This window comes from Centruroides vittatus, unplaced genomic scaffold, assembly GCF_030686945.1.
Source record: "Centruroides vittatus isolate TY-2023 unplaced genomic scaffold, ASM3068694v2 contig_260, whole genome shotgun sequence".
In the NCBI taxonomy this organism is placed as follows: domain Eukaryota; kingdom Metazoa; phylum Arthropoda; class Arachnida; order Scorpiones; family Buthidae; genus Centruroides; species Centruroides vittatus.
The window spans coordinates 466,287-610,465 of NW_027121652.1; the positions used below are offsets into that span (position 1 = coordinate 466,287).

The window sequence follows — 144,179 nt, forward strand, 5'->3', positions numbered from 1 at the left end:
TCAAAGGTCACCTTGCTTGAGATAATCCATCCCAATTTGAACTCAATGCAAATGGACAGCCCAACCCACGTTTGATTAAATTTCCATTGATTAAAGAAAGAAATACATTCACGCCAAACAGGATGTCTATATTCCTTGACATATAAAAGAAGGGATCGGCCAAAATAAGATCATTAAAATCATTGCAAATATCTGATGGTAACGAAACATATGGAAGTTTTTCTGTGACTCTTTCTATTACAAAGGCAGAGGTAGAAGCATGCAGTTCACTTTTAAAATGTGAAGTGAATATCAATTCAACTTCTCCATTGCTCTTAGGGTGAAAGCGCCTAGACATGAAACCGACATTGTACTGTCCCTTACATTTAATCCTAATTTTGTCATCTCAGGAATAGCTATACTTGAATTCATGGATGAACGGCTTGTTTGTGGATTTGACTCAGAGTCTGTATTAGCGATGGAATTTCTTTCCCTTCCATAACACAAGAGTGAGTTGTGTCTTCTCTTGCAGTTTAAACAAGAAACATTGACAGTGCAATTTCTCACACTGTGATTTTTTGACAAACAATTAAAACATAAACCTTTCCTTTTTGCTAACTCCATTCTGTCCTGTACCTTCAGCTTCTGAAAATTTGCACATTTGTATATGGAATGGTCTCCCTTACAGCATGTACTGTACATTGTCCCTTCATTTGAGAAGCGAGAGATGTAACCTTAGGCATGAATCTTTTATTAGTCTGAGTTTTGGTTGGCTGTAGAGTTCTAACATGACCCTTCAAAAATTCTAATAAGTCATTCAATGGAGGAATATCATCACCCTTAAGTGAGCACTCCCACCAACCTCTAGTTGTTGCATCCAATTTAAATTGAATAATGAACATAAATAATATGCTCGAGAACTCATCTATTTTAAAATTTAGAGCTTCTAAGGATCGAATACATTCTGTAGTCGAGTCAACAATATTTAAAATCTGTACCACATTTTCATAATTTAATGTTGGCAAACTCAATATCTTTTTAATTAACGACGCTACCAATTCTCTTTTATGAGAATACCGTTGGGAAAGTAGTTCCCATGCAATTTCGAAATTTCGATCACAAATGGATAGGGATTGTATGATTTTTAAAGCTTCTCCTCTTAATTAACACTTTAGATACTGTAGTTTCTGAGCACCTGATAATTTTCCATTGTTTGTAATAGCTGCTTGGAACAGATCACTGAATGGCAGCCATTCCTCAAAATTGCCACTAAATGAGGGCAATGTTAATTTAGGTAATTTTAAATCTGATATTTCACTAGCTTTATCAACACTGGAGATACTATTACTATTTTTCAATTCTAGATTTGTTCTATCTATCACTAATATCAACTCGTCAATCGAATCTTGTGCCATTTGACTTTCCTCAATATATTGTTCTAATTTGTCCTCCTTACAAATATCGAATTAGTCCCATCCGAAACAGTATTGAAAAGTTCAGCCGCACTCGGTTAATTATTTTTTATCAAAATAAAGCAAATGAATTTGAAACGTGTTGGATATTGTCTGTTTGATGTTAAGTTCGATATTCAATTTAACAAAATTGTAAGATGTGTGTTTATGTTATGTAGTGTTGATGTACAGTCCACAGCTCTGTCACACGTGTCAGGTGTGTTGTGTAAGTATAGACTTGAGAATGCTGGGAGAGATCTTCCTGCCTAGAGAGGGAAAAATTGTGCTTTCCCTTTGGTGTGTCTGGCAGTGCTGACCGGAGTGTGTAGCTGTGCTGACCAGAGTGTGTGGCTGTGTTGCTGGCAAAGAACCAGTGTTGTGCCTTTATTAATTAATTGTCGGGTGCCTGAGTGTTACTCAGGCACCCGACAATTAATTAATAAAGGCTTGTGGAGTGCCAGAGTGAGTCTAGGCCATTGACGTTGTCGCCAGGTAGATCGATTGCACAGCTCAGGCGGTTGATCGCTGAAAACGCCTGGACATTCTATCTGTTAGCAAAGGCGTTTCAGGTTGACTGGCCCGATTTCCGCCATAATAGGGGCGAGGAAATTGAGTCGGAGGGACTTACCTGTGCAGTCAAGCGTGCTGCAGGTTGACAAGACTAATCGCTCATCACTTGCTTAGCACTGGGATCGAGGCATTGGTCGTTTGTTGTTTTTTAATTGTAAATTTTCGTCACTGATCATCAGAAATATGATTTTAGCTGTTATTTTCATACTTTTCTTTTCGTATAACATTTTATTCACATTTATTTTCCTGTAATTTGAGACGATACAGCTTTAAAATAAACAGATCAGGTCTCACTTGCCAATAGACTATCTCAACTTTCACAGATTGTCGTTGGCTCCTTTGTAATCGGAGAGGAAGAGATTGTGTGTCAATGTCCAGTGTTAAGTGTTTATTGCTTTTGCGGTAATCTGAGTAGAGTGGGAGAGGTCACTTAATAAAACTGCCAAGTGTTTTATTATCCTTTAAACAACTCCTCCCCACTTGTTATTTTTAGTAATCAGAGAAGGGTAGATCGTGGGTCAAGGTCAGTTAAAGTTTATTGCTTTAGCAACAGTGTGTCATATGAGCTGCCACCCACTCCCCACCCTTAATGACAACAACGCGCTAAGTGTTTTATTAGTATGTAAACAAAAGCTCCCTTCGCTGTCATAAATGGGTCAGATGTCAAGGTTACTGTTTGATTGTATTGAAAACAATGTTGTCCTTGATATTAAGAATCAGTTTTGTCAGAACTGTTCACTTTTAATACCTTTTTTTATAATTTATTTCTGCCTCGGTTATAAAATTGTTTTTATCATGTTTTAAATCCGCGCGTTTTATAATACACTTGTATAAAGTTACGAATTAAAATTGCAATGCACATTTCGTTGTTTCATAAAATATTTACTGATTATATAGAGTTCAAGTTTCCAAAAATGTTTCCATATCTCTACTTCTTCGTTATTACATATATATGAATAAAATATATTGTCAATTTATAAACAGATCTTTTTGTATTCAAGTTGTTTTTTATATTGTATTTATATTTATAATATTCGAATTCATCTTTCATATTTTGTAAATATTCACATATCACATTATATTTCATTTGTTTAATTCTACACTTACTAAGTTTTCCTTCTGAATTTGATTTCCCCTCCCCTTTTCGCAAACTCGTTACTTTATTGCTTACTGATTACGTTTTGTGAGTGTAGAGACAAAACACGAAGTGTATTGGTTTGTTGTTATCCAATAAAACATTGGAAAATTTCCTCGAACATGATTTGTTAAATGGTGTTAGCCACACCTTGTTCTAATTGCTTGATTGGGCATTATTGTTGGTCACACCCTGCATACAGCGTACTGGCCGTGAATCGTTACCGAACTATATCATAATCGCGAATCAAAGATAAACAAATATATTTAAGCAACTAATCTGCCAGAAATTCACATTATAATAGTTATTATAACTGTTACTTTACGTTAACGTTTAATTGTGCACCGTTTTTATGGCTTGTTTGAAAAACACACAGATTACAAATGAGTAATAACATTTATTAAGTAAGAAAAATAACAGGATACAAGTAAGTTGCTTTCTTAACAACCTCAGATGGAAGGGAGAGATTCAGAACCTCGTCCACATTTCAACTCTGTCAACGACCTCATTCAGTCGTTTGGGCATACTTGCCACAAGTTTTTGGCAAAGTATGTCCTCATGAGGCTTCTCCCAACGGACTCTGACAATTATCCAGAGTTCGTTGGGAGTTGCTGCCTGAATGGGGTCGTCAGTGAGCTTACTCCAAATGTGTTCGATGGGATTGAGGTCTGCCTCTCTCTCCGGCCATTCCATGTCCACAACTCGTGGGTGTTGTTCTATCCAGGTTTGACAACTCCGGCTGTGTGGACTGGGGAGCGGTCATGCACGAAGTAAAAAGGATCTTCGCCATAGACGGCTTCCACCGTTCGCAACAATACCTGTTCAAGTATTTCCATATACTGCATGGCGGTGAGGTGACTGTCTATGCGAACCAACTCCCCAGGACCTTGAGCCGTCATCCATCCCCATACACCTGTAAACAGAAAAAGTCAATAAAGTTGCAATTTATAAAATGAACATGCCAATACATTGTCATCTTGAAAGAGTTAATGGACATAAATACACGAAAACACGAAATTTAAAAAAAACTCACCTAACGAGAAGCTGCCACTTCTTTGAGTGCGCCACACGTATTCTGGGTTAAACCTGGTGGAGAGTGGGTGATGCACCCACACTTTTCCGTTACTCGACGAGCAAAACACCTTCTTGTCACTGAAGACAACATTGGCCCAGTCGGCCACTCCCCAACTGCAGTAAGTTTGGGCAAACTCCAGCCGGTCAAATTGATTTTGGACTGTAAGTGCCTGTTTTTGGGCTGCCCTCCTTCCATATAGACTGAATTCACGTAACCTATGAATAAAGTAAATATATATAAATTATCCTGCTTCCTATTCCTACATTTCTGTATATGTAAGAAATGTTAATAAAGTTGTATGTCTGGCAGTTCATCATATCTATAGAAATATTCCAACCTTCCAACGAAATATACTATACTACAAGTATTACATACCTTGTTTTCACAGTAGTCATTGATACATTTAAATTCAGCTCTGTTCAGAGTGTTGACGTTGTTTTGAAAGTGTTGGCCTGGCTACAGGCTTGTAGGCGAGCATCATCCTCTTCTGTCGTCCCTCGCTCTCAGCCCTTTGCTTTACCTGGTAACACTGAACCTGTTTCCCGGAATAACTTTACTACTCACTGGAACGTTTGAGTGGATACCTTCAACATATCTGCTATTTCATCCGAACTTCTTCCATCGTTGTGGTGGCGTATGATTAACAGTTGTAATTCCTTACTAACAGGCTTAGGCATCGTGACTGAATTAATCCAGCACGTCATGAAAGGCTTTATATACGCTTGCTTAATATGACACATTGTGCAAATGAGCCCCTAACTTAAGCTGACTGCAGGGGCTCATTTACATAGTGAATACACATCTCAATGCAAATGAGCCCCTGCAGTAAGGTTGTCAGGGTCTCATTTGCATGGTAAATACAAATTGCAATGCAAACAAGCCCGAAAATAGCTCCTGAATGGCGTCTTTTCCGGATAAGAGACTTTACGCCTGCAATGATGACTTTCCTGTGGGAATTCTATGTAATGCACGGGAAGCTGCCATTCGTAGGTCAGGTCACATCAGCTTAAAAAATAATTAAAAACATATACAAGGAAAATAAATGATATAAAAATAGTTATTACATAATTACAAGTAATACAGAATTAAACGAATGAAGTATAACGTGATATGTGCATATTTATAAATTATAAAAAGGCGAATTCGAATGTAATATGAATATAAATACAATATAAAAAACAACTTGAATACAAAAAGATCTGTTTATAAATTGGCAATATATTTTGTTTATATATATGTAATAACAAAGATATCGACATTGTTAATTTTCTTTTAATGCTATCCAAGATGTGTGAATTACTATTGATGATAAGATAATTGTTTAAAATTGGAAAATAAAATAACAAGATAAATTTCGAATATGCTAGAAAGATCGCAACAGGCTCGATGAGGGTGGATTGGCCTATTTAATTTCAGGGGTTATCAAGGAGTGATTGCTGTGCAGTGGAAAGTGAGTCTGCATTTCTGCTGTTAATACGATTTTCATTGAGGAATTTTGCAAACATCAGTTGTTTTAAATTTGTTCGAAGTGAATCGTTCGAAGTGAAATTAATCGATTTTATCGAATATTTATTGTCTTTTACGCAGCCCTGAAAATGGCTGTTGCCGGTCCCAAGCCCGAATAAAGGAGGAGGGTTGGCGCCAGGAAGGGCATCCGGCCGTAAAACATCTTGCCAAAACTATATGATGAGTCTCAGAAACTGTGATAGAAGGAGAACTAGGGCGTACCCTGTAGGCGACGCGCAGCTAGATCGCCCTAAAACTGCGAAAAGTGGGCAAGGGCTACCTCACCAGTGGCGGATGAGGTTAAAGAAGCAAGCCCTACATGAGGAAAAGGTGTTGAGAGTGGGAACACTGAATGTGGGAAGTATGACGGGAAGAGGAATGGAGGTGGTGGATATGATGCGGAGAAGGAGGATTGATGTACTGTGCGTGCAAGAAACGAGGTGGAGGGGAGACAAGGCGAAGGAACTTGGAGATGGTTGTAAATTGTTTTATAGCAGTGCAAACAGGAATGGAAGAAATGGGGTCGGAATAGTGGTGGCTGGGAAGTGGAGGAGCGAGGTACTATAGGTGTACAGGAGAGGTGATAGGATGATGCGAATGAAACTGAGTTTTGGAGATGATCTACTTGTGGTGTTTAGTGTGTACGCACCCCAGGTAGGATGTGCAACAGAGGAGAAAGAATGTTTTTGGAGTGAATTGGATGAAGAAATGAGGACACTGGAAGGAGGGGAGAGAGTAATTGTGGGAGGCGACTTCAATGGGCACATAGGGGGGCGGAACATGGGCTATGAAAGGATCCATGGAGGCCATGGGGTTGGGGAACCCAACAAGGAGGGGGAGAGTATATTGGGTTTTGCTGTGGCTTTTGATCTGGGGATTGTGAATTCGTTTTTCACCAAGCAGGAAAGTCATCTGATAACTTTCAACAGTGGGCCTCATAGTTCGCAGATTGACTATATCCTTACTAGACGAGAGCACCTTGCGACGGTGATAAACTGTAAGGTTATACCAACAGATCAGGTATCGGCGCAACATCGGTTGATGTGCATAGACATGAAGTTAAGAATGTATAGGAAAAGTGGAAATACACAGATGAAGAAAATCAAGTGGTTTCGTTTGAGGGAGGAGAGGGCGAGGGCGGAGTATGTGGAGAGGGTGCTGCTACAAATCTCGCAAGAATGGGAGGGGGTGCAGGACTGGTGGGCATATAATGCCCAGGCTATCAGGAACTGTGCGGAGGAGGTGCTTGGTGTAACATCTGGAAAGATTAGGGTGCAAAAGGAAGGTTGGTGGTGGAATGAAAATGTGCAACAAGTTGTTCAGGTAAAGAAGGAGGCAAAACGGAAGTGGGACAGGTCACGTACTGAGGAAGATAGATTTGCGTATAAAACGGCAAAGCGTGAAGCTAAGAGAGTAGTGGCACAGGCAAAGGCAGGAGCATATGCGAATTTATACGAGGAGTTGGATACAAGGGAAGGACAGAAGAAAATATATCGTTTAGCCAAAATCAGGAATAGGGCAACGAAGGACATCTCGCATGTAAGGCAGATCAAGGACACAACGGGGACGGTCCTTCGAAGGGAGAACGATATACGAGAAGGATGGAGGGCATACTTTGAGGGACTTTTGAATACAGAGAATGAAACAAAGAACAGAGAGGAAGGAAGCCAAAACATGGGCATGGTACAGATGGTAACCAGAGAAGAAGTGGAAAGGGCCCTAAAGAGGATGAAGAACGGTAAAGCGGAGGGCCCGGATGGAATTCCTGTAGAGGTGTGGAAGTCATTGGGGAGGAAGGGCATTGACCTGCTATGGGACCTATTCAAAAAAGTCTTTGAGCAGGAGGAAATACCTAACGAATGGAGAGAAAGTATACTTGTACCTATCTACAAAGGAAAAGGGGATGTTCAAGAGTGTAAAAACTATAGAGGAATAAAGTTGATGTCCCACACGATGAAGATTTTGGAAAGGGTTTTAGACAGAAGGTTGAGAGCAGAGGTGACCATTGCAGGAGAGCAGTTTGGATTCATGCCAGGACGGTCAACAGTCGATGCCATTTTTGCCCTTCGGCAAATGTTGGAAAAATATTGGGAGAAGCAAACCCAGCTGCATATGGCATTCATTGACCTGGAGAAAGCTTATGATACGGTGCCTAGACAAGAACTCTGGAGGTGTCTAAGGGAAAAGCTAGTTCCTGAAAAGTATGTTAGATTGATACAGGAACTGTATAGGGATGTGGCCACAAAGGTTAGGAGCTGTGTTGGAGTGTCCCGGTGCCTCAAGGTGGGAGTTGGTTTACATCAGGGGTCAGCACTGAGCCCCTTCTTGTTTAACATGCTGATGGAGGTGATCACGGACGGGGTCAGAGAAGAGGCGCCTTGGACCATGTTGTATGCAGATGATATCGTTCTGTGCGCCGAGACTAAAGAGGAGCTGAGGGTTAAATTGGAAAGGTGGTTGGGCACGTTGGAAGGGAGGGGCTTGAGGGTGAGTAGGAGTAAAACAGTGTATATGTGTAGTGGGGAGGTGGATGGTGCCCGGGAGAGGGATCTGGAGTTGAGGGGAGACGTATTTCGCAGAGTCAATACCTTTAAGTACCTGGGGTCAACTGTGGCGGAGGATGGAGGTGTGGATAAGGAGGTGACAGGCAGGATTCAGGCTGGCTGGAGGAATTGGAGGGATATGTCAGGTGTGTTATGTGATAAGAGGGTGCCGCTTAGGTTGAAAGGGAAAGTTTATCGGGTGGTGGTGAGACCAGCTATGCTGTATGCTATTGAGACTGTGAGCTTGAGGAAAACCCATGTCAAAAGGATGGAGGTGGCGGAGATGAGGATGCTCCGCTGGATGTGTGGGGTTACGAGAAGGGATCACATTCGAAATGAATGTGTGAGGGGGACTGTGAAAGTTACGAACATAGAAGCAAAGATACAGGAGGCAAGGTTGAAGTGGTTTGGTCATGTGGTACGAAGAGAAGAAGAGTATGTGGGAAGAAGGGTTATGCAGATGTCAGTGAGGGGGAGGAGGAGGCGGGGACGACCGCGGAGACGGTGGATGGATCTTGTGGCGGAGGACTTGAGAGGGAGGCATCTGAATGTGGAGGCAGCCCAAGACAGGGAGCAGTGGAGGCGACTCATCAGAAACAGCGACCCTACATAGAGTGGGAAAAGCTGAGGAAGAAGAAGAAGAAGAAGAAGTTGTTTTAAATTTGTTATTATTAAGCACAGGAATAATAATCTTAGCCTCTTTCCATTTGACTGTTATATTCAGTTTGCTTGCAAATTGGGCTAGGGTGGAATTAAACATTTTAATATGTGTCGTATTTATGCTCAGCTATCTGTTTGTAAGTGATCTGTTGGTTAAGCCTGTGTGTTAATTTTTTGTTCAGATTAAATCTGTTGTCCTCTAGCTGAATGGAGTAAATCCCATGTTTTTGGGCTTTGCTCAATTATTTTTATTATTAGCTAGAAGTTTATATATCAGAGGCTTGCATTTGTATGTGAGATCAGCTTTGATCTTCTCGGTTAAGATTACATACGCTTGGCTCATTCTAGGGTCAAAATCGACTTGAATGCATTTACATTGCTGTTTTAGAGGTCTGGAATTAATCGCTTCTGTTTCTATGCAACTATGTTTTTTGTGAGCTAGCTTATCTATAAATGTATTGTTGTAACTGTGGGCTATAGCGATGTGTTTGATGTGTTGAATTTCTTGAAGTGTGCCCTTCGATGTGGGTTCTTGTCTGTGGTGAGGGAACCTTCCAGAGATGGTTTAGTAACTCTTCTTTACCGTCCCTGGGATCTGAACTCCCACTTATGTGCTTGCCATGCATGGTGTCTTATATGCCGGAAAGGGGGATCCTAGTAGTTGAGGGGCAACATAACATCCCCAACACACTGCTTTGGCCCCTGCTTCGGATAAACCGGAGGCTCAAATCGGGCTCCATTTGAGTCAATTGGCTGATCGCTGAGTCATTCTTGACCTCGGCCTGGAGTCAACTAATCGATGCAGACCAGGTGAACACATCAGACAAAGATGTGCTCTTCTCGACTGCATTGTGAGGGTATTGTTCCTGGGAAACCCTGGTGTGACGGTCTATGGGAATCTCCCATGTGACAGCATTCCTTTGTTGGGCCCCATGGTGGTGTGGTCACTAGGAACTGAATAATTATTTCTAAATATGGATTCACTAAAACCAAAAACTACAGCACTGATGCATTACCACCAAAGGAGGTTAGTTCCTCCAACCAACCAGCTTATCTCATTGTACATAGTACTGGTGAAAAATCTATGTCTAAGTGTTCCCATTTCCTAATTCAAAAGTTTTTGAAATCAACTATCGGACATTAAAAAAAATATAAAAATAGAGGTCAGGGGACCTACTGATAGAAGCAGCCGCCTCTCAATAGTCAGCAAAGCTTTTGAAAGTGAAATCTCTAGGAGACATAAAAGTCACCATCACACCACACACAAGTTTGAACTCATCATGTGGTGTGATATCTGAGATTGATCTGATTTCTGAAGATGAATCAGATATGTAGATCGGTCTTTCAGGTCAAAATGTCACTGCTGTCCGACGCATCTCCATTTGTTGTGATGGCAAGTTGATACCAACTAAACATCTCATTCTAACTTTTGGAAAGCTGATATTGCCATCATGTGTTACTGCAGGATATCTGCACTGCCCAGTTTGACCATATGTTCCAAATCGCTGCGATGCTTCAAATGCCAGTAGTTTGGACATTATCAAACATCCTGCCGAGAAGAGTGTATGTGCGCAGTGTGGAACTGAAAGTCACCAGAGTACTGAGTGTACCAATACTCCGTGCTGTGTAAATTGCAAAGATGCCCATCCAGCCTACTCCCGGAAACGTTCTACATGGCAGAGAAAGAAAGAAATTTCAATGAGTAAAAAAAATTAACAACATACCTTACCCAGAGGCTTGGCGCATGGTCACTTTAAGTGCACCATTTAAACAGAAGACATTTGCAGCTGTTTTGAAATCCACAAAGATGTTTGGAGTTCAAACAGATGTTTCTGTTTCTCCAAAGGAATCTTTCACTAGCCATGCTAAATGTTCGTTAACTTAATGTAAGGAAACAGAAGTAAAGGAGAGTATGAAGAAAAGAACACCCCTACCTAAAGCAGGGGTAGTAACCAGAAATGTGGGTTCAAAAAAAGCAAATAAGAACCCACTTAACAAATGAAAATTAAAATCAGCCCTCTCTAAATCTAAAAGTTCAGAGACTCAGTCTATGAGTGAGTTCTCTTTCTTCTCAGATGAGGAGACTAATAAGGTGGTTACACCACCAACTTTGTTTCCAAAAGGCAAATTGGCTGAAAAACTAAAGAGAGATACTTTTACAAAGAATGCTGTCTCAAACATATAATGGATTGTAAAATAATCCAATGGAACTGTGGTGGTAATAGCTACAATTTCTCTGACGTTAAACACTTGACATCATCTACCTCATCTCTCTGCGTGGCACTCCAGGAAACACATTCTAAAACCTGGAGAGAAAATTTCTTTAAAAGGATTTCATCTATACCATAAGGATGATGATAGCCACACCCGCACCAGTGGAGGTGTGGCTATACTGTTTTCAAACCGCATCCCTTCCTTACCGGTACAAATTACAACAGAGCTGCAAGCTGTGGCAGTCAGAATTTCAATTGGCGTAACTGTCACAGTTTGTTCTATATACTTGCCACCAGATGTCAGAGTCAATGAGGACGAATTGGATGACTTGGTTGAACAGCTGCCAACTTCATTTCTTTTACTCGGTGATTTCAATGGTTACAATCCAATGTGGGGCAGTCCCGACATCAATCGTCGTGGCAGGGCCATTGAGAGATTTATAGGTAATTACCAACTATATTTATTTAATACTGGAGAAGTGACATACTTCCACGCTCCAACAAAAACATTTACTGCCATTGATTTGACATTAGCTAGTCCAAATCTGTTTTCAGCGTTTACATGGGAGGTTGGATCTAATCCACTTTCCAGTGACCACTTCCCAATATTTTTAGAATATCGAGGCAGAGAAAGCTGTGAAACAGCCTGTCCACCACGCTGGAAATTTGAAACGGCAGATTCGCCTGCATTTTCTTTTTTGGCTAAGATCACTGAGGAAATGGTCAATACTGCTGATATCAATGATGCAGTCGAAGTTGTCACTTCCAGTATTATTCAGGCAGCTGAAAAAACAATGGGTGAAACGTCAACCAGATATCCAAAGCATTTGAAACCATGGTCCCCTCGAGGTGGGTTCCTGTCCGTGGTGAGGGAACCTCCCAGAGATGGTTTAGTATCTCTTCTTTACCATCCCTGGGATCTGAACGCCCACCCACATGTTTGCCGTGCGTGGTGGCCCGTATGCCGGAAAGGGGGATCCTGGTAGTTGAGGGGCAACATAACGTCCCCAACACACTGCTTTGGCCCCTGCTTCGGATAAACGGGAGGCTCAAATCAGGCTCCGTTTGAGTCAATCGGCTGGTCGTTGAGTCATTGTTGACCTCGGCTTGGAGTCAATCGATCGATGCAGACCGGGCAGACACGTCAGACAAGGTGTGCTTTTCTCGACTGCATTGTGAGGGTATAGCTCCTGGGAAACCCTGGTGCAACGGTCTATGGGAGTCTCCCATGTGACGGCATCCCCTTGTTGGGCTCCATGGTGGGTGGGGTCACCAGAAGCTGAATGTTTTACTTATAATCATGGATTCCTCAAAAATAAAAGACCCGAAAGAGCGAAAAAATTTAAAAATTTTCAGTACCCCAGCGTACTTAATAGTACACGCAACTGGTGACAAACCCTTATCTAAAGCTTCTCCTTTTCTCATTCAAAAATTGTTCCAGTCGACTATTGGAGATTTGAAAAAAATACAGAAATTGAGGTCAGGGGACTTACTGATAGAAGCAGCCTCCTCTCAACAGTCAGCAAAGCTGTTGAAAATGACATCTCTAGGAGACATAACAGTCACCATCACACCACACACAAGTTTGAACTCATCACATGGTGTGATATCTGAGGTCGACCTGATGTCTGAAGATGAAGCAGACATCCAGATCGGTCTTGCAGATCAAGGTGTCACTGCCGTTCGACGCATCCCCATTCGTCGTGATGGCAAGCTGATACCGACTAAACATCTGATTCTAACTTTCGGAAAGCCAACATTGCCATCATTCGTTACTGCGGGATATATTCGATGCCCAGTTCGACCATACGTTCCAAATCCGCTGCGTTGTTTCAAATGCCAGCGATTTGGTCATTCCCAGACTTCCTGCCGAGGCAAAAGCTTATGTGCACAGTGTGGAACTGAAGGCCACAACAGTACTGAATGTAAAAGTACTCCACACTGTGTGAACTGCCAGGATGCCCATCCAGCCTATTCTCGGAAATGCTCTGCATGGCAAAGAGAAAAAGAAATTCAACGCCTAAAAACAGTTAACAACATACCTTACCCAGAGGCTCGGCGCATGGTCACTCAAAGTGCATCATTACAACAAAAGACATTTGCTTCTGTTTTGAAGTTTACAAAGACATGTGCGGTTCAGACAGAAATTTCCGTTTCACCAAATGAATCTTTCACTCGCCATGCTAGATGCTTGTTAACTCAATCTACAGATACAGAAGTAAAGGAGAATATAAAGAAAAAAACACCCCTACCTAAAGCAGGGATAGTAACCAGAAATGTGAGTATTAAAAAAGCTAATAAGAAACCACTGAACAAACAAAAATTAAAATCAGCCCTCTCTAAATCTAAAAGATCAGAGACTCAGTCTATGAGTGAGTTCTCTGACTTCTCAGATGAGGAGACTAATAAGGTGGTTACACCACCAAACTCGCCTCCAAAAGGCAAATCGGCTGTAAAACTAAAGAGGGATACTTTTACAAAGAATGCTGCCTCAACTACATAATGGATTATAAAATAATCCAATGGAACTGTCGTGGTTTCCGCAACAACTTTTCTGACGTTAAACATTTGACATCATCTACCACATCTCTCTGCGTGGCACTCCAGGAAACACATCTAAAACCTGGAGAAAAAATTACTTTAAAAGGATTTGATCTTTACCGTAAGGATGATGATAGCCACACTCGCGCCAGTGGAGGTGTGGCTGTACTGGTTTCAAACCGCATCCCTTCCTTACCGGTACAAATTAGAACAGAGCTGCAAGCTGTGGCAGTCAGAATTTCAATTGGAGTAACTGTCACAGTTTGTTCCATATACTTGCCACCAGATGTCAGAGTCAATGAGGATGAATTGGATTACTTGGTTGAACAACTGCCAACTCCGTTTATTCTACTTGGTGATTTCAATGGCCACAATCCAATGTAGGGCAGTCACGACATCAATTGTCGAGGCAGAGCCATTGAAAGATTCATAGGTAATCACTAACTGTATTTATTTAATACTGGAGAAGTGACATACTTCCACGCTCCAACAAGAACATTTACTGCCATTGATTTGACATTAGCTAGTCCAAATCTGTTTTCAGCGTTTAGATGGGAGGTTGGATCTAATCCACTTTCCAGTGACCACTTTCCAATATTTATAAAATATAGAGGCAGAGGAAGCTGTGAAACAGCCTGTCCACCACGCTGGAAATTTGAAACGGCAGATTGGCCTGCATTTTCCTCTTTGGCTAACATCACTGAGGAAATGGTTAATACTGCCGATATCAATGATGCAGTCGAAGTTGTCACTTCCAGTATTATTCAGGCAGTCGAAAAAACAATGGGGAAAACGTCAACCAGATATCCAAAACATCCGAAACCATGGTGGGATCAGAATTGTGAGGCAGCATTTAAAAAACAAAAGAAAGCATGGGGGATTTTCAGAAGATACTCCACTGCTGAGAATTTGATAGCTTTTAAAAAAGCAAAGGCAAATGCCAGAAAAATAAGGAGGCAAAGTCAAAGGGATTCCTGGAGGAAGTATGTTTCTAGCATAACATCTTCCACCAGCTCAAAAGCAGTCTGGGATAAAATCCATAAAATTAATGGGAAATATGCTTCTCACTCTCTGTCCATGCTGGAAAGTAATGGCACAATAATCAGTGACATAAAAGGTATTGCTGATTTGTTGGGTGAAACATTTTCGTCTTCATCCAGCAATATTATGTATACAACAAATTTTCAGGCTTATAAAGTCCAAAGTGAAAAACAATATCTAAACTTCCACTCTCCATCTAATGAGGAATATAATGTGCCATTCAGCAGAGTAGAACTATTTACAGCAATCTCTCGCTCGGGGAATACTGCTGTAGGGCCGGATAAAATCCATTACAGCATGATTAAAAATCTGACAGACAATTACCTTAGTAACCTTCTGAATCTGTTCAACAGAATATGGACAGAACATACTTTTCCTGACTCTTGGAGGTTATCTATCATAATTCCCATTCCCAAGCCAGGTAAAGACTGCAAGAATCCCTCTAATTATAGACCAATTTCTCTGACTAGTTGTCTCTGCAAACTTTTCGAGAGAATGGTAAACAGATGCCTTATGTTTTTCCTAGAAGAAAAGAACTACTTTTTACCACATGAGAGAGGATTTCGTAGGAACAAAAGTACCACAGAGAATCTAGTAAACCGTGAAACATCTATACGCGAAGCGTTTGTAAGACAACAGCACTTAGTGTCTGTGTTTTTCGATATAGAGAAGGCTTATGATCGCTGCTGGCGATATGGAATACTCCATGATCTGCATGAATTTGGACTGCGGGGTAATCTGCCAATTTTTATAAAAAAACTTCTTGCAGAATCGAAGATTCCAAGTCAGGATGGGCAACACTTTGTCTAGGCCTTTCACACAAGAAGAGGGTGTTTTTCAAGGTTGTATTTTGAGTGTGACTCTGTTCCTAATCAAAATTAATAGCATAGCTAAGTGTCTCCCTCCCAGTGTGAAACACTCCATGTATGTGGATGACTTTCAGATCTCCTGTCAGTCTACTAACATGAGTTTTATTGAAAGACAACTGCAAACCTCCCTAAATCACATTGACAATTGGTCCAAGACCAATGGTTTCAGTTTTAACGTAGAGAAGACCTTGTGCATTCACTTTTGCCGAAGGCGTGGTTTGCACCTGGACCCTGAAATTCACCTAAATGGGGTTAAAATTTCAATGGTCAACGAAGCAAAATTTTTGGGTGTCGTGTTTGACCATAAATTGACGTTCTTGCCACACTTGCGCAATTTGAAGAGTAGATGTTTAAAATCTCTGAACCTTTTAAAGGTATTAAGCTGCACATCCTGGAGAGCAGACAAATGTTTGATGCTCAGGATATATAGAGCCCTCGTTTGCTCTAAGCTGAACTATGGATGTGTTGTTTATGGTTCTGCGCGAGAATCTACTTTTCGGATGCTGGATCCAATCCACCATCAAGCATTGCGTTTGTGCACTGGTGCATTTCGAACTTCTCCTGTTCAAAGTTTGTACGTGGATGCTTCTGAGCCTCTACTATCTGTTAGGAGAGAGCAGTTGTCTTTGTTCTATTACATTAAACAGAAATCTCTGGCTAAACCTTCAGTTTATTGTAGAGTATCAGATACTCAGCTGAAAAGATTATTTACAGCTCGCCCAAGTTGTGTTTCTACATTTGACATTAGAATGGAGAACGTAAGCAGCACGATTGACCTGGGCACAAGCAACATTTCACAGGCCGAGGTCGATAATATATCACCTTGGTCAACTCCTGTGATAACTGTTCACATTAGCTTAAAGCAGTTTCCTAAAGAATCTACCCCGGACTACATCTATATGCAGCACTTTGCAGAAATTCAACACCATGACAGGAATTTAATTCCTATTTATACTGATGGATCGAAATCGGTTGATTACTTTGGCTCAGCCTTCATCTGCCAGGATGAGATCATGGCAGAACAAATTGCATTGAATTCTTCCATCTTTACTGCAGAGTTGCAGGCTATTTATGTAGTTTTAAAATATGTAATTAGGAAAGGTCATCGTCGCTGTGTTATTTAAACTGACTCAGTCAGTGCACTTCAGGCTTTGATCTCACATGAACCTAGTTCTCACTCTATAGTGATTAAAATTCGCAAACCGTTTTGCTGTCTTATTGCGAGTAATATTTTTGTAAAATTTTGTTGGGTCCCAGGCCATGTAGGTATAAGAGGGAATGAAGAAGCTGACGCAGCTGCAAAGTCAGCAAGTCCTTCTCAGCATACAATGTTTATTGAAGGAGGTGACTTGAAGCTAGTCGTTAAAAAACGACTAGCAGAGAGATGGCAAAATGTGTGGAACGCAGAAGTCCACAATAAACTTTACGAGATCAAACCTATAATAGAAAATTGGACACACAACAAACAGTATGACAGGAGATTTGAGGTCATTCTTACTCGTTTGAGAATTGGACACACTTGACTGACTCATCAATACCTTTTGACGGGTGATGACCAGCCTGTGTGTCAGTATTGCAATTGTACTGTAAGCGTTAAGCACATACTGAGCAATTGCACTGCCTCTGAAAGGATTCGTAGGCAGCATTTTGGAAATGCAAGTTTTAAAGAGATTATGGGCCAGAGGCCAAATGTTGATAAATTACTGAACTTTCTAAAAATTACAAATATATATAAACAGATTTAGTTGTTTGTTTATTTTATATTTACACCTTGTTACTATATACATTTTAATTGTTATTTATTTTTGTTATCGGTTTTATGTTTTTTTGTTTTTTTCTGTTGTTTTATTTTGTTCTATTTTATTCTATTTATTATTATTATTTATTAATATATTTATTTATACCATGTGTTGTTGCGCAGCTTGGCCTGTGTTGCCTTTTGCCAAAAAACTATTACCAACCAACCAACCATTTTCTGGAAACTTCTAGAACTTTTACTGGAAGTTCAATTTTTTTTCCTGTTTGTATTAATAATTTTCTGGGTATATCTTATATTTTTAGATTTGATTTGAAGACATTGCTGATAATTTTAAGATAGTAAATTTAGTATTTTAGACAAAATTAATTTTTATAGTTTAATATGGATGCAGAAATAAAAATTTTTATGATACTGCCTACGGCATTGTTGACGAAATTAAGAAATATTTCCAGCGTAATCGAAATGCTAAATTTGGAGTTGATTGTCATCTCACATACATATTGACACAGTTTACAAGAGTTATTCAATTAGTTGAAACTAATTTGTTACTAAAGAGGATTTAAATGAATTTAAAGTTATTCAAATCAAGAAATCTAAAGAAATATTATTGGATATACAACACACAGTACATAATCATAAGGAAACCTCTTCCAATAATCCAGCTAGCATAAAAGTTTCTTGCACTCGAGCTATAGAGATACCCTTTTTAAAGGAAATAAAATCAACTTCAGTTACAAATGATTCGCCTGCACCAGAGTATACAGTATTGGTATTTAGTGACAAACAAGGAACTACGAGTGAGGAAACTAAATCTCATTTAACTAATAATATGCAATCAGATAAATTGGGAATAGGTATATGCCGTATAAGAAAAATAAGAAATGGAGGACTTGCAATTGATTTGAATCATAAAAGTGATGCTAACTATTTTAAGGAGAATGTTGAACAGATACCGGGCTTAATTTCAAAACTATGGAAAAAGAGACTCCCACTAATCAAAATTGCTTCAGTTCCCAAAGATATCAATAAAGAGGACCTTATTGAGGATATTTTTGAACAAAATGGGCATCTTTTAGGATCCAATTTCACAGAACGCACTTTCTCTGGAAATGCTTGTATCAGGTTTTCACTTAATGAAAAGAATCAAGCTCACATCTTCTGGATTCTTGAGGTAACTCCTATGGTTAGAGAAAAAATTTCCTAAAGAACACTGAGGACTGTACATCTTACCACATTGTACTCATATATAATTAAGCTATTCTGATTAGTGGTTTCATGCACCATAGACCAAGTATCAATTACCACACTATTTGTAATGAGGGTCAAATTAATATGTGAAGTTGTCCTACTGGACACAAACGTAGGACCTGCCTCGCACCAAGTCTTATTTTAAAATTGTTTTTTAAATGTATCGTACTGTGCTTGTCGGTAGTCTTACTGCCTCAGAGAGTAGCCTTTGCATTATTATTTATACTTATAATAATAATTTTTTCCTGCAACTTCTCCAGGATATCTTCTAATTTATTTATACCATTATTAATATTGATACTAGGTGACATGTACAGTACATATTTATTAAATACACCTTAAAACTATCTCCCATGACTTGTGCTACTGCACACGTTGGGGATTTTAGGCTATTGATACCTAATATCGCCCACTTTCTGTTGTAAATAATTACAGCCGCGCAGGGCTGTATCTGGGCGCACTGACTGTGGACAATTTTTACTTTTGTATTTAACTCAAGCACATGACGTGGAGTTGCATAGGGCTCTTGAACCAGCGCTATATCAATTTTTTTAGTAGCTACAATCTTGCTTAGCTCTCCCGGAACAGATCTACTTTGATCCATATTTATTTGCGCTACTTTTATTTTAAAATCAGTTTTAGGACTACTGTTCATAATCTATTTTGGCAAGGTATCTTTCCAATGCCATCTTTAGGAGAGACACTTTATCAGTTTCCATTTATCCCTTAATTCATGCTTATGGGGTTTCCCCATTTGTTTGTATGTTATACATTTTCTCTGACATTTCTGTTTCATATTTTGGGCCTTTGTGGCTGGTCTTACCACATGTACTACATATCATATTGGCTGCACTGCAGTGCTTTTTTACATGCCCAAATTTTTGACATTTATAACACAGGGTCACCTCATGGTAATCCCAGACCACACAGCTTCTATAGCTTATATACACTCTACCGGATTGTAATAATTTAAACCTTAAGCTGGGTGCCACTTCAGCTACCCAGTTTGTCAGGCTGTCAGGCCATCCTTCTTACAACCTGTTCTATATACCAATTTGAAATCTTTTTGGGGGTTGTCTTCCCCATACAAATTATCACTATTTAATTCCACACTATTTAATTCTATAATTTTATCAATAGACATACTCTTTGGTACATCTTTTATCGCCACCCTAGGCCGTCGTTTAGTTGGCTGCTCTATTTTAAGGCTAGTGCCCTGCAATTTACTATTATTTATTACCTTATCGGGACCACCTTTAGAAGCCAGAGTAACAACTATACCAGAGCTTCTCATTTTGCATATACTACTTATTTTCACCTTGTCTGTTTTTGGATTAATGTTCTTTAAAAAGTTTTCTTCATTTACATCACTGTTCATTTCATTTTTGTTATCTTTGACAAGCAATATTGCTTCATCTTTAACAATACCACTTCTATTAGGTCGCTGAGTCTTACCTGTACTAGGGACATTAACCAGTTTTATCCCAGATTTTTGAAAAGAAAATGAGAAAAAACACAAGCTTTGAAGCTCGGATTTTTTGTAAAATAATTTAAAATTGCCATATTTTTTTGAATTTTGCGCTAGAGACGTGCTGTTTTTTTTATTTTGTCTATAAACACTTTTGTCCCTCTGATTATCATATTTGATTTTATAATTGACGAGAAAAAATTTTTAAAAAGACAAAAGTTTGATGTATTTTCATTAAAAAAATGAATTTAAAAAATTGTATTGTTTAACATATTGGTTACAAAGAAGTAAGTGTTTCTGTGTCTAACAAAACAAACCGCGTCATTCTAGCTGCAGTAGAACCAGAGATGTTTACATTCAAAGTTGTGATTTATGATAGGGGAGTGTCAAATTACAGTGCTGTCATGGCATCTGCTTTTCGGTGCGATAAGCGATGCTTATTTTTTATTATTTCCAATCATTTAAAATTTAATAAATGTCTGCAATATAATTACTTGGATTGGCTTTTGTTTAGGTTGTCTGACTGTACACTGACAAAAGAGTTCATCTCTAGTCATAAATATTTTGGGAAACTCCATTTTTTTATAGTAAGTCTATGGGAGACCTTCTCGCTGTTAATTGGCTTTAAATTTCTTTATTTATGTTTTTTACTTTCTAATTGGTCGTGTTAGAGTTAGTAATAGCTCTGTAAACAGTTGGGGCCGATTCAGCCATAATATTATTACGTACATACAAAACGTTTCACGTGTAGGATACGCGTTGCTTAGCGCGTGCTACAATGACATAATCATTCCTGTCTCAGCTAGTGTCCTCGAATTACTGTTTGAACATCTGTTAGAGTAATTTATAATAATAATTCGAAAAGGGAGGCTCCAGGATTTACTTAGAGGTAAGAAAGGTGGTGCAAGAAGGGTGGTGATCGCTTTAAAGCTTATGCCCCAGGTATTTTTAGTAATGCTGGTGAGGGCGTTTGATGCCTTTGTGGCCCTAGCAACCATCATATCGATATGGCTGGTCCACTGCAGCTGTTGCTCTAGCCTCACTTTAAGGTACTTGAATTCTCTGACGCGAGAGATATGGATACCATCAATTTCTATACGTGGACTCCTCTGAAGTGGGGTGGCTTTTGAGAAAATTATGTAGGAGCATTTCGAATAGTTAATAGGTAATTTAACTTTGGCACTCCAGTTTGAGGTCTTGGTGAGGAGGCTATTACAAAGAATAGGAAGATTATCACTGTTTTTGTCCAATACGAGGATGACCGTATCATCTGCGTATCCTTGTAAAAGATGGTGGTTGTTGTTATTTGCGCTGTTGATACTAGTAAGCAAATCATTATGTACAATGGTTCAGCCCCTCAATGTGGGTTCCTGTCTGTAGTGAGGGGACCTCCCAGAGATGGTTTAGTAACTCTTCTTTACCATCCCTGGGATCTGAACGCCCACCCACGTGTTTGCCGTGCGTGGTGACCCGTATGCCGGAAAGGGGAATCCTGGTAGTTGAGGGGCAACATACCGTCCCCAACACACTGCTTTGGCCCCTGCTTCGGATAAACGGGAGGCTCAAATCAGGCTCCGTTTGAGTCAATCGGCTGGTCGTTGAGTCATTGTTGACCTCGGCTTGGAGTCAACCGATCGATGCAGACCGGGCAGACACGTCAGACAAGGTGTGCTCTTCTCGACTGCATTGTGAGGGTATAGCTCCTGGGAAACCCTGGTGCGACGGTCTATGGGAGTCTCCCATGTGACGGCATCCCCCTGTTGGGCCCCATGGTGGGTGGGGTCACCAGGAGCTGAATATTAATTTTTCAATATGGATTTACTACAATCTAAAACACCAGGTACCAAAGCATACCACCAAGTGATTTTACTTCCGTTAACCAACCAGCCTACCTTATTGTTTATGCTACGGGAGAAACATCTCTGTCTAAACGTTCCCCCTTTTTGATTCAAAAATTATTTGAATCAACCATAGGACATCTTAAAAAAATCCAAAAATTGAGGTCAGGAGATTTACTCGTAGAGGCAGCCTCTCCTCAACAGTCAGCAAAGCTTTTAAAAACTAAATCTCTAGGAGACATAAATGTCACCATCACACCACACACAAGTTTGAACTCGTCACGTGGTGTGGTATCTGAGATCAATCTGATGTCTGAAGATGAATCAGATATCCAGATCGGACTTTCAGATCAAGGTGTCACTGCTGTCCGACGTATCTCCATTCGTCGTGATGGCAAGTTGATACCAACTAAACATCTGATTCTCACTTTTGGAAAGCCAACATTACCATCATTTGTTACTGCAGGATATCTGCGCTGCCCAGTTCGACCATACGTTCCAAACCCGCTGCGCTGCTTCAAATGCCAGCGGTTTGGACATTCTCAAACATCCTGTTGAGGAAAGAGCGTATGTGCACAGTGTGGAACTGAAGGTCACCAGAGTGTCGAGTGTACCAATACTTTATGCTGTGTGAATTGCAAAGATGCCCATCCTGCCTACTCCCGGAAATGCCCTGCATGGCAGAGAGAGAGGTTCAGCGGGTGAAAACTGTCAACAATTTATCTTACCTAGAGGCTTGTCGCATGGTCACTTCAAGTGCACCAGTTAAACACAAGACATTTGCTGCAGTTTTGAAAGCCACAAACACGTGTGGAGTTCAAACAGATATCTCTGTTCCTCCAAATGAATCTCTCACTCACCACACTAAATGTTTGCCATTTCAGTCTAAAAAAACAGAAGAAAAGGAGAACGTAAAGACAAAATCAACCCTTCCCAAAACAGGAGTAATAACTAGAAATGTGGGTTTTAAAAAGGCTAATAAGAACCCACTCAACAAACAAAAATTGAAAGCAGCCCTCTTTAAATCAAAGAGATCAGAGACACAGTCCATGAGTGAGCTTTCTGACTTCTCTGATGAAGAAACGAATAAGGAGGTGACACCATTAACCTCACCTCCAAAAGGAAAATCAGCTGTAAAACTAAAGAGGGATACCTTTACTAAGAATGCTGCCTCAAACACATAATGGATTACAAAATAATCCAATGGAACTGTCGTGGTTTTTGCAATAACTTCTCTGACATTAAACATCTGACATCATCTACCCCATCTCTCTGCGTGGCACTCCCCCCTCGATGTGGGTTCCTGTCCGTGGTGAGGGGACCTCCCAGAGATGGTTTAGTATCTCTTCTTTACCATCCCTGGGATCTGAACGCCCACCCACGTGTTTGCCGTGCGTGGTGTCTTGTATGCCGGAAAGGGGGATCCTGGTAGTTGAGGGGCAACATAACGTCCCCAACACACTGCTTTGGCCCTTGCTTCGGATAAACGGGAGGCTCAAATCAGGCTCCGTTTGAGTCAATCGGCTGGTCGTTGAGTCATTGTTGACCTCGGCTTGGAGTCAACCGATCGATGCAGACCGGGCAGACACGTCAGACAAGGTGTGCTCTACTTGACTGCATTGTGAGGGTATAGCTCCTGGGAAACCCTGGTGTGACGGTCTATGGGATCCTCTCATGTGACGGCATTCCCCTGTTGGGCCCCATGGTTGGTGGGGTCACTAGGAGCTGAATATATATTCTTAAATATGGATCATAAAACTACAAAACAAGTGACCAAAGACCAGACCTCCAGCCACCCTGCTTACTTAATAGTGCATGCGACTGGAGAAAAACCTCTATCTAAAGCATCTCCATTCTTGATTCAAAAATTGTTTGAATCAACTATTGGACAATTGAAAAAAATACAAAAATTAAGATCGGGAGATTTACTGGTGGAAACAGCTTCCCCACAACAATCGGCAAAACTTCTGCAAACAAAGACTCTGGGAGAAATGGAAGTCACTGTCACACCACACGGAAGCCTAAACTCATCACGTGGTGTGATATCTGAAATTGATCTGATGTCTGAAGATGAATCAGACATTCAGATCGGTCTTTCAGATCAAGGTGTCGTTGCTGTTCGGCGCATTTCCATTCGTCGAGATGGCAAGTTGATACCAACCAAACACCTGATACTTACTTTCAACAAGCCAACATTGCCATCTTCCATTACAGCAGGATACCTACGTTGCTCAGTTCGTCCATATATCCCAAACCCGCTGCATTGTTTCAAATGCCAGCGGTTTGGACACTCACAAACATCCTGTCGCGGGAAAAGCGTATGCGCACAGTGTGGGACGGAAGGTCACGAGAGTACCGAATGTAAAACTACCCCATGCTGTGTAAACTGCAAAGATGCCCATCCTGCTTACTTCCGAAAATGCCCTGCATGGCAGAGAGAGAAAAAGATTTAGCGAGTAAAAACAGTCAACAACCTACCATACCCAGAGGCTCGCCGCATGGTCACTTCAAGTGCACCACTGAAACAGAAGACCTATGCCGCTGTCTTGAAATCCACAAACACTTGTGCGGTTCAAACAGATATCTCTGTCTCTCCAAGCGAATCCTTTACCCGCCATGCGAAATGTTTAATACTGCCATCTACCCGAACACCAGAAAAGGAGAGCAAGAAGACCAAGACACCCCTACCTAAAACAGGGGTAATAACAAGAAATGTGGGTTCAAAAAAGGCCAATAAAAACTCACTTAACAAGCAAAAAGTAAAAGTTGCCCTCTCTAAATCACCTAAAAAGTCGGAGACTCAGTCTACGAGTGAATTCTCCGACTTTTCTGATGAAGAGACTAATTCGGAGGTTACAAAACCAAGGTCACCTCCGAAAGAGAGACCCCCTGTTAAATTAAAGAGGGATACCCTCGCAAAGAATGCTACCTCAAACACATAATGGATTATAAAATAATCCAATGGAACTGTCGTGGTTTTCGCAACAACTTCTCTGACATTAAACACCTGACATACTCTACCTCATCTCTCTGCGTGGCACTCCAGGAAACACATCTAAAACCTGGAGAAAGAATTTCTTTAAAAGGATTCGATCTTTACCGTAAAGATGACGACAGCCACACCTGCGCCAGTGGAGATGTGGCTGTACTGGTTTCAAATTGCATCCCATCTTTTCCGGTACAAATAACAACAGAGCTGCAAGCTGTGGCAGTCAGAATATCTATGGGCGTCACTGTCACAGTTTGTTCCATATACTTGCCACCAGATGTCAGAGTCAATGACGATGATTGCAAGTAATATTTTTGGAAAATTTTGTTGGGTCCCAGGCCATGTAGGTATAAAAGGGAATGAAGAAGCTGATGCAGCTGCAAAGTCAGCAAGTCCTTCTCAGCGTACAATGCATATTGAAGGAGGTGACTTGAAGCTAGTTGTTAAAAAACGACTAGAGGAGAGATGGCAAAATGTGTGGAACGCACAAGTCCACAATAAACTACACGAGATAAAACCTGTGATAGAAAATTGGACACAGAAGAAACCTTATGACAGGAGATCTGAGGTCATTCTTACTCGTTTGAGAATTGGACATACTCGACTGACTCATCAATACCTTTTGAAGGGTGATGACCAGCCTGTATGTCAGTATTGCAACTGTAATGTAAGTGTTAAGCACATACTGAGCAATTGCACTGCCTATGAACGGATTCGTAGGCAACATTTTGGAAATGCAAGTTTTAAAGAGATTTTGGGCCAGAGGCCAAATGTTGATAAATTATTGAACTTTCTAAAAGTTACAAATATTTATAAAGAAATTTAATTATTTATTTATTTATATCCATATACATGTTGTTGTTATACACAGTTTAACTGTTGTATATTTTTGTTATTGGTTTTTTGTTTTTTTTGTTTTGTTCATTTTTATTGTTATTTATGTACATATATATACCATAAGTTGTGGCGCAGCTTGGCCTATGTGGCCCTTGTGCCAATAAACTTTAACCAACCAACCTTTGCGTGGCACTCCAGGAAGCACATTTAAAATATGGAGAAAAAATATTATTAAAAGGATTTGACCTCTACCGCAAGGATGATGATAGCCACAACCGCACCAGTGGAGGTGTGGCTATACTGGTTTCAAACCGCATCCCATTTTTACCGGTACAAATAACAACAGAGCTGCAAGCTGTTCCAGTCAGAATTTTTATTGGAGAAACTGTCACAGTTCGTTCCATATACTTGCCATCAGATGTCAGAGTCAATGAGGATGAATTGGATTCCTTGGTTGAACAACTACCAACTTCATTCCTTTTACTTGGTGATTTTAATGGCCGCAATTCAATGTGGGGTAGTCCCGACATAAACCGTCGAGGCAGGGCCATTGAGATATTTATAGGCAATCAGCAACTGTATTTATTTAATACTGGAAAAGTGACATACTTCCACGCCCAAACAAGAACATTTACTGCCATTGATCTATCATTAGCAACCCTGAATCTGTTTTCAGCGTTTACATGGGAGGTTGGATGTAATCCACTCTCTAGTGACCACTTCCCAATATTTTTAAAATATCGAGGCAGAGAAAGCTGTGAAACAGCCTGTCCACCACGCTGGAAACTTGAAACGGCAGATTGGCCTGCATTTTTTTTTTGGCTAAAATCACTGAAGAAATGGTCAATACTGCTGATATCAATGATGCAGTTGAATTTGTCACTTCCAGTATTATTGAGGCAGCCGAAAAAACAATGGGGAAAACATCAGCCAGATATCCAAAACATCTGAAACCATGGTGGGATCAGAATTGCGAGGCAGCATTTAAAAATCAAAAGAAAGGATGGGGGATTTTCAGAAAATACTCTACTACTAACAACTTGATTTCTTTTAAAAAAGCAAAGGCAAATGCCAGAAGAATCAGAAGGCAAAGCCAAAGGGATTCTTGGAGGAAGTATGTATCCAGCATAACATCTTTTACCAGCTCAAAAGCAGTCTGGGATAAAATTCATAAAATTAATGGGAAATATGCTTCTCACTCTCTGCCCATGCTGGAAAATAATGGCACAATAATCAGTGACATAAAAGGTATTGCTGATTTGTTGGGTGAAACATTTTCGTCTTCATTCAGCAATATTATGTATACAACAAATTTTCAGGCTTACAAAGTCCAAACTGAAAAACAATATCTAAACTTCCACTTTCCATTTAATGAGGAATATAATGTGCCATTCAGCAGATTAGAACTATGTACAGCAATCTCTCGCTCGGGGAATACTGCTGTAGGCCTGGATAAAATCCATTACAGCATTATTAAAAATCTGTCACAAATTCTCTTAGTAACCTTCTGAATCTGTTTAACAGAATATGGACAGAACATACTTTTTCTGATTTTTGGAGGCTATCTATTATCATTTCCATACCCAAGCCAGGTAAAGACTGCAAGAATCCCTCTAATTATAGACCAATTTCTCTGACTAGTTGTCTCTGCAAACTTTTCGAGAGAATGGTAAACAGACGCCTTATGTTTTTCCTAGAGGAAAAGAACTACTTTTCACCACATGAGAGAGGATTTCGTAGGAACAAAAGTATTACAGAGAATCTAGTAAACCTTGAAACATCTATACGCGAAGCGTTTGTAAGACGACAGCACTTAGTGTCTGTGTTTTTCGATATAGAGAAAACTTATGATTGCTGCTGGCGATATGGAATACTCCGTGATTTGCATGAATTTTGACTGCGGGGTAATCTGCCAATTTTTATAAAAAACTTTTTGCAGAATCGAAGATTCCAAGTTAGGATGGGCAACACTTTGTCTAGGCCTTTCACACATGAAGAGGGTGTTCCTCAAGGTTGTATTTTGAGTGTGACTCTGTTCCTAATCAAAATTAATAGCATAGCTAAGTGTCTTCCTCCCAGTGTGAAACACTCTTTGTATGTGGATGACTTTCAGATCTCCTGTCAGTCTACTAACATGAGTTTTATTGAAAGACAACTGCAAACCTTCCTAAATCACATAGACAATTGGTTTAAGATCAATGGTTTTACTTTTAATGCAGAGAAGACCTCATGCATTCACTTTTGCCGAAGGCGTGGTTTGCATCTGGACCTGGAAATTCACCTAAATGGGGTTAAAATACCAATAGTGAATGAGGCAAAGTTTTTGGGTGTTGTGTTTGACCAAAAACTGACGTTCTTATCACACTTGCGCAATTTGAAGAGTAGATGTTTAAAATCTCTGAACCTTTTAAAGGTACTGTGCTGCTCATCCTGGGGAGCAGACAAATGTTCGATGCTCAGGATATATAGAGCCCTCGTTCGCTCTAAGCTGGACTATGGATGTATTGTGTATGGCTCTTCGCGAGAATCTACTCTTCGGATGCTGGATCCAATTCACCATCAAGCATTGCGTTTGTGCACTGGTGCATTTCGAACTTCTCCTGTTCAAAGTTTGTACGTGGATGCTTATGAGCCTCCACTATCTCTCAGGAGAGAGCAGTTGTCTCTGTTTTATTATATTAAGCAGAAATCTCAAATTAAATTTTCAGTTGATTGTATAGTATCAGATACTCAGCTGATAAGATTATTTGCAGCCTGCCCAAGTAGTGTTCCTACATTCAGCATAAGAATGGAGAATGTCAGCAGCACGATTGACCTGGATATGGGCAACATTTCACAGCCTGAGCTTTACAGTATATCACCTTGGTCAACTCCTGTGATAAATGTCAACATTAGCTTAAAGCAATTTTCTAAGGAATCCACCTCAGATTACATGTATAGACAGTACTTTGCTGAAATTCGACATCGTGACAGGAATTTAATTCCTATATACACTGATGGGTCTAAATCGGATGATTACGCTGGCTCAGCCTTTGTCTGCCAGAATGAAATTGTGGCAGAACAAATCGCACCAAATTTCTCCATTTTTACTGCGGAGTGGCAGGCTATTTATTTAGCCTTAAAGTATATAAATAGGAAAGGTCATCGTTGCTGCATGATTTACACTGACTCAGTTAGTGCACTTCAGGCTTTGATCTCACATGAACGTAGTTCTCACTCCATAGTCATTAAAATTCGTATGCTGATTTGCCATCTTTTTGCGAGGAATATCTTTATAAAATTTTGTTGGGTCCCAGGCCATGTAGGTATAAGAGGAAATGGAGAAGCTGACGCAGCTGCAAAGTCAGCAAGACGTTCTCAGCATACAATGTTTATTGAAGGAGGTGACTTGAAGCTAGTTGTTAAAAAACGACTAGAGGAGAGATGGCAAAATGTGTGGAACGCACAAGTCCACAATAAACTGCACGAGATTAAACCTGTGATAGAAAATTGGACACAGAAGAAACCCTATGACAGGAGATCTGAGGTCATTCTTACTCGTTTGAGAATTGGACATACTCGACTGACTCATCAATACCTTTTGAAGGGTGATGACCAGCCTGTATGTCAGTATTGCAACTGTAATATAAGTGTTAAGCACATACTGAGCAATTGCATCGCTTCTGAACGGATTCGTAGGCAGCATTTTGGAAATGCAAGTTTTAAAGAGATTTTGGGCCAGAGGTCAAATGTTGATAAATTATTGAACTTTTTAAAAGTTACAAATATTCATAAAGAAATTTAATTAATTATTTATTTATTTATATCTATATACATGTTGTTGTTATACACAGTTTAATTGTTGTATATTTTTGTTATTGGTTCTTTGTTTTTTGTTTTGTTCATTTTTATTGTTTATTGTTATTTATGTACATATATATACTATAAGTTGTGGCGCAGCTTGGCCTATGTGGCCTTTGTGCCAATAAACTTTAACCAACTAACTAACTAACAGTCAATTTTCGTTTCACTCTTGCGGGTGTAGCTACCTCATTAACAAAGACTCTGTCTCTGATTGAAAATTTGTATGGCTTGTGCTTACGTTGATGATAGGTATTTCTATCGTTCGCGGCCTTTTCCGCGTGTTCCTGAGCTAATTTATGAGCTGAGGTCATTCTCACTCTCAATTCGCTCGTGTAATTTTCGTTTATGTCATATCGGGGTCGATTCGGTTCAATGACGATATCAAAGGGGTAGGTCGGATCACGTCCGTACAGGAGGAAGAAAGGTGTCTCGTTGGTACTGGAGTGTACTGTAGTGTTGTACACAAAGAGCGCATACGGGATCATCTCGTCTCAGTTCCTCTTATCCGCGTCGACGTAGTGCGTTAAAATGTCAACTAGCGTTTTATTTAATCACTCAACCATTCCGTTGCACTAGGGATGATAAGCTGTGGTAAGGAGTTTTTCCACTTTCAATAGCTCGCAGACCTCCTTCATGACTTTGGAGACAAAATTGGATCCTCTGTCAGTGAGTAATTGTTTTGGGACCGAATGTCTAAGAATAATTTGCGTGACGAACGCTTTCGCCACTGTTTTCGCGGTAATATCGGGCAACGGAATCGCTTCTGCCCATCTAGAAAAGTGATCGATAAAGACCAATAGATATTTGTTGTTGCTACTAGTAATAGGAAGGGGACTCTGGATATCCAGAGCCGTGCGTTTGAAGAGCCTCGACACCTGAGGGAACGTCTGCAATGGGGCTTGATGTCTGTGTTGGGGCTTTTTTATCATCGCACACTCTTGACAACTATCACAATAATGGGTGATGTTCTTATTCATCTCTGGCCAAAAGAACTGTGTCTGTAATTTCTTTCGCATCTTTTTCTTACCCACATGTCCCGAACTAGGGATATCGTGAAACAGTCTTAAAACGTAATCTATGATAACCTGGGGTACGACTATTCTATCCCATTTCTCGTTTCTTTTGGGATTTTCTTTTCGGTGATAGAGTATTTCGTTGGCGTCTAAGTAGATTTCTCGGTCTGTCTCCTGGGAGGACGAGTCTCTCAGTAATTGTTGTCTGAGTCGCTTACAAAAGGGATCTTTTAACTGTTGCTCTTTTATTTGTACCTTACTGTATATAGCCACGGTGGCCAAACTGTGGCTCTTGAGCCACATGCGGCTCTTTTCTAGTATACTTGTGGCTCACTGCAAGATACTTAAATTTATACCAAATTTGTTTTTACTTTAATTTTGCTTTTATTATTTTTTATGTATGATTCCTGGATAATATAAAATAAATAATATATTGTTTGAAATAAAGTCAAAATATGGCATCGTTATACATTATTTATTGAAAAATAAATGTAATATTTATTAAATATCATAATACGTAAAAACATTAATAGAAAAAAATAATTATAATGCTTATTTATCCAAATCAACATTAAAAATGAATATATAATGAATAACAATTTCTATAACGTTAATAGTTTTGAAATTTATATTTCCTTATTGACAATTGAAACTAGGAAACGTTTTAGAATTTTTTGGTTTTTAAATTTAGATTATGCTACTTAATACGGCAATTATAATTTATTTATTATTAAAAAAATTATATTGTATTATAGAACATAATATAAAATGAAATAATAGCTAAAGTGTTGTTTTTTTTATAAATATTTAAATGAATTGCTGTGGAAAAATATGTATATATGTATATGCGGCTCTTCAACGAATTTTGTTTTCAATATATGGCTTAAGTTCTAAAGAGTCTGGCCACCCCTGGTATATAGGTTGCATTTCGCTGATCTTTGCCACGGGCATTCAACTTAGCGCGTTTGAGTTCGTGTGGGTTTTGCCTGGTTTATGGATTATTTCGAATTGATATTCTTGTAACGCCAAATTCCATCGACTAAGTCTCGAACTTTCGTCTTTAACATTAATAAGCCACTTAAAGGGTCTATGATCCGTTGTTATTGTAAATTTTCTCCCGTAAAGATAGGGTCTAAAGTGTTTGATTGACCATATCACGGCCAAACATTCCTTTTCTGTGGTGCTGTAATTCCTTTCGGCTGGTTTTAACAGCCTACTTGCATACGCCACTGGGAGTTATCCTCGTTCATCTTCCTGTGATAACACAGCGTTTATCGCAGTGTTTGAGGCATCTGTTGCTAACACAAAAGGACGGCCAAAATCTGGGGATCTTAATAGGGGTGCAGTTATCAAAATTTCCTTTAATTTTTCGAACGCGGCTTTGTGTTCCTCGGCCCAGTGGAACTTTACATCGTTCTTAAGTAAGTCTGAAAGGGGCTTTGAAATTTTTGCATATTGCGAAATGTGACGTCTATAGTACCCTGTCAGTCCCAGAAATGCTCTAACATCTCGCTCATTTTGAGGTTGAGGGAAATTTCTAACGCACTCGATCTTAGATGGGTCGGGTCGGATACCATCTTCCGACACTTCGTGCCCTAAAAAGTTTATTTGCTGCCTCAGCAGCTGGCATTTTCGGGGCTTTAGCTTCAGTCTTGCTGTCGCCAGGCGCTGAAGGACAATTTCCATCTGTTGTAAGTGAGTTTCGAAGTCTGGACTAAATACCAAAATGTCGTCCATGTAGACGAGGCAAATTTAGTTTTTCAGATTGCTTAATATTAAATCCACACATCTTTGGAATGTTGCTGGGGCACAGGTAACACCCATTGACATTTAATTGTATTGGTAGTGCTTCGAGGGAGTACTAAACCTTGTCTTTTCTTTCAATTCGGGGCTCAAAGGCAACTGCCAAAATCTGCTTAAAGTATTTATGGAGGAAAAGTATTGCGATTTTCCCAGCAAACTCAATGACTCCTGGATATGGGGTAACGGGTACGAGTCTACCCTGGTAACTTTATTTAATTGTTTATAATCCACCACTAATCTGTAGCCTTGGGGCTTTTTAGCGACTAATAACGCAGGTGCCGACCAGGGAGAGCTGGACGGTTTAACTACGCCCTTTTTGATCATATTTTCCACTATCTTATCCATTATTTCCCGTTGCGCGTATGGAATTCGGTATGGGGCACGACAAATAGGGGGACTGTTTCCAGTGTCTATTTTGTGCTCTACTAAATCACAATAGCCTAGATCGTAATCGTCTTTCGCGAATACTTGTCTGTATTTGTATAATAAGTCTACCAAAGGGGTTAATTTGTCTTTTCCTACTTCGCTAAAATCGAATAAATTCGCAAATCGAACTCTAGTCAAATCATCTGCATTTGATCGCGTCATCTTATTTTGTTCTGCGCTTTTTTTTGTTTCTTCTTCTGTTAAGAGGAAATTTCCCAACTTACTCCCTCTGTTTAATTTAACCGGTTGTGTTTTTACATTCATTATTCTAACAGGTACTTCACCAAATTGCCGTGTTTTAACTAACGTGCTAGCAATAAACACTCCCTTTCGCTCCTGGGGTGTCGGTTCAACCACTCCTAATTGACTTGTCAGCTGGGGGTGGACCTTTTCTTCTACAATGACTTCTGATCTTGGGGAATGACGTAGTCGTTGACTAACGTTACTTCCTTAGGAGAATCGTCTTTTTCCTGTTCTAGGCTGTCAATTGTTATTTGTTTTAATCTTCCCCGTTTAGTCTTTCGCTTATATTTTTGTGTACGTTTATTTTTCCTTTTTATCCCCTTGTTTTCTAAAATCCTATTTTCGCTGTCTCTATTTAAGGGTAAACTTAAATCGTCTTTTGGCAGTACGCTTACCTCGGCGCTTGGTTGCTTGCGATTGTCCTCGATGATTTCCTTTAATTCCTTACCACCATCTGTTTTGTTTATATTGGCTAATCTCCAAAACATCACCGTGTTTCCTGAGGGGAAACTGAACGTCGTATTTTTAACAGAGATTGTAATGTCATATTTTTGGATAATGTCCCTACTTAAGAGTCCATCGTTAAGCATGGTAATTTCGAGAGACACTAAATAACAATTATGGAAAAAGGTCAAACGTCCGATTCGTAATTTTAATATAAACTTTCCGAATGTCTCGATAACGTGTCCGGTAACACTTATTAACTCTATCATTCTAGTCTTTGCTTGCTGCAATTGCGCTGTGTCAGGAAATAGCTCTTTAGAAATTAAGTAACAGCTGCACCTGTGTCTATCATCAGCTGAACTTTCCTATTTTCTATCTCACAGATCATGGTACAAGGAGGTAATTCTTTATTTCTTGATTCCTGCTAATTGTGGTACATCTGGACGTACTGACGGTCGATTTATTTCGCTGTTTTGTTCTCTAAATGCAACTGATGTGACTCTGTCGGAGTCTCGCATTTGTTTATTGTCTACCGGTCTATTTTCAGGGGCAGGCAACGCTAAAAATCGAGGAGCGGCTACGTTGTTCGGTGCGCGCTCCATTTCGAAGCTACTTCCAGGCCAACCTGGATTGTAACGCGGGGGATAAAAGGGCAACGGAACATTTTGTCCGTTGGTTTAGTAATCGAATTGTCTAAATCGCGCAGGGGAAAAGAGTATTTGTCCTGATTGACTAGCTCTAAAGGCGTTTGGCAGATTTCTAACGGGGGTTTGCCATTTGGGGGCTTTTTGATTTGCTCTCCACCTCCCGGGATACTGAGGAAAAGCGTTTCCTCCGTACCAGTCGAGTGGCGATGGCATATAACCTCCGTATTCTGCCCAATTAGGATTCATCGCGCGAAATTTTGGTGATCCATTCCCACTCCCTTTCCAAGGGGGCATTCGACCTTGTTTTGAATAGGGACCGTAGCAAGGATATCGCGCACGGGGTTGTCTTTGCAGATTAGCGGGCTGAGATCGCGGGGGAAATTGTTGCAGCGGGCGTCGCTGCGCATTTGGAGAATGCTGTGTATTTTGCATCCCATTATACGCTCTATCAGTTCCTTGTATCCGGTTTGTTTGCGAGGGCTCACCTCCTTGGAAATTGTTCATGGGCTTAGGCGTGGGCGATTGATCGAGTCTTTTTTCTATTGTCGCTAATTGCTTTGAAAGCTGCGCGATTTTTGCGTCGAGAGCTGATACTCTTCGTGAGTTGGGTTCTTCCGCCAGCGTGTCGTGGCTTTCTACTGCATCAGTGATGCCAGCAATTGAATTTTGCGTCTTTCCCGCCAATTGATCTATCGTTTCTTTGCGAATAGCTATTTTTAATGCCTTAGCGAAAGTTTCTTGGTCATGTGTCATGACTCTTCTTTTTAGCTTGTCAGTTAAGCCATGCAGGAACTGAGCGCGCAATTTCTCGTCCAGTTTACGCTGTTGACATCGTTTGATAATTGCGTTCTCCTGTTCGTTCGCACCCGTCTGATCTATGCTTGTCGCGCTAGTGAGGGACTGCAAGCGGACCGCAAATTCTTGGACTATCTCGTCTCTCTTTTGAGAGCATGTATGGAATTTCTGGACACGTAAGTTGTATGGTTATTGGTCAAAACGCTGGATCATTAGCTTCCGAAAAGTTTCAAACTTTGTTACGCTCTTCATGTCGAGGTTTCGCCATGCAAAATTTCGAGCTACACTTGCGAGTTTGCACTTTGCTATGCTGAAGCACTGCCGAGGGGTCCATCCCACCAGACTAGCAATCTCTCCTAACGTGTCGAAGAAATCAGTGACACGCCCCGATTCACCCGAAAACGTCGGGATCAATCCTCCAAACGCGGAAAAGGAGGGAAGAGAACCGCCACTGCCACCGTCACGAGGTCGCGTCGGGACACTTGCATCTGCCTCCATCGTTCGACTCACTTGTTAGAAAAACTCTTTGTCGGCGTAATCTACTAAAGTTTTGTGGGGCTATTAAATCTTACTTCTGACACCAATGTAAGTTGCCGACATATGGGGGCAATTAGTTAATTGCACGTCAGGAAAAACCTAGGGACTGATCGTATGTGGGTGGTGGCGGCAGAGGCAAAGATAACAAGTGCCTGACAATAACTGTTTATTTTAACATCAAAACAAACTTACAAAGTAGGCCTACAATACAAGCTGCGATCTAGATCGTCTGCGGCAGAAGGAGTTTCGGATGACAGCGATCGGAGTCGTCGCTGAAGCCCCGGGGCAGTCGGGTAGGAGAGTCCGAGGGGTCGGTGATGGACGTCGGCAAAGGAGTAGGAGGCTGATTGGAGTCCCGTCGTCCACTTCCTGGTAGAAAGCTCCATCGTCTTTCTTTCAACCTTGATTCGGGGGTTTTTATACGATTTTCCCTCGAATCTTACCCTCTTGATTGGTCTCAAGTCCCTTTTTCCTTTTTTCAATTGGTCAGTCTACTGTTTCTAAGCAAGACGAAAACCAAGTTTGGTTGGGGACGGCGCTCGGGCGTTGACAGCTACTCACATAATTTACACTGTTTGCCCCCCTCTCGCGGACATCTGGCTGAACCGATTTGCCAAACGTTCTGTGGCTGCCCCCCTTTCGAGACGATCCTGCGCTCATATGGTCTAACAGGTGTCCTTGACCATCTGTCTCTCTTCTTTCTTCCCTTTATGTTAATTGTTTACATCTCGACTCTTGTATACGAGCACCGATTGGCGGAAGTCAGTCGAGTTATTGGTACGTGCGAGCATCGGCTCCGTGTTTCGATCGGTTTTTCGCCTGGATTACTTTATGGATATCAGACTTCTACATATCGTTGGAATCATCGTAGTGTCAGCTATCCGCGAGGGTCACTTTTGTTAAAATCGGTTCATTATTTTTCGAGTTTTTGCTGTTTATATTTTCGGACTTTTGTCGGCTTGCATCGGGCCTGTGGTCGTCAATCCGGCGGTTATTTGGACGGTTTCTGTTAGCCCGCAAGCCACTATACGGCCCATCCAAATCCGGTGTTCGCAGGTCTATTTTTTACGGAGTTATTAAAGTTTTAAATTTTTTTGTTAAACAAGGGATGGGTATCGCGCTACCTGGTCGGTTCAGCCACTCGGCACGTTTCAGCCGCATTTGCGTTTCGCCTTTTACGGACGTTTGCTGTGCATTTCGGGTGTGTTTGGGATGTGTTGAGATGTTTATGCCTTCCTTTTTGGTTTTCCGGCTAACTTTCTTGCTCCAGTGATTTTTTTTTTTTTTTTATTTAATGGCCGTATTTTGCTGTTTGGCTTGGGTGTAGCCGATTGGCGTCTCTTTGTTCAAGGGTCCCTGCTTTGACTTTTTGTCTCGTCTTTTCGTAACAATGTTTTCGACGCCCTTCTGTGCTCATTTTGTTAAATTAGTTGCCAACGACCTCTTCCACCACTTCTACTAACTTCTAGTTGTTCGGCTTGTTTATCTGGCTTGGTTTTCTGTTTCCCAGCTGCCCAGTGGGTAGTGTTCTTTTGTCTAGCTGTTAGCTGCTTTTTATACAATGGAGGATTCTGTTGTTGTAGACCACATCGCTCATGATGAGTCCATGGTGGCTTGTTCAGAAAAACCCCCAGCTGATTTAGTTGACTTAAGCCTGGACTCCACATTACATGAAAACAGAAACTCAGAAACAGAACTGAAACATACAGAGTTTTCGTTTCAGTTATGTTTTCGTTTTAACTTGACTCCACTAGCATCGAAATGAACTTCACGTAGAAATGCGCCATCTGTTGATTAGTTCGGCAATTGTCGTAAAGTTACAAACATGGACGACACTATGGATTTTGCCATGCTTTCTCTTCATTTTTTAACATTGCAATTGTTGATGCATTCGAAACCTCGCCGAAATCATCGTTTCTGGATGAGGAAAATATTCCGCGACAGAGAGAAATATGGATTTAATTCTTCCCTCGTTAGAGAGTTGAGGTTTCGGGATCAAGAATTTTACTTTGAGTAAATATGCAATTTAACTATTATATTTATCATGTGTTGAATAGTATGTGTACATATATTAATATTAAAATAATATTCCGTTCAGTTTTATGCGGATGACTCCGGATGTGTTCGATAGTATATTGGAGAAGGTTTCTCCCTTGATAGAGAAGAGAGACACGTTTTGGCGCAAAAGCATATCATCAAATGAAAGATTGGCTTTAACTTTAAGGTAAATAGCCCATACGTTGTTATTATTTAATCTGATATTTGCCAACATTTAGAATAAAGTCACAAAAGTTTCCATATGACATACCCTTGTAATTGCTTTAAATTTAATAATTGTTCTGTTATTGATGATTTCTAGCACAAACACTGCTTTTATATTTTTCATTTAGGAGATATAGTTAATTTTTTAAAATATTTATTTTAACCTATTGCAGTAGCTTACTAAAATTACTACTACCTTAATTTTTTCTGTGTATATTCTGACAAAAAACTATTTTACAGGTTTCTAGCAACTGGAGAAACCTACCGAAGTCTGAGCTTTTCATTTCGAATTGGAAGGCAGACTGTACGGAAAATTATACCGGAAACATGTAAAGCCATTTGGAAATGTTTCCAGAAAGAATATATGGCATTTCCATCAACTCCGGCAGATTGGAAAAATATTTCTGATGGTTTTGAAAAAAGATGGCAACTACCTCACTGCTGCGGTAGTATTGATGGAAAACATGTTGTTCGAGAGTGTCCAAAGAATACCGGTAGTCTGAATTATAATTATAAGGGAACTTTTAGTACGGTCTTACTAGCCATATCTGATGCACATTATCGCTTTCTAATGATTGATTATGGGCATTATGGTAGTGAATCAGACGGTGGAATACTAAGAAAAAGTGTATTTGGTCAGCATCTGATCAATGGAAAGTTAACCTTTCCAAAAGCAGATGCTTTGCCAAATTCAAATACACTGTTCCCTTATTTTATAATTGGGGATGAAGCCTTTCCTTTAAGGCACAATTTGTTGCGTCCTTATCCCAGACATTCTGAGTTTAGTCACTGTGAAAAAATTTACAATTACAGATTAAGCAGAGGCCGGCGTGTTGTGGAGAATGCTTTTGGTATACTAGCAGCACGATTTCGTATCTTAAGGAGACCATTAAATTATGATGACGAATCAGTCAAAAGCATGGTGCTTGCTAGTTGCGTTCTCCACAATATGCTTATTCAGAAATCTGCAGCATATTGCCCAAATGGATATGCTGATTATGAAGATTCCGATTATAATCAGAATGAAGGTGTATGGAGATCGGAAAATATAACTCTTGAAAATCTTAAAAAAGTGAGCAGCAATATGTATAATAAAGAGGCAAAAAGTCTCAGGAACATTTATAAAGATTATTTGTGTAATGAGGGAGCTGTACCTTGGCAATTAAAATCAATTCAATCTCAACCTAAAGTATAGTATACTTTATATAGGTTGTATTATCAGTAAATATTACTCCTCTGAACTAATACAATATATTTTTATTGAATATCCTGTAGCTGTAATGTTCTAAATCTGTTATTTTGTGAAAAAATAAAACTAACAAATCCAAGATACTTGTGTTTGTCTTAATTATATATAGATTTTAACTTCTTAATGTAGACAACAATTTCTATTATTACAGTGTTACAAAAGTATAGGAACACCACTTAAAAGTCTCTTAAAAATTAATTTGTCATAATAATAATTAAACTTATCATGACTAGGGTGAGATGTCATCATTTTTAACTGTCATGGTGGCTTTTTTTGAATGTTTTATTGAATGTTATATAAATATTTTCAATAATGCTATTCAAAATGTTTTCCAACAAGTTAAAAATTATGGGCAAAAAAAGAAAGTCAGGACAGTCTAAATGTTTAACATCCAGGAATGAGAGAGAAGTTTTGAAGCTTATAACTAATAAAAACATGTCAACAAGGCAAGCTACTGCTGAATTACAAATAGATGTATCTCATGCGACTGTTTGGAGAACTTTAAAAAACAATAACAATGTAAAATATTTAAAAATGAAACTGAAAAACCACCTTTAACTGCCAAACACAAATCAATGCGTTTAAATTGGACTAAAGACAAGATGGAATGGACTGAATGGCAAGAAACAATGTTTAGTGATGAGAAGTTTAAGTTTACATGACTTTTGCATTTGAGTTTCGCTCATTGGAATATCTTCATTACTAAAAATAAGTGTCTTATTTAAGTATACCAATAATAATTTTTTTCAAATATACTTATTATGCTTTATAATTATTTATTACTTACTTTGATTGAGTGAGTGACATGCAGGATACTATCTCAATATTATTTTCTAGACTATTTTCATCTTCGTGTATTAAATTGGAAATTTCCCTTAATGGGGACATATTGTTAACTGAACTGTAGAAAAAAATAATAAATTCTAAATTGAAAACAAATCAGGTAGATAGTAGTTTAAATTTTAGTCAAAAAACATAATATTAATGAAAGAATAATAATCCCTGCAGCTATATTTTATAACTAAAAGCATTTATTTTAAATTATTGTATTTTTTTTGTTAGATTTTCTTAAAAATGCGTTTTTAAGGGGTATTTTCTTCACGGCAATTTTTGTGATAGATATTTGATTTAATATTCCGATAAAATCGTCTCTAGATAGACTACTAAATATCTACGTATCATCAATTAATGAAACTGTGACATTAATAAATTTACCTTGCACATTCACTAATACAATCTCTTAGGACGCTATCCATGAGATCATATAAATGCCACGTGGTTTTATATATGTCTCTTGTCCCACTACCACTGGCTAAACTCTCTCGAATTTTTTTTCTCTCCCTGTTATAACGATCCCTCTGCACCTTCCACTTTTGTTCTGCTTCACTTCCTATTTAAAACATTTTATAATTAAACGATTGCACTTTACGAGTTCAATGCAGTATATCAAACTTTCTTACCATTCAATCCAAATTTCACGCCAATCGCCGTCCATATTGTGTGTTTCAACCCTATATCTTTAAACTCTCTACATTTCTTGTCGTATAAACACCTGTACTTTCTGACTTCTTCAATAAATAATTCCAAATCTACTTGCTTTCTCATTCTCTTAGCTAAACTTTCCGCCATTATGACTATTTCAAACTACACGTGACTACGCGTCACAAATTTTTGCGTTGTTATTGGTTGCAGCACAACAGAAATGCGGAACGAAAACGGAAAAGTTAAATAATTTTTAACTCTGCTTTCAGTCTTGTTTCTGTCCAACAGAACGTTCCAAAACCGGAAGTTTCGTCAGTTTGGCTTTCAGTTTTACGATTACGTCGCGGATTACGGTAATGTGGAGTCCAGGCTTTAGACACAACCAGCCCTAAAGAAAAAGAAATTTTGAGTCATTTTAGCAGACAATCAAAGCGCATTATGGACTTGCTTCCCGAGCCTTATAAGAGCAATATAAGGATCGAAGACCGAAGGGAGATCAAGGAAAGGGTCACTCAGCTTTTTGCTGACGTCAACAAAATGTTTGGCATTTTATGTGAAATTCGGGCTTCCAAAGAGGAGCTAAGGGATACTGTTCCTCAACTAAGAAATGTGATCAAAGAAATATGTATTAACGGTGGAAATAATGAAACCACCAAGCAATCCTGTATAAAACAAAGGACATATGCTGAAATCGTAAGCAACAACAGTACTGCTAGCAACACCACTAAAACAATAAATAAATTGTTGTCCACCAAACTTGTACATGAAGGTAGGGGAGGCAACAACGCAGTAATAATATACCCTATTAAGGAGATTCAGGAAGACAACGTGGACAAATAACAAACACTATAAAAGACGAAATACAACCCCAAGAACTGGGGATACGGGTCAAGGGTATTAGAAAAATCAGGAATGACGGCATATGTATCAGAGTACAAGAACTAAAGGATGGAGAAACCTTAAAAAAAGAAATAGAGAAAATCCAGGCAATAAAAAACAAAATCAAATGTTAGGTATTGGAGGGGAGAAGACCCCGCATAATTTTCTTAAATGTGCCAAACTCAGTCGAAGAAGATAAAATAGTGGAAACTATTTACAAACAAAATGATTTTCTAAAAAAAGACGATTTAAAAGCTTTTATCAACAACTGCCGCATCAGCACAATAATTAGTAGATGGAACATACGACATAACTGTCGGCATGTTGTTTTGTCAGTATCCCCATCTACTCGTGCTATTATTATTAATCACAAATACTTATCTGTGACATGGGCTAACATTGTCACAGATGATTACATCCCGATTCAGCGTTGTTACCGCTGCTGCGGGTTCCATCACATGGCTGCCGACTGTAAGGACCAGAGTCACTTCAGCCAATGCACAGAAGATCATAGATATGAGGAGTGCAACAACAAGGATAAGGCACCATACTGCATCAACTGTATGAAGTTCAACAAAAATCAGCCACCTAACAAGAAAATACCGACAAACCATAACGCCTTTAGTAGAAACTGTACCATGCTACAAAGAATAAAAAACCAACAAGTACAACGTACAGATTATGGCATATAATGGAAACCAAACCAACACTCAGAACTTACCTCACCATCAGTTTAACAATATGCAGTATGGCAGTCACAATTACAACAACACCAATTTAATTATTCTTAGCATCAATACACAGAAGTCCAAAGCGGCATCCTCAATGGTTATCAAGATTGCCGAAGAACAGAATGCCAACATTATTTGTATTCAGGAGCCCTATGTTATTAATAACACGATAGTCCGTTATGGCTGCTGGAGGGTCTTTTCTAACAACAACTCTCCTGTTTTCATCAAGATGGGCATCCTTATTAGGAACAATAACATTCTCGCTAACTATTGCCCTAACCTTACTACAGATCTGGTCACCACCGTTCTTCTAACACTCAATAGCAGACAAGTCCTCATTTCATCAGTGTACTGTTCTCCATTTCAAAACATCAAAGAAGTAATTGAACAATTTGACCAAATTAATACGCATATTGGCGACAGAAGTTGGATTATAACCGGCGACTTCAACGCAAAGTCACTGGTTTGGCATAGTCCAGACGAGGACCCTAGAGGTTTCAAAGTCTGTGAATTTATATCTACTAACCGCATTACTTTTTGTAACACTAGCCCATTGCCAACATATTACTGCACGAGAGGCAAGAGTTGGGTCGATCTGGTTTTCGCCAACAGTAGGGCTCGTAATCTTATCAAATCCTGCAGTACCATTGATGAAACGGGGGAGTGATCATAGATATATTAAAACTGTTATTAAAAACTTGGACTCCTCAATCAAGAAAAAAGCTACTATCAAAAAAACCGAACTGGAAACTATTTCAAGACCTCTTCAAAGTCTACTGGGGCCACCTGAATGTAGACTGTCTGCACAATTTTCAGGACCCTGACGTTTTGGCTGAGCACTCAACCTCTTCTATCTTAGAGGCTTATCGTCATTCTACAACTATAATAGAATCTAGTGGAACCAACGCTCCTTGGTGGAACTCCACTCTTCATCATCAGAGGACAATAGTGCGTAGGCTCTATAAATCTTTCCTGAGAGAGACTGACCCAATAATTAAAGAAACGAAGAAGCGAGATTACATAGAAAAGCTGAATAACTATAAGACAAACATTAACATTGCTCGCACTGAAGCGTGGAAAAAGTATTGTTCCGATATTGGCAATAGGACGGCATGGAGCGGTTCCTGTTCGTGGTGAGGGGACCTCCCAGAGATGGTTTAGTATTTCTTCTTTACCATCCCTGGGATCTGAACGCCCACCCACGTGTTTGCCGTGCGTGGTGGCCCGTATGCCGGAAAGGGGGATCCTGGTAGTTGAGGGGCAACATACCGTCCCCAACACACTGCTTTGGCCCCTGCTTCGGATAAACGGGAGGCTCAAATCAGGCTCCGTTTGAGTCAATCGGCTGGTCGTTGAGTCATTGTTGACCTCGGCTTGGAGTCAACCGATCGATGCAGACCGGGCAGACACGTCAGACAAGGTGTGCTTTTCTCGACTGCATTGTGAGGGTATAGCTCCTGGGAAACCCTGGTGCGACGGTCTATGGGAGTCTCCCATGTGACGGCATCCCCTTGTTGGGCCCCATGGTGGGTGGGGTCACCAGAAGCTGAATGTTTTACTTTTAATCATGGATTCCCCAAAAATAAAAGATCCGAAAGAGCGGAAAAATTTAAAAATGTCCAGTACCCCAGCGTACTTAATAGTACACGCAACTGGTGACAAACCATTATCTAAAGCTTCTCCTTTTCTGATTCAAAAATTGTTCCAGTCGACTATTGGAGATTTGAAAAAAATTCAGAAATTAAGATCAGGTGATTTACTGGTGGAAACATTCTCCCCACAACAATCTGCAAAACTTCTAGAAACAAAGACCCTGGGAGAAATGGAAATCACTGTCACACCACACGGAAGTTTAAACTCATCACGTGGTGTGATATCTGAAATTGATCTGATGTCTGAAGACGAATCAGATATTCAGATTGGTCTTTCAGATCAAGGTGTCGTTGCTGTCCGGCGCATTTCAATTCGTCGAGATGGAAAGTTGATACCAACCAAACACCTGATTCTTACTTTCAACAAACCAACATTGCCATCCTTTATAACAGCAGGATACCTACGTTGCTCAGTCCGTCCATATATCCCAAATCCGCTGCGTTGTTTCAAATGCCAGCGGTTTGGACACTCGCAAACATCCTGCCGAGGAAAAAGCGCATGTGCACAGTGTGGGACTGAGGGTCACGACAGTACAGAATGTAAAAGTACCCCATGCTGTGTGAACTGTAAAGATGCCCATCCTGCTTACTCCCGGAAATGCCCTGCATGGCAGAGAGAAAAAGAAATACAGCGTGTAAAAACAGTCAACAACTTACCCTACCCAGAGGCACGTCGCATGGTCACTTCAAGTGCACCACTGAAACAAAAAACATTTGCTGCTGCTCTGAAACTCACTAAGACATGTGAAGTTCAGACAGACATTTCTGTTTCCCCAAAGGAATCTTTCACTCGCCATGCAAATTGTTTACTGATCCCTTCAAAAGAAACAGCAGAAAATGACAATACAAAACAAAAAACACCCCTACCTAAAACAGGGGTGATAACAAGAAACCTGGGTTCAAAAAAGGCTAGTAAGAACCCATTAAACAAACAGAGAGTGAAAGCAGCTCTCTCTAAAGCTAAAAAATCAGAGACTCAGTCTGTGAGCGAGTTCTCTGATATCTCTGATGAAGAGAATAATGTGGAGGTAAAAAAACCAATGTCACCTCCAAAAGAGAGACCGCCTGTTAAATTAAAGAGAGATACCCTCGCAAAGAATGCTGCCTCAACCACATAATGGATTATAAAATAATCCAATGGAACTGTCGTGGTTTCCGCAACAACTTCTCTGACATTAAACATTTGACATCATCTACCACATCTCTCTGCGTGGCACTCCAGGAAACACATCTAAAACCTGGGGAAAAAATTTCTTTAAAAGGATTCGATCTCTATTGTAAGAATGATGATAGCCACATCTGCGCCAGTGGAGGTGTGGCTGTACTGGTTTCAAACAGCATCCCTTCCTTACCGGTACAAATAAGAACAGAGCTGCAAGCTGTGGCAGTCAGAATTTCAATTGGAGTAACTGTCACAGTTTGTTCCATATACTTGCCACCAGATGTCAGAGTCAATGAGGATGAATTGGATGACTTGGTTGAACAACTGCCGACTCCGTTTATTCTACTTGGTGATTTCAATGGCCACAATCCAATGTGGGGCAGTCACGACATCAATTGTCGAGGCAGAGCCATTGAAAGATTCATAGGTAATCACCAACTGTATTTATTTAATACTGGAGAAGTGACATACTTCCACGCCCCAACAAGAACATTCACTGCCATTGATTTGACATTAGCTAGTCCAAATCTGTTTTCAGCGTTTACATGGGAGGTTGGATCTAATCCACTTTCTCAGTGACCACTTCCCAATATTTTTAAAATACCGAGGCAGAGAAAGCTGTGAAACAGCCCGTCCACCACGCTGGAAACTTGAAACAGCAGATTGGCCTGCATTTTCCTCTTTGGCTAACATCACTGAGGAAACGGTCAATACTGCCGATATCAATGATGCAGTAGAAGTTGTCACTTCTATTATTATTCAGGCAGCCGAAAAAACAATGGGGAAAACGTCAACCAGATATCCAAAACATCCGAAACCATGGTGGGATCAAAATTGCGAGGCAGCATTTAAAAAGCAAAAGAAAGCATGGGGGATTTTCAGAAGATACCCCACTGCTAACAATTTGGTTGCTTTTAAGAAAGCAAAGGCTAATGCCAGAAAAATAAGAAGGCAAAGCCAAAGGGATTCTTGGAGGAAGTATGTTTCTAGCATAACATCTTCCACCAGCTCAAAAGCAGTCTGGGATAAAATCCATAAAATCAATGGAAAATATGCTTCTCACTCTCTGTCCATGCTGGAAAGTAATGGCACAATAATCAGTGACATAAAAGGTATTGCTGATTTGTTGGGTGAAACATTTTCGTCTTCATCCAGCAATATTATGTATACAAGGGATTTTCAGGCTTATAAAGTCCAAACTGAAAAACAATATCTAAACTTCCACTCCCCATCTAATGAGGATTATAATGTGCCATTCAGCAGAATAGAACTATGTACAGCAATCTCTCGCTCGGGGAATACTGCTGTAGGTCCGGATAAAATCCACTACAGCATGATAAAAAATCTGTCAAACAATTCCCTTAGTAACCTTCTGAATCTATTTAACAGAATATGGACAGAACATATTTTTCCTGACTCTTGGAGGCTATCAATTATTATTCCCATACCCAAACCAGGTAAAGACCGCAAGAATCCCTCTAATTACAGACCAATTTCTTTGACTAGTTGTCTGTGCAAACTTTTCGAGAGAATGGTAAACAGACGCCTGATGTTCCTCCTAGAGGAAAAGAACTACTTTTCACCACATCAGAGTGGATTTCGTAGGAACAGAAGTACCACAGACAATCTAGTAAACCTTGAAACGTCTATACGCGAAGCGTTTGTAAGACGACAGCACTTAGTGTCTGTGTTTTTCGATATAGAGAAGGCTTATGATCGCTGCTGGCGATATGGAATACTCCGTGATCTGCATGAATTTGGACTGCGGGGTAATCTGCCAATTTTTATAAAAAACTTCTTGCAAAATCGAAGATTTCAAGTTAGGATGGGCAACACTTTGTCTAGGCCTTTCACACAAGAAGAGGGTGTTCCTCAAGGTTCTATTCTGAGTGTGACTCTGTTCCTAATCAAAATTAATAGCATAGCTAAGTGTCTTCCTTCCAGTGTGAAACACTCATTGTATGTGGATGACTTTCAGATCTCCTGTCAGTCTACTAACATGAGTTTTATTGAAAGACAACTGCAAACCTCCCTAAATCGCATAGACAATTGGTCGAAGATCAATGGTTTTACTTTTAATGCAGAGAAGACCTCGTGCATCCACTTTTGCCGAAGGCGTGGTTTGCACCTGGAACCTGAAATTCACCTAAATGGGGTTAAAATCCCAATGGTCAATGAAGCAAAATTTTTGGGTGTTGTGTTCGACCATAAATTGACGTTCTTGCCACACTTGCGCAATTTGAAGAGTAGATGTTTAAAATCTCTCAACCTTTTAAAGGTATTATGCTGCTCATCCTGGGGAGCAGACAAATGTTCGATGCTCAGGATATATAGAGCCCTCGTTCGCTCTAAGCTGGATTATGGATGTGTTGTTTATGGCTCTGCGCGAGAATCTACTCTTCGGATGCTGGATCCAATCCACCATCAAGCATTGCGTTTGTGCACTGGTGCATTTCGAACTTCTCCTATTCAAAGTTTGTACGTGGATGCTTATGAGCCTCCACTATCTCTCAGGAGAGAGCAGTTGTCTTTGTTCTATTACATTAAACAGAAATCTCTGGCTAAGCCTTCAGTTTATTGTAGAGTATCAGATACTCAGCTGAAAAGATTATTTACAGCTCGCCCAAGTTGTGTCCCTACATTTGACATTAGAATGGAGAATGTAAGCAGCACGATTGACCTGGACACAAGCAACATTTCACAGGTCGAGGTCGATAATATATCACCTTGGTCAACTCCTGTGATTAATGTTGACTTTAGCTTAAAGCAGTTTCCTAAGGAATCCACCCCAGACTACATCTATAGGCAGCACTTTGCAGAAATTCAACATTGTGACAGGAATTTAATTCCTATTTATACTGATGGATCGAAATCGGTTGATTACGTTGGCTCAGCCTTTGTCTGCCAGGATGAGATCGTGGCAGAACAAATCGCATCGAATTCTTCCATCTTTACTGCAGAGTTGCAGGCTATTTACCTAGCCTTAAAATATATAATTAGTAAAGGTCATCGTCGCTGTGTTATTTACACTGACTCAGTTAGTGCACTTCAGGCTTTGATCTCACATGAACCTAGTTTTCACTCTATAGTGATTAAAATTCGCAAACTGTTTTGCCATCTTATTGCGAGTAATATTCTTGTAAAATTTTGTTGGGTCCCAGGCCATGTAGGTATAAGAGGGAATGAAGAAGCTGACGCAGCTGCAAAGTCAGCAAGTCCTTCTAAGCATAGAATGTTTATTGAAGGAGGTGACTTGAAGCTGGTCGTTAAAAAACGAGTAGCAGAGAGATGGCAAAATGTGTGGAACGAACAAGTCCACAATAAACTTTACGAGATCAAACCTATAATAGAAAATTGGACACACAAGAAACAGTATGATAGGAGATCTGAAGTCATTCTTACTCGTCTGAGGATTGGACATACTCGGCTTACTCATCAATACCTTTTAAAGGGTGATGACCAGCCAGTATGCCAGTACTGCATTTGTATTTTAAGTGTCAAACACATACTTTGCAACTGTGCTGCTTTTGACCAGAGTCGCAGACAGTATTTCGGAAATGCAAGTTTTAAAGAGATTTTGGGCCAGAGGCCAAATGTTGATAAATTACTGAACTTTCTAAAAGTTACAAATATTTATAAACAGATTTAGTTGTTTGTTTATTTTATATTTACACCTTGTTACTATATACATTTTAATTGTTATTTATTTTTGTTATCGGTTCTATGTTTATTGTTTTTATCTGTTGTTTTGTTCTATTTTATTCTATTTAATTTTGTTATTTATTTATGTATTTATTTACACCATGTGTTGTGGCGCAGCTTGGCCTGTGTTGCCTTTGTGCCAAAAAACTATTACCAACCAACCAACCAACCATCCGATATTGGCAATAGGACGGCATGGAGCGATCCTTATAGGATCGTGCTAAAGCCCAGGAAAAATACCAACATCCCAGCTCATATTGCCAAACCTGACGGCACAAGCACTGCTAATATGAGGGACACTCTCAACCATCTCTTGAACACCCATTTTCTAAGGGATAACACGGATAATGACATTGATGATCAGGCTAACATCAGAAGATCAACGGAAACGGCACCACTCACTGAGGATGATTCCCTGTTTACCTTTCGAGAAGTGAAACTAGCTATCAACTTCTTATGTAACAAGAAAGCGCCTCGTAAGGATGCTATCACTGCAGAAATGGTGAAAAATGCCTACAACGCTATCCCTATGGCATTTGTCTACACTTATAACAAATGTATGACTCATTCTGCTTTTCCCAAAATCTGGAAGGAGGCTGTAATCAAATTCATACCCAAGCCTGGCAAGGATAGTCACACTACCGCCAATGATTTTCGCCCCATAAGTCTTCTACCGACTCTGGGCAAAGTTCTGGATGGTCTTGTTATTGGCAGAGTGAACTTTCACCTCTACGACAAAAAACTCTTAAATCCTAAACAATTTGGCTTTGTCCCCAAGAAATCAACTTGCCACGCTCTCCATTGCGCCACACAATTCATCTATAAGGCTTGGCAAAGTTCCCAACATGTCCTCCTAACATCCCTCGACTACCAGAATGCATTCAACTCGCTGTGGTGGCCAGCAGTACTACATCAACTCAAATCATTCGATTGCCCCAAAAATTTATACCTGATGATAAAGGATTACCTTAAAGACAGAACAATAGGAATCTATGATCTGGATAACCCGCTAGTCCTACCCATGACAAAGGGGTGCCCACAGGGCTCTCGCTCTGGCCCAGGACTTTGGAATATTATGCATGACAGTTTGCTAAATATAAATCCTCCCAACATTAATAGTCGCTGGTCTATTCAAGCGTATGCAGACGACACTTTACTAATGATGTGTGATAAAAACAACAAAAAACTACAATCAGAAACCAACAAATTACTTGAGGAGGTCTACAGCTGGAGCAAAAATAATAACCTTACCATTAATATCACAAAATCCTCTTGTATGCTTATGTCTAAAAGAACACAACTTAAGAAGCCTCCCTCTGTTAAAATCAACAACATCAGAGTCCCTTATACCACCGAAATGAAGTACCTGGGGCTTGTCCTGGACCAAGGGCTTAAGTGGACCTCCCATATTGAATACGTTTGCAACAAAGCACAAAAGTTATCGAACCTCCTCTTCCACATTGCTGGCAAGAAATGGGGCTTGAACAGCATAAGCCTAACGAACATCTATAAACAGGCAATCGAACCGATTATCCTTTATGGTACTCCAATTTGGGGAAAAGTGTCTACCAAGGTACATATCAAACGAACCCTTTCCAAAGTTCAAAGGATCAATTTGCTTCGTATAGCTGGAGCTTACCGGACCACGTCGACGGCGGCCCTACAAGTTATCACAGGCATCGCCCCTTTACATCTGACAATTCAAGCCAACCAAGCTGTATGGAAGATTAAACACTTGGACATCAGTGAACACAACAAGGAACAACTCCGTACATATTTAAACATAGGTAGCCTTCCCAACCTAAATATCGATGATCTCCTTCATCCTAATCCTAACACGGATCTATGGAATACTCAGCCACTTATGATACACCCCGCCAAGGAGGTTAATGTTAACATCATCAATGATAAGGAAGATCGCGGCTACCAGCATTACATATTCACTGACGGATCCAAGTCAGCGGACATGGTGGGTGCGGCCTTCGTCCATTATCAGTTTAACTGTGGGGTCCCCAGGCACATTGGTACCTACAAGCTTGCGAATTATTGCACCATTATGCAGGCGGAACTGTTCGCAATTTTAAAGGCCCTGCATTACATCAATATCACTTCAGACCTTAACCATTCAAAGGTCCTAATTTGCTCTGATAGCAGAGCTGCCCTATTGAGCATTGCAAACTATAGCTGCAAAGGGCACCTTCAGCAGCAAATCATCAGAGAGCTGGCCATGAATACCGGCGTTATTACTTTTCAGTGGGTTAAAGCCCACGCTGGAAATATTGGCAACGAGGAGGCCGATCGTTGTGCAAAGGAAGCAGCCATCCGTACTTTACATATAGGCTACAAGGAGATTCCCATGGTCGCAACTGAAAGACTAATTCATCAGACAATGATATACATCTGGCAGCGAAACTGGCAGGAAGAGACCACGGGTAGAAATACCTATAAACTTCTACCAAACGTCGTCAAACGACTTGAGTATCACCACCTGATTCCTGACTACATTGTGACACAATTATTGACTGGCCACGGCAACTTTCTTGCCTATTTACATCGATTTCGGCACAGCGATACTCCCAACTGTAGTTGTGATGGCAGCTCAAGTCAGGACAACTTCCACCTCATCTACGAGTGTAAGCATTTCGACCAACAACGAACTGCACTCTTCAGGACTGTCCTCATCGAGGGTCACAATTGGCCTTGCCTGCCCGAGGTCCTTGTGTCCAACAAAAATATCTACAATAAACTAATAAAATTCATTATTCAGACCAAAGCCTTGGACTTAAGAAACACAAGTAACTGAACTTTGCTTCTCTAGAAGCTATTAGGCTTCATTGTGTGCCTTGGTATTTTCTCCGAGCCTCGGCAGTTTGGACTCCCGTTCTACACAGCATTCAGCTATTGGCTGTCTTATGGATTTTCTCCTTTAACGGCGCAGCCTGCCTTGTGTGTCTTCACGCGATATATATGCGGGTCATTGTAAATACTCCTCAATTAATTTTTTGTTATTTTTAGTATAGTCATCGCGATTTTGTGTATCTTAATGGCTCATTTGCTATGCCACAACACGCGTCCTTTATGCGGGTACCTTGTAATTTTCGGTTTTACTGTATTATTCCAGCAATCAGGAACTTTTATACAACGGCTTCATATTTGCTCTCACACGCGGACTATTATGCGGGTACCTCTGTACTTTTTCATTTTATACATATTAATTGTCGGGTTACACTTGTATTCTGTCTTTTCTTTTATTGTAAATGCGTGCGATTTCTTTTGTAAACATCAGCTAAATCTTCTATGTACTTTTTTTTTTATATTCATTTTTGTACATTCTAATAATTACTGACGCAGACGCCTTGAGCTTCTCATCTTCACCACCTTTCTTATTCTACTTTCCCCCTTCTTTACACCCACTTCCCTCTTCCCCCTTCCCCACCCCCTTTCCCCATCTTCACCCCCAGGAAATACCTCTGAGTCCTTTTGGGTTTTTCATCCCCTTTGGTTTTATAGAGTGTCTATAGAGTGTATACGAGCACTGCGACATTCCCTTCGTCGTTTATTACCGCGTTGTGTCCCCTCTATGTGGGTTTCCTGTCCGTGGTGAGGGGACCTCCCAGAGATGGTTTAGTAACTCTTCTTTACCATCCCTGGGATCTGAACGCCCACCCACGTGTTTGCCGTGCGTGGTGACCCGTATGCCGGAAAGGGGGATCCTGGTAGTTGAGGGGCAACATACCGTCCCCAACACACTGCTTTGGCCCCTGCTTCGGATAAACGGGAGGCTCAAATCAGGCTCCGTTTGAGTCAATCGGCTGGTCGTTGAGTCATTCTTGACCTCGGCCTGGAGTCAACCGATCGATGCAGACCGGGCAGACATGTCAGACAAGGTGTGCTCTTCTCGACTGCATTGTGAGGGTATAGCTCCTGGGAAACCCTGGTGCGACGGTCTATGGGAGTCTCCCATGTGACGGCATCCCCCTGTTGGGCCCCATGGTGGGTGGGGTCACTAGGAGCTGAATATAAATTCTTAAATATGGATACCAAAAACCAAAAACAAGCACAGACAAAAGAAAAGACCTCCAGCCAACCTGCTTACTTAATAGTGCATGCAACTGGAGAAAAACCCCTTGCTAAGTGTTCCCCCTTTTTGATTCAAAAGCTGTTTGAATCAACCATTGGGCATTTGAAAAAAATTCAAAAATTGAGGTCAGGGGACTTACTTGTAGAAACAGCCTCTCCTCAACAAACAACAAAGCTTTTGTCAATTACAACTCTTGGAGACATGGGAATATCGGTCACACCACACGGAAGTTTGAACTCATCACGTGGTGTGATATCTGAGTTTGACTTGATGTCTGAAGACGAATCAGACATTCAGATCGGCCTCTCGGACCAAGGTGTCACTTCTGTCCGACGCATTTCGATCCGTCGAGACGGCAAGTTGATACCCACTAAACATTTAATTATAACATTCAACAACCCGACACTGCCATCTTTCGTTACAGCAGGATATCTGCGCTGCGCAGTTCGTCCGTATATTCCAAATCCGCTGCGTTGCTTTAAATGCCAGCGATTTGGACATTCCCAGACCTCTTGTCGAGGCAAAAACTTGTGCGCACAGTGTGGAACTGAAGGTCACAACAGTACTGAATGTAAAAGTACGCCACACTGTGTGAACTGCAAAGATGCCCATCCTTCCTACTCACGAAAGTGTACCGCATGGCAAAGAGAAAAAGAGATCCAACGGGTAAAAACTATGAAAAACATCTCATATCCAGAGGCTCGTCGTATGGTCACTCCAAGTGCACCTATGCAACAAAAGACATTTGCTGCCGTGGTGAAATCTACTAACACATGTGGGGTTCAAACAGAGATTTCTGTATCCCCAAGTGAATCTTTTACACGCCATGCGAAATGTTTAATACTCTCATCTATGAAAACACCAGAACAGGAAAGTACAAAAGCAAAAACACCTCTACCAAAAACTGGGATAACAACTAGGAATGTGGGTTCCAAAAAAGCGAGTAAGAACCCACTAAACAAACAGAGAGTGAAAGCAGCACTCTCCAAATCCAAAAAATCGGAGGCTCAGTCGATGAGTGAGTTCTCTGATATCTCTGACGAAGAGAATAAACTGGAGGTGACCCAAACAACATCGCCTTTAAAAGGAAAATCATCAGTTAAATTGAAGAGGGACACCTTTGCAAAGAATGCTGTATCAAACACATAATGGATTATAAAATAATTCAGTGGAACTGTCGTGGTTTCCGCAACAACTTCTCTGACGTTAAACACTTGACATCACCTACCACATCTCTCTGCGTGGCACTCCAGGAAACACATTTAAAACCTGGAGAAAAAATATCTTTAAAAGGGTTTGGACTCTACCGCAAGGATGATGATAGCCACAACCGCGCCAGTGGAGGTGTGGCTATACTGGTTTCAAACTGCATACCGTCCTTACCGGTACAAATAACAACAGAGCTGCAAGCTGTGGCAGTCAGAATATCTATTGGAGTAACTGTCACAGTTTGTTCCATATACTTGCCACCAGATGTCAGAGTCGATGAAGATGAATTGGATGCCTTGGTTGAACAACTGCCGACTCCATTCCTTTTACTCGGTGATTTCAATGGCCACAATCCAATGTGGGGCAGTCTTGACATAAACCGTCGAGGCAGGGCCATTGAGAGGTTTATAGGCAATCACCAACTGTATTTATTTAATACTGGAGAAGTGACATACTTCCATGCCCCAACAAGAACATTCACTGCCATTGACCTATCATTAGCAACCCCGAATCTGTTTTCAGCGTTTACATGGGAGGTTGGATCTAATCCACTCTCTAGTGACCACTTCCCAATATTTTTAAAATATCGAGGCAGAGAAAGCTGTGAAACAGCCCGTCCACCACGCTGGAAATTTGAAACGGCAGATTGGCCTGCATTTTCCTCTTTGGCTAACATCACTGAGGAAATGGTCAATGCTGCTGATATCAATGATGCAGTTGAATTTGTCACTTCTAGTATTATTGAGGCAGCCGAAAAAACAATGGGGATAACATCAACCAGATATCCAAAACATCCGAAACCATGGTGGGATCAGAATTGTGAGGCAGCATTTAAAAAACAAAAGAAAGCATGGGGGATTTTCAGAAGATACCCCACTGCTGAGAATTTGATAGCTTTTAAAAAAGCAAAGGCAAATGCCAGAAAAATAAGGAGGCAAAGCCAAAGGGATTCCTGGAGGAAGTATGTTTCTAGCATAACATCTTCCACCAGCTCAAAAGCAGTCTGGGATAAAATCCATAAAATTAATGGGAAATATGCTTCTCACTCTCTGTCCATGCTGGAAAATAATGGCACAATAATCAGTGACATAAAAGGTATTGCTGATTTGTTGGGTGAAACATTTTCGTCTTCATCCAGCAATATTATGTACACAACAAATTTCCAGGCTTATAAAGTCCAAAGTGAAAAACAATATCTAAACTTCCACTCCCCATCTAATGAGGAATATAATGTGCCATTCAGCAGAATAGAACTATGTACAGCAATTTCACGCTCGGGGAATACTGCTGTAGGTCCGGATAAAATCCATTACAGCATGATTAAAAATCTGTCAGACAATTCCCTTAGTAACCTTCTAAATCTGTTCAACAGAATATGGACAGAACATACTTTCCCTGACTCTTGGAGGCTATCTATCATAATTCCCATTCCCAAGCCAGGTAAAGACTGCAAGAATCCCTCTAATTATAGACCAATTTCTCTGACTAGTTGTCTCTGCAAACTTTTCGAGAGAATGGTAAACAGACGCCTGATGTTCCTCCTAGAGGAAAAGAACTACTTTTCACCACATCAGAGTGGATTTCGTAGGAACAGAAGTACCACAGACAATCTAGTAAACCTTGAAACATCTATACGCGAAGCGTTTGTAAGACGACAGCACTTAGTGTCTGTGTTTTTCGATATAGAGAAGGCTTATGATCGCTGCTGGCGATATGGAATACTCCGTGATCTTCATGAATTTGGACTGCGGGGTAATCTGCCAATTTTTATAAAAAACTTCTTGCAGAATCGAAGATTCCAAGTCAGGATGGGCAACACTTTGTCTAGGCCTTTCACACAAGAAGAGGGTGTTCCTCAAGGTTCTATTCTGAGTGTGACTCTGTTCCTAATCAAAATTAATAGCATAGCTAAGTGTCTTCCTCCCAGTGTGAAACACTCCTTGTATGTGGATGACTTTCAGATCTCCTGTCAGTCTACTAACATGAGTTTTATTGAAAGACAACTGCAAACCTCTCTGAATCGCATTGACAATTGGTCCAAGACCAATGGTTTCAGTTTTAACGTAGAGAAGACCTCGTGCATTCACTTTTGCCGAAGGCGTGGTTTGCACCTGGACCCTGAAATTCACCTAAATGGGGTTAAAATCCCAATGGTCAATGAAGCAAAATTTTTGGGTGTCGTGTTTGACCAAAAATTGACGTTCTTGTCACACTTGCGCAATTTGAAGAGTAGATGTTTAAAATCTCTGAACCTTTTAAAGGTATTATGCTGCTCATCCTGGGGAGCAGACAAATGTTCGATGCTCAGGATATATAGAGCCCTCGTTCGCTCTAAGCTGGATTATGGATGTGTTGTTTATGGCTCTGCGCGAGAATCTACTCTTTGGATGCTGGATCCAATCCACCATCAAGCATTGCGTTTGTGCACTGGTGCATTTCGAACTTCTCCTATTCAAAGTTTGTACGTGGATGCTTATGAGCCTCCACTATCTCTCAGGAGAGAGCAGTTGTCTTTGTTCTATTACATTAAACAGAAATTTCTGGCTAAACCTTCAGTTTATTGTAGAGTATCAGATACTCAGCTGAAAAGATTATTTACAGCTCGCCCAAGTTGTGTCCCTACATTTGACATCAGAATGGAGAATGTAAGCAGCACGATTGACCTGGACACAAGCAACATTTCACAGGTCGAGGTCGATAATATATCACCTTGGTCAACTCCTGTGATTAATGTTGACTTTAGCTTAAAGCAGTTTTCTAAGGAATTTACCCCGGACTACATCTATATGCAGCACTTTGCAGAAATTCAACACCACGACAGGAATTTAATTCCTATTTATACTGATGGATCGAAATCGGTTGATTACGTTGGCTCAGCCTTTGTCTGCCAGGATGAGATCGTGGCAGAACAAATTGCATCGAATTCTTCCATCTTTACTGCAGAGTTGCAGGCTATTTACCTAGCCTTAAAATATATAATTAGTAAAGGTCATCGTCGCTGTGTTATTTACACTGACTCAGTTAGTGCACTTCAGGCTTTGATCTCACATGAACCTAGTTCTCACTCTATAGTGATTAAAATTCGCAAACTGTTTTGCCATCTTATTGCGAGTAATATTTGCGTAAAATTTTCGTTGGGTCCCAGGCCATGTAGGTATAAGAGGGAATGAAGAAGCTGACGCAGCTGCAAAGTCAGCAAGTCCTTCTCAGCATACAATGTTTATTGAAGGAGGTGACTTGAAGCTAGTTGTTAAAAAACGACTAGCAGAGAGATGGCAAAATGTGTGGAACGCACAAGCCCACAATAAACTTTACGAGATCAAACCTATAATAGAAAATTGGACACACAACAAACAGTATGACAGGAGATCTGAGGTCATTCTTACTCGTTTGAGAATTGGACACACTCGACTGACTCATCAATACCTTCTGACGGGTGATGACCAGCCTGTGTGTCAGTATTGCAATTGTACTGTAAGCGTTAAGCACATACTGAGCAATTGCACTGCCTCTGAAAGGATTCGTAGGCAGCATTTTGGAAATGCAAGTTTTAACGAGATTTTGGGCCAGAGGCCAAATGTTGATAAATTACTAAACTTTCTAAAAGTTACAAATATTTATAAACAGATTTAGTTGTTTGTTTATTTTATATTTATACCTTGTTACTATATACACTTTAATTGTTATTTATTTTTGTTATCGGTTCTATGTTTTTTTTTGGTTTTTTTCTGTTGTTTTATTTTGTTCTATTTTATTCTATTTATTATTATTATTTATTTATTTATTTATTTATACCATGTGTTGTGGCGCAGCTTGGCCTGTGTTGCCTTTGTGCCAAAAAACTATTACCAACCAACCAACCAACCGCGTTGTGTTTGTTTTAGAAGAAACTGCTTTACAGATGTCCGGTTTATAGCTCGATGCGCGTTCTCGCTCTGATTGACTTTCCGAAATTTCCCGATGTAGCAATCTTGTAAACAATCGAATTCCCGGCGTGATTTTAGGATCTTCACACATTTAATTGCTCATTTTGAGCGTATACTCTGCTAATGACATTGTCGTCCTTCACTGAGTTTGGAACATTTTTGAGTATAATTCTTGGCCTTCAGCTTTATGAAATTTTTGTTTTGATCTTCTCTTTTAGCTCAGAAAGCTCAGTTACTGCCTTTTTCAATGTTATTGCATTTTTGCTATTTGTTGTACGAAAGCAGATGCCATGTCCTTTGACTTGTTTAATAGAAGTAACTTTAATTTTTAACTTGTTGTGCTTTATGTTATTTGTAATTTTCTTGTGGACTTTCTTAATATTTACTGTTTTCTTCTCAAACCTTCGGTTTCTTTTGGGTAAGCTATTAAAGCATAGCTACTTGAGCTCTTTTCATGCTTTATTTTGTTGTTGAGCGATCTATTTATCACTTTGGTAGTGGAGCTTTGTGTTATATTAGATTTTACAATGTCTGAATAGGTGAGTTGCTTTATTATTTGAGGTTCATTGTAAGAAGAAGTAGTGGCTGTGCTGCCTGTGACTCCTGGAGTTGCATTAGCATGCCATACATTTGATTTATTGCTGCAAACATGCGGGCTGCTCTTTTTTTTTTATTTTTCCTGTCCCTAACAGTGGTTTTAGATTTGTGATGAGCCGGAAAAAGATCCAAAATTCTTCTTAGATGACGGCCCGCTGAGTGTAGCAAAGCCCCTTCCTCCGTGGCAGTCGAGGGCCCATTTGTACAGCTTGCTGCAGGAGTGCTAGGGGTGCCGGTGTTAGGAGTACTTGGTGCAGTTGCGTGTGGAGCTTCTTCATCCAGTGGCCCGATGACCACGCGTAAATTAGGTTGAGAAGCGTTGTCCATTGTGCACGCTAACAGGGTCACAGAGTAATTGACAGAGGCAGAGCCTCTTAAAATAATAGTAGCAAGAGTTGATCTTCTCTGGAACCATTTGGCTTAAAGCAGCCGTATGGCTAAGAACAGAAAAAGGTTCGCTTGGTTGCGAAAAAGTCTGGATGGTGCACAGGACGCCTGTATTACAGAGCACAGTTTACTGAACACTTGGTAAAAAGTTGCGGAACAGCAGAAAGTTGGGTCAAACTGATGCGCCGAACGGCTACAATTGCGCCGATCGGTCATTGAAATGGCCGAAAAACCGCTCGCCTGAGACAAAAATAAAATACCGTAAACAGATAGGGGAGCAATTACAATGCTGCCCCAAAAACCAAATGCCAACAGCGCAGAAATTGAGGGCATCGAAGAGACAACGCCAAACGGCGAACTCCACACCAACTGGCTAAAGCGATTGTTACACAGAAATGAGTTGACCACTTGGCCAGGTCAATGACCTATGAAGTTCTTTGTTACGGGCAAAAATAAAATTGTCTGAAGAATGAAAACTAAGCGCGATAACAGAATAAAATTTCAGACACAGGTAAAGAATACCTTTCACTACGTAATGCCTGAAGATAAACTGTCGCAGTGGCCCGATAGGCCTGCAAAACAACCCGATGAACGAAAAGTTACGACCATTGTAACACAAAAACGGAAAAGCGCAGGAATGCGCAAAATATGCCGTTTGACAGAGCTTATAAACCCGAATAAAATCGTAGACAAATAAGCCACTTACCGGTGAAAAACACTCAGAAGCGGCCGCAGGAAATCCAGGATGTTTTGAAGCTCGTAACTTTTTTGTAAATGATCCGATTACAATGAGTTGGACATCATTCGAGAGCTGATGACGAGACGTTTTCGAAAATATATAACAATCCACGGATTAATGAAGATTGACGGCGATGCTGCGATGTAAAGCGGGAGCCCACACACACACAACATGTAGCTTTCGCGGCACGACGCCACCAGGATGTTGTAGACATGTTAAGAAAGAGAGTAGAGAGCTGTCTGTCTAGATAGCGACGGACTTAGCCCTATGGAAATAGGAAAGAAGGGAAAGCATGAGATTTGAAGTGTGAAAGAAAGTGAGATAGGAAAGTGTGAAGGAAGGTATGGGAACCAGAGAGCGCCAGCGCCGGCATTTATTAAACAAAAACATATGTACAAAGATAACAAATATTTACAAAATTTAATTGACAGTAAGTCCCGACAATGGTTACTCAATTACAACATTTTTCCTATTTACAAAGAAGACAAGTTACAATTTGGTAACACTTGTGGTTCCTTGTCTTGGGGAAACCACTACCGATGGAAGGTGAGACAAGCAATGGCTACTTGCCCATTGCTGCCTTCTCTAGGAGAGGGGGGAACCACGGTAGCTTGCTCATGGCCCCCTTACAAAGAAAAGTATCAACAGTGTAATTTTGATGACTAATTGTCCTATTGTCACAGTGAGCACAAAAGCACCAACTTAAGAGTCTGTGGTGTCTTCGTCTTCTTCGTCTTCACTGCTGTCTTCGTCTTCACTTCTGTCTTCATCTTCATCTTCTTCGGCGTCTTCATCTTCGTTTTCCTCTTCCTCTGAGTCTACATCAGGTGTGGCCAAACATTTAGCTTTTAGGGGCTACTTTTTCCATAAAATATAGTCTGCGGTCGACTATGGATATGGGCAAATAATTTTAAAATTTTAGAAGATAATTAAAGAAGTCATTATATCGCCGATTTAAATTGCAAACCTCCACTTTTGGTCAAAAATTACATTTTCACACTATTAGAAAGAGAAAAACACCTTACATTGGCTATGAAACACCGCTATTATGCACCTATTTCATTGAAATCACGTGACAAGCAAAAAATTTATGCGTTTTAAGAAAGTTGTGCAAAATATGCTGAATATGAGTTAGCAGGTTTGCAATCTAAGCCTACGATATATTTTTTATTTTATGAATTCCAACAATATTTATTAAAATTTAAAAAAAAACAATGTCAAGAAATAAATACGAACAAAACAAATTTTAAGCATACAATTTTTATTTGGATGAAACCTGGCATTGCATAAGAGCAGCAAGTTTCTCAAAATTTGGCTCATATGAACTTAAAGCAATTCTTAAGCATGACTCTAAATGTAGATCCGTTATTTGCGATCGCTGTTTTGTTTTGATCGCATTCATATAAGAAAATGCGGATTCACATAAATATGTGGAGCCAAAGAAGGCATTGAAACGAGCAACAATTGTCCAAATATTTGGATATTTATCTTTGCTTATTAGTTTCCAAAAATTGCTATCTGAAACCATTGATTTTAGATTTATATCGCATTTAATATTTAGTATTTCTTCTTCTAATTCTGCTATATTTGTAGTATTAAGAAAATTGTGAAGTTTCTGAGCAAGACTTTCAACGTCGATGTCATTAAATGGGTAAGATAAAAAACAGGCAATATCTTCAAGTTCACTTAGTTTGAGAAATCTTCTATCAAATTCATTTAGAAGCATTCCAATAACATCAGCATATTTGTCGTAAGCAACAGTCTTGTTATTTTTAGATTCATCTGCCAGATTTTGATAGTGTTTTAAATCACGACGCTTTAGTTGCATTGCATGCATATTTAATTTTTCCTTAAATGACTTCAAAATGCTAATCATATGTATTATTGTTTTACCTTTACCCTGTAGTTGCTGATTTAATTGGTTTAATTTTTCAGTAACATCACAGAAAAAAGCAAGATCGAGAAGCCATTCTTGATCATTTAATTGCGGATATGAATCACCTTTAGATTGTAAATATGAGGTTATTTGTGGCAGAAGTTCTCTAAATCTTGCTAAAAATGTAGCACGACTTAACCATCTTACATCAGTATGAAGTAACAGTTCATTGTGTTCTTCACCGCATTCATTCAGCAAAGCGCGAAACTGACGACGTGACAAACTTTTAGATCTTATGGAATTTACAATTTTAAATGCAACATCCATAACATGATTGAATTTTAACACTTTTGAACATAATATTTGAGTATGTATGATACAATGATAGTCAATAAAATTTGGAATGTCATCATCACCTTTACACAAAGCAACGAAGCCACTTTTGTTGCCAATCATTGCTGGAGCCCCGTCAGTGGTTATTGATACCAACTTGCAGATTGGAAAATTTGTTCGTGCAATATAATTTTTAAATAAATCAAAGATATCTTGACCTCTTGTGCGATCATGCATTGGAATAATAGTTAATAATTCTTCTGTAACCAACATATCATCGAAAACCATTCGAATAAAAACACATAATTGTGCAGTACCGATATAGTCCGTAGATTCGTCAAACTGCAGTGATAATACAACGCATTTATTAATGTTTTCATGTAAAATGTCTTCAAGATTTCGGCTCATTCCTTCTGTTCTACGCATAACTGTATTTCGCGATAACGACATATTTTTGATTGATGTCATTATTTCAGATTTATTTTTAAAATTCTGAAACAATTCTTCTCCAGCTTTAATGAATGCCTCTTTCCACATTTCCCCATCTTGAAACGGTTTGTTGTGTTTAATCAAAGTTTCAGCAACTTTGAATGAAGCAATCGTAGCTGTCTTCGAATTTGTATTGTATTTTAAAAAACTATTTTGTTGTGCAGTTATTTGTGCCTTCAGTTGTTGCACTTTTGTTTTTCTTAACGCAGTGCCACGTGGATAATCTTCTTCGTAATTTTTATGATTTGTTAGATAATGTCTTTTAACGTTTTCTTTCTTAGACAAAGCTACTGTTGCATTGCAAATAAAACAGATACATTTATCTTTCATCATAGTAAAGAAATAATCTTCTTCCCATCTACTGTGATAATGATACGTTTTTTTCCGGCTTGTACTTGGATTATTCATTCTAAAATAATAGGGTTAAATATTATTTTAGAATTTACCTACTAAAGATATTATTACGGAATATTTAAAACAATAACTAACATACTTACTTCTGTTCGCTATCACTGACTGTCACTTCACTGGCTGTCACTTTACTATCTAACTCTCTAACACACACTGATACTGATATGCGCCCTGTCTATGTTCGCTACAGAGAAAAAGCAAGTTGAGACACGCGGCCACACAGCTACCAACTAGCGCCGACAGAGCGCGTTCAGTATTACTACATTGTTTATCTTATCAGGATAAATATAAACAGTATGTGTATGTTTCACAAATAATTTATTATTGTAAGATTAAATTATAGAATTAAGAATTTCAAACATTTATTTAAGTTAGAACAAATTGTTCAACTTTGGCTTCGCGGGCTACTTTTAAAGCCTTTGCGGTCGACCGGTCGACTGTGGTCGACTTGTTTGCCACCCCTGGTCTACATTGATGACTGCTTCTCTTTGGCCGTTTTTGTAGTTTGTTTGTGTGAAGAGGATTTTTGTATCTTCTATGTATTTTTAAATGCCTTAAAAACAGTTTTGTTTTCCACTATGTTGGTTTCTTTCGGGGGCCAGTTATGACCTGACCTAAGACATGCATCTATGAGTTTCTTCCGGTGCGTGGAATATTTTGTGCACTCGAACAGGTAGTGTTGCATGTTTCCTTTTTGGTCGGTGTCTACGTCACAATTGGGGTTATCTGTAATGTTAAAGCGGTAGAGATACGCCTGGAAGTTCCCATGGTTTGTCATGCACTGCGTGACTCCAAAGGATTGTTTGTAATGCTTGTTGGTAAGTCTGATACTGATTTTTGGAAAAAACTTGTAAGTGTGACGTCTGGTTGATGATGTGTTCCATTCCTGTTGCCATATTTGGTCTGTGAGTTTTCTTAGTTGATTTTTGATTTCCCTTACGGCAGTCCTGCTATAATTGATTGGGTTTTCCAGTTTTGTTCCTTTCTTGGCCAGCATGTCTGCTTTTTCGTTCCCGGAATGCCCCTTGTGGCCCGGTATCCAGATATATGTTAACTGTTGTCTTTCATTTGTAATATCGGAGATATCTATAATGTCGTTAATGAGCTTCGTTTTTCTCTTTTTGGAATCCAAGAGTTGAAGCGTTGCTCTGCTATCTGTATAAATGTTGATGGGGTTTCTAATTTTGTTGTTGTGTATAAATTGCAGAGCTTTGTAGATTGCGTACATTTCTGCCTGTATGGTCGTGCAATAATTTGCTATCTTTAGTGATGCTTGGTATATTGTTCTTCTTTTTTCATTGATAATGTATATTCCACTTCCAGTACCTGTTTGCGTGCGTGAGCCATCTGTGTAGATAGTTATATGTTTGTCCTTGTTGTTGATTTTTTGATGGTCCATTATTACTGTGTAGCTTTCCATCTCTGCAGGGTCTGTAATTGTTTTTGATTTATCTATGTCCTCAGTATCGTTTTTAATAATCCTTTCTATTAGCTGCTTGTCGTCTGGGAGTTTCCCAGTTTTAATATCTATTTTAATTTCGTCTTCGGTGTTGTCTTTCAATTTTTTTTTAAGTAGATTCCTTTCCCAAATTATTTCTTTAGCCACCAAGTGTATTGGTTTTAGTTTCGCCAAGACAAGCAACGCGTCGGTTGGTGAAGTTCTGTAAGCTCTATTTATCTCGTATCGCTGCTTTCCTTTGGATTGTGAGCAGTCTTCATTTATTATGAATTTTGTCGATAGCCTCGCCCCATACCTGGACTCCGTAAAGTATTGCAGGTTCTATGGCACTTTTGTAGAGGAGTTTTGTATTCCTTGGGCCCATTCCCCAAGTATTCCTGCTTAGCTGTTCTAATAAGTTTGCCCTTTCTGTTCTTTTTTGGTATATTTCCTGTATGTGCGTCTTCCAGCTTAGTTGTCTGTCGAAGTAGATTCCTAAATATTTGATGTAATGGACATTCTTTATATTTTTCCTGTTTATCTTAATTCCTATGGGTTTTTTAAGTTGATTTCCTTTATTTTTTCTGGTACAAACTACCGCCTTGCACTTCTGGTGGTTAATGGGCTGTTTATAATTGGTGCTCCATTCCTGTATGATTTTTTAGTATCTCATTTGCTTTGTCTTCCAATCTGTTACAATTTTGGTTAGCCACCATAACTAAAGCATCGTCTGCGAAAGCTTGAATTCTGACTTCTTCAGTATTTGGGACCCGGTTTAGAAGGCCATCAAAGGACAGGTTCCATAGCCCTGGTCCGTTCCTGGAACCCTGCGGGCACCCTCTTGTTATTTCCTTTGTAATGTTTATACTGTTGGAATGAAAGCCTGCTTGACTGTTCGTCAGGTAGTCTTTTAGTATGTTTTATAGATTTTGTGGGCAACGTATTTCATTTAATCTTTGTAGTATCCCAGGCCACCACATGTGGTCAAATGCCTTTCTGAAATCTATTTTTATCAACATCGCGTGTTGTCCCTTTTTCCATGCTTTGTGGACAAACTCTTTAACTTTCATTGCTGCGTCGATTGTTGATTTCCCTTGTTTAAAGCCCATTTGGTATTCATTCATGTTTTTGCTCCTGTATTGGTGCCAATTGATTCTTTTTATTATGAGGCCATCTAAAATTTTTCCCAACACTGGTAGTAGGCTTATGGGCCTAAAGTCCTCTGGCTTGCTCGGATTATCCTTCTTCGGGATTAATTTCACGTTTGCTTGTTTTCAACTCGTCGGGAAACATTCAAGTTTCAGACAAACATTGTAAAGGTGGACCAGTACAATAGGGATGTGCTTGTGTATTCTTTTTATCATTTCCGCTGTAATTTGGTCCAGCCCAGGGGCCTTCTTATTAGCAAGCGAGTTGATGGCCTTTTGAATTTCTTTGAACGTAAACGGTCTGTCGTTGTTAGTGTCTGGAGTTTGGAGGCCCTGTTGTCTAATTTCTTTGTGAATTGGTAGGTTTGTTTTAACGTCATCATTTGGAAAATGGAAGTCGAGAATCTGTTTGATGTTTTCTTCCACACTTATAACTGTCTGATTATTACTCAGGATGTCTGGAATATGTGTTGGCTCCCGTTTCTTGAATATTATTTGATATGGCACATTCCATGGATCTCTCTTGCACTGTTTACTGCAGAATTTTCTCCAAGCGAGAGACCTTTGTTTGTTAATTTTTTTTTATACACTTTGAGTGCCCTGTTGTACTCCTTTTTCTTTTGTTCTCTTTCGATTGATCTTTCTAATTGTTTCCTTATCCTTCTGACCTCTCTTTTGCTTTGGGTAAGTTCTGCAGTCCACCAAATTGTGGTAGTCTGTTTAATTCTTTTACTTTGAGTTGTCTCTTTTACTGTGTGGTTGATAATTGTAGTAATAAATTCAACATATTTTTCTAGATCTCTTTTGTTGTCAATTTGTCTAAAGTCGTATGTTCTCCACTTTTCCTGCAAATTTTTGTTCGAAGAGCTCCCAGTTTATATGAGTTCTTGAAGTCCATTGGTGCTTTTCCGTTTTCTGCTTTACTTGAATTTCTGCTAAGATATACCGGTGGTCACTCGCCGAGGTGCGAAGCAGAGTTTCACAGTTGCGTATTTTATGGCTCAGGTTGTTCGTTTATAAATATCCGTCCATCCTTCCGCGAACCCTGTGAAGAAGGTTGGGAGTGTGCTCATATTAGAAGACACCATGTCCATCTCGTTTATTAAACCATTCAGTAATCTACCTTTCTCGTCTTCCTGTGGATGGTACCACGTTGCTGACTTGGCGTTCGCGTCGCCCATGATGATAATGTTTTTGTTTTTGAGGTTTTTAAGTATTTTGTCAAGTTCATTGATACACTCTCTATCTTCCAAGTATGGAGAGAGGTATATACTTAATAAGTAAATTGGCTCTTCTTGATTGATAATCACTGTGGTTATTATTTCATTACTTAATTGTGGCACTAATGCAATGTCAATTGTTTTGTTTCTCACAATTTTCCACATTTTGGTTTGCTGTTGTTGTTTTTAGTAATAACTCTCCAATTATTAAAATGGACTATCTTATTATTAATGGCATGCGGTTCCTGAATAGTTATTATATCAATGTTCAGATCGTTAGCAGTTTTAACCCCTTCCTTCCTGTTTTAATTAAAAAAGGATGAAGAGAAAATGCCATTCCTTTTTATTATTGAGAAAAAAAAATTATTAAAAAAAAACAATTTGTGTATGTTAAATTTTCTGAATGGGTAGAAGTTGGTGCCTGAATGGCGCCTTTCCCTTCGGATAAACAACTTTACAGGGGCAACGCCTGCGATCGGTGCTTCTCCGTAGAAGTTCGCGGTGTTGTAGGAAAGCTACCATTCTTGAACGTTCGATATTTTTACTTTATAAAGTAATTACAGAAAATAAACATGACGAAAAACATAAAATTAACATAAAAGTAATGATATAAAGATAGATTTTATTATTTACATGTAATAATAAAGAGAAATGAAAGCATAATTTTATAAATTTGTACTTATAATAAAGTAATGTGGAAGTTTGAATATACATTACACATCCAAATAAAACTATAAATAAAACTTGAAGTACAATTAAAAATTATTGTATAAAAAGTTAAATATTTATTTCAGTATGGTTTATTTTGAAACACGGCACTGCGCGTAACGCAATGTACAGTTGCCACCAACCAGATAACTTGTTGTGGCGATGTAGGCCTTGATTGGTTTTTATTTACGTAAACTAAGTGTGTTTCAACGAATAAGATATTTGTTCACACCTCGTATTTATAAATTATCCACAAAACTCCTCCTCCTCATGCTAAGTATAAGGGAGACCCTTGTTTTTTTATTTGACGATAAAATTCACGTTCACATGCCGACGATAAAATCCACGTGAATTTTATTGTCAAATAATCGTGAATCAGAAAGATGTATTATAGCAAAATGAGTAACCTTCAACGAATAAGTAACGAAACTCGGGTTTGTGGGGTGGAAATTTTCATAGAAGAAGACACGCATTCTTGGAGATAGTTTGTCAGCTACAAACGTGTACAAACAATTATAAATCTATTATTTTCATCTTATTTTAGTCTGAGTTTAGTAAATTTATATTACATAACAAATATGCTTGTTTTCAGAACATTCCTGCCATAAATCTTTCTGAAACACAAAGTACTTCTGGTTATTGTGCTACTTCCATAATAAGTAAAAAAAACATGTATAATCATTCATATAATAAGGTAATAATCCATTATTATTGTGTATTGCTTTTATAATAGTGCAAATAACTACAAAACGTTTCCGATATAATTTCTAAATATTATGTATATTTGTTGTAGTTTCTTCGTAAAACTTTTCATGCATATAATAAAATAAGGATGTCATCGAGAAGATATGTTATTCATATTTCTATGTAATTATTTATATATAAAAGCATTAGAAATTTTGAACATGCAATTATAAAGCAGTCTGACAGGACGACTGCAATAAAATCATTTGACTTGGTAATTGGAAACTCTTTAGACTATTGTCCTGTAAATAGAAAGGTTTCCGATAACATTTCAACTTATTATTTATATTTGTGACACTTTTTTCGTAAAACTTTTCATGCATATTATAAAATAAGAATTTTAGTAAAGAATATATGTTATTCATATTTCTATATAATTATTTATATATAAAAGCATTTATATAAAACTTTTGAACATCTGCAAGTAATTATCAATTCCCACAAGGGAAACTGGTAATAAAACTGCTGCTTGGAAATGTTTATTGTACTGTAAGTAGAAAGGTTTCTGACACTGGGGTTCTCAACTGTTAAGATTTATAACAGCAATAAAAGACGTCAGATGATTGTTTCTAGAATTTTTGACCCTTTGTACTCACTCTTGAGTTGTTCTGTTGGATAACTTTTGTCACCTTCAGTTTTCGATATTTTTGTGCTTTTGTTTTTTGGTTTTGTGTTGCTACAAGTAATCAAGTAAGTTACTTATCATTATAATAGTTTCCGAGAATAGGTTTTTCGCGCGTAATACAAAAAAACAGAGTTCAGATAATTTATTTTGTTGGCAGAATGTCTTCCGATTCTGAGTATGCCTCTATTTTATCAAGTGGGTCTGAGGACAGTAGTTGGTCCAGTGAGGCGGGAGATTCGGACGCAGGTGTCCAGGATGTGCCGACAACATCGACGGCAAAGAACTGGACCCAACTGGATGTACATGATCCTTCTTCGGCTCCTCCGCGTTTTCCTTTTGTGGGAAATCCTGGCGTACAGGTGAACGTGGAAAACATCGCCGATCCATTGGAGTACTTCAAATTATTTTTTGACACCAATCTGATGCATGTAATTGTAGATGAAACGAACAGGTTCCAAACTCAACGGCCTCAGGGTTCTAGGAGTCAGTGGTATCCACTGACTGTAGAGGAATTGTTTTTGTTCTTATCTATATGCATGCTGCAAGGTATAATTAGAAAACCCGAGGAGAGGATGTATTGGACGCAAGACGCCAAATTACATACCCCGTTTTTTGGCAGTGATTTCGAAGAATAGATATGCAGACATAAAAAAAATTTACATTTCATGAACAACGACACATACAACGCAGACACACACCCCAATCCTAAACTACACAAAATTTGGCCGATAATATTAGATCTAAATTCCAAATTTTCGCGATTTTATACACCGGAAAGAGAGATATCCATTGATGAAAGTTTGATGCTATACAAGGGTCGTCTTGCATGGAAACAATACATTCCTCAAAAACGGGCTCGTTTCGGTGTGAAATTTTATAATTTATGTGAGTCCTCATCAGGATATCTCTACAAATTTTTGATCTATACCGGCAAATCGACTGTGTTGGATGATAAATATAAACACATGCCAGTCAGTTCACAGATTGTGCTGACTTTAGCTGATTCGTTGTTAGACAAGGGGTATTGTCTAACAACAGATAGATTTTACTCTTCCCCACAGTTGGCGGATCATCTTATTACGTGCAATACGGATTTTTATGGAACCGTACGCACGAACAGATGAGAGATGCCGCCAGCAATTCACATGCAAAAATTAAAAAAGGGGAGACAATGGCTTATCAGAGAGGTAAGCTAATGGTAATGAAATGGCAGGATAAGCGAAGTGTAACTTTACTGTCTACAGTGCACAATCCTGCCATGGTTACTACAGTAACACATGCTGGTAAGTCAGTTGTGAAGCCACAGGTAATTGTCGACTACAACGACACGATGGCGGGTGTTGACATTTTAGATCAATATCTCCATGACTATCCAGTGGCGAGAAAAGGTGGGAAGAAGTATTATAGGAAAATATTTTTTTATATGGTAGACTTTTGTCTAATAAATGCATTCGTTATATATAAAAAAAAGGGTGGCCAGAAATCCAACTTATCCTTCAGGTTGAGTCTGATTGACAGCCCCTCGATGTGGGTTCCTGTCCGTGGTGAGGGGACCTCCCAGAGATGGTTTAGAAACTCTTCTTTACCATCGCTGGGATCTGAACGCCCACCCACGTGTTTGCCGTGCGTGGTGTCCCGTATGCCGGAAAGGGGGATCCTGGTAGTTGAGGGGCAACATACCGTCCCCAACACACTGCTTTGGCCCCTGCTTCGGATAAACGGGAGGCTCAAATCAGGCTCCGTTTGAGTCAATCGGCTGGTCGTTGAGTCATTGTTGACCTCGGCTTGGAGTCAACCGATCGATGCAGACCGGGCAGACACGTCAGACAAGATGTGCTCTTCTTGACTGCATTGTGAGGGTATAGCTCCTGGGAAACCCTGGTGTGACGGTCTATGGGAGTCTCCCATGTGACGGCATCCCCTTGTTGGACTCCATGGTGGGTGGGGTCACTAGGAGCTGAATATTAATTCTTAAATATGGATCCTAAAAACAACAAACAAGCGACAAAGAACCAGACCTCCAGCCAACCCGCTTACTTAATAGTACATGCAACTGGAGAAAAACCCCTTGCTAAGTGTTCTCCTTTTTTGATTCAAAAGCTATTTGAATCAACCATCGGGCATTTAAAAAAAACGCAAAAATTGAGGTCAGGGGATCTACTAGTAGAAACAGCCTCTCCTCAACAAACAGTAAAGCTTTTGTCAATGAAGACTCTTGGAGACATGGCAATTTCGGTCACACCACACGTAAGTTTGAACTCATCACGTGGTGTGATATCTGAGTTTGACTTAATGTCTGAAGACGAATCAGACATTCAGATCGGCCTCTCAGACCAAGGTGTCACTTCCGTTCGACGCATTTCGATCCGCCGAGACGGCAAGTTGATACCCACAAAACATTTAATCCTCACGTTCAACAACCCTGCATTGCCATCCTTTGTTACAGCCGGGTATCTGCGCTGTGCAGTTCGTCCGTATATTCCAAATCCGCTGCGTTGCTTTAAATGCCAGCGATTTGGACATTCTCAGACGTCTTGCCGAGGCAAAAGCTTATGTGCACAGTGTGGAACTGAAGGTCACGACAGTACTGAATGTAAAAGTACTCCACACTGTGTGAACTGCAAAGATGCCCATCCTTCCTACTCCCGGAAATGCCCTGCATGGCAAAGAGAAAAAGAAATTCAACGGGTAAAAACTGAGAAAAACATATCATATCCAGAGGCTCGTCGCATGGTCACTCCAAGTGCACCTATGCAACAAAAGACATTTGCTGCCGTGTTGAAATCTACTACGACACGTGAGGTTCAAACAGATATTTCTGTATTCCCAAGCGAATCTTTTACACGCCATGCAAGATGCTTATTGATCCCATCTACCCAATCAGAAGAAAAGGAGATCACAAAGACTAAAACCTCTGTAAGTAAATCAGGGGTAACAACCAGAAATGTGGGTTCTAAAAAAGCCAGTAAGAACCCACTTAACAAACAAAGAGTGAAAGCAGCCCTCTCTAAAGTTTCAAAAAAATCAGAAGCTCAATCTGTGAGTGAGTTTTCTGACATATCTGACGAAGAGCCTAATACGGAGGTTACGAAACCAAAGTCACCTCCAAAAGAGAGACCCCCTGTTAAATTAAAGAGGGATACCCTCGCAAAGAATGCTACCTCAAACACATAATGGATTATAAAATAATCCAATGGAACTGTCGTGGTTTCCGCAACAACTTCTCTGACGTTAAACACCTGACATACTCTACCTCATCTCTCTGCGTGGCACTCCAGGAAACACATCTAAAACCTGGAGAAAGAATTTCTTTAAAAGGATTCGATCTTTACCGTAAAGATGACGACAGCCACACCCGCGCCAGTGGAGGTGTGGCTGTACTGGTTTCAAACCGCATCCCGTCTTTACCGGTACAAATAACAACAGAACTGCAAGCTGTGGCAGTCAGAATTTCAATTGGCGTTACTGTCACAGTTTGTTCGATATACTTGCCACCAGATGTCAGAGTCAATGACGATGAATTGGATGCCTTGGTTGAACAGCTGCCAACTCCATTCTTTCTACTTGGTGATTTCAATGGTCACAATCCAATGTGGGGCAGTCCCGACATCAATCGTCGTGGCAGGGCCATTGAGAGATTTATAGGCAATCACCAACTGTATATATTTAATACCGGAGAAGTGACATACTTCCATGCCCCAACAAGAACATTTACTGCCATTGATTTATCATTAGCTAGCCCAAACTTGTTTTCAGCATTTACATGGGGAGTTGGATCTAATCCACTCTCTAGTGACCACTTCCCAATATTTTTAAAATATCGAGGCAGAGAAAGCTGTGAAACAGCCCGTCCACCACGCTGGAAATTTGAAACGGCAGATTGGCCTACATTTTCCTCTTTGGCTAACATCACTGAGGAAATGGTCAATACTGCCGATATCAATGATGCAGTAGAAGTTGTCACATCGAGTATTATTCAGGCAGCCGAAAAAACAATGGGGAAAACGTCAACCAGATATCCAAAACATCCGAAACCATGGTGGGATCAAAATTGTGAGGTAGCATTTAAAAAACAAAAGAAAGCATGGGGGATCTTCAGAAGATACCCCACTGCTGAGAATTTGATAGCTTTTAAAAAAGCAAAGGCAAATGCCAGAAAAATAAGGAGGCAAAGCCAAAGGGATTCATGGAGGAAGTATGTATCTAGCATAACATCTTCCACCAGCTCAAAAGCGGTCTGGGATAAAATCCATAAAATTAATGGAAAATATGCTTCTCACTCTCTGTCCATGCTGGAAAATAATGGCACAATAATCAGTGACATAAAAGGTATTGCTGATTGTTTGGGTGAAACATTTTCGTCCTCATCCAGCAATAGTATGTATACAAAGGATTTTCAGGCTTACAAAGTGCAATCTGAAAAACAATATCTAAACTTCCACTCTCCATCTAATGAGGAATATAATGTGCCATTCAGCAGAATAGAACTATGTACAGCAATCTCTCGCTCGGGGAATACTGCTGTAGGCCCGGATAAAATCCACTACAGCATGATTAAAAATCTATCAGACAATTCCCTCAGTAATCTTCTGAATCTGTTTAACAGAATATGGACAGAACATACTTTTCCAGACTCTTGGAGGCTATCTATCATCATTCCCATACCCAAGCCAGGTAAAGACCACAAGAATCCCTCTAATTATAGACCAATTTCTCTGACTAGTTGTCTCTGCAAACTTTTCGAGAGAATGGTAAACAGACGCCTGATGTTCCTCTTAGAGGAAAAGAACTACTTTTCACCACATCAGAGTGGATTCCGTAGGAACAGAAGTACCACAGACAATTTAGTAATTCTTGAAACATCTATACGCGAAGCGTTTGTTAGACGGCAGCACTTAGTGTCTGTGTTTTTTGATATAGAGAAGGCCTACGATCGCTGCTGGCGATACGGTATACTCCGTGATCTGCACAAATTCGGATTGCGGGGTAATTTGCCAATTTTTATAAAAAACTTCCTGCAGAATCGTAGATTCCAAGTCAGGATGGGCAACACTTTTTCTAGGCCTTTCACACAAGAAGAAGGTGTTCCTCAAGGTTGTATTTTGAGTGTGACTCTGTTCCTAGTAAAAATTAACAGCATAGCTAAGTGTCTTCCTCCCAGTGTGAAACACACTCTGTATGTGGATGACTTTCAGATCTCCTGCCAGTCTAGTAACATGGGTTTCATCGAGAGACAGCTGCAAACCTCGCTAAACCGCATAGACAATTGGTCCAAGATCAATGGTTTTACTTTTAATGCAGAGAAGACCTCCTGTATCCACTTTTGCCGAAGGCGTGGTTTGCACCTGGACCCGGAAATTCACCTAAATGGGGTTAAAATCCCAATAGTCAATGAGGCAAAGTTTTTGGGTGTTGTGTTTGACCAAAAACTGACGTTTTTATCACACTTGCGCAATTTGAAGAGTAGATGTTTAAAATCTCTGAACCTTTTAAAGGTACTGTGCTGCTCATCCTGGGGAGCAGACAAATGTTCTATGCTCAGGATTTATAGGGCCCTTGTTCGCTCTAAGCTGGACTATGGATGCGTTGTGTATGGCTCTACACGTGAATCTACTCTTCGGATGCTGGATCCAATCCACCATCAAGCATTGCGTTTGTGCACTGGTGCGTTTCGAACTTCTCCTGTACAAAGTTTGTATGTGGATGCTCATGAGCCTCCACTATCTCTTAGGAGAGAACAGTTGTCTCTTTTTTATTACATTAAACAGAGATCTCAAAATAAACTTTTAGCTGATTGTTCAGATAGTCAGCTGAGGAGATTATTTGCAGCTCGCCCAAGTAGTGTCCCTACATTTGACATAAGAATGGAGAATGTAAGCAGCACGATTGACCTGGACACAAGCAACATTTCGCAGGTCGAGGTCGATAATATATCACCTTGGTCAATTCCTGTGATAAACGTTGATTTAAGCTTAAAGCAGTTTTTAAAAGAAACCACTCCAGACTACGTTTATAGACAGCACTTCGCAGAAATTCAACATCGTGACAGGAATTTAATTCCTATATACACCGATGGATCTAAATCGGATGACTATGTTGGCTTAGCCTTTGTTTGCCAGGATGAAATCGTGGCAGAACAAATAGCACCGAATTCTTCCATTTTTACTGCGGAGTTGCAGGCTATTTATTTAGCCCTAAAGTATATAAATAGGAAAGGTCATCGTTGCTGCGTGATTTACACTGACTCAGTTAGTGCACTTCAGGCTTTGATCTCGTATGAACCTAGTTTTCACTCCATAGTGATTAAAATTCGTAAGCTGATTTGCCATCTTTTTGCGAGGAATTTCTCTATAAAATTTTGTTGGGTCCCAGGCCATGTAGGTATAAGAGGGAATGAAGAAGCTGACGCAGCTGCAAAGTCAGCAAGTCCTTCTCAGCATACAATGCATATTGAAGGAGGTGACTTGAAGCTAGTTGTTAAAAAACGACTAGAGGAGAGATGGCAAAATGTGTGGAACGCACAAGTCCACAATAAACTACACGAGATCAAACCTGTGATAGAAAATTGGACACAGAAGAAACCTTATGACAGGAGATCTGAGGTCATTCTTACTCGTTTGAGAATTGGACATACTCGACTGACTCATCAATACCTTTTGAAGGGTGATGACCAGCCTGTATGTCAATATTGCAACTGTAATGTAAGTGTTAAGCACATACTGAGCAATTGCATCGCCTCTGAACGGATTCGTAGGCAGCATTTTGGAAATGCAAGTTTTAAAGAGATTTTGGGCCAGAGGCCAAATGTTGATAAATTATTGAACTTTCTAAAAGTTACAAATATTTATAAAGAAATTTAATTATTTATTTATTTATATCCATATACATGTTGTTGTTATACACAGTTTAACTGTTGTATATTTTTGTTATTGGTTTTTTGTTTTTTGTTTTGTTCATTTTTATTGTTATTTATGTACATATATATACCGTAAGTTGTGGCGCAGCTTGGCCTATGTGGCCCTTGTTCCAATAAACTTCAACTAACCAACCAACCAACCTGATTGACAGACTGGTAGAAACATATTACACCGAAACGAGGGTAACATATTAAGGTCGGCCGGGAACACTAGGTCTGCTAAGACTAACGGAAAGACATTTCCCGGACTACGTTTTGCTTACCGAGAAAAAAGCAGCTCCCACTAGACACTGTGCTGTATGTTGTAAAAAACGTGACAGTACAGGGAAAAAAATAAGAAGAGAAACAAGGATTTTCTGCAAGGAATGCAACGTTGCATTATGCGCAGTGCCTTGTTTCAAAATCTATCATACCCAACCTAATTTTTAATTTTTGTATTATAAGTTTTTTTTTCTAAGTTTCACGTATGCAATTATATATTTTATTTTATTCAATTTATTTTGCATTTATTCATGTATAAAGATATAAAAATTTATTTTATTTTATTTAATTTATTTTGCATTTATTCATATAAACTTGTAAAAATATTTATTTGTATTTTTTTACAAATATAAATATAATATGTTAACAATAAAGTATTTATTTTATAACATTTAGTCCAGTGCTTACTTTTTTATATGCTACCCTTATCCTGATTACGTAAATGAGCTTTACGGGGAAAACTCCCACAAAAAATTAAAATGATAAAAAATGCACTATTTTATGAAATGCATATTTCAAAATATTTTACATAAAACTTTGTATTTTCATTATATATTATTTATATTTATTGTTTTTGTCAGATTAAAAAAAATCGCAACAAATCACATGACGCGCACAGCTGTACTGTGTTTACAACTAGTTGACCTTGAGACCAGCTGACTGTCGAGAATCGCGGTTGTTTCTAAAGACGCCTCAGGGGAAGATGGGTTTCTAGACGGGTGTGCAGTAGTTACCGTAAATAATCAAATATATCACTTATTTTTCGATCATATGTACGATTGCTTTGAGTGGGGACCGAAAAAAAGATCAAAAACATAAACTACTATTGGATATAAATTTAAAAGATTTTACGTCGTCATTAACAACATCTAATAGAAATCAAAACATCGCAAAAAACCTGACTCTTGAGTGAGAGTCGAGCGAAAACTTTTTAGATAGTATTAATGACGTGTTGATCGAACTCAGTTCGACTGCGGGTCTGCCATCTCGCATTCGTGCATCGAACTCGGTTTGACTCCGGACAAAAAGGGGTTAATGACATTCGAACTGGCCGCTCTACTTTTTTGTGCATTTATCTGCAATATTTTGATGTTCATGTCTGTGCTTCTGTGTTGCGTTGGTATTGTAGACTTAGTGTTAGTTACTGTATTTTCAGAGTCCATAATCTGTTCATTTTATAATAGCTTCCTTTATTTACTTTGTTAATGGGCAGTTTGGGTGAAATGCCTCGTGGTTCGTTGGTTGTTTCGTAGTGTTCGGAAGTTCTTTATTGTTATTGTGACAATTTATGCAACAGGGTGGTTCTTGCTGTCTATCGCACTCTGAGAACCTGTGGTCTTTGCCACTGTGACTACAGTGTTGTGTTCTTTCGCAATTCTTTGCCATGTGCCTCGTTCCACAACAACGGTAGCACCTTAGAATTGGTACAAAATCGTCGACTGTTACTGTCGCCCAGTTGATTGAAATGTGTTTCTCCCTTATAAAAATATTCCTTATCTTGGGTGGAACGGATAACACCACGTGTCTACAATTTTCTTTCCTTTTTTCTTTTGTGAGTATCGTGCTTACTCTACATTCCTCCTTAAATTTGTCTTTTTCCATGTTATCCTAAAAGTTATTTTGGTCGAAAATGTATGACGTTATCCTATCGTCTGGGGTCGACTGGGGCACATCCAGGAGTATAATCCTGGGTCTTTTTCCTTCTGATATTTTACATCTTATCTTATTTTGGAATTCTGGTCTTTCCTTGATTGCCTTTTCAAGTGTTTTGCATTGTGCTGGATTCCCAACTCTGATACATACTCCTCTGTCCCTAATTCCTTTAACTGCTGTAATTTTTATCTTTAGTCTATGTGGTTCGATGTTTTTTTGTAGATTCTCTGTGACCTGTTTTATGTCAGTTATTTGACCATCGTCTTACTCCTTGGGATAAATGATTACTGCATGAGAACCCCTGTGCCCTCTGTGTTTATTTTTTGGTCGAGTGAATGACTAATATCCTTTGTAGTGGCACTCTGTTTTACACTTCTTCGAAGTACTTCACTGTATGTAGGTTGCCTGTCGTTCTGCTGTGTTTTCCCCTGTTCTCTTACTTCTTTAACAATTACGTGCATCTCATGTAAGTAACCATACAATTTCGCCACATATTTTCTAATTTTCATTCTATCTTTTTGTTTCACATTGGTGTTTGTGCATTCAGCACAAAGTTTTAACACTCTTTCGAGTAAGGAGTTCACTTTCCTGATTAAATTTGTTTTGGTGTCGGTCTCATACTCCGGTGCTGTGTCTTGCACCTCCTGACTTACTTCCTGACTTACTTCTTGCTGCCCCTCTGCTGGAACTTCTGCAAGGGGTGTCAATGTGACTTTCGGTTCCCTTTGTGGCACATCCATACCTTCTAGTACCTACCAGTCCCCAATCGGTATAAAAATCCTATACTTAAAAAACAACCTAGGAAGGCGTGTATATTGGAAAGTGGCTCAGTGCCAAGGAAGTCTGCACCGTCAAGCAAAACTCAACTGTGCAGATTGAATAGATAGAACTTATATCAAAACAAAAAAAAAATAAAAATATAAAAATTCCAATGAACAAGGAAAGACATAAATGAGCTAACCTAGACCATTAAATGACCCCCTTAGCTCTTAACCCTCCCTTAAACACTGTGCCTTAAACACAAGACCAATAACTAAATAAATAACTAAAGCTATAAAAACCCCCAAAATTCTAAAACTAAGCCAGAAAGCAAGACTCCTTGCTAAAAAACAATTAACTTAGCTTTAAACCAACACGCTAGCCAATTGCAATAATAAATAGAGTTGTTGCGGTCTGTTACGAATGACCGTTATGACCGTTAAAAACCGTTAAGTCTAAAAATAGCCTATGTAGCACATGCAGAAAATTTTAACACGCCGTAATTTTGAGCCCTCTTTGACCTATGACCCTCAATTTTACACCAAATGAAGTCTACCACCTAGGACACGTCACCCCCAAAAATTACTTTTCTGCGATTACTCCCCCTTTCGCTAGAGCTTCCGAAACTTCGCTAACTTTAACCTCCTTTAACTCCCCTCCTAATTAAGCTAATTAAGAAAACGATACCTCAAACGAATCAGCTCACTTAGCCCTCTCCAACGATGTGCCACACAACAGGGTAAGCCAAAGATTTCTGATATTTTGACACAAAAAAGCAAGAGCTCACTCAGACACAACCTTCCACAACAGAAGACTGGGTTACTGTGGTTTGGGATGTTGTAGACAATTGGATGGAGGTTCTTATTCTGAAGAGAGACCAGGGCTGAGACGCTGTCGGTGGTAATGCTTATTCTTTTGTTGTTAACATGGTGGTCTCTCAGGTAATGGCCATGCTGATGGTAAAAAGTTCGGCTTGGTATACAGTGCAGTTCTTACTGAGCCTAAATTGCCCAGTAGAAATTTCAGTGCCATTGTTATACACTACGAAACTGCAACCAACGCTAAAGTTTGATTTCAATCCATCAGTAAATATGTGGTAATCAGAATTGCTGGGGATCTCAAGTGGATGTTACACGGAGTAACTGGATGTTTTTATTGGGCGAAGGGGATATTTATCTCTTTCAAGGTCTTTGTTTAGAATATAATATGTGGTAGGGCTGATGTATTGGCTTCACTTAATGTGCCAGAGCTTGGTGTTCGAAGTGATTACTTTATCAATGGTGGCCTTCCTGGCCAGAATTTGTATAGAAGTGTTTAGCGCTGTGCTATATGGTCTGGTAGTTTGGATCAGAGCTCTCTTCTGAGTGGAGACGAGCTTACGTTTGATGTGGACCTTTTTGACAGCGTGTTCCCAGCTACCACAGGCATATGTCATAACAGGGATAAAAATCTGACTATAGATGCTGTTTAGGGCTTCACTTGCCAGGCCCAGTGTTTCTTGGCAATACCTGCAAAGGTGTTAAATATTCTGCCTGTGCGGTCATTAAGGTAAGAGACGTGGGGATTCCACAGCAGGTGTCAAGGATAATGCCCAGGTATTTTATTGTCTTTTATATCTGAACAGTCTTCCTGCCCATCCTAATAGTTGGAACTGGCAGATACAAATTTTTATGCCCAGGCTTATTAAAAATGATACACTGAGTCTTAGATGTATTGAAGTTAAGCTTAAAGTCAGTACCCAACGAAGAAGGTTATCTAGAATTTTATTGCCGTTTTGCTCAAGGTCTGCATGGGTGCGGCCTCCGAAAAGCACCAGCGCATCATCTGCATATGCTACGAGGTTATGTTGGCCAAATTCTCTGCCCAGAAAATATTCAAATATAACATTACATAACAGAGGGCCGCACACCAAGCCCTGTGGGCAGCCTCGTGTAACAGTTCTCTGTACAGTATATGCACCATAGCATAGATCTTTTGATCTGTTGTTAAAGTAGTCTGTTATGATTCTATATATATTGGCTGGGCAGTTTCTGTTCTTCAGGCCTTTGAGAATGGCTGGCCCCACCAAGTGCTGTCGAATACCTTGGCAATGTTTAGGCTGATGACCAGCACAAATCTATGGTGCTCGAGGAGATGGTTGGTACTTGTGATCACTTTTTCGATGGCTTTGGTGGAGGAATGTTGCAGCCGAAGCCCAAACTGGTTGTTAAGTAGGTAAGAGTTTTTCTGCAGATGCCAGATTAGCCTGTTGTTTATTAATCTTTACAGCACTTTGCCGAAGACGGGCAGAAGAGAGATATGGCGGCTATCTTCAGGGTTTCTTGGCTTAGGGACCGGAACAATTTTGGCTTGTTTCCATGTTTAAGGAAAAATTCCATAATTCAAACAGGCATTGTAAATTTTTGTTAGGTTCATTGGTATTAAGTTCCAGAGCATCTTTGCCAGTTCGGGTGAAATACCATCATAACCAGGAGCTTTTTCATTAGAAAGGCGTGCAAAAGTCTGTCCAATTTCAAAAAGTTGGAATTCAGGAGTATTTATAGTATTGATGTCCCCACTGGTTTTGTCATGGTTGTTGGGATTATAGCTGTTTCCATTATCAGTTTGGTCAGTTAGGCAAGTTAGGCAAAATTGATTTATCTTGTTGTTGATTGCTTCAAATCAGTCTTGTCTGGCAGTGGTGGAGTTGTCTGTATTTGAGTTTGTTGGTGCAGAGACGGGTTAGGAAACCCCAGAGGTTTCTGCCGGCGGATGCATAAAATTTTGACCAGGAATCCTGTTTAGCTTTCTTTATTTCATTTTTGTATGTATGAAGGTGTTTGAGGTATTTGGTCTTGAGATCGATACATAGAGGTTCGATATGACAAGTCTGATAGCTTTTTCTGAGTTTAATGCTGATATTGCGTAGATTTGTTAGTTTATCAGTCCACCAGGGAACCGGCTTGCGCTCGTTGGAGTACTTAGGGATATACATATTGAAAGCGATCTCTATCAGGCTAATGGATTCTTGAATTTGCCTGTGAATATAATCAAGGTTGTCATAGTTACCGTATTTTACGGACTATAAGACGCACTTTTTTCTTCGAAAAATTGTTTCCAAAATTCAGGTGCGTCTTATTGTCTGTAGCGTCTTATAGGTATTTTTTAAAAAATTGCTTAAAAATTAAGGTGCGTCTTATAGTCTGTAGCGTCTTATAGTCCATAAAATATGGTATACATGTTTGAATTGGTTTGAAGAAAAGTCTGTAGGCCTTTCCAATTGGCGTGTTTGAGATCAAATTTGAGGCGAGGATGACAGAGATTGTTAGTAGTTGTGGTCTTGATGTTGAAAGAGGTCATAGCATGATCATCGAGAGATATGTTTAGAACTCTTCAGTCATTGATTTACGAGTAACAGCTCAGAAACAGGCTGTAACATCTATCCAAGTCTGTCCCTGGCTTGAGACAAAAGTGGGAGGAGATGCCGGGTTGTTGATCTCCTGGAGGCCATTTTGGGCAAAAAATTTTTCCCATTTCCTGCCACACTTATCCATGCGATCTTTGCCCCAAGTTGGCGAGTAGGCGTTCATGTCTCCTGCCAGTATAAAGTGAGCATTTGAGAAGACATCCATGCAGTTCTGTATGGTTATCAAGTAGTCATCAATATTGTTATCTTTGGGCACTAAAGGTTGATGAAGATATATCTGCTATCATTAACTATAAGCTCTGTGCAACTCATGTATTCAGAGCTGGAGTTCTTGTGATGTAACATGGTAAGGTCGTCTATAGGGGCAATTGAGACTGCCCAAGGATAGTCATTTGTGCCAGTTAGAGTGATGCAAGTGGAGGTATACATGCAGGTTCATTATGAATGCAATAGGGTTCTCGACAGAGTATCAGGGTATCGTTATAATTATTAAGCTGGGAGTTCAGAACAGAGGAAGCTGCAATGCTTCTTCCGACATTGTATTGCAGAATTCTTATATTAGTATTAGTGTGTACTTTAATAATTAGTACTGTTTAGTAGGTTAAGGTCTTTATTATTAGCTCGGGATAGTAGACATTTATGAAATGTAGTCGATTGGGTGAATCAATTTCTAGCACTTGCCACTCTGGTTGATCTCGCCCGGAAGCTACTTGGGTGGAAATGAGTTTAACTGGGATGAACTTATGACTATAAGTGGCTAGTCCCCCACATGAGCCAGTTTTCCTGTAAGTATATAAAGCAGTGTAGCCATGAAAATCTTCATGCTGTTGGGCTGGAAGCCAAGTCTCTTTTAAGAGGATGATGTCGTATGGATCCTATGTATGTGTGTGTGTTCCGCTTTTAGTTGGTCGAGTTTCTTGCTTATGTAGTTAATGTTCCATTGGAAGAGAGGAGTTTCATTTTACTAGAGGCATTTCTCAAGGCAGTATCATCTTCCCTTTCTTATTTGCCAATTTTATGCATGACATTTTCAATCCGGAGTGTGACAATATTCACATCTATGTGAGAACTGAGGAGGAAAAGAGCGGCGAGCTTCTTTTCCCCTCTTACCGGCATGGACCTGCTAGGCCCATCACAGCGTCACTAGATGGAGATTTTGCGAGTGGAGGGGTTAGTGAGGTTGGGATAGTGCGTTGGTCGTACTCAAAGAAGACAACAGGATTTAATATACACATATAACACTTATTTAATACCAGGATAAAAGTGTTTACAAGATATGGCTAAATATGAATACGTTAAACTATACAAAGTTATAAAGCGCGCAAAACTTGAAGTGACTAATCGGCGCTCGACGCGACAGTATGGCATGGGTCGTTCATAACGTTATGAGACCCTTAATCTAGCTTACAACTATTCTACCGAGAGAGACCTCATAAGGAAACTCTTTTCCCCTGCTTTGCCACAAGGCACTACAGGATTCTAGAGACTATGCCTTAATCATGGGCCTTGGTCTCTTACTTGAAGGTAGTCACTGACTCTTGTCTTCGGCGCCCCAACTAAAAAAGAAATCTCCTGGGCTGCCATCCGTCTTCTTAGCCCCAACTCACTAACTTGGCATAACTTTTATGTTTGTGCAGTTTGCACTGCACTTAGAAATCTTTGCTCTGTCATTGTGTAATTATGCGGCCTTTGCTTTTGCAGCATTCGTGGGTTTGCACAGCCGGTTTAGGATAAATCCAAGCACTAAATAGGGTACCCCTTCCTACAAGAAGGAGGCACCCTGCCCAATGCGTCTATTGGGCTCAAAGATCAAATAGATCGGAGACTTTAACTATCAATTCCTTTAGTTTCAATAAGTTTTCTTCACTTGCTGCTAGCATTTGAAGTACTTGTTTAGGCGGCTTGGACCAGTCGACTTGGCCAGCCCCTCGGCGGAAATCTTCGGTAAGAGGACAGTCAAGTACGTAGTGTCTCGCGTCGCCACGAGGACACCCACAGGAGCAGCAACCATCTCCTTGTCCAAAGATGGACTTGAAATGTGGAAACCTCCCGTCTCCAGTCAGTATCTGCGTAAGCAACCTACAACAACTCACTGGGGTAAGGCCAACGTCAGGCACGAAGGCGTGGGTCGACCTACCCACTGTACTTTGAGTCCAGCTCTCTTGCCAACTCCTTATGGATCGCTGCAGTAGAGTACCTTTTATGTATGTTGCCGAGGGTTCTACCGTCCTCGTTACAAATGGGCCCCTGGCCCCCGCCTTGGCCAGTTGGTCGGCACGTTCGTTGCTTGGGATCCCGATGTGGCCTCGGACCCACCGCAGGGCAACGTGTCGCTCGTGCCTCGCCCTCAGTACCCTACCTCTGATTTCTCGTACCAGTTCGTTTCTGTGATACCCGTTGCTTAATGCCTGAAGCGACGATCGGCTGTCAGAGTAAACCGTGACAGGCTCTGGACCCGGATGTAATAGGATCCACTGGGACGCTCCTGCCAGAGCCAACAGTTTTGCCTGAAACACGGACGCCTCCTCATTCAATTTGACTGACTGAGAGTACACATGTACCCCACCGGAATAGACACAAAACGCGGCACCTACTAAGCCATTGTCTTTAGAGCCATCGGTGTATATTTCAACTCTGATTACTGTCGGTTCACCGACATCCCAGTCTAGTTTGATCCTATGGGCCGGATGGACTTTCAAAACGTTTGCCAAACGTCTTGGTCTGGCTGGGCACATCTGATTACAATGCTTAGCCTCGATGCTCTCCACAGTAGTCCTGTAGAAGGCCGCCTCTTGGCTGACAACCAGAGGTAACGGGAGCAGCCCGGCCAAGACCAGGGCCGCCTCCGTGGACACAGTTCTGTATGCTTTTGTGATCCGCAGGGCAGCGGGTCTCTGAATCGAGAGCAGCGTCCTGCTCTGCTTGATGTTGGCGGAATCCTTCCACCAGATACCACAGGCGTACCAGACAACGTGCTCTACACTCATCTTATAGATGGATCGAAGCGCGTGCCTGCTGAGGCCGTAATCCTGTCTAGCTAGTCTCGATAGTGCCGCTATCGTGAGGTTTGTTCTCTCCCAAACACTCCTCAGATGTGGCGTCCAACATAGTGTCTGGTCAATGATAACACCGAGGTACTTTAGCTCATTCACCCTTCGGATGGGGTTACCCCGAATCCGGTATATCGGTCGGCGAGCCAACACACCAGTCCGGGCCACCGTCAGGGCCTCTGATTTCTTGGGGCTGAAGGATAGTTTATGCAGCTCTCCCCAGCGAACGAGTCGTTCTATTGCTTCGTTGTTGCAAGCCTCCATCTCGCTATGACTGTAACCAGCAACTACTAACAACAGATCGTCAGCATAAGCCTGCAGCTGGACTTTGTCCGGTAGGACTTGTTGCAGCGCCGTGTTCGCTAGAACGTTCCAGAGTAATGGTCCTATACAGGATCCTTGGGGACAGCCCCTCTCCAGCACCTTCTCGAAACCCATACTGGGTGTGTGATAAACTATTGTGCGGTCGCTCAGGAAACTCCTGGAAAGTGATACAAGGTTGGTCGACAGGTTTGCCTTCCGCAGTTCACCCACGATGGATGGCCACCAGACGTTGTCAAATGCCCCACAACGTCCATTGAAACGAGTGACGTATGGAGGCCCTGCTGGCGGTTCTGGTAGACCAGATTGACTGCCCGATGTAATGCCCTGCAGGTAGACAAGTCTGGCCGGAACCCATATTGTTGCGGGTGCAACAGCCCTTTCCGCTTAAGGTGGTAGTACACCCTGTCACTAAGGATTCTATTAAGAACCTTCCCTAGGACTGGTAATAGACTTATAGGCCTATACGATTTTGGTTCGTTCTTCGGGCACCTTCCCTTGTGAATAAACACAAGACATGCCCGCTTCCACTGTACTGGGAAATGACCCAGAAGCAGACACTTCTGATACAGAGCACGGAGCAGGTTAGGACATTCATGTTGCAGAACTTGTACCATCTCGGCCGTGATTCCGTCATCGCCAGGTGCCTTTCTCTTCCTTAGGTTGCCGATGGTGTGGGCTACCTCAGAGTCAGTTACCGGCTCTGTCGACACGGCCTCAAGAACGGGCAACTCCGCATCGCTGCAAAGTAGCCGCTGTTCTTCAGTGTCCTTAGACCGCTCATCGCACGGAAACTACCGAGAGAGAGAGAGCTTTCAATTTAAATTAGTACCTCTGTTCACAGGTTTTATGCATGGTGGTAAGATTTTCACAGATATGGGAGTTTGTGGAGGCAGGTGGCTGGACGTCGAGCTGGAGGTGATTGTGGATGCATAAGGCGGGACTGGTCCTATGTCTATGGCTGTCGAAGTTTGCAGTCAGCGGTCGATGTCTTTTGTTTGTGGCTGCTATATCATATGGTTGCTGTCGGTGTCCGCTGTTTATGGTGCCGAGGCTGTCTGCCCTTGATGTCCATCTGCGTGTATGGCGGTTGACATCTGTTTGAGTCGTCAGTCGTTGGTTGCGCTTTTATGACTGCACTCAGCTTCTTTTTATGTCTGATTGAATGGAAGCTGACTAACACATCAGGTGATTTGAAGGTTAGAAGGTCTCTTGGTGACTAATGAGTGTTTGGGTTAATGCGATGCAAATTGAACGTTTTGTGAAGTAAAATTACTTTGAGGAGTGTCATCGCTCCTAACAAAGGGGAAAAATTTCAGATGAGTAATAATTGTTTAGGGTTAATTCGATCTTCAATTGACTCATCGATGTAGTCATTGAGTGAGACGTGTCATTTCTGACTTTTCTGACCTTTGGTAGACTAAGTGGAAGTACTCAATAATTAATTTGAATAATTAATAATTTCTCCAAGCTTTGGGATTTTCAGATGTTTGTCTACACTGATGATTTCACTGTCATCATTCATGGAGTCTGAGCTTGGATCTCAAAGAGTCAAGATTGTGCTTCTCTTTTCCAGATCTGTAAGTTAAGAATTTTTCTACTTGTTTTTGATGCTAAGCCTAATATTAGGCTTAGCTTAGGGACCCCTGTGTTTTTGGATAGCGATTTAGGTCAGGAGCCACGCAGGAGCCATTTTGGATAGTGATTTAGGGAGCCATGCTGTTTTGGTTTACCCCGAAACAGATAACACAGAGGAGCAGATCACAAATGAGGAGATGGTACACACAATAATGAAGGAGGTCAAGCCACAGGAGCTTGGAATCAGCATAAAGGGTGTAAAAAAGGTTAAGAATGAGGGCATGTGTATTAGAGTGCAGAGTAACATGGATGGGACCATTGTACGCAACGCCATTGAAGGCATAAATACCATCAAAAGTAAAATAAGATGTAGCAGTGGGGTGCCAGCCAAGAATAATTTTCTTAAATGTGCCCAATTCCATCAAGGAGAGTAACCTAATTTTGATACTACAAAAAGAAAATAGCATTTGGCAGAACATAAATACTGAGGATTTCTGCAACGACTGCTGAATAAGCACAATATTAACCAAAGGAAGAACTAAGGAAAACTGCGAACATGTGGTGCTATCGGTTACTCCAGCAATAAGAAATTCTTTCATCAATAGCAAATATCTTTCCCTTTTCTGGGCAAATGTACGGGCGGACGACTTTATACCAATCGCCAGGTGTTTTCGATGCTGTGGGTTTAACCACCTGCCAAGGGCCCCTCGATGTGGGTTCCTGTCCGTGGTGAGGGGACCTCCCAGAGATGGTTTAGTATCTCTTCTTTACCATCCCTGGGATCTGAACGCCCACCCACGTGTTTGCCGTGCGTGGTGTCCCGTATGCCGGAAAGGGGGATCCTGGTAGTTGAGGGGCAACATAACGTCCCCAACACACTGCTTTGGCCCCTGCTTCGGATAAACGGGAGGCTCAAATCAGGCTCCGTTTGAGTCAATCGGCTGGTCGTTGAGTCATTGTTGACCTCGGCTTGGAGTCAACTGATCGATGCAGATTGGGCGGACATGTCAGACAAGATGTGCTCTACTTGACTGCATTGTGAGGGTATAGCTCCTGGGAAACCCTGGTGTGACGGTCTATGGGATCCTCTCATGTGACGGCATCCCCTTGTTGGGCCCCATGGTGGGTGGGGTCACTAGGAGCTGAATATATATTTTTAAATATGGATCATAAAATCACAAAACAAGTGACCAAAGACCAGACCTCCAGCCACCCTGCTTACTTAATAGTGCATGCGACTGGAGAAAAACCTCTATCTAAAGCATCTCCATTCTTGATTCAAAAATTGTTTGAATCAACTATTGGACAATTGAAAAAAATACAAAAATTAAGATCGGGAGATTTACTGGTGGAAACAGCTTCCCCACAACAATCGGCAAAACTTTTGCAAACAAAGACTCTGGGAGAAATGGAAGTCACTGTCACACCACACGGAAGCCTAAACTCATCACGTGGTGTGATATCTGAAATTGATCTGATGTCTGAAGATGAATCAGACATTCAGATCGGTCTTTCAGATCAAGGTGTCGTTGCTGTTCGGCGCATTTCCATTCGTAGAGATGGCAAGTTGATACCAACCAAACACTTGATACTTACTTTCAACAAGCCAACATTGCCATCCTTCATTACAGCAGGATACCTACGTTGCTCAGTTCGTCCATATATCCCAAACCCGCTGCGTTGTTTCAAATGCCAGCGGTTTGGACACTCACAAACATCCTGTCGCGGGAAAAGCGTATGTGCACAGTGTGGGACTGAAGGTCACGAGAGTACCGAATGTAAAACTACCCCATGCTGTGTAAACTGCAAGGATGCGCATCCTGCCTACTCCCGAAAATGCCCTGCATGGCAGAGAGAGAAAGAGATCCAGCGAGTGAAAACAGTTAACAACCTACCATACCCAGAGGCTCGCCGCATGGTCACTTCTAGTGCACCACTGAAGCAGAAGACCTATGCTGCTGTCTTGAAATCCACAAACACTTGTGCGGTTCAAACAGATATCTCTGTCTCTCCAAGTGAATCCTTTACCCGCCATGCGAAATGTTTAATACTGCCATCTACCCAAACACCAGAAAAGGAGAGCAAGAAGACCAAGACACCCCTACCTAAAACAGGGGTAATAACAAGAAATGTGGGTTCAAAAAAGGCCAATAAAAACCCACTTAACAAGCAAAAAGTAAAAGTTGCCCTCTCTAAATCAGCTAAAAAGTCGGAGACTCAGTCTATGAGTGAGTTCTCTGACTTTTCTGATGAAGAGACTAATTCGGAGGTTACAAAACCAAAGTCACCTCCAAAAGAGAGACCCCCTGTTAAATTAAAGAGGGATACCCTCGCAAAGAATGCTACCTCAAACACATAATGGATTATAAAATAATCCAATGGAACTGTCGTGGTTTCCGCAACAACTTCTCTGACGTTAAACACCTGACATACTCTACCTCATCTCTCTGCGTGGCACTCCAGGAAACACATCTAAAACCTGGAGAAAGAATTTCTTTAAAAGGATTCGATCTTTACCGAAAAGATGACGACAGCCACACCCGCGCCAGTGGAGGTGTGGCTGTACTGGTTTCAAACCGCATTTCGTCTTTTCCGGTACAAATAACAACAGAGCTGCAAGCTGTGGCAGTCAGAATATCTATGGGTGTTACTGTCACAGTTTGTTCCATATACTTGCCACCAGATGTCAGAGTCAATGACGATGAATTGGATTCATTGGTTGAACAGCTGCCAACTCCTTTCATTTTACTTGGTGATTTCAATGGTCACAATCTAATGTGGGGCAGTCACGATATCAACCGTCGAGGCAGAGCCATTGAAAGATTCATAGGCAATCACCAACTATATTTATTTAATACTGGAGAAGTGACATACTTCCACGCCCCAACAAGAACATTCACTGCCATTGATCTATCATTAGCAACCCCGAATCTGTTTTCAGCGTTTACATGGGAGGTTGGATCTAATCCACTCTCCAGTGACCACTTCCCAATATTTTTAAAATATAGAGGCAGAGAAAGCTGTGAAACAGCCCGTCCACCACGCTGGAAACTTGAAACGGCAGATTGGCCTGCATTTTCCTCTTTGGCTAACGTCACTGAGGAAATGGTCAATACTGCTGATATCAATGATGCAGTAGAAGTTGTCACTTCCAGTATTATTCAGGCAGCTGAAAAAACAATGGGGAAAACGTCAACCAGATATCCAAAACATCCGAAACCATGGTGGGATGAGAATTGCGAGGCAGCATTTAAAAAGCAAAAGAAAGCATGGGGGATTTTCAGAAGATACCCCACTGCTAACAATTTGGTTGCTTTTAAGAAAGCAAAGGCTAATGCCAGAAAAATAAGAAGGCAAAGCCAAAGGGATTCTTGGAGGAAGTATGTTTCTAGCATAACATCTTCCACCAGCTCAAAAGCAGTCTGGGATAAAATCCATAAAATCAATGGAAAATATGCTTCTCACTCTCTGTCCATGCTGGAAAGTAATGGCACAATAATCAGTGACATAAAAGGTATTGCTGATTTGTTGGGTGAAACATTTTCGTCTTCATCCAGCAATATTATGTATACAAGGGATTTTCAGGCTTATAAAGTCCAAACTGAAAAACAATATCTAAACTTCCACTCCCCATCTAATGAGGATTATAATGTGCCATTCAGCAGAATAGAACTATGTACAGCAATCTCTCGCTCGGGGAATACTGCTGTAGGTCCGGATAAAATCCACTACAGCATGATAAAAAATCTGTCAAACAATTCCCTTAGTAACCTTCTGAATCTATTTAACAGAATATGGACAGAACATATTTTTCCTGACTCTTGGAGGCTATCAATTATTATTCCCATACCCAAACCAGGTAAAGACCGCAAGAATCCCTCTAATTACAGACCAATTTCTTTGACTAGTTGTCTGTGCAAACTTTTCGAGAGAATGGTAAACAGACGCCTGATGTTCCTCCTAGAGGAAAAGAACTACTTTTCACCACATCAGAGTGGATTTCGTAGGAACAGAAGTACCACAGACAATCTAGTAAACCTTGAAACGTCTATACGCGAAGCGTTTGTAAGACGACAGCACTTAGTGTCTGTGTTTTTCGATATAGAGAAGGCTTATGATCGCTGCTGGCGATATGGAATACTCCGTGATCTGCATGAATTTGGACTGCGGGGTAATCTGCCAATTTTTATAAAAAACTTCTTGCAAAATCGAAGATTTCAAGTTAGGATGGGCAACACTTTGTCTAGGCCTTTCACACAAGAAGAGGGTGTTCCTCAAGGTTCTATTCTGAGTGTGACTCTGTTCCTAATCAAAATTAATAGCATAGCTAAGTGTCTTCCTTCCAGTGTTAAACACTCATTGTATGTGGATGACTTTCAGATCTCCTGTCAGTCTACTAACATGAGTTTTATTGAAAGACAACTGCAAACCTCCCTAAATCGCATAGACAATTGGTCGAAGATCAATGGTTTTACTTTTAATGCAGAGAAGACCTCGTGCATCCACTTTTGCCGAAGGCGTGGTTTGCACCTGGAACCTGAAATTCACCTAAATGGGGTTAAAATCCCAATGGTCAATGAAGCAAAATTTTTGGGTGTTGTGTTCGACCATAAATTGACGTTCTTGCCACACTTGCGCAATTTGAAGAGTAGATGTTTAAAATCTCTCAACCTTTTAAAGGTATTATGCTGCTCATCCTGGGGAGCAGACAAATGTTCGATGCTCAGGATATATAGAGCCCTCGTTCGCTCTAAGCTGGATTATGGATGTGTTGTTTATGGCTCTGCGCGAGAATCTACTCTTCGGATGCTGGATCCAATCCACCATCAAGCATTGCGTTTGTGCACTGGTGCATTTCGAACTTCCCCTATTCAAAGTTTGTACGTGGATGCTTATGAGCCTCCACTATCTCTCAGGAGAGAGCAGTTGTCTTTGTTCTATTACATTAAACAGAAATCTCTGGCTAAGCCTTCAGTTTATTGTAGAGTATCAGATACTCAGCTGAAAAGATTATTTACAGCTCGCCCAAGTTGTGTCCCTACATTTGACATTAGAATGGAGAATGTAAGCAGCACGATTGACCTGGACACAAGCAACATTTCACAGGTCGAGGTCGATAATATATCACCTTGGTCAACTCCTGTGATTAATGTTGACTTTAGCTTAAAGCAGTTTCCTAAGGAATCCACCCCAGACTACATCTATAGGCAGCACTTTGCAGAAATTCAACATTGTGACAGGAATTTAATTCCTATTTATACTGATGGATCGAAATCGGTTGATTACGTTGGCTCAGCCTTTGTCTGCCAGGATGAGATCGTGGCAGAACAAATCGCATCGAATTCTTCCATCTTTACTGCAGAGTTGCAGGCTATTTACCTAGCCTTAAAATATATAATTAGTAAAGGTCATCGTCGCTGTGTTATTTACACTGACTCAGTTAGTGCACTTCAGGCTTTGATCTCACATGAACCTAGTTCTCACTCTATAGTGATTAAAATTCGCAAACTGTTTTGCCATCTTATTGCAAGTAATATTTTTGTAAAATTTTGTTGGGTCCCAGGCCATGTAGGTATAAAAGGGAATGAAGCAGCTGATGCAGCTGCAAAGTCAGCAAGTCCTTCTCAGCATACAATGTTCATTGAAGGAGGTGACTTGAAGCTGGTTGTTAAAAAACGACTAGCAGAGAGATGGCAAAATGTGTGGAACGAACAAGTCCACAATAAACTTTACGAGATCAAACCTATAATAGAAAATTGGACACACAAGAAACAGTATGATAGGAGATCTGAAGTCATTCTTACTCGTCTGAGGATTGGACATACTCGGCTTACTCATCAATACCTTTTAAAGGGTGATGACCAGCCAGTATGCCAGTACTGCATTTGTATTTTAAGTGTCAAACACATACTTTGCAACTGTGCTGCTTTTGACCAGAGTCGCAGACAGTATTTCGGAAATGCAAGTTTTAAAGAGATTTTGGGCCAGAGGCCAAATGTTGATAAATTACTGAACTTTCTAAAAGTTACAAATATTTATAAACAGATTTAGTTGTTTGTTTATTTTATATTTACATATTGTTACTATATACATTTTAATTGTTATTTATTTTTGTTATCGGTTCTATGTTTATTGTTTTTATCTGTTGTTTTGTTCTATTTTATTCTATTTAATTTTGTTATTTATTTATGTATTTATTTACACCATGTGTTGTGGCGCAGCTTGGCCTGTGTTGCCTTTGTGCCAAAAAACTATTACCAACCAACCAACCACACCTGCCAAGGGATTGTAAAGAGGATGTCTGCTGTACCATTGCACACAGCATCATAAGTTTAACGAATGCACTAAGAGGCACAAAACTGTTGTATTAATTGCGACAAATTTAACAGAGACCATGCAGAGATCCAACCAGCCAGCAAACAGGTTCCAACAATTCACAGTTTTACAGAGGCTAAAAACACAGCGAGTTAAACAGATCGACTATGGCATCTAATAATAATACCAGCATTACATAGCCATCCCTTTCTACTCAGTTTTCTAGAACCACTTATAACAACAGTGCCTCCATCAGGCCTCACTTCCGCCTAACGTTACTCACTATCAACACCCAAAAGTCTAAAGCTGCCTCATTGTTTGTCCAAAAGATGGCTGATCAACTTAAAGAAGACATAATACTAATCCAGGAACCATACTTAGTTAACAACTCGATCGTGCGCTTTGGTCACTGGAAAGTCTATTTCACTGAAGACTTGTGAAACAATCAAGGCTGGAATTTTAGTGGCAAATAACAACTTAAGTGTTAATTTCTGCTTTCGCCTCAGCACCAGCTACATATCCACAGTTCTCTTTTCCTATAACAACAAGAGCCTCTATATTTCATCAGTATATTGCTCCCCAAACGAGGATATTTATCAGCTCCTAACTGAACTACAAGAAATCGACACCATCAGTATCGGCTCTCCCTGGATATTAAGTGGAGATTTTATTGCCAAATTTCCCGCCTGGCATAGTCCAGAGGAAGACCCACGGGGGTTCAACGTATCTGAATTCATGGCAAGGTGCAGCCTGGTGTCATGCAGCACAAGTCTGCTGCTGATGTACTTCTGTACACGTGGCGAGAGCTGAGTGGACCTGTGCCTTGCCAACATGAGGGCCCACAAGCACATCACCTACTGCAGCACTCTGGATTTCGAGGATTGAATTTTGTGAATATGTTCTCGAATGACTGAATCAAAGAATGCTATCGTGTTGATTGCTTTAAAAAATTACCATTACCATGCTTATATAATGTTTTTGACGAGCCCCGGAAAGCCAGATACTGATGAGAAAAAAATTGATAACGGCTATAATTTTTTTTAATACATCACACTATTTTTTTTTCTAATTCTAATAGTCTCAGTTACATTTGATTTACAGTAGTTTTATTTTTTAACGTATTATTCAATTGTACCTACAATTTCACATTTACACTGTAGGAAATGCTTGTTTCATGTCTTTTTCATGTTATACTTATTTAATTTAATGAATAATTATATATTGATAATAATATATTAACGAAAAATACATTTAAAAATAAAATTTTTGATTAGGATAATACATGTATAACTTATGAATAATTTACATTTTAAAATTAAGAAATGTTTCAGTAAAATTTTTAAAAAATTTATTAATTTTTAACAGTTCTATACTTGTTATTTTAACTAAATTATAATAGCTATAATTTGTTTATTCATAAAGAAAATGGAAAATATCAAAAATTTAAGTTGAAAATTCCCAGATATTAAATCTATCGATTATTCTATTGTTAATCAATGGTTTTGACAACATACAAAATGGTTTTTTTATGTGCAACAGAATTACACATAAAAGCAGAATATTTAAATAACAAAACTTTTTTGCTAAATTTTGTAGAAATTTTTTTCATTCTGTTTTTTAGTTTATATTTTTTTTATAATTTCTGATGAGATCGTAAATAGAGGTTGTAGAATCATTAAAATGGTCTCTGCAAATGGTGGATATTCTATATTAAATACTAATAATGCAGTTAAACTTGCAAAAATAGTCAATTTTACAACATTGTTATTCGATTTCTGTAAGAAACATAATTAGAAGTATTTAATAAAATTTTGTATATTTTTTATCTTTTAAAAGTATTATTTCGGTTTCGTTGTTGTCTTCTTCATGCTGGAAGATTAATAAAAGTATTTAATCAAATTTTAAATATTTTCATTATTTAACAGTATTACCTACCATTGCTTTTCTGTTCTCATGTGATGTATTAGTGATCTTTTCTATTTATAACTTTTTTCGCAGAATATGCATATATTACTTTGCATGTTAGTATGAGAACAATTTACTAGGGTTGTCATTTACAATTACAATTTTATTTTCTAAATCTCCATCATAAATTAGACAATTATTATGTAAAACACAGCAGGCTATAATAAACATTGGTATGGGATAAGGGTTGCCCATATCCACTTATCTCAAATGTCTGAATTGTCGCTTCAATAAACCAAAGGCACGTTCCACCATGTTTTTTGTTATGCTGTGTTCGAGATTAAAATTTAACTGCTGTGGACTTAAATGTCTGTTATCTGTGAATGGTGTTATCAACTGGGATATGCAGAGTCACCTAAAAGATGATATTTTGGTGGAAACAGAGTACTCAAACTTTTCCCCAATTTAGATCGTCGAAACACACGAGCATCATGGACACTTCCAACTTTTGCAAAGCAGCCTATAAACCTGCACATAATGATATAGTTAAGTCAATGAAATTAACTTTAAAATCTAAATTTAAACTGAAACAAAAGGAATGATTTACAAACCTAGAATCCACTAAAGCTTGGAGTAACACTGAATGAAAATTTTTTTTGTTATATATGATTCTGGATGATTTATTGGTGCCTTGATTGGTATGTGTGATCTATCAATGCAGCCAATCACACCAGGAAATCCACACTCTTTTTTGTATGAAGAAGCATTAGCTTCAAGTTCGTCACCTGATGGAAAACGTATTAACTGGCCAGACAAACTGGAAATTGCCTCTCAAACTTTTTTACATGTGAACCATAATGTGGCTTTTGAAAGATTAAAACGATCACTTACAGATCAGAAAGTAAAAATAATATTTATCTATTAACAAAAAACTGGTTTAACAAAGCATTTTTCTTGATTCACTTATCAATGGAATGCATGATATCAAACTAAAAAATGATCTTAAAAATAGAAAAATGAAATATTCTTTCAAAAAAGTTTTCAATGCAATTGTAAAATTTTATGAATCACTTATCAAAGCAAATGTCTCTTAAAATTTAAAATGACTGCTAATTTAACATTCCTAGTATTATTGGAGCAATCCTAACATATAAAAATAGATGTTTATAGATGTGGTCTAACACTTAAAAACAAAAAATTTATTACCTGTACGATTCCAGAGTTACAGTTAGACATTAGAGTCAAGGAAACAAATTCTAGTGACCTTGTGGCTGACATCCACGGCTGCACTTGTTTATGAGTTTTTCCGAAATCTAAAATGGTTTATATTCATTATAGAATATTGTATTAGTTAATAGAACTGAAATAAAATAGTTTATTTTTGAAGGTAAAATAAAGGTCAAGCGATAAAAGAGAGAACAAATTAATTCTCGCCTATTATAAATTTTTACCAAAATTAATATACGGTTAATGTTAACCCGTGTAAAAATTTGAACCTGCCGGAACCAAACGCTAGCAATAAAATGTTTTATTGTTTGGTTCCCACGGAGAAAACATGAATCATGAGGAACAACATTTGAATAGTGCTGGTTGGTGAAAGAGAGAAACGTGACCGAGAGGATAAAAGGGCAACGAGAGAGGAAAAGGGGGTCGGTTACATAGTGTCCATCTGATCGACTCCAGGTCGGTTATGTAGTGTCAATTAGACAGTGTGTGTGCGTCCTGAGTCTCGAGGGAACTTGACAACGACCGAAGGAATACTTTGCCGAGGATACTTTAACCTAGAGGAAAGACCGACTTGGATCATGAGGTATGACTCCTCGCAGTTGTGTAAACTCTCCCTTCGCGTATCTGAACCGTAGGCGACAGTAGCTCGCTCCTATTGTAACTGTATCTTTAGTATTAATAAATTGTTGTTGTTCATATTCGTTGTTAATGTCATTTATTCGAGTGCGATAGAGGATATTCGAGAGCGATAGTGCGATAGAGTGGATGGGTTCGACAATAGAGCAGCTGCCGCCGCTGTACCGTCAGACCCATCCACTTCCTCACTCTCACTCGCATAACGAATCCAAACCGCCATCTTAACCGGGGGCAGGTCTCACTGACCTGTTAGCCGAGAAAGAGGAGATGCAACTCCGTCTACCTCCCTGCGCACTCACGAATTGGTTTTTCAGGAGTGGGGTTTGACTCCATCGAATTATTGATAGAGCGGAAAGGACCATATTTGAATAACAATGACAATTCCAGTTGAAGTAGGGACCTAAATCGTAGGTAGAAAGACTAGGAATATTATCGGAGGTAGTTCCAATCTAAGTGAACCTATTAGGAAGAATGGAGGGTGATCTGCAACCCTCGGCAGGATCAGCTCACGCTAGGAGGGTTGGGCAGAATAATTCCATTACTGCCCGTGTTTACTGGAGAAATGGGAGGCATCAGAGTCACGGATTTTTTTGACTCATTAGCGGACGTGAGGAAAGTAGTGGCATGGTCAAAGGCCAAAATGCTGGCTATCGCGAAACTCAAACTTACTGATATAGCTCAGGAATTCGTCAGGAAGGACTGACGAATCAAAGAGGGCGACGACTTTGACAAAATCAAGCGCTTAATGATCGCGCGGTTTGAGCGGAAACCTTTATCGCTTAGGCTTAGTAGATTCTATACCTGCGTACAAAGACGGGACGAGGACGTACAAGCATATGCCGCCCGGCTTCAAGCACTGCCCATGGAAATTGAGATTATGCAGGAGCCTAGGGCGGATGCCACGGAAACTGGTATTATTCAGGGCATTCAAAGAAAGGAGTTAGATAACGTTTTAAAGCGCAATTCCTCAACGGAATAGATATTAGGATTCGCCAGCGGTAATGAGCCGCGAGGCTGAAACCTTTGATGAGGTGCTCAAAGCAGCCATCAGCAAAGAGATGATCGAACAGCTTACCTCCTATCCTCGGGGAATTATGCGAACAGTCAGGGATAACGAGCGGGTGACAGACTCCCTTTCACAGGACGATATAGCTCAATTAATGTCGGCTATGCGAGAACTTAAAGCCAAAGTGGAAGGGCTGACCTGAACCTCGTCGACAAATAATGCTAAAACCTCTCCAGGGAGGCGAAATAATCAAGGGAAGTATAACAATTTGCCTTTTTGGCGAGGAGGATACCGCCCAGTTAATACTAGCCGTAGACCCGACTGACCAAATGATCAAATCTATAGGAACTGGAACCTCTGCAATCGTAGAGATACTAATAGTAACGCTTCTACGCATCAACAGAATGAATCTCCAAGGAGACACGAAAGCGAAAATGTTCGAAATAGCTTTCAAGCTATGGAAGAAAATTGAAACGGATGGACAGGTATTATTCAAAGCATCCAAGATCAGCGATTTTGATATAATTACTCTACTAGGTTCCCTTATCCTGTATCTAAGCAAAAACGACGCTATACTGAATCAAGTAGGAACTTTTTTCCACCCCAAACAGATTCGTCCGATGAAAATGAGATGAGGTGGAAAGGCAGGATAGGAATAACTAGAACTATCTTAAGGCATGAACCTATCATATTAGTTTATATTAACAATATTCCAGTAAAAATGCAAGTTAATACCAGAGCAGAATGTACACTCATATCAAACGACTTAGCGAATAAATTGAAAAGGAAAGCCCCCATAAAATTCGAGCGCCGACAGAAATTAGGAAACGGCTTAGGGGAGCCGATTATTGCTATAGGATCAGCGACGCCTATGTTTAAATTACGGGGAAAGGAATATGCCATGCCATGTGCCATCGTACGAGCTGAGGTTAGAAACCCGTGTGAAGGAATCTTGGGGCGAGACTTTATCGAAACCGCACAATTAATTTTAGATCTTGCTCATGATCAACTCATCCTACCCAATGGGAAACCGATATATTTTTGCACACCTAGAAGGCCGCGCAGAGGGAGAAAGCAGCATAAGACTTGCAATAAAAGAGAGAAAATCCTGTCAGACGGTTCCCGAACAGACCGAATACCTTTTGCCGAAGGGAAGGAGAGACGAAAACTACAAATTCGGAGCGCGAGAAGAAGGATCGCTGCCCATCGAAAGGCTAAGCGACCCTGAATACAACAGGATAACACAGACACAAGCATCTAGCCACCTGTTGCATCACCCATCAAAGACGCATTCACGATTGTACTCCCTTCACTAACAGAAGAGCAATCTGATCCCAGTGATGAAACGGAACCAGAAAGTAAACGCGAGGAAGCAGGATCCGATCTCGAAAGTGAAGCTTCCAAACCAGATCAGGAAGGAGAAAAGGAGATTACACTTCTATACGCCCTTCGAAGCCGAGGGCTAGCAGCAGTAGTAGACCAATCATGGGTTATGCCGCCGCCCACTAGTAATCGTAGCCAGATATTTCAGTTTATTTCTCCCGCTACTAGTCGGACCTTTTCCGCTTAAGCTTTGGGCGCCAAACAAATAAGGGCACCAACGGGAAGGTACCCCAGAAGGTAGAGCTTATCTAATAAATTTATCGTTAATCCAGTTAATCACGACACGCTAATACATCTTATCCCCTTCACCATTTGTTCATTGAATATTCCTCAACGAAGATGTGAACATGCGTTATTCAGCGGAAATGAACTACAGGTCGAGGACCTATGCAATCGGCAGATCATCAGTAACTATACGTTGATCTCTAAAAGGTTACATCAACCAGGAGTATGGATTTTTCTACTCCTGAGCTTGTCACCTTAACTATTAAGTGCCCAAATAGGCATCAAAAGGCTCCGTTTTTATCTACAACACAAAAATTAAATAACACCGGAATCATCAATTTCCCAAATGTGTGTACTGGCTCTTTGCCAGGAGTTATCCTCACATCACATTTCTGGGACCAGTCAACTTTATCACTACAGTTGGTGCACCAATTGGTCATCCCTCAAATTGACCAAATTATCAATCAAACAGAGATTCAACTTCTACAGAATTGTCTTAAGGAACTGCGCAAGATGCTAACGTCATCGATGGACTACAACATCCAAGTAGCAGATCGATTCTTATCCAACGTCAAATACGATCTCAACCACTTGTGAATGACGTCAACCCTCGCACCAACTTCCTACGTACATATGTTAACCACTATACTTGCTAGTTGCTTTGGTGCTGCAATATTCTTTATTTGCCTTATCTATATTTTCTGAGCGGTTACGTGCTGCTGACGACAAATTTCGGCAGACCGACAACAGCCGAAAGAAACCCGACCAGAAGAAATCCCTCTTCAAGAAAAGGAAGCTAACCTGCTTTTGGGAAGTGACGCACCCTTACAGGAAACACTTGGAGCGATACAACCTGACCTCACCAACCAACCTACTATTGTTCAAACTTATTAACGCTGCCATTTTAAGGCCTTTTGTTCAAACTTTCCTCTTTTGAAGTTTTCGACCGTAATATAATCATAAATCCATATACATGGTTGCACAGACTTATGAAGACTAGGGGCCACTCGGGCAAATCATGAACTGATGGCGGGCCGGCCGCCAGAAGTATAGGTAATTAAAGACAATAAAGAATTGATAATAATTTATTAAAATTCAAAAAGAATTTATTAATTTGAAGCGTGGCACTGCATAGTGCTTACAATCTTTTTTATATTTGGCTCAAATTTACTTGTAGCAACACGTAAAACTGCTTCCAAACTTTCATTTGCAAGGCGGTTTCGATTTTTTGTTTTATTATTTTTTAGTATTGAAAAAGTTTGTTCACATATATAGGTAGAACCAAATAAGCTGGCACATTTCAGAGCGTTTATGCGCAACTTTTCGTACATATTTTTATCAATGCAGCGGTAAAAGTTCAGCAAGTCTCCTTCGTTGAATTTGTTGCGTAAATCTTGATCGTTTTGAATGTCGATAATTTCTAACTGCATTGACTCTGGCGCATTTTCAACTGAAATCGTGAAAGGATTGCTGAATATGTCCAACAGAGGTTTCACTTTTTTAAAATCCGAAAATCTGTCTTGAAAAGATTGAATCAAAATATCTAGCTTTTCTACATAACTGAAATTAATCGCAGTTTTGTTGAATTTTTCAGCCATTTTCTTATAATTCGGAAAATGATTGTAATTTCCAGAATTCAATTGTGATCTGAAAAGTGTCAGCTTGCATTGAAAGGATGATACATGAGCGTAGAGCTGGGATATCAGTTGATTTTTGCCTTGAAGCCGTGTGTTCAAGACATTCAAATGATTTGTAATGTCAACTAAAAAAGCCAAATCACACAACCAATCAGGATTTTTAAGTTCCGGGACATCCCTTTGCTTTTCCGCCAGAAATATTCCAATTTCTTCTATTAAATTTAGAAATCGTTCCAGTGTCAATCCACGGCTTAGCCACCTTACTTCTGTATAATACAGTAAATCTCCGTATTCGCTTTCGATGTCATCAAGGAATTGTTTGAATTGTCTGTGATTGAGTCCTCGTGATTTTATGAAATTTACAGTCGAAACTACCACTTTCATGACATTTTGAAATTCAATTTTTTTAGAACAGAGGGTTTCTTGGTGTATAATGCAGTGAAACTGCATGAGATCTTCAGCGTTTATGTTTTTTCCTTGCAGATGCTTTTTCAGCAAAGTAACTAGCCCGGAATTGACACCAATCATCGAAGGAGCACCGTCAGTCGCAACTCCCGATAATTTTGATAAGTCCAAATCAGTTTTTGAACACTCATCCAAAAGTACATTGAGTATATCAACTCCTTTGGTTTGACCTTTCAATGAACACATTCCGAATAACTCTTCTAAGACTTCAAAATCTTGAGTAACACCTCGTATGAATATGAGAAGTTGAGCTGTGGAACTAATATCAGTGGATTCGTCGAGTGCTAATGAAAAAAATTCAATGATCTTAGTTTTTTCAATTAATTGTTCCGCAATATTACCTGACAAAGACATAATTCGTCTTTGGATAGTCATACGATTCAGTTGAATTTTCTCAAACTTTTTTGCTGCTTCTGGACACATTTTCTTAGCGGCAATTTCTATGCATTCTTTTACAAAATCGCCATCATTGAAGGGGCGACTTCGCTTTGCTATCATTCGAGAAATTTCATAACTAACTTCTGTAGCTGTTTCTGAATCTTGAATGGGTTTTGTAAACATAGCTTGCTGACCAATAATCTCCCGTTTTAAAGACAACATTTTTTGCTTTCTTAATTCGCCTGTAAACTTGGTAAAAGAAGGATGCTGCGTTTCATAATGCCTTTTTACATTATATTCCTTTGCAATCGCAACAGAATTCTTGCAAATTAAACAAACGACTTTGTTATGCGACCATACAAAAAAGTATTTCTCAGTCCAAATTTCTTGAAACTGCCGATTTTCATCTTTAACCTTACGTTTTTTACTAGGTCCTGGCTTCTCCATGTTGCGTTCTAATCCTGGCTAGGATTAACACAGCACCTAAAAACAATTACAGTACTTACTTAAATTACCCATTCTTTTTTAAATTATCAAAAATAATTGATTAAATTCCTCAGAAATTTTAAGATTTTTATACAGATTTTTTATCTGAAATAATGACGTAATTATTACAGTTAGAGAAATTCTGATAAAAATAGTAATTTCTTTGTTTTATTTTAATATTTGGCCAACATTAAAGCTAAATTTGATTAAAATTGATTAAATAGGTAGGGAAACACTTATTAATAACAGAGTTTTACTTACGATTTCACAACACAATTATACACGGCACTTGACGGGTTAACAGGTAATCTACGTTGAATGTGGATCAAAATATATGACACCGGCTAGTCGAGTTAAAATCTACACTAGAACTATTGCCTCCCCAAAACACTATTAAACTGCACTTATTCTCCTACGCTTCGTGTATCTACTCGTACCTACGCGAGCAATCGGGAATTCGGGACTATTGCTATCTCGCTTGCTCACACCGCGCTAGAAAATATTTGATTTCTCTACTATTTTGAACTTTATATAAAGTTTTTAGATTTTTTTGGTTTTATTCTGGAATAGAATTAAATATTCTTCGTATGTACGAGAGTATTATTTTTGCTGTCGACGGGCCACCAGTGTTCGACCGGCGGGCCGCATGCGGCTCGCGGGCCGCGGTCTGTGCATCCATGCCCATATATATTATATATAATATTAAATATTCCATTTATTCGAATTATATTTAGCTATTTTACCCAACGTTTTAAATTACAAGTATTAACTTTCCCCACTAGAATTAAGCTAGTTTTTATCATCCTATCGGCCTGAGAGAGAGTAGACCTTACTTATATTATTGTAACATGTGTACCTCTATCCCAGAACAAATAAAATTCTCATTTCAATGACTGTTTATAATTAACTTTTGTGAGTACCAGATAGGACGACATCCTCACCTCAACAGACTACGACTACAACTACCCACCGAAGTTCAGAACGCACCAACTTAAGACCGCACGACGACACCGCTACCCTACAATGAACTACACAAAGACACCATTCATCTGAATCCTCCAGCCATCAAGTTCCTGTCTGAGTTCTATCTCCAACGAATAAGCCAGCAAGGTAGCACTATCCAACGAACTCACTTTAACAAAGGAAACGTAACGAATACTCAAGACCTTGAACTTTTACTCTCGCATCCAAGCGACAAAAGGAAGCTACATCTGCACCACGTGCCAGCTGGAAGAACAACCCTACTTCCGGGAACGCCGTTATTGTTTACCAAACCCGAAGTGTCTTGGCTAACAGGGCAAATTGTTGTAACGTGCGCCCGAATAATCTTTTATTGTCGCGAAGGAATAATTTGTTAAATTTGCCATGTAAATCATTGTCATGAATATTTAAAGTCACCATGTTAAATCACTAATTAGGGAGAGAAAGTGCACTAAATATAGACCTCCTCCCAAGAAAAAAATCGAACCTGCTTTTTCTGGACAGGTACGATTTTGGAAAGCCCAAAGTGATGTAAAAATTTGAACACGCCAGTACCAAACGCTAGCAATAAAATGTTTTATTGTTTGGTTTACACGGAGAAAACATGAATCATTAGGAACAACATTCAAATAGTGCTGGTTGGTGAAAGAGAGAAACGTGACCGAGACGATAAAAGGGCGACGAGAGAGGAAAAGGGGGTCGGTTACATAGTGTCCATCTGATCGACTCCAGGTCGGTTACGTAGTGTCGATTAGACAGTGTGTGTGCGTCCTGAGTCTCGAGGGAACCTGACAACGACCGAAGGAATACCTTGCCAAGGATACTTTAACCTAGAGGAAAGACCGACTTGGATCATGAGGTATGACTCTTCACAGTCGTGTAAACTCTCCCTTCGCGTATCCGAACAGTAGGCGATGGTAGCTCACCCCTATTGTAACTGTAACTTTAGTATTAATAAATTGTTGTCGTTTATATTCGTTGTTAATGTCATTTATTCGAGTATTGCTGCTGCTGCTGTATCGTCGGACCCATCCACTTCCTCACTCTCACTTGCGTAACATGTGACGCATAACGAATCTGAACCACTATATAGACCGTGGGCAGGTCTCATTGACCTGTTAGCCGAGAAAGAGGAGGTGCGACTCTGTCCACCTTTCTGTGCATTCACACCCGTTTCTGTGGAGAATCGTGAAACAATTTTTTACACTTAGTCTTTCACCCTCGGAGTTTTCAGCGATAGTCATCCTACTTCTGTAAGTTCATACTCATCTTCTGATGAACTTGAACTTGCAAAATCTTCATATTTATACACCTCCAAATCAATATTCGAGAGCATTGATACAATTAATAGTGTGAGAATCAGAGGTTAAGCGACGAGGCTTACCTGGTTTCTGACAATGGGAAGGTGAGTCCCACTCACGTCGTCAGTGGATGGCAATTTAGGAGGGCAAAAAAAACGCCTCGAGTGGGAGGTTGCGGATAAGTCGATAAGGTGTTGGCCGTGTATAAGTAATTACATGTATTTAAGATACTAAACAGATTTAAAAAGGATATTATATAAAAGATACATACACTAGTAATGATGATAATAAAAATAAAGGTAATAGTAAAGACAATAATTCTTAACAAAATTTTTAATAAGACGGTCATTGGGGTTATGCTGTACGTATTCACGATCAGCAAGAGGCTTTTAATTCTTTTTCTCAATCTATTTTTCACTAAACTTTGATCAACTGAGGGAGAGAGAGATTTCCACATAATAAGTCAAGAATTACCTCGCTATCTGTTGTCATCGGTGTCAATTAGTGTCGAAGGCACGGAGGATGAAAGTTGGTCAGTCCTGGTCTAGTATCCTTGACGTCATTCCTCTAATGGGGTGCGAGCTCCTTTTTATACTGAATTCAAGGGGCGTTAGGACTGTGTTACAATCAGACTTTATATGCACACCTGTTGGTGTGTTCATGTCTGGATCTGGCTAGTACGGACGCTGGGAAATGAGATGTTTGTTTAAATTACAGACTTAAGTACATTGCAGAGGTAAACTTAAAATATAAATTTTTATAGATATGACAGCTTTTATCTATCAATTTGCATGTAGCTGACAATAAGTATTACAATTTGGTTAACAATTTTGATATTGTTTATGTCCAATGTCGGGCTCGACGATGATCTAGGTGATTTATTGCTGCAGCCACGTGTCACATGCAACCAAAGAGGGGATGAAAAAAATCACCCATTTTCGTCTTGTTGACTATCGTCTATCGAGTTACTGTAATACAAACGATTATTTCTTTCTTGTTGATATGTATTTTTAACAACTATTTCGTAAAGATCGTTGCAGTCGTTCACCTTGGAAGGCCTCCTTAAAATTCTTCCTTCAAATTTTTACATAAAACCAAAAAGGTTTATAAAAGAGCGATATTACTATAAAAGGGAAAGGGGGTTTTCAGACCCTCGCAATGGTAATTGTTTCTTCTCGATTTGAACGCACCACCATGTTCTTCACCACAAAATGACCAATCTATTTAGAAATGTGCCACTCTCCTGGAATAACCGGCTATGACAAATGACGTCAGTCACCACTACCGCTGTATTATCGGTTAGAATTTTCAAACGCGCCCTTTGGTGGTGACAGACGAGCGTCTAGTCTGCTAAGCCTTAGTTTTAAATTATTCCGCTATGGTGAATGGTGCTACTAGCGAGAACTGGTTTTGTCAACTTTGACTTTTGTTACAAATTTAATAAAATGGAATGTAGAGTGTGGTTTAAAATATATTGGTAAAATACTTGTGTTTTCTATGCTTAATTATAAATGCTTTGTTTGAGAATTATTAGTTGGAAGACAAAATAAATTTATTAATAGATACCCTGCTCCAAATGAATTATTCTATAAAAAATTAATATTGTAAGATTATCAGATGGAATTATGAATAAAATGAAACATAGGGGGACTTAAAATTTGATATTTTTCCAATGAGAGAAGTGCTATTATTAGTAGTAATTAGAACGTTCTGTAATATGCCTAAGTATATAGCCTAAAAACATTACTGTTTGCATTAATTAAAAATTCATTACTCACGTGACATACGCAAGCAATCATTGTATTATCTGGATATTATTTTGTAAAGGATAAATAGAGTAAAAGACGGGATTTAAGACTAAAACCTCCTGTTACTCAGCCAATTATAGGTGGAGGGGATGTAATGTTTGTTAGGGGGAGTACTTGGCATGTTTTTTGTTAAAAATTACAATGTAAAGCACTATCTTTAGTATCTAAGGAAACTGACACTAACTGCGGCTGGTAAAACTTTCATTAACCTAACAGGTACTTTACGCGGATTCGAGATTAGTTTGCCAGGCCTGGACTTTTACGCGTGCACCAAAAAAAATTATAAGAATAACGTCAAATAAGATACAAAGTTAATAAAATTTCAAATATATTTAATTAGTAGTTCAACTTTAAACTATGTACAAGATTCAATGATCAAAACAAAATTTATTAAAGAAAAGTCAAAAGGTCAACCCGACAATAGAACTCAGCTACTTAGCTTAACTTAATCTTAATCCCCCTTTGAAAATTCAACAAATCAAATACTTAGGAACTATGAACAGAATCTCTTACGAACTAAATGTCTATCCGCCACCTGACTAAACTAGGAACCTGTTTTTTCAATCTTTTTTCTATTGTTAATCGCATTCCTCTTTAACATCTTGGATCGCCTAATTCTCAGTTTGGACTTCAACCAGAAATCACCTCGCTCTGGAAATCACCTTGCTTTCTTTGGTTAATGTGCTGGTTTTATGCTGTGAGGTGATGTCACAACTCAGCTGAGTTACTCCCCTTATTTACATACTTATAATTCACCTAAACACATCGGGGTGATACCATTCAAATCTCCTGCAAACCTTGTAACCAGTGCAGTCAAAGTTCGTACGCGAACGTTTTTGGCCTCTCACTAGGTCCTTCTTGAAGCGAAATTTTCTTTTTTGATCGTTACATTGAAGAATATCTTTTTTCTGGATAAAAATTCGAATCGTCAAAATTCGAATTTAACGAAACCGCGTGCTATCCAATATTCCAAACTTTACGTAATATGATCGCGTGCTTATCTTTGTGATACAAATCACCTAAACGCAATCTGATTGCATCTTTTTTTGATGCAACTTCCCTGTAAGGGTCTTTTTTAATTATTTGGCCACCATTGTTTCAAATTGCTGTCTTGAATTAGTGCCTGCCATGCTAAAGACAGCTTCATCTCGTCCTTCGAATTGATTGGTTGGGTGTACTCGAAGGCTTTACAAATCTCCATTTGCTCTAACCACTAAGGTGGTCTGTGTGCTGAGTGGTGGTGATGAGTTTGGCATTCGTGAAGTCCGCAGTTATTTCTGGATCTGAGGCGTAAATTGCAAGTGCGGTGCTGTTTCTGTTAGCCCTAATGTCTTGCTGATGTTCCTTTCACTTAATTTCTACCGATCGTTTCGTGGTGCCAATGTACATTAAATCTCTATTAAATCTATGGTCTTTTAAAGGGATCGCATACACCCCTGGCAGTTTTTTCCCGTCTGGTCTATCCTTATCATTACGGAGTATTTGAACAATTGATGGGCATTGTCTGTATGCTATAAGTATTCCATTATTTTTCGCAATTCTTTTATATAACGATGCCAACTGGGGGTTGTATGTTACTGGTACCAGTCGTTGTGTCGGCTGTCCTATGCAGTCATTAGGAGGTGGCGCCCGACGTGTGCTGTCTTCATATTGCCTCTCTAACCTTTGTACTAATCCATTATATCCGTGCCCTTTCGCAACTTCTCGCAGGTACTTCATTTCCTGTTCAAGTGCTTCCCGTGTCGAGCAGTGCGTGTGCACCCTTTTGACCAAAGTTCTGAACGCCGTGATTTTGTATTGGTAAGGGTAACAAGAATCCGCTGGTATGTACGTCGGGAAATTAGAAGTCTTGCAGTATATGGAGGTATTTATGCTGTTTTTCCCTAACTCTATGCTCAGGTCCAGGAAGTGTACCGCTGTCTCGCTATGCCGCTCAAGCTCGACATTGAGGCTATATCGGTTGTCATTAAACTGCTCTATGAATACCTGGGATGTTATTATGGTTTAGTAAGTATTTCTTTACTAGTGAGTGTGGGGATTCCCTTCTCCATTTTTTTTTCTCTGCAGACTGTTTATTTCTGCTGGGCAGCGCAAGTGCGCGAGACTTTTTTTCTGCTCGTTCCTTTGTGAGTTGGTTTATCTTTTTTTTTTTCATTACTAATAAGAGAGAGGTGGGGAATTTTTGTCCTAAGTAAACATAAGCCCCAAACAAAATATAATAAAATAAAAGTAACTCTTGGACTCATTTCCTTACAGTGCTGATTTTATTCTGTGAAGTGACATCACAATTTATTATCTTGGGTTACTCCCCTTATTTACATTCTTACTGCTAACATTTTTTTTTTTTCTGTCTGGCAGCTCATTTCTCTGACAATTCTTACAAACCGTTTACAAAGTATTAGCACAATTTTCGGGATTTTTTTACAACGGTTTAGTAATTTTTTCTTCTAGTGAATGTGGGGATTCCCCCCTCCATTTTTTTTCCTGCAAACTTTTCATTTCTGCTGGGCTTTGTTTTTTTGTGAGTTGGTTTTATTTTTTTGTTACTTAGGAAAGTGGTTGTAACTAAACATAAGCCCCAAACAAAATATAATAAAACGAAAAAAAATAATAAAATAAAAATAATGCTTGGACTTAGTTCCTTACAACAACTTTACAGTTTCTAAACGTTTATTTTCTAAACAAATTATAACATACTACATAATTGCAGTATTTTTCATCATTAAGTAGTAACATATTTAACATTCTTCCATCCTATAAGGGCAGATAGGACCAAATCTCAAGATGTAATTTTTATAATAAAATGTCAAATGGTTGTAATGTGGACATCATCTTATTGTTCCTATTCAGATTTAAATTAATTATATATCAGAACGTCTGCTAGTAATAGAAATTTTATGCATTTTGATGAAATGAGACCATAGTTCTTCTTTTTTCTTATGTACAGTACATTTACACATAAGCTGCATTTAAATGTTTTCGAATTTTGCTTGCAATTGCCATAATCCTTCTTTTGGCACTGTTTCTCCCTCAAATGTTTGGATAGGCTTTGTTGAAATTTGTATTTTACATCGCATATAGTGCGCTTGAACTCTATTTAATTAAAACAGAAAGAAGACTACGTGTAACTAAAAAGAACGACTCAAAATTACATTGCCAGAAGTTTTTAGTGTTTGTAGCCAAAAATTTTCTAGAACAAACAGTTATTTGAAAAACACAAATATTAGTTTTATTTGGATCTTTACCCCTCGATGTGGGTTCCTCTCTGTGGTGAGGGGACCTCCCAGAGATGGTTTAGAAACTCTTCTTTACCATCGCTGGGATCTGAACGCCCACCCACGTGTTTGCCGTGCGTGGTGTCCCGTATGCCGGAAAGGGGAATCCTGGTAGTTGAGGGGCAACATACCGTCCCCAACACACTGCTTTGGCCCCTGCTTCGGATAAACGGGAGGCTCAAATCAGGCTCCGTTTGAGTCAATCGGCTGGTCGTTGAGTCATTGTTGACCTCGGCTTGGAGTCAACCGATCGATGCAGACCGGGCAGACACATCAGACAAGGTGTGCTCTTCTCGACTGCATTGTGAGGGTATAGCTCCTGGGAAACCCTGGTGCGACGGTCTATGGGAGTCTCCCATGTGACGGCATCCCCTTGTTGGGCCCCATGGTGGGTGGGGTCACTAGGAGCTGAATATAAATTCTTAAATATGGATACCAAAAACCAAAAACAAGCACAGACAAAAGAAAAGACCTCCAGCCAACCTGCTTACTTAATAGTACATGCAACTGGAGAAAAACCCCTTGCTAAGTGTTCTCCTTTTTTGATTCAAAAGCTATTTGAATCAACCATCGGGCATTTAAAAAAAACGCAAAAATTGAGGTCAGGGGATCTACTAGTAGAAACAGCCTCTCCTCAACAAACAGTAAAGCTTTTGTCAATGAAGACTCTTGGAGACATGGCAATTTCGGTCACACCACACGTAAGTTTGAACTCATCACGAGGTGTGATATCTGAGTTTGACTTAATGTCTGAAGACGAATCAGACATTCAGATCGGCCTCTCAGACCAAGGTGTCACTTCCGTTCGACGCATTTCGATCCGCCGAGACGGCAAGTTGATACCCACAAAACATTTAATCCTCACGTTCAACAACCCTGCATTGCCATCCTTTGTTACAGCCGGGTATCTGCGCTGTGCAGTTCGTCTGTATATTCCAAATCCGCTGCGTTGCTTTAAATGCCAGCGATTTGGACATTCTCAGACGTCTTGCAGAGGCAAAAGCTTATGTGCACAGTGTGGAACTGAAGGTCACGACAGTACTGAATGTAAAAGTACTCCACACTGTGTGAACTGCAAAGATGCCCATCCTTCCTACTCCCGGAAATGCCCTGCATGGCAAAGAGAAAAAGAAATTCAACGGGTAAAAACTGAGAAAAACATATCATATCCAGAGGCTCGTCGCATGGTCACTCCAAGTGCACCTATGCAACAAAAGACATTTGCTGCCGTGTTGAAATCTACTACGACACGTGGGGTTCAAACAGATATTTCTGTATTCCCAAGCGAATCTTTTACACGCCATGCAAGATGCTTATTGATCCCATCTACACAATCAGAAGAAAAGGAGATCACAAAGACTAAAACCTCTGTAAGTAAATCAGGGGTAACAACCAGAAATGTGGGTTCTAAAAAAGCCAGTAAGAACCCACTTAACAAACAAAGAGTGAAAGCAGCCCTCTCTAAAGTTTCAAAAAAATCAGAAACTCAATCTGTGAGTGAGTTTTCTGACATATCTGACGAAGAGCCTAATACTGAGGTTACGAAACCAAAGTCACCTCCAAAAGAGAGACCCCCTGTTAAATTAAAGAGGGATACCCTCGCAAAGAATGCTACCTCAAACACATAATGGATTATAAAATAATCCAATGGAACTGTCGTGGTTTCCGCAACAACTTCTCTGACGTTAAACACCTGACATACTCTACCTCATCTCTCTGCGTGGCACTCCAGGAAACACATCTAAAACCTGGAGAAAGAATTTCTTTAAAAGGATTCGATCTTTACCGTAAAGATGACGACAGCCACACCCGCGCCAGTGGAGGTGTGGCTGTACTGGTTTCAAACCGCATCCCGTCTTTTCCGGTACAAATAACAACAGAGCTGCAAGCTGTGGCAGTCAGAATATCTATGGGCGTCACTGTCACAGTTTGTTCCATATACTTGCCACCAGATGTCAGAGTCAATGACGATGAATTGGATGCATTGGTTGAACAGCTGCCAACTCTTTTACTTTTACTTGGTGATTTCAATGGTCACAATCCAATGTGGGGCAGTCACGATATCAACCGTCGAGGCAGAGCCATTGAAAGATTCATAGGTAATCACCAACTATATTTATTTAATACTGGAGAAGTGACATACTTCCATGCCCCAACAAGAACATTCACTGCCATTGATTTATCATTAGCTAGTCCAAACTTGTTTTCAGCGTTTACATGGGAGGTTGGATCTAATCCACTTTCCAGCGACCACTTCCCAATATTTTTAAAATATCGAGGCAGAGAAAGCTGTGAAACAGCTTGTTCACCACGCTGGAAACTTGAAACGGCAGATTGGCCTGCATTTTCTTCTTTGGCTAACATCACTGAGGAAATGGTCAATACTGCTGATATCAATGATGCAGTCGAAGTTGTCACTTCGAGTATTATTCAGGCAGCTGAAAAAACAATGGGAAAACATCAACCAGATATCCAAAACATCCGAAACCATGGTGGGATCAGAATTGCGAGGCAGCATTTAAAAAGCAAAAGAAAGCATGGGGGATTTTCAGAAGATACCCCACTGCTAGCAATTTGATTGCTTTTAAAAAAGCAAAGGCAAATGCCAGAAAAATAAGGAGGCAAAGCCAAAGGGATTCCTGGAGGAAGTATGTTTCTAGCATAACATCTTCCACCAGCTCAAAAGCAGTCTGGGATAAAATCCATAAAATTAATGGGAAATATGCTTCTCACTCTCTGTCCATGCTGGAAAGTAATGGCACAATAATCAGTGACATAAAAGGTATTGCTGATTTGTTGGGTGAAACATTTTCGTCTTCATCCAGCAATATTATGTATACAAGGATTTTCAGGCTTATAAAGTCCAAAGTGAAAAACAATATCTAAACTTCCACTCTTTATCTAATGAGGAATATAATGTGCCATTCAGCAGAATAGAACTATGTACAGCAATCTCTCGCTCGGGGAATACTGCTGTAGGTCCGGATAAAATCCACTACAGCAATAATTAAAAATCTGTCAGACAATTCCCTTAGTAACCTTCTGAATCTGTTCAACAGAATATGGACAGAACATACTTTTCCTGACTCTTGGAGGCTATCTATCATTATTCCCATTCCCAAGCCAGGTAAAGACTGCAAGAATCCCTCTAATTATAGACCAATTTCTCTGACTAGTTGTCTGTGCAAACTTTTCGAGAGAATGGTAAACAGACGCCTGATGTTTCTCCTAGAGGAAAAGAACTACTTTTCACCACATCAGAGTGGATTTCGTAGAAACAGAAGTACCACAGACAATTTACTAAACCTTGAAACATCCATACGCGAAGCGTTTGTTAGACGACAGCACTTAGTGTCTGTGTTTTTCGATATATGAGAAGGCCTATGATCGCTGTTGGCGATACGGGATACTTCGTGATCTGCACAAATTTGGATTGCGGGGTAATTTGCCAATCTTAATAAAAAACTTTTTGCAAAATCGAAGATTCCAAGTTAGGATTGGCAACACTTTGTCTAGGCCTTTCACACAAGAAGAAGGTGTTCCTCAAGGTTGTATTTTGAGTGTAACTCTGTTCCTAATAAAAATTAACAGCATAGCTAAGTGTCTTCCTCCCAGTGTGAAACACTCTCTGTAAGTGGATGACTTTCAGATCTCCTGTCAGTCTACTAACATGACTTTTATTAAAAGACAACTGCAAACCTTTCTAAATCGGATAGACAATTGGTTTAAGATCAATGGTTTTACTTTTAATGCAGAGAAGACCTCGTGCATCTACTTTTGCTGAAGGCGTGGTTTGCACCTGGACTCTGAAATTCACCTAAATGGGGTTAAAATCCCAATCGTCAACGAAGCAAAATTTTTGGGCGTCGTGTTTGACCATAAATTGACGTTCTTACCACACTTGCGCAATTTGAAGAGTAGATGTTTAAAATCTCTGAACCTTTTAAAGGTATTATGCTGCTCATCCTGGGGAGCAGACAAATGTTCAATGCTCAGAATATATAGAGCCCTTGTTCGCTCTAAGCTTGATTATGGATGTATTGTGTATGGCTCTGCGCGAGAATCTACTCTTCGGATGCTGGATCCAATCCACCATCAAGTATTGCGTTTGTGTACTGGTGCGTTTCGAACTTCTCCTGTTTAAAGTTTGTACGTAGATGCTTACGAGCCTCCACTATCTCTTAGGAGAGAGCAGTTGTCTTTGTTTTATTACATTAAACAGAAATCTGTGGTTAAATTTTCAGTTTATTGTAGAGTATCAGATACTCAGCTAAAAAGATTATTTTCAGCTCGCCGAAGTTGTGTCTCTACATTTGACATTAGAATGGAGAATGTAAGCAGCACGATTGACCTGGACACAAGCAACATTTTACAGGCTGAGGTCGATAATATATCACCTTGGTCAACTTCTGTGATAAATGTTGACATTAGCTTAAAGCAGTTTCCTAAAGAATCCACCCCGGACTACATATATAGGCAGCACTTTGCAGAAATTCAACACCACGACAGGCATTTAATTCCTATTTATACTGATGGATCGAAATCGGTTTATTACGTTGGCTCAGCCTTCGTCTGCCAGGATGAGATCGTGGCAGAACAAATTGCATTGAATTCTTCCATCTTTACTGCAGAGTTGCAGGCTATTTATCTAGCCTTAAAATATGTAATTAGGAAAGATCATCGTCGCTGTGTTATTTACACTGGCTCAGTCAGTGCACTTCAGGCTTTGATCTCACATGAACCTAGTTCTTACTTTATAGTGATTAAAATTCTCAAACTGTTTTCGTCATTTTATTGCGAGTAATATTTTTGTAAAATTCTGTTGGGTCCCAGGCCATGTAGGTATAAAAGGGAATGAAGAAGCTGACGCAGCTGCAAAGTTAGCAAGTCCTTCTCAGCATACAATGTTTATTGAAGGAGATGACTTGAAGCTGGTCGTTAAAAAACGACTAGCAGAGAGATGGCAAAATGTGTGGAATGAACAAGTCCACAATAAACTTTACGAGATCAAACCTATAATAGAAAATTAGACACACAAACAGTATGATAGGAGATCTGAAGTCATTCTTACTCGTCTGAGGATTGGACATACTCGGCTTACTTATCAATATCTTTTGAAGAGTGATGACCAGCCAGTATGCCAGTATTGCATTTGTCGTTTAAGTGTTAAACACATACTTTGCAACTGTGTTGCTTTTGACCAGAGTCACAGACAGCATTTCGGAAATGCAAATTTGAGAGAGATTTTGGGCCAGAGGTTAAATCTTGATAAGATACTGAACTTTTTGAAAGTTATAAATATTTATAAAGAGATTTAAGTTAACTAATTTATTTATATATTTATTTATTTATTATATATTTATATTTGTGTTGTTTTGTTTGTTTGCACTTGTTTGTGTATTTGTGTTGTATTGACGTTTTGTTATATATATATTTAGCTTTGTTTTATTTTACCATTTGTCATGGCGCAGCATAGTTTGTATGGCTATTGTGCCAAAAAACTAGAACTAACTAACTAACTCAACTGAAGGTATAGGTGCGGTGAGTTGTGGAGATATTTCTAATGAACCTCCTGTTAAATGCATCGATGAATGTTGTCAGGAAGATGACGATGGATGAGTTTGTCGACAACATTAATCAACGGTGGAAGTTCGTTGACGAAGTTGATGAATGATAAGGGACAGGATGAATACTCTTGTGACGGATGTAATTACCCTAATCGTTATGATAGTAGATGAATGTAAAGCAATACGTGGATGATTCCGCTAATAATGTGTTGAGTGAAGTTGTTTCAGATTGAATTTCATTCTGCGTTGGGAATTATTGGCTTGTAAGATATCAGCATCAGGTTGAAATTTCGGTGATGAGCTAGAAGTTGTTTTTTCTGTTAGTCGGGTGTATATTAGATTTTATTTCATTTTGTTAATAATATTTTTAATAGGTGGTATAAAAAATTGATGTATGTTTTCGACTTGAATAGTAGTTTTTCCCTGGAAATGGGAAGTTAATACAATTCCAGGAAGGTATCCCATACAGGTATCAGGAAGAGTTAATATTTCTGTATTATTTATTTTACTAATGGTAATTGAAGGTTCCTTTAAGGTGTTGGAAGAACATTTAATTGTTAAAGTCATTGGAATGGGCACAGAATAGATCCATGTTCCCTGATTATCAATCCGTTGAAAAATAGGTGAGTACGATCTGATAAGTCATTGTGGGCATAGTGTATTAATTGATCTTTTCAGGCCTACGTATAGGGAATATTCGTAGCTTTGTTTCGGTGATTGCCAGATAGGAACAGTAGGTTAACATACTGCAATCGGGGTTAGTTGACACTTATTTAGATCATGATGCTGTAATAGCATATAGGATTGTCGGTTCTTAGATAGTTCAATGACAGGATATGAGTAGTTATAATAGATCAACCTTGGATCCTTCCAACTTCATTTATCTTCCACAGGTCCTTGGCTTCTTAAAGCATAAGAATGAGATGAAGTTGGTTGTTTCTTTTCGATAGTAGGCTCTAATTCAGTTTCTTTTTCTCCTTCAGATTCAGATTCGGGTTCCGATTCAGATGTGGGTATAGATTGCTGTTGTGACATCTCAGAGAAGATAAATTTGTCCCAGGCGTCTAAATGGGAACATTCCTTTGAAAGAGGTTGATTAATAAATGTGGTAATGGTAGGTTGATGTATGGAATTCAGCTGAAACTCTTGCCGAGCAATAGAGTGCTTGAGGCAATTAGCATGTACTTGAAGTCTTTTCTTGGTAGTTAGATTTTCAATGATGAAGGTAACAGGACTTAGTTCAGCCACGATTCGAAATGGCCCTGACTATCTCGGTGCCAATTTTTGTTTAAGTTTCTCAGGTACAATTACTTCATTCAAAAATACTCGATCGTCAATATGATACGTAAGTATTTTATGAGTTTGACAATGCCGTGTCTGTCTTTCTTGGGCAGCTTGTTCTGCATGTTTTTGTGCTACGTGATAGATACCGAATGACGGAAGCTCATGTTCTGATTTGTCTTCAACATTATGTTTAGTTCTTGTGGGACTAGTTATTAGATCAAAGGGAATGGTTGGATCTCTTCTATATAGTAGGAAAAAAGGGCTGTCCTTTGTATAAGCATGTATGGTTGTATTACAGGCAAACAACGCATAAGGAATCCATTCGTCCCAATCTTGCTGGTCCTTAGCTAATGTGCAATGATATTGATAAGAGTCTTGTTAAATCTCTCCACTATTCCGTTACATGCAGGATGATATGCGGTAGTAAGAAGTCATTTTATTCGTAATAATTCGCACACTTTTTTAAACCTTTTCGATATTAGATTCAGGGCATGGTCAGTAAGTAATTGAACAGTTGTGGAATGTTGTAGGATGATATGTGTGACAAATGCTTTCACAATAGTTATGCTTTGAATATTCGGTAAAGGTATGGCCTCACCATAACGGCTGAAATGATCAATGAAAACAAGTATATATTTTAAAATAAATAAGACAATGGGATCGGTTATTAGAAATAAAAATTAAAATGTTTGAAACAACGAGTTAAAATACTGAGTTTTCTCCGACTTTGAAGCAGTTGAAACACAAGCCGAAAAAACTCAAGACAACAATATCTTTTTTATTAAACAAATTTTCCCATATGCATTACGCTACAATTAGCTTCTTCAGTGGTTCAAATATATATTTGTTGTTATTTGACGTTACAGATAAGGGTCCTACTACATTTATAGCTGTACGTTCGAACAATCGTGTTAGAGGAGGAAATAACTGCAACTCCACTTCTTGCTTGTCCTTTCTTCTCATTAAAGCACAACATTGACAGCTCTGACAATAGGTTTATATATCTGCTTCATCGTTGGCCAGTAGAACAGCGATTGGAGTTTTTGTTGCATTTTCTGTGACCCCAAATGGCCTCCAATAGGTGTATCATGATGAATTCGTAAGATGTAGGGAATTAAGCTGGTCGGAATGACTAGTTGTTCTAGGAGTTCTCCTTGAGGGGTAGTGTAGATTGCTGTGATTTCCAAAGTATACAGGGTTGAGGTTGGGTAAGAGAAAGTAAGGCTAACAAAAAAATATAAAAAAGTGAACCACACGAATTCCTTTATTATAATACTGTTATATTATTTAACCGGGCATCGAACATACCCACCCGAGTGGGCTACAATGAGATTTCGATAGGTAACGGAAAACAAAAATTTGCGGCTCTATATCTAAACTCTAATTACTTAAATCTAGTTATTTACAATAAATACATAGGCAATCGTTCCGATGAGTCTATGCTCTTCGCCATGTAATAACTGACCTGCGCATGGGGTCATTCGTTGGGCGCCAGTCCAAAAAATAATAGTTTCTACACTTGTTCCTACTATCCTGCAGTACTATCGAACACAGTGGTTCTTTCCTTTCATTCTCCTGACGCTGATGCAGATGGATTTACTTGCTTGCTTGAACCGTCACCTTTCTCGAGACAAAATGGCGGCGACTCTTGCCTTCCCTTGTTCTTCTTCCTCCTTAGGGGAAACCCAACAACAACGGAAAAAGCCCCACTCTTGTGTGGCAGTGCCTTTTATACTTCATTCTAACTGGGGTCACGTGATCCACCCCCACAACTTGGCGAAGAGCCAATCACGACGTGTTTTGCGTGACACCCAGAATGCGATTCACGACGACGAAAAAGGCGAAAAAAAAACTTTTTGCAATAATGCAAAAAGGAAAATAATATAAAAAAAAAATAGTTTCAGAGCACTACAGTAGATTGTTGATGATACAACACTTCCTCTTCATCTAGGAAATAATGTTGTTTTATCTGGAGGTGTATCGCTTTCTAGGTGACGGATAATGGTATTCCATTTCTCTTCTTTGAAATTCGCCAATTTGTGACTTTGAATAGATTGGGTCGAAGTTGTTGGCAGTAGAAATTTGTCAAATAGGAATTCTACTTGATGCATCTGCATTTCTATGACAACTTTTGGCTTGATGTTTGATATCAAAATCGAATTCCTGGTAGGAAAATGACCCATTGGGCAACTCAATAATTTGTTGTAGAATCTTTATTACTGATAAGCCATTTTAGTGATTGGTGCTTAATTATTATAGTGAATTTTCTCCCATACAGGTACGGTCTGAAGTATTTGGTGGCCCAAACTACCACCAAACACTTTTTCTTCATAGTACTATAGTTCTTTTCTGGTTTTCTTAATATTCTGCTAGCATATACGATAGGTTTTTCTCTGTCCATTTCCTCCTGAGATAGTACCACTCCAATTGCTTCATTTGATGCATCCATTGATAGAATAAAAGATTTGGAGAAGTCTGGAGATTTCAAAAGAGGAGCTGAAGTGATTATTTTTTTGTTTCTCAAAACGGCATTCGTGTTCTTCTCCCCATTGGAATTTGTTATCCTTTTTCAACAAATTAGTTAGAGGTTTTGCTATCCTTGCATAAGATTCAATGTGTCTTCGGTAGTAGCCCGTTAATCCAAGGAAAGATTTGACGTCATGCTCATTTGTAGGTTGGGGGAAGTTTAGAACACATTTTATTTTATCTGGATCGGGATGTATTCCTTCAGCCAAGACATTTTGTCCCAAGAATTTTATCTGTTGTTGAAGGAAATGATACTTCCTGGGTTTTAATTTTAGACCCGCAGTAGCCAGTCTCTGAGGGATTTGTTCTAAACGAACTAGATGTGTTTGGAAATCAGAGCTAAAAGTTAGTATGTCATCCATATAAACTAGGCAGGTTTTCCCCCTTTAAGCCGTGTAAGATAAAGTCCACGGCCCTTTGCCAAGACGCTGGGGCCCCACAAAGGCCCATTGCCATGCGGTTCCACTGGTAATCACCATCAGTGTTGAGAAAGCTGACTTCTCTTTATCGTGCAGCCCCAACTGCCAGAATCATGATAAGGTATCTATTGTTGAGAAGTATTTTGCTTGATCTATAAGACTAAGTGCTTCTTGCAGCAAAGGTAAAGGATCGACCCTTGTCACCTTATTCAGCCTCCTATAATCCACCACGAGATGCCATGTTAGATCCTTTTTCTCCACTAACAAAGCAGAGGTTGACCAGGGAGATTTCGAATGTTCTGTTATACCCTGTTTTAATAGTCTGTCAATGATTTTATTCATCTGTTTCCTTTGAGCATAAGGCATCCTATAAGGTGGTTGATATACAGGTGAGGCATCTCCAGTGTTTATCTCATGTTCTACTACTGGACAATATCCCAAGTTGTAGTCATTTGCGACAAACACATGCCTATATTTGTACAATATATCTAATAAGGGGTGCTTCTTGTCCTTCCCAATGCGGGTCCAATCGAATAGTTGACCAAATTTCTCTTTAGTTAGAGTTGTAGTTGCAGTTGAATTCTGGGCGTCAGAAGGTCTGATTGTGTTCGGGAGATCTTCTTCCTCCACTGTCTTGTGGAAGGTTCCTACACACTCGCCTTTACATAATTTCCTTGGTTGAGTAGATAAATTCATTATTTAGATGGGGATTTGGCCTCCTTTTTTCGTGATTACTAAGGAATTGATGCCTAGGACACCCTCTTGATTAGTTATTTCAGATTCTATAATTCCTATTTCTCCTCTCTGTTTTATTCTGGATATTCTCGCGGTAGTAATAATCTCTGTTCTTGGAGGAAGATTACAGTCTGTTATCAAGATTACCTCTTTTGCCTGTGCTCTAGGAATAGGTTTTAGTGAAATAATACATTAGTCGTTTCTTATAATTGTACAGTTAACAGGAGGTCGTATAAATGTACTGCTACGAGTTCGGTTCCCATTTTTTCGGATTGATCTCGTTGTCTTTACTTCTGGCTTCCAGAAATTTATTTCCTCTCCTCCTGGAAGTATTATTTTTTCTCTTGCTAAATTTATGAGAAGTTCTTGGCACTTAATTATATCTCGTCCTAATAGACCGTCAAAAGGACGAGGTATTTGATCATCTACTACATTACAGGAGTATTTGAATTGTGGATGTGAGAGTTCGAATTAATCGATTAAACAAAAATTCTAAATTTTATTATTTCATTTATTATTTTTTTCGTTCTCTATACAAATTTTGACATCAGAAACAAAAAAGTTAAATTTTTCCACCTAAGAATGACTATTTCCTTTCCCAAAGTTTGATTCCTCTCCCTGCGGAACTTGAATCTGAGTCAGAGGGAAACTAAAGACAAAGTTCGTCAATTGGCGAGAAAAGTAACGTGACAAGATGAAATAAAAGGAGGGGGCGTGAGAACAGAGGGGTCGTTCGTTGTTCCAGCCTCAAGCTGAGCTCAAAAGCCTTCAAGTCCCAATGACATCTCACCGCTGCTGATGATCCGATTATCAACGCCATCCGCAACTCCGTTCATTCCACTGACGATTCCATTGACGAGGTATGACGACCAATATTCTGTAAACTCTCTCTTGGGTTAGTAACCCCTCGTATTAGTACGTAGGGTCAATATATTTATATGGATGATTTGTTGTGAAACTGTGTTGTATTGTCATAGAAGTGTTGAACACAAAATCATGTTAATAATAATCACATGGCTTTTTCCACCTTTATTTAGTTGATACAGTACACGTTTTGGGCCTTGTGCCCCTCATCAGTTAACAGTCTTTCCCCAGTATGGCACTTGCACACAGTAAGTTTGCACATTACAAACCCGAAAATTAGTAGGTTATAAAATTCTTGTACATTAATTGTTATTTTCTTTCTGCTATTAGAGACAATTAATGTACTGTACATTTTCCAAGTTTGTTCAAGCACTTCCTTTGGTACATTTATGTTGAGATGAATTTCAGAATTTTTCTTATAGACAAATTTGTAGACAAGTCCTTCAAGTGTAAGCTTTAGTTTAAACTTTCTTCTATTGAGCGGTGTTTGGATTGTGCGATAGTTGAAATTTACATAATAACGTGGAGAGGGGTTGAAACAAATTAAACCTTCTGGTGGTGTTTTTTGGACGAAAGTGTTAAGATTTATAGTATATTTAGCCAGTTTTTATTTATATTTACACTTACGGTACTTACGTGTACTGTATCAACTAAATAAATGTGGAAAAAGCCATGTGATTGTTATTAACACAATTTTGTGTTTAGCACTTCTATATTCATATGGATGTTAGCATTTGTACCCATTCTCTTTTGTTTATTAATACATTCTGTTTGTTGTTTAACTGGTGTCATTATTCGAATATTGCCTCTGTCTTATTGACGAACCCATTCTCCTATTCCACTCGACCTAACAAACAATTAAGCTTGACATCTTGGGACTATTAAACTCCAGACTGGAAACTGCCATCCGTGACTGTGGGCAGGTCTTACTGTCCTGTTAGCCGAGAGAAGAACGCACAACTCCGTCTACCACCACCGGTATTCCCACATAAAGGTCCTATTACGAAATGGAACTTTATAGCTCCATACGTTCTGATGCCATGTCCAGTGACACTTTGAAAGAGTATTCTTCTTCCCTTTTCATTAAAGTTGATTGTAGTTGTTTTTTGAGCAAAGGTTCGGGATATTGGTGTTACAGTGGAACCAGTGTCTATCTCCAGTCGAGCTGGATAATTGTTGATTGAACAACATAGGCAACAATCTAGAACATAGTCTATCATTCTAGCTCCTATTCGATTCCACGCTCCCAATTCATCTTACTTTTCTTGTACATTTAAGGTGTAAGGATTTGGCCCTTGTTGAAAGGGCTAAGTTGACCCGACTCGCTCCTCTCGCTGCCAGTCAGGATGTCACGAAAGGGCTTTTACTGTATGGGGGTAGTGGTTTAACGGATGCAGAAAGACTCACACAGAGACCATAAATCCAAAAACGAATGCGTTTATTTATACGGAGGCATCATGCTTACAGATTCAGATTGGTCCGAAAAATCGTTCGATCGCCGTATGGTATCCTCGATAAGTCTGGTGCACACGGATGTCCGTCTGTCTTTCCAGCGGTGATTTCTGACGAATCGGGCGTGGGAGGCACGGAATGCTGAGAACGTCTTCGGGAAGTTAAGTATCTTTTTGGTTCCTGCATCTGGAGGCTGTCGGATCTCTTTTCTTTCTCGGTCCTTTCTCAGAGTCTGTTAAGGGTTTCTCTTTGTCTAACTTTGGAGTATTTACTGTCCGGGTGCATGGATCGACGTTTTCAAACCTCAACCCTACTGCCAACCACCTCTCCTGGGGTCTCCTGGTTTTTATATCAAATCCTTCCCCGAAATTTAGGGGTTCTGGTTGGTCTGATTGAGGGTCTAACTCTTACCTTATTGGTCACCATCTGTTGCCACGGACGCGATTCGGACTGCGGGGTCGCCGAAGATCCTCGAACACTCCCACCCGGGCTGCTTTTTGTCCGAGTTGGGTCAAGCCCTTCCCAGTACGACAGGCTTGTAAATTACACTCTAAATGTGTTTTTCTGACTCGGAGAAGGTGCAGCTGGGACTATTCAGCCCCGACTACCGCCCCCTTCGATAGAGAGCCGGACAAATTCCATTTTGAACACGGTGTAAAACGATGACCCAAAATTACTCCGGCGGACGATCCCTCAGTCGTTCCCACAATGTACGATCGGGGATCTGTTAATTAGGTTGGGAATGTGACAATTAAATTGTCTTGTGCACTCATTCCTCGGCCACCTCGATCTTGTTTGCCGGATAAATCACGGATTTAACGACTTTAGCTCGACAACTACTTTGCCGATAGGGGGGGCAAATCTCGGCCCCACAAGGTTATGGTCCCAGATCGGATATTTTTTGAGTTCGACGTGTGTGTGTATTATCATTCCTCCATCACCTATTACTCTGTCTCCAGTTCATTTTGTTTATTCTCCCTTGTGGTAGGTTTTGAAATGGCAATCGAGTTAGATTAGGTCGGAAGATGTTTCTTCGTCTGTCTGGTAGATTGTTTGATCGATACAATCAGCTTCTGCTGCACGCTTCCCTGACAGATGAATCAAATTGAGAATACCCATGTTCTCTTCTCGGAGAATAATATTGTCTTTCCCTGTTTACCAGATGTGTGAAGCCACACCGCCTATGAACCTCCTTTAATGTTAGTTCGTTTAATTGGCTTTGTATGTTAGCTAACGTCGCTTCGAGGTCACTTGTGCGTTCGTTCTCGGGAGTGGTTATTGCTCCAACTATCCCTTGTGATTTTCTGGTCAACTGCTCTATAGTCTCTTTGCTCATTGCCACTTTAACTGCTTTATCAAAGAAATCTGGTTCCCTGGACATCTCCCACCTTTTAATTCTATTGTTGACATTGCTTAAAAATTGGGTGAGTAGCCGCTTGTTTCACTCTTTAGTTTGACGTCGCGTGATTATTACAGTTTCCCAAGCATTCTCCCCTATCTGCTTGATTATGGTCTCTGATACCAGGCTTTGCAGCCAAACAACTGCTTGCATTTGTACATCCTTGCCACGTTTTTGAAATCATGCATAGAATTTTTGAAGTCTAAGCGAGTATGGTTCTTTTTCAAAGCACAAAATCATTTGTTCTTTGAATTCCTGATATGTATCAATCGCTTGCATTTGTGCATCTTTCCATGTGAAATCCCTCACTATGCCCATTAGTTTTAACTTCGCAACGCCAAGACTTTGTGCCTTTGTCCATTCAGTTAGTTTTGCTGTTTTGTCTAACGAGTCAAAGTCCCTGATGCGCAATCCTGATGTGTCGCCCGAAAATGTGGGGGTTAAGGAATCATTCCGGATATTCCCGAAAGTTCACCTCCTCCTGGATTCTCTCCACCTTAAGCCTTCATTCTTTGTTAGATTATTTCCTTCAAAACAAGATTTCATTTCTGACACCACTGTGATTGTAGGGTCGGTATCTCTTCAATACCGCATCAGGACGACACCACTGTCGCACGAATTTATGATCTCTGTATCGTTCTAAGGATAGTGGTTACGTATGGGTTAGACTTGTGGTGGAAGAAACTTGGAGAAATTTTTATGAATAAATAAGACCTGTTTATTTAGATGTAATTTTCGGTTAGGTACATGTTATCTAGTTAGATTTCTTGCTATGTAGATTGACAGGTTTTCTAGATGAATATCATAAGTATACATAATTTAGGTAAGAATGCAATCGTAATCAACTTTACAAAAGGACGAGAGAGAGAGCTTACAATTAGCCGCGGGTTAGATAAATACCTTAAGATAATACAGTTGAACATATTAACAGCAGGAAAGTCTCCAGTTATCTTCGGAGTAGTATAAGTTGTTCAGGAAGGAGGGTTGGAACTTTGACAACGACCAGTTCAGAGAGAATTGAGTGGATGAGGGTGGACAGCAGCGGTAGATATCCAACAGAGCACACACATACACACGTCAAGTGACAACTTTCATAGTCTTAATTATTATGCCTTTTTTTTTTAACTCTATTTAAAATTTATTTTATATACTACTACTTTCTATATATTAACAGGACTTTAAATATCTGCATCCATAATTTCCAGTATAATAAGTCCTGTTAATATATAGAAAGTACTAGTATACAAAATAAATTTCCGTAGTCTTACTCATTATACATTCTTTTTATATATAGAGGTGTTTTGCAGGCCCTTCCTTGATTTTGTCAGAGGAGACAATCTTCTTGGACCAATAAAGTGATGGGTGACACAGAAATTTTACTCATCTTAACAAGGAACTCAACTCGTGGGAATCAAGTTTAAACCGATCTTATCAGAAAGTTTTATCAGTTGATTTCCTGTTAAACTAACCCTTTTTGGTTTATTTTGTTTTGTTTTTGTATAAAATGTAGTTAAATAGTTTAAGCAAAATTATATAAAGATGTTAAAGTCCACAATATAAAGATCTTGATTTTCACACATTTGTGTTTATGCCAAGACCCTTTTTATAACAGTATGCTTACACTATAGGACGAGAAGCATAAATATGAACAAAATACTTATGAAATTCTTCAATTTCTTTTTGGTTTAATGATTGAATAAATTTCTTTATCAGATTTTCAAATTTTTCTGGATTTAGTTCTTCAAGAACTCATAGCATCTTGTATATAAGAGCTTTTGTAACCTTATCAGGAAAAGATGAAAGAACTTTTTTACGCCAGGCCCTATCTATATGCCATGTGCACAATAACTGATGTGTAGCAGGACCCATAATATCTCTCCGTGCATTGTAAATCGCAGAAACATCAGACATAAAAACAGTGATTTCCAGTTTTCCAAGCTTTTTTCTGAAGGCAGCAAAAAACAAAGAATATGAAGTTGTGTCTATTCGATTGCTTAAGCAGTATGCATATGGTAGGCTACTTTCAAACTCATCAACTGTTAATATAGTACTAAGATTAAGATCATACGCAGTAGTGCCATGAGTGGAGTCCACACAGATCATCTGCTGTCCTAGCATCTTTAATAATTCTTGTTGAATAGGTAACATGATTATCAATATAAAATCTTCATTACCAAGTTTCTGTTGAGCATCAACTTCCCCTTGCTGTTTAAAATATAAAACTGGAGACTGTTCTAATGATTTCATTTTATTCACCCACAGCTGCACACTGATCTTATCTTCAGGATGAAATTTTTTTTTTCCTGAAGGTTGTATGCACACTTGATGTTTTGCGAATCTTTTTTTGTCACAAGATGAATGTGAGAAAGTTCATTACTTGCAGAATCTCGAATATCATCTAAGATTCTCTGCAGGGTGACTCCATTAGCAAGTTTTCATAAAAGTAAAGTATTAATCATTTATTACTTTTTGCAAATCAACCAGTAAAATACGCTTTACCTGCAATAAATGCTTCTTCACTATCAGACAAATGGTTGTGTGCAAGATTGAGATCGTGTGCACAGTGCTTTCATGCTATTTAACTATTATTGAATTTGATGTGATGAAAACCACAATAGAAGCAAGACATACCATTTCACTTTTGCAGGATCCCTGTGATTTTATTTGATGTTTCCCACATTTTTTTGGAACATAATTTCCTGATCGATGACATGTATAGATTTTTTAAATTCTGCCACCGGAAAGTGTTTTTTGACCATTACGTGATATAAAAGATGATTTTACCAACTTCTCTTCTTTATCTTCCCAGACAAAAAGCACATTGGCAAAAGAATCCAAAATAAACAGTAAAAAATGAAAATAAAAAAGATTTTATTTAATATAACTGATGGGCTTTAAATATTGTGATGATAGGAAATTTGAACTATATTTTTAATGAGTAAATTTAAATTTTGGTAATTACTACATATTTTAATAAAGGAATAGACGGAAGACGGAAGGAATAGACGGCCTAACTTCTCTTCTTTATCTTTCCAGACAAAAAATTCTAGTGAGAGAAAGTACAATATTAATTAGTTTCTCTGATGAATAACTTTTATACATTTTTTTTTTGTTACTTAAACAGCTTATTGTAACTTATAAAATTAAAATTGCTATTATTACTTACTCCAATTAAACAAAGATACTCCACAAAAAGTTCACTTTTAGGAAAACAAGTAAGAACTGTAATTTATAATAAGTCTTGCAGCTACACATAAAACACAACTTATAAAAATCCAAACCAGCTAAAAACTAAAAAGTAGGTATAAATTAACTAAAAGTAACTTCTACCAAAAAGTATTTTATTCATTGTTATACACTGTTTAATCTTAATATTTGTCATACTACAAAGCTATCTGTTAAATATGCTTTTAACATCATTATGTGGTGTTCTATATGAGTGTGGCAGTACGACCCGCGAATGAAACGTACAGAAAAGGACACTGCAACGATTACAATAATAAACAATGTTCCTTTATTCCACTTAGAACAAATAAGATTCTTGTTGTTAAAAAATCTCAACTGAATTACAATTCTAGGTGTGTTAATTTTTAAGCGCGTAACAATCGGTCCTTCGTAAACGCATAACTAACCTAACTTAAATCTAGCTTAAATCTAACTTAATATTAAGGAAAAATAAGAAAGATAGGACAGCAGAAAGGTAGAAGAAATGAAAGGGATGATTCACCCGGGATTTTCTCTTTTTCGGCGGATACGTATCGATACTTTGTGTGGACCCTGGATCAGACGATATTGGGTTTTCTCACTATTCTTTCTTCTCTCAATTATCGGGGTTCTCCAATATGCCGGTCTCTATATTTCGGCTTTCAACTCGATTATCGCACTTCTCTCCTCTCTCGGAAATCACGATCGAGCCTCGCTCTTGCCGTCCGTTTCTCTTCGTATCTCGTCGAAAAGTGACCCCTCTCTTAGCCACTTTTTCCCCATGCCACACACCTGCTATTGTCCCTACCAATTCTCAGAACTGCTGATCCAGCCCCACGGCGATAACGGTCATGGAAAGTTCCAGAAAGAATAGACAAAGGAAGGAGGAAATGGCAAAAATAAGATAAAATTACAACTATATACAATAAATACATATATACAATATGGCCGACGGCCACAATTACATGTTTCAGATATACCATTAATTTAAGAATTACCTATGCTGAGAACTACTTAAAAAACACTAAAATTATGGTTTGACACTTAAAACTTACCTGACATATCATTAAACGTTAGCTGTTCTTCACATTCTTCATAGCTGTGTTTTTCAATACAGTGCTGTTTTTTTCAATTGAGTCACATGCCAGGTTCAAACATTCTTCACTTAAAGAAAATGGACAAGGCAGATTTTTTCCTAACTGACATGTCACAATGTTGTGTAAAAGACATTGATGTCTAATTAAGTTTTTCTTTGCCTTGTACTCTTTGTCACAAATGTTGCAGGAAACATTTCGAATGCACGCTTATTTAGATGTATATTAAATAATTAAACTTACTCGTGCCTGTGACTGGTGTGAAAACAATTCAAAACTAACAAACGTTTTCTGGACGCCTTCCGTGTCCTTCCACAGGTTGAAATCGCCGGATTCTATTTTTTTTTAAAACGAGACCGCCGTTCTGAATTTATAAGAACGAATTCGAATGATGATAGTTTGAATGCGTGATGATCAAGGCGCATGCGTTATAACTGTCGTGTTCTGTGTTGTATCGTATTCTTTTTAATCTTGGGTGTTTTTTTTTATCTTGGGGTCACCTGACTTCATGTGTCATCGGACCCATCATGCATTCGAACTATCATCATTTGAATTCTTTCTCCCCCTCGATGTGGGTTCCTGTCCGTGGTGAGGGGACCTCCCAGAGATGGTTTGGTATTTCTTCTTTACCATCCCTGGGATCTGAACGCCCACCCACGTGTTTGCCGTGCGTGGTGGCCCGTATGCCGGAAAGGGGGATCCTGGTAGTTGAGGGGCAACATAACGTCCCCAACACACTGCTTTGGCCCCTGCTTCGGATAAACGGGAGGCTCAAATCAGGCTCCGTTTGAGTCAATCGGCTGGTCGGTGAGTCATTCTTGACCTCGGCTTGGAGTCAACCGATCGATGCAGACCGGGCGGACACGTCAGGCAAGATGTGCTCTTCTTGACTGCATTGTGAGGGTATAGCTCCTGGGAAACCCTGGTGTGACGGTCTATGGGAGTCTCCCATGTGACGGCATCCCCTTGTTGGACCCCATGGTGGGTGGGGTCACTAGGAGCTGAATAGTTATTTTTAAACATGGATTCAACAAATTCAAAAACCACAAGCACCATTGCATCACAACCAAAGGAGGTCAGTTCCTCCAACCAACCAATTTATCTCATAGTACATAGTACTACTGAAAAACCGATGTCTAAGTGTTCCCCTTTCCTAATTCAAAAGTTGTTTGAATCAACTATTGGACATTTAAAGAAAATACAAAAATTGAGGTCAGGGGACCTACTGATAGAAGCAGCCTCCTCTCAACAGTCAGCAAAGCTTTTGAAAATGACATCTCTAGGAGACATAACAGTCACCATCACACCACACGCAAGTTTGAACTCATCACGTGGTGTGATATCTGAGGTCGATCTGATGTCTGAAGATGAATCAGATATCCAGATCGGTCTTTCAGATCAAGGTGTCACTGCTGTCCGACGCATCTCCATTCGTCGTGATGGCAAGTTGATACCAACTAAACATCTCATTCTCACTTTTGGAAAGCCAACATTACCATCATTTGTTACTGCAGGATATCTGCGCTGTCCAGTTCGACCATATGTTCCAAACCCACTGCGCTGCTTCAAATGCCAGCGGTTTGGACATTCTCAAACATCCTGCAGAGGAAAGAGCGTATGTGCACAGTGTGGAAGTGAAGGTCACCAGAGTGCTGAGTGTACCAATACTCCATGCTGTGTGAATTGCAAAGACGCCCATCCTGCCTACTCCCGGAAATGCCCTGCATGGCAGAGAGAGAAAGAAATCCAACGAGTGAAAACAGTTAGCAACATACCTTACCCAGAGGCTCGGCGCATGGTCACTTCAAGTGCACCATTGAAACAGAAGACATTTGCAGCTGTTTTGAAATCCACAAAGACATGTGCAGTTCAAACGAATATTTCAGTTTCTCCGAAAGAATCTCTCACTTGCCATGCGAAATGTCTACTGATCCCATCAAAAGAAACACCAGAAAAAGAGAATCTAAAAGCAAAAGCACCCCTACCTAAAACAGGGGTCACAACAAGAAACCTGGGTTCTAAGAAGGCAAGTAAGAACCCACTAAACAAACAGAGAGTGAAAGCAGCTCTCTCTAAATCTAAAAAATCAGAGGCTCAATCTATGAGTGAGTTCTCTGATATCTCTGATGAAGAGAATAATATGGAGGTGCCACAACCAATTTCACCTCCAAAAGGAAAATCCTCTGTGAAATTGAAGAGGGACACTTTTGCGAAGAATGCTACCTCAAACACATAATGGATAACAAAATAATCCAATGGAACTGTCGTGGTTTCCGCAACAACTTTTCTGACATTAAACACTTGACATTATCTACCTCATCTCTCTGTGTGGCACTCCAGGAAACCCATCTGAAACCTGGAGAAAATATTTCTTTAAAAGGATTCAATCTTTATCGTAAGGATGACGATAGCCACAACCGTGCCAGCGGAGGTGTGGCTATACTGGTTTCAAACCGCATCCCGTCCTTACCGGTACAAATAACAACAGAGCTGCAAGCTGTGGCAGTCAGAATTTCAATTGGCGTTACTGTCACAGTTTGTTCCATATACTTGCCACCAGATGTCAGAATCGATGAAGATGAATTGGATGCCTTGGTTGAACAACTGCCGACTCCATTCCTTTTACTCGGTGATTTCAATGGCCACAACCCAATGTGGGGCAGTCCCGACATAAACCGTCGAGGCAGGGCCATTGAGAGATTTATAGGCAATCACCAACTCTATTTATTTAATACTGGAGAAGTGACATACTTCCACGCCCCAACAAGAACATTTACTGCCATTGATTTGACATTAGCTAGTCCAAATCTGTTTTCAGCGTTTACATGGAAGGTTGGATGTAATCCACTTTCCAGCGACCACTTCCCAATATTTTTAGAATATCGAGGCAGAGAAAGCTGTGAAACAGCCCGTCCACCACGCTGGAAATTTGAAACGGCAGATTGGCCTACATTTTCCTCTTTGGCTAACATCACTGAGGAAATGGTCAATACTGCCGATATCAATGATGCAGTAGAAGTTGTCACATCGAGTATTATTCAGGCAGCCGAAAAAACAATGGGGAAAACGTCAACCAGATATCCAAAACATCCGAAACCATGGTGGGATCAGAATTGTGAGGTAGCATTTAAAAAACAAAAGAAAGCATGGGGGATTTTCAGAAGATACCCCACTGCTGAGAATTTGATAGCTTTTAAAAAAGCAAAGGCAAATGCCAGAAAAATAAGGAGGCAAAGCCAAAGGGATTCATGGAGGAAGTATGTTTCTAGCATAACATCTTCCACCAGCTCAAAAGCAGTCTGGGACAAAATCCATAAAATTAATGGGAAATAGGCTTCTCACTCTCTGTCCATGCTGGAAAATAATGGCACAATAATCAGTGACATAAAAGGTATTGCTGATTTGTTGGGTGAAACATTTTCGTCTTTATCCAGCAATATTATGTATACAAGGGATTTTCAGGCTTATAAAGTCCAAAGTGAAAAACAATATCTAAACTTTTACTCTTTATCTAATGAGGAATATAATGTGCCATTCAGCAGAATAGAACTATGTACAGCAATCTGTCGCTCGGGGAATACTGCTGTAGGCGGGATAAAATCCATTACAGCATGATTAAAAATTTGTCAGGCAATTCCCTTAGTAACCTTCTGAATCTGTTCAACAGAATATGGACAGAACATACTTTTCCTGACTCTTGGAGGCTATCTATCATAATTCCCATTCCCAAGCCAGGTAAAGACTGCAAGAATCTTTCTAATTATAGACCAATTTCTCTGACTAGTTGTCTCTGCAAACTTTTCGAGAGAATGGTAAACAGACGCCTGATGTACCTCCTAGACGAAAAGAACTACTTTTCACCACATCAGAGTGGATTTCGTAGGAACAGAAGTACCACAGACAATCTAGTAAACCTTGAAACATCTATACGCGAAGCGTTTGTAAGACGACAGCACTTAGTGTCTGTGTTTTTCGATATAGAGAAGGCTTATGATCGCTGCTGGCGATATGGAATACTCCGTGATCTGCATGAATTTGGACTGCGGGGTAATCTGCCAATTTTTATAAAAAACTTCTTGCAGAATCGAAGATTCCAAGTTAGGATGGGCAACACTTTGTCTAGGCCTTTCACACAAGAAGAGGGTGTTCCTCAAGGTTCTATTCTGAGTGTGACTCTGTTCCTAATCAAAATTAATAGCATAGCTAAGTGTCTTCCTCCCAGTGTGAAACACTCCTTGTATGTGGATGACTTTCAGATCTCCTGTCAGTCTACTAACATGAGTTTTATTGAAAGACAACTGCAAACCTCCCTAAATCGCATAGACAATTGGTCCAAGATCAATGGTTTTACTTTTAATGCAGAGAAGACCTCGTGCATCCACTTTTGCCGAAGGCGTGGTTTGCACCTGGACCCTGAAATTCACCTAAATGGGGTTAAAATCCCAATGGTCAATGAAGCAAAATTTTTGGGTGTCGTGTTTGATCATAAATTGACGTTCTTACCACACTTGCACAATTTGAAGAGTAGATGTTTAAAATCTCTGAACCTTTTAAAGGTATTATGCTGCTCATCCTGGGGAGCAGACAAATGTTCTATTCTTAGGATATATAGAGCCCTCGTTCGCTCTAAGCTGGATTATGGATGTGTTGTTTATGGCTCTGCGCGAGAATCTACTCTTCGGATGCTGGATCCAATCCACCATCAAGCATTGCGTTTGTGCACTGGTGCATTTCGAACTTCTCTTGTTCAAAGTTTGTACGTGGATGCTTATGAGCCTCCACTATCTCTCAGGAGAGAGCAGTTGTCTTTGTTCTATTACATTAAACAGAAATCTCTGGCTAAACCTTCAGTTTATTGTAGAGTATCAGATACTCAGCTGAAAAGATTATTTACAGCTCGCCCAAGTTGTGTCCCTACATTTGACATTAGAATGGAGAATGTAAGCAGCACGATTGACCTGGACACAAGCAACATTTCACAGGCCGAGGTCGATAATATATCACCTTGGTCAACTCCTGTGATTAATGTTGACTTTAGCTTAAAGCAGTTTCCTAAGGAATCCACCCCGGACTACATCTATAGGCAGCACTTTGCAGAAATTCAACACCACGACAGGAATTTAATTCTATTTATACTGATGGATCGAAATCGGTTGATTACGTTGGCTCAGCCTTCGTCTGCCAGGATGAGATCGTGGCAGAACAAATTGCATTGAATTCTTCCATCTTTACTGCAGAGTTGCAGGCTATTTATCTAGCCTTAAAATATGTAATTAGGAAAGGTCATCGTCGCTGTGTTATTTACACTGACTCAGTCAGTGCACTTCAGGCTTTGATCTCACATGAACCTAGTTCTCACTCTATAGTGATTAAAATTCGCAAACTGTTTTGCCATCTTATTGCAAGTAATATTTTTGTAAAATTTTGTTGGGTCCCAGGCCATGTAGGTATAAGAGGGAATGAAGAAGCTGACGCAGCTGCAAAGTCAGCAAGTCCTTCTCAGCATACAATGTTTATTGAAGGAGGTGACTTGAAGCTAGTCGTTAAAAAACGACTAGAGAGAGATGGCAAAATGTGTGGAACGCACAAGTCCACAATAAACTTTACGAGATCAAACCTATAATAGAAAATTGGACACACAACAAACAGTATGACAGGAGATTTGAGGTCATTCTTACTCGTTTGAGAATTGGACACACTCGACTGACTCATCAATACCTTCTGACGGGTGATGACCAGCCTGTGTGTCAGTATTGCAATTGTACTGTAAGCGTTAAGCACATACTGAGCAATTGCACTGCCTCTGAAAGGATTCGTAGGCAGCATTTTGGAAATGCAAGTTTTAAAGAGATTATGGGCCAGAGGCCAAATGTTGATAAATTACTGAACTTTCTAAAAGTTACAAATATTTATAAACAGATTTAGTTGTTTGTTTATTTTATATTTACACCTTGTTACTATATACATTTTAATTGTTATTTATTTTTGTTATCGGTTCTATGTTTTTGTTTTTTTTTCTGTTGTTTTATTTTGTTCTATTTTGTTCTATTTATTATTGTTATTTATTTATGTATTTATTTATACTATGTGTTGTGGCACAGCTTGGCCTGTGTTGCCTTTGTTCCAAAAAACTATTAACCAACCAATTAACCAACCTTCAAAAATATCATTTTTTATAGATAATAAATTTAAACTACTCAATCTGTCTTGGGACATTGTAGAACGTAAATAGCTCTTAATGATTTTCAATTTACTAAAACTTCTCTCACCTTAAGCAACAGCACGGGCAGAGTAACCATTATCCTTAATGCAATACTGATGTCGGGGTAAGACTATCAGAGATTTTACTTGACCATTCCCTGTAATATTTGTAAATGGTGTAAAGATAAAGATATCAAATTTTTAAATATTATGTTTGCTTGACTTTGAAAGCATCTAATTGCACTATATACAATGCAACAGTTGGCTGCAGCTTTTTAAAATCTATGAATGGCATGGTAACTAAATTTTTTCCATTTAAAAAATCAAAAATTTATGATATTGAACGCATATTTTTAAATTGATCACCTAGTTGGGATATAATATTGTCAACAAATTCATAAAACAAATGTTTTAATTTGTAAGATTTATTTCTTTTTCTTTCAACAGAAAATGGGTTAACATCTGGCTTGAACCAGACTACAAATAAAATATCAGTTTTCGCGACAAAAAAAATTACTTTTTTCCTGACACACATATATTTACTTAAAGACTATTATAAATACTATTTTTTCATTTCATTTCAATTTTTATTAAGGCACATACGCACATACTCACTACCGTCAAAACATAGCTGAGTGTAACATTTTACAGTATTTAGTGGTGAGTTATAAACTCCGTAACGTAACCGTAACCGTACCGTATCCGTAGCCGTAAGCGTATCCGTATAGCATGGTTATAAAGTCCGTATCGTATCCGTATGGCCGTACCGTATTCCGTAAGAAAAGTTTGGATCGATCAAACTTTTACGGTAGCGATACGGAGAACTGACCAACTGCGCATGCGCTAAGTTGCATACAATCGGAAGTTGTGCTGGAAGCAACCAACAAAACTTTGAGGAAGACAACATGGCTACGACTACTCGTGAAGAATGTGTTGCTGTGATTGCATTGTTAGCAATAAGTTTAGGCGCTTTTGTTATTAATAAAAAGCGGATAAGTCGACGACGATGTCGATGGCAAGTACGTCTCGTCAACATAAACAGGCCACTTTGCCAATTCTCATTATTTCGTCAGATGAAGAACGTCGATTCCGACGAATTTTTTAAGTATACGAGAATGAACATGGATCTCTTCCACGAGCTATTGAGACACGTATGGAGAAGACTGTACAAGCCACATGGTCGAGCAATTTATCCGGAAATGAAACTAGCGTTGACATTAAAGTGAGTCAAAAATACAAATTATAATTAAAACTGCAGCTGTGTAATCAATCCTCTTTAATATTATAATATATATTTTTTACAGATACCTGGCCCAGGGAGGTAGTATTCAAAGTATGGCTTCGGATTATAATATATTAAAGTGTACAGCTAGAAAAATCATACTGGAGGTCAGTACTTCATTCTCAGTTCCATTTTTTTTTTTATATTAAAAGAAAAATTGTCTATGTTAAAATTTGTGTAATATTAAGTAAATAATTGTCATTTTTTAAATGAAATTTATGAATGTGAGCAATATAATAAATGTATCCACATTTGTGACAAATGATACTTAAAATTTATTTACATAGGTACTTAAAAAATTTTTCTTACTGTTGACCAGTGATTAGTTTTGTCATACCTAACTTCTGTGTATCAGTTTGATAAAATTCTAGATTAAAACTTAAATTTCTCTAATTATATATATATAAAATTGACTAATATATGAAATTTAAATAAGAAGTTTAGTGTGTATGGTACATGTTCTTTTCCATTTCTGCAATGTTTTGTGTATTTCCAGGTCTGTACAGCAATTTGGGAGGAACTGAAGTCAACATATATGGCATCATCATCATCATATCCAGAATGGTTGCAGATAGCAAACAGATTTTGGGAGAAATGGCAGTTTCCTCTCTGCCTAGGGGCTATAGATGGTAAACACATCAGGATCAAGGCACCACCAATGTCCGGATCAGAATTTTTTAATTTTAAAAAATTCTTTAGCATTGTCCTGATGGCTGCCTGCGATGCAGACTACAGTTTTACATTTGTAGATGTAGGAGCCTATGGGAGTGACTCTGATGCAACCATCTTGTCACTGTCAGCTTTTGGAAGCAGTCATACAAATAATCCTGTCTAATAACATTGAAAAATTAAACTTGCCAAATGAAGGAAAATTACCAGGTACAAACACAACCCTTCCATTTGCATTTGTTGCAGATTCTGCATTTCCTCTAAAAGTAAAGCTTATGCGCCCTTATCCTGGGATGAATTTGCCAGAGGGCGAATCAATTTTTAATTACCGTCTCTCCCAGGCAAGAAGAGTTATAGAGAGTGCATTTGGGATTTTGGCATCACGGTGGCACATTTTCCATCAATCAATTAAAGCATTTCCTGATGCTGTAACAAAAATGGTGTTATGCACAGTTATCTTGCATAACTTTATAATGAAACATAATTCTGTGCCAGAATACTGCCCCCCAAATTTTGTAGACCAGGAAAATATCCCTGGCGATTTCCGGGATGAGCTATCTCGTAATTGGGAGCCTCTTCAATGTGGATCGCGGAATTCTGCACAGAGAGCATACAGCAATCGGAATGCTCTAAAGGAGTTTTTCATGAATGAGGGACATGTACCTTGGCAATTAGGAATTGTTAATCGAGGAACCCTACCTAATTCATAAAGATAATAAAATTTTAGAATATTCAATCGTTGTTAGTGTAATATTTGATTATTTTGATTCAAATGTATATTTTTCATAATTGTACAGTTTTATATATTAAAGTTTTTTTAGAATAATCTAGTCTTCTTGTTATGTCGTAAAGAAATTTACTGTTTTGTTTCTTTTCCTGTATGTATAATAAAATAGTTTTATTATACATAGAGGAATCTATAAAAATATATATATATATATATATATATATAGGTACTAATGATGTATATACTTATATTCTAATACTGTCTGTATATTCAGAAATGTGGTTTACTAAATCAAACAAAACAACAATTCTTGGAGTGTTCAAATTTATTCATATTTGGCTAAAAATTCCAAAATAGATATTTTAAACTCCTTTTTTTCTTTAGGATTCATTTTTCTCATTATTTCTGACATTTTTGTAGAAACTGATTCTACAAAAATGTCATCACTGTTGCGATTCTGAATGTTCATTAGATAGGGTTGAACAGCTGACAAAGTATTTAATATGCTTGTCTCTAATTCAACATTATCAGTTTCTGTTCTTCTTTTTTTTCTTTTCATATTTGTCGGGTGAGTTGATATGTCACCTACAGAAGTTGATGGACCATCACAATAGGTTGCATCACCATCACAAATGTCATCCTGTTCACACACTGATACATCTCTCGTTAATGTATCAAGTGTATTCCATGGAGATGTGTCTGCATCTCCATGGAGTACACTTGTACTCTCATGGACTGCTTCAGCATCAGTCGATGGTGCATAATTACTTCGAGTCCTGAAAGCCAAAAAAAACTATTTGAGAATACTGTGCAATATCATAAAGCAGTGTTTCTCAACTTGTGGTCTGTGGACCACATCTAGTCCGCAATGATGGAGCAAGTGGTTTGCAGGTAGACATAAAGTAATAAAAGATTAAAACTTTGTTAAATGATGATTTACTTTTAATAGTTTACTTCTAATTTAATTAATTGTTTTCATGTGTATTTAAAGCATGATTTTAGATTTATTGTGTTATAAATGGGACAGTATGTCCCAAATAATGGTAATACCTACACAGGTTTAAAAAATTGAGGACTATATAACTTTTTCAGACATCTGAAGGTTGAGAAACACTGTAATAAATGCTTCAAAATATAGTCAACTACAGCATACTTACTTGCGATGTTTTACAATATTCTTTAAAAACATCATTGACTGATATAATGGCCATACAGGCTGCGAGGTTTTTCCGCTCCCAGATGGGGTATATCGGCGATCTTCTTTCCTGAAGCATTCTCGTAACAGTTTCCATCTCGCCTGGGCTTCAGACACTGAAATATGCTATATTTTCAAATACCTGCACGTACCGTACAATATATATCTACTCTATATACATTTGGTGACTACATACCTGTCAATTGGACAGTCTCCGCCACGGTCTTCCATGAATTACTTTTTTTTTAACGTCTTTAAAGTCTGTATGACTTTTGTCATAAATAAATGGAAATTCTTGTATAACTTGAATTAATAAATCGTCACCTAAATATTCTCCTGACTTCTCCATCGTAGTAAAAGTAGTTAAAACAATAAATCGATGTTTGAACACTCGAAAAATGGCAGAACTTACAAATCGTAATCGTAGTTGATGATAATAGCTGTTGCCAGATCAAGCAAAAAGTAACAAATTGATTGAAAAGTAACTTTTGACTGACAATGCTACATCTAAATAATATAAAATTTTAAGATAAGAATCACTTTGGTCATACAAAAATAGAAAAATGATAAAATGAATAAATAATTATAGTGTTAGATCTGGCAATAACTATAGATGATTTTGCGCATGCTCACAATGGACTGCTCCGTAAACCGTAAGAAAAGTTTGTTCCCTTATGGATACGGATAAGCCCTTACGGTAGTTTATAACTATTGCAATAGATATCCAGTGTAGCAAACATTTACGAATACGGATACGGTTACGTTACAGAGTTTATAACTCGGCCCTTATGGTGAAATAACATCTAGATGGAATGGTTTACCATAGTTTTTACATGAGTTGCAATGAGTAATGGAATTACAAAGGATAATAATAAGTAGTCACATAAGACATAAATTATACGAAAGGACAGATTGAATTACAGGTATTTGTTTACAGATCGATAGAATAGAATAGATGGTGAAGGTTGTTACGATACATGGTAGTGGCATGAGGTGGGGGTACCCTGCCAGAAGGCCTGGCAAGGTTACAATATAGGGTATTTCCAGTAGACATTTCATTCCAACTAGACTTTAGGATAGAATGATACAATATTATGTTAATAATAGTTAAATTAAAATAATTTCAACTTAACCTAAAAAAAAACAAAAATTAAATATTAATAGTATTAAAGCATGGCAACCAAAGAAATTCAATGAGCCAAGTGTTCCTGTATGAATAGCGGTAGATATACGTATTACTTTTCCAGGATACGTAGTACAGATGATGATATGTTGAATACACATGGCCGAATGGCGATGGCATTGTGAGATGCCGTAATACAGAGAACACCTGGAATGGTTGTCGTAGAAAGGCAGTGCATAGTATAGTGCATACTGCACTGCAAATTAATATACGCCAGGAGATGTCGAATTATCGACTAGCATAGTTCATTTCATTTAATTGTCCAAAAGTTCTTGCAACGAGTTTAAAGTGGATGTTCCAAAGTTTCAAAAATCCTGATAGCATGTTCTTGGAAAACATTCGAGTAAGGCTCACAAACTTGTTGAGTCCTTAGATATAGAGGTAAAAGGGTTTCTTGAATTCAAGAACTAGAGTCTTGAAGCAGAGCATACCATAGGAGGTGTTCTTTCCAAATAAGTGTATTAGTAGAGTTCTGATACACTATATTTATGATCGACATTAGGTCTCAATCGGTGTCTCAATGATTGTTACACGTATCGTGTTTATTCCAATTAAGTGTATTGATACAGTTTCTGATACACTAAATTTATGTTCTTCAATTGGTCACAGTCAGTATCCACGTGTCCACATGTGTTTGCGAGTAGTAATTATCTGATGAACCCTGAAATTATATATAAAGAGCACGAACTAAAAATTAATTTTTGATACTTACCTGTACTTGGGAGAGCTACCAGCGGCAGTGAACGACTACAATAGCAGCAGCATGTCCTGTTGTTATTATGCATCAGTTGATCCTAATAAGGTCCAGTATGCTGAACAGTATTACTGATGGTGATATAAGAAATGCAACGCAGCAGGCAAGCAGGAGACAGACCGTAGTGTAAGTAGTACAGCCACGGGTAGTACAATGAGATCGCGTGATGAGTAGGCTGCCAGCTGCAGAGGAAGAGTCCGATGGCGGCAGCTGAATCTAGTTGTTGATGAGCCTCATTGAGTGGTTGCTGAAGCTTCTGGCTAACCTTTCAAAGGCAAGGAAGATTTCCTTGCTGGCCCAAATGTCAGAGTGGTTGCATGGCCAACTAATATTAAGTTCATCCATGAGGAGTCTAATATTCATGCGTTCGTGTTCAAGAGTATAGCAGTCAAAGAGGTAATGATCGGAGCCATCTTCCACTTGGCAAGTCGGGCAGACTTGTTGGTCCCTGTTGGTGAAACGGTGCAGGTAGGCTGCAAATTTACCATGGTTGGTAAGTAACTGCGTAGTGTAGTAATTTGGAGAAAACCACTGCACGGAGAGGAAGCGATGTAAGTCAGTCCCTAGTGGCAAGTGTGGCAATGGTTTCGTGTCTTTTAATGAGTTTGTAGAAAGCATCGAAGATTTCCTTGTTTTTAATGAAGACGTCGTGATCACATGGCCAATCAATATTGTAGCTGTTTACAGTGATTTTTAGATTGAGACGTTCTGTTTCGAGAGAAATGCATTTTAATATATAGGTCAATGTTATCTTGAAGATTACAGATAGCACATTAGGCATTACTTTTGTTCCTAAAACGCTGAAGATAATTGGAAAATTTAGCGTGTCCAGTAAGAAACTGGGTGAGAGGAAAACTTGGTTTAACCCATTCGTATGTATCATGGAAATTTTTAACATCTGGTACGAATTTGAAAGTAATGTTGTTATGTTTTTGAGTCCAGTTATTTTGCCAACGATGGAGTATATCATCGTATAATAGTTTTTTGACACTTCTCCGGCAGATCTTATTATATATAGTGCAAGTAGTCATATCCCTGGCGGCTTCCTTAGCTAATTGATCCGCACGTTCGTTTCCTATTAATCCCTGATGTCCTCTTGTCCAAGTGATGCTATATTCATTGGTAGAATTGTAGAATAAGTAACGAATGCGAGTGGCAATAGGGTGCGGTTTTCTACTACGAAGAAGTTGAATAGCAGAATATGAATCACTAATTTTATGGACGTTCTTATATTCCTGGTAAAGTTCGATCCAGTAGGTAGCCATGTATATAGCTAGCAATTCCGCCTGGAATACCGTACTTGCTTTATGTAACTTGCCTTTTACATTGTGTATTTCCATGTTGTGTTCGTAGACTACAAAAGCACAACCGATGGATTCGTCGATTCCAGAACCATCAGTATAAATTTCAAAGTCGGGTTGTGTGGGAGGATCAATCCGAAATAGGTTGTTAATGTATGGAGGTAGACTTTCAGCAGTTGGACTATGATTTTCATAGTTTTCCGATCTAATTTCACCGGTAGAAGTGCAAATATTGGTTCCTATTTTCAGTTGGTGTAGATTGTATTCGAGTTGGATAATCTCTGTAATTGGAGGTTTTCGAGCTAGTACCTGTAAGCTACAAGTAGGAGTTGTCCTATATGCTCTCGTTATTAAAATCAGTGCTTTCCTCTGTGAAGATATTAATTTTCGATGTAGGTGAACTTTATGAATGGCGTTACCCCAACTACAGCAACCGTAAGTAATAATGGGGATGTAAATTTGATCATAAATAATATTTATAGCGTCTGATGTGAGTCCCCAGTTTTTCCTAGCAATTTGTGAGAAAGCATGAAAGATTAAGGTTGTTCTCTTAGCAATATATTTGACATGATCTTCCCAGCCAAGTCTAAAATCTATCCATACGCCGAGATATTTAATGCTTTTTTCAATTTTAATCGGCATATTATTCATTTTGATTGAAGGTTTGCGAAGGTATAAGTTGGGTTGTCGTGGCTTGTTGAATACGATTCCAATAGTCTTATTCGGATTAAAGTTTAATTTGTATTGTTTTCCCCATTGATATATTTTTTCGAGTATCTCGTTGCCACGTTTTTCCAATACTGCACGAGATCTCCCACCAATAAGAATTAGCACATCATCTGCATAGGCGGTAGCTGAGTCATATCCAAAGTTTTCTTGTAAAAAAGCATTAAAAGTTAAGTTCCATAGCAGAGGTCCGCATACTGATCCCTGTGGGCATCCTCGTACAATGTTGCGTTCCACACAGCATGTTCCATATTTTAGTATGGCTTTGCGACCATGAAGATAATTTGCAAATAGATGATATATATTTGATGAGCAAGCAGTTTTCCTTAGTTGAAGGAGTACGAAAGGCCACCAGGCACTGTCGAACGCTTTAGATATATCCAAACTAACACCGAGCACGTATTTATGGTTATCTAGTAGATTTTTGATATTTTGTACGGCATCGTAAATAGCATCTGAAGAGGAAATTTGCTGCCTAAAACCGTATTGAATGTTGCTAAGGAGTGCCTTGTTCTCAATATGCCAAGTTAAGCGATCTGTTATTAGTCGCTCAAGGACTTTACCGAAGACTGATAGTAATGAAATCGGCCTGAGTTCATTAGGCTTATTTGGTTTAGGGACAGGTACTAATTTTGCAATTTTCCATGGGGCTGGAAATATCCCCAAGCTTAAACAGGTATTATAGAGTTGCAATATTTGAGAGGGAATAAGTCTCCATATGTTTTTGGCAATTGTGGCGTTTATGCCATCAATTCCAGGGGATTTACCATCTTTGAGTCTGCAAAAAGCATTATTTATTTCATCATACGTAAAATCTGGAGAATAATCATTATTGGTGTACGGGGTTATATCCAGTCTTAATTGCCTTTGCCATGGGGTATCTTCTTCAGCATTGTCATTAATGCAGAAGGTATCTATTTGCCGTTCTAAGGAATCTAGGAGACAACGGTCAGTTATTAGCTGATTCGTTGATCCCGGATCAGCAGTAGTTAAAATTTGGGGTTTGCGTAGTTTGTTAGTGCATAATTTTGTTAGGTATCCCCATGGGTTGGAGGAGGCAGCACTACAGTATTTCCGCCAGGATAAGATCTTGGCATCTTTTATTTCTTTTTTGTAGATAGCCTGGTGGTCGTAATATTGCTGTTTTAAATTGGTTCGGTGTGGCTCAGTTCTGCATGACTGAAATCGCCTCCTTAGAAGGTTGTTGATTTTACGTAATTCTGAGAGCCGACTGTTCCACCAAGGGACAGATCTATGTTTAGGAGAGGTTTTAGGAATATACCTATTACAGGCGTAATTAATTTTGTGAATGTTGTGCTCAAGAACTTCCGCAATTATATCAATGGAGTCATTGAAGTCATATGCTAGCATGTTATTTAACAGATAATTTTGTATGCTGTCCCAGTCGGCGAGGGCAATGTTGAATCTGTCCTTAGTTGTAGTGGTTGCGTAGTTATTGTCATTAATTTTTAGATTAAAAGAGATGTATGCATGGTCGCTAAGGCTACTTTCACGGTGTACTCTCCAATCCTCGAGTTCAGCCATGCATTCAGGACTGCAAACTGAAATGTCGATCCATGTGGTACCATGTCTGGAGACATAAGTGGGGGTGAAAGTGGATTGTTTAGTAATTGTAGATCGTTAGAAGCAAGAAATTCCTCAAAAATTTCTCCACGGTTGTCTTGCTGGTCTCCTCCCCATGTAGGAGAGTGTGCATTGATATCTCCTACAATGATGAATTTTGCGTGTTGGAATTTATTAATAATATTCTGTATGTTATTAATCATTAAATTCATGTCCTCATGCTGTGGGCAATAAATATTGATAATAATGTAGGTGTTGTTATTAAAATATAATTCGTTACATACAAGGTGTTCATTTGATACACTCATGCGATGTAGAATAGAGAGGTTAGTATTGACAATGACATTTATAGCCCAAGGGTATAGATCAGTACCTTTTAGAATCGGATAGCGAGTGGGTAAACAAGCCGGATAGTTTCGTATACAATATGGCTCCTGTATAAATATAACATCGTATTTGTGACAGATGGATGCCAGTTGAGATGTTGAGGAAATTCCTCTCCCCAAATTTATTTGTAG

The 144,179-nt window shown here is 39.4% G+C and overlaps 4 protein-coding genes and 1 long non-coding RNA gene across 5 annotated transcripts; 4 read left to right on the forward strand and 1 right to left on the reverse strand.

Moving 5' to 3' along the window:
- Window positions 1-13,161: 13,161 nt before the first annotated feature.
- LOC136971548 (uncharacterized) lies at window positions 13,162-87,528 on the forward strand. Its single transcript, XR_010880178.1, has 2 exons — window positions 13,162-13,239; window positions 87,169-87,528. It is a non-coding gene; the product is annotated as an uncharacterized lncRNA (long non-coding RNA).
- Window positions 87,529-87,629: 101 nt separating this feature from the next.
- LOC136971525 (uncharacterized) lies at window positions 87,630-88,934 on the forward strand. The gene has a single exon (XM_067265985.1). The coding sequence runs from the start codon at window positions 87,630-87,632 to the stop codon at window positions 88,824-88,826; it is 1,197 nt and encodes a 398-aa protein (XP_067122086.1). The 3' UTR covers window positions 88,827-88,934.
- Window positions 88,935-100,273: 11,339 nt separating this feature from the next.
- On the reverse strand, window positions 100,274-102,091 carry LOC136971526 (general transcription factor II-I repeat domain-containing protein 2-like). The gene has a single exon (XM_067265986.1). It carries the CDS (start codon window positions 102,089-102,091, stop codon window positions 100,274-100,276), a length of 1,818 nt encoding a protein of 605 aa, XP_067122087.1.
- A 26,969-nt stretch (window positions 102,092-129,060) lies between these two features.
- On the forward strand, window positions 129,061-130,275 carry LOC136971527 (uncharacterized). Its single transcript, XM_067265987.1, has 2 exons — window positions 129,061-129,355; window positions 129,437-130,275. Exons 1-2 carry the CDS (start codon window positions 129,061-129,063, stop codon window positions 130,273-130,275), a joined length of 1,134 nt encoding a protein of 377 aa, XP_067122088.1.
- Window positions 130,276-134,900: 4,625 nt separating this feature from the next.
- On the forward strand, window positions 134,901-137,031 carry LOC136971552 (uncharacterized). The gene is made up of 3 exons (XM_067266013.1): window positions 134,901-135,629; window positions 136,019-136,334; window positions 136,390-137,031. Exons 1-3 carry the CDS (start codon window positions 135,576-135,578, stop codon window positions 136,899-136,901), a joined length of 882 nt encoding a protein of 293 aa, XP_067122114.1. The 5' UTR covers window positions 134,901-135,575; the 3' UTR covers window positions 136,902-137,031.
- The last annotated feature ends 7,148 nt before the right edge of the window (window positions 137,032-144,179 follow it).

What these genes read in the sequence shown, in the direction of transcription:
- LOC136971525 (XM_067265985.1), top strand. Translation starts at nt 87,630, where the DNA reads ATGGATCATAAAATCACAAAACAAGTGACCAAAGACCAGACCTCCAGC.
- LOC136971526 (XM_067265986.1), bottom strand. Translation starts at nt 102,091, where the DNA reads ATGGAGAAGCCAGGACCTAGTAAAAAACGTAAGGTTAAAGATGAAAAT.
- LOC136971527 (XM_067265987.1), top strand. Translation starts at nt 129,061, where the DNA reads ATGGATTCAACAAATTCAAAAACCACAAGCACCATTGCATCACAACCA. An exon ending in CACCATCACACCACACGCAA is followed by an intron (nt 129,356 to 129,436) that starts GTTTGAACTCAT and finishes TCGGTCTTTCAG; the next exon opens with ATCAAGGTGTCACTGCTGTC.
- LOC136971552 (XM_067266013.1), top strand. Translation starts at nt 135,576, where the DNA reads ATGGCTTCGGATTATAATATATTAAAGTGTACAGCTAGAAAAATCATA. An exon ending in CTAGAAAAATCATACTGGAG is followed by an intron (nt 135,630 to 136,018) that starts GTCAGTACTTCA and finishes GTGTATTTCCAG; the next exon opens with GTCTGTACAGCAATTTGGGA. An exon ending in ACTGTCAGCTTTTGGAAGCA is followed by an intron (nt 136,335 to 136,389) that starts GTCATACAAATA and finishes TGCCAAATGAAG; the next exon opens with GAAAATTACCAGGTACAAAC.